Source organism: Populus alba, chromosome 6 (assembly GCF_005239225.2).
Source record: "Populus alba chromosome 6, ASM523922v2, whole genome shotgun sequence".
NCBI classification, from domain to species: Eukaryota; Viridiplantae; Streptophyta; class Magnoliopsida; order Malpighiales; family Salicaceae; genus Populus; species Populus alba.
The window spans coordinates 18,456,706-18,598,772 of record NC_133289.1 but is presented as its reverse complement, the minus strand read 5'-3'; the positions used below and the strand labels follow the sequence as shown (position 1 = coordinate 18,598,772).

The following is a 142,067-nucleotide window of genomic DNA, read 5'->3' as shown; positions in this document are numbered from 1 at the left end:
TTGTCACACACACACATATATATTTCCTTTTAGCTAAATAAAATTGGATGATTGAATTATATATATATCTAAAATGAAAACTGAATTGATTATCGATAAATTTTATTTGATAAAATTAGAAATCCCTGAGGAATTAAAGATTGATGTGTATACCAAATTCAAATGAACTAATATTCTTAATTAATATTCTATTATTTATTATTACTAATTAATAAAACTATTTTAAAAAGGCTGGAGGGGAATGACTTTATTTTATAGTAAAAAATTTCATTCATTTTTATTATTTCACAAGAAAACAAAAAAAGAAAACATGAGATCAATTGAATTTAAAAATAGTAAGTTTCACTAATTTACTTCATACTTAGAATCGCATATAAAGTAATTTTTATCAAAAAGAGATTTATAGAAAATTCTAGAAAGATACCCATCTTATTTGAAGGACCAAATTAAAAATAAATGATTCAAATTAAAAAAAAAAGAGATAGTTAACTGTTATTAAGCGTTTCAACTCCTAAGATTTTAATGTATAGTATAATAATTAAATGAATGTTCTTTATCACAATCAAACATTTTAATGTATATTATGATAATTAAAAGAATATTAAGAGTCATTTTATTTTTGCAATGAGAAAATGTTTTCTTTTTTTATTTTAAATTATTTTAATACATTAATCTTAAAAATAAATTTTTAAAAAATAAAATATATTATTTTAATATATATAAAAAAAACATTTTAAAAACACCAACCAAATCCTTAACAAACAAGCCTCAGATCCGATCACTTTACTTTTCATTAATTTATTTATCCAATCAAAACTTGGATAAGTAAACCAAAAGCCGCAACTCCTCACCTACAAGGCTCCATACAATTAGAACACAACTCTCCTCCCCCACTCTCACTCACATCGCGTCCACACGAACTCACCAACTTCGTCAACATTCCTCCACTGCTGCTCCTCCTACTCCTCCAGTCCTCCTCCCTAGCACAGCCCACAATGGCAAACGTATTCCACAGCTACCATTTCCATTCCATTCTCTTTTAAATCATTTTCTTCAATCTTTCATGCTTCCATTTTTTTTTAATATAAGATCTTTCCTATTAATCTTTATATATCAAAATTATTTTTTTCCCAGTCATTTTTACCTATGGTCTGGTGATATTTTTGGAAACGCTATATTTAGTGTTATTGTATTAGGTAAGTAATAAAGAGTTGCAAGCACGGCTGCAACAGTGTTCTAATCCAAGAAGTAAATGGCTTTCTGAATAATAAAAGAGTAAAAGGGCTTTATTTTTTTCTTAATTTATTTATTGAATAGAAGTGAAAACCACAAAAAAAAAAAAAAAAAAAAACTTCTTTTTATAAACCTCACGCACTCTACACATACGTTCAGAGGAAGGAAGGGGAAAAAGAAAAGGTCACCGTGATGTCTCTCTTCTCTCTATGACCCGCTTATCAGAGAAACTTCATCTCTTACACATCATAATCAAAATCTCTCAATTTTCTCTCTCTACTCTCAATCTCTTGAAAGCCCTAACTTTCAAAACCCTAACTTTTATTCCATCTTCAATTATGGGGGAGGATTTCTTCTCTTTCCGTAACTCCAACACTGATGATTCTTCAATCTTCGACTTGGATTACGATAACACCCGCTCCTCCGCTGCCGCCGCCTCTTCCTCCGCTTCTGGTTTCTTCAGTTCTACTCTTTACCGTGGTTGGTTTAGTAACGATGATGATGATAATGATTTTGACAAGCTTTATTTGGTTCCTTTTAGGTAACGTTTTCTTCTCTCTCTCTTGTTTGGTTACTGAGAAAAACAAGGAAAGGAATAAACTTTCGGTGATTTTTTTTTTCTTTTTTGTGTTGAAAGCAAAGAAGCTGAATTCCTTGAATTCAAACAAAAAAAAAGTAATTATGGTGTTAAATGCAGTGTTTTAGTTAAATCTTGTTGTGTTTTGTGCTGGTTTTTTAGGTGGTGGAGTGAGGTGGAAACTGGTGGTGAACAATTAGGAGTTTTGTACAATGTGATATCGAACTTTGGTGGTGATGATGCAGAGGTTGTACTTGATTTTAGGAAGGAAGAAGGTTCTGAGAGGAGTGAGGATACTGAAGAAGGGTTTTCTGGCCGTGAGTATGCTATAATCTCTGGAAGAATGTGGTTACAGGCGCTTAAACGGTGAGAGCTATTGGTTGCCTTTCCTGTTGTCGATATGCATGTGATGTATTATGTGTATTCATGTTTATGGAATATGTATTCATTACCTGTATGTGGTCAAGGCATGAGTTGTTTAGGAGTATGGAGCATTTGGCTTACAAATATATTAGATTTATTTTGGAACCTTCCTTTTGTTCTCCCAATTGTTGTTGATAAACATGTTGGGCTGATCAAGCATTACACTGTGACCCCCCTATCCGTTTAGTCAATGCATGTGCTGATGTGTTATGTGAATTATGCAAATTTGTTGTATCCTCAAAAACTCAATAGAAGCGAGGGATTTCTACTAATTTGTGCATTGATTTGTTCTACCTCCACAGGCATAATGATTCTAAAGGAGTAATGAAGGATGTTAATGGCTCTTTTATTGCTGAAGATTATTCACAGGATGTGTTTCCCATACAAATAAGGCTTTCAGTTTCTAGGGAAACAAATTCTTTGGTTGTGAAGATCAGCTCAAAGGTCAAGTTCCTTCCTAAACCTTTTTCTTTTTCTTTCCTTCATTCTTTATTTTTGTGCAGGACAAGGTTTATGAACCAAGTGTATCTGCTTCAATAGTGAATGTTTAAGTCAGATCCCTTCTTGAATGCTTTGCTTTCAAAAGCTTAGTGCCATGGTGTTCGAAACTGGCTTGGGCCAGGTTATTGGACCAGGCACCTCTTTAGTCAGATGAAGTCAAGACCAGTCTTGAGATTAACCAGTTTGGTTAGAGTTACAAGTCTGCACGTCATCCACTATTTTTTTGTAACATAACTGGACACATATTATAGGTTTTTTTATGTAGAACTTAAGCAATAAGTACTATTCATTCTCCATTCCTGTGGAACCATGTTTAATTTCGGTTGAAGGATCATTGTGATTTGTCTACTTTTTGAAACTCTACTTAGTACTGCTGTTATCTCGTTGGTATGAGTATAATTTTTTGATATTCTTAATTTGTACATGGGGTATATCGCTAGTCCTAGCCAGCATGGTAATTCAGTTAATCTTATTAGTGTGCATATATCACAGCACATAACTGAACAAAAATACAAGAGCCTCTGTTTTTTTTTTAAATAAATCTTCTCTATGATTCTATATTTGACAATTGACTGCAATTTCCAGGACAATCTAGTTTCTTCTTACAGAAGAGCTTGCAATATTTTTGTTCCCAAATCTAAGCTGGTTAGTTTTTTATGAACTTTTGTTACCTCACTAAGATATAAGGATTTATTTTGGGAAGAAGCCTTTCTTGATTCGGTTTACCTCGTGTGCAGTTGCATATATGGGACTTCTCAGGGCAGACAACCCAATTTCTCATCGATGATAAGATCAATCTGCCTAATGATACCCTGGGAGAACACGGCAAAGAGGTGTCACATTTTATTTAAGTTGTTGAGGCCCTTGGGTGATGTTAACCATGAAAACTTCTTAAGTATTGATGTACAAATTTTGCATATTGTAGTTGTTGTTTAGTGTCAATATTTTATCTTATTTTGCATGCAGATTACTCTTGAATTGCAAGCCTATGGATTTTCAGATTCTATGACTGTTAGAGATGAAAACTTTGATGAGATGGTGGAGATGGAGACTTCTTTTGAATCTGGTTCTGTTAAAATGAATGGGTGCACTGACCATGTGCGCTCTTATTCGTCACTAAGGAACTCACAATCTGGGAGTGGCTTTAGGGTATTTGGTTACTTGGGTTTGAGGGGCTTGCAGAATCTTGGGAATACATGTTTCATGAATAGTGCAATTCAGTGCTTGGCACACACCCCAAAGCTAGTTGACTATTTTCTTGGGGACTATGGAAAAGAGATAAATCAGGAAAATCTTCTAGGGACAAAGGTTTGTGAACTTTATTTTATATTAATTCATCTTCTTCTAGTAACTTTTGCTTCCTTTGCGCAGCCATGCCATTGTAAATAAATGTTTATTTGTCCAGGGGGAGCTTGCTTTAGCTTTTGGGGATTTGCTAAGTAAACTATGGACACCACGAGATACCCCAGTGGCTCCTGCAATATTCAAGCGAAAACTAGCAGATTTTGCTCCTCAATTCAGTGGCTACAACCAGCATGACTCGCAAGTTAGTATACCTCTTGATTCTAATGTTTGTTTAGTTCCTCCAATTCTATCTTCTGCATGTGATAAGTTTCTGTCTTGTTGCATGGTACAAAATAGAAGTAGCTTCTTAGATCCTCTTTGGCACATGGAATGATGCCATTTAATACACATGTTTTTAATGTAGGAGTTTCTTTCTTTTTTGTTGGATGGACTCCATGAAGATTTGAATCGTGTAAAGTCCAAGCCATATATAGCCATTAAAGATGCTGAGGGTCGCCCGGATGAAGAGGCAGCAGAGGAATATTGGAGGAATCACCTGGCTCGCAATGACTCAATCATAGTTGATTTGTGCCAAGTGAGTTTCTGTTTTTTGGGGGTAACATGTGTCATATAGATTGTGCCAATTTTCTTTTATGCTAAGCTGTCTCCTGTCATTTTAATCATGCAATCATCAATACTTGATGATGGTCCATGGTTCTAGCATTCTTCCTTTCTAACAGGGATTTTTATAGGTAGTTCTACTACCACAAGCATCTTCCAATAACTAATATCAGAGATCATCAATCTTTCATGGTTTATAATTTGACTATTTTAATCTATTTTCAATTTGTGTTGTGTTGAAATTTTTTCCTTGAAGTTAAGCCGATTGATGATCCTCGGTTTTGTTAGCTTAATTAATTTATTTTTTTGTTATCATTATAGGGTCAGTATCAGTCAACACTGGTTTGCCCTGCTTGCAACAAGAAGTCTGTCACATTTGATCCATTTATGTACTTATCACTGCCATTACCTTCAACAACAATGCGGACAATGACTTTGACTGTCCTGAGCACCGATGGGATGAATTTACCAACCCCTATTACTGTAACCGTGCCCAAATGTGGGAGGCAAAAAGATCTCATTGAGGCCTTGAGCATTGCTTGTTCTTTGAGAAATGATGAAATGCTGATGGTGGTTGAGGTATGCTGCATTTATGTTTTTGAGTAGCGTGACTGGTTATCAATACTTGAGGAGCTAGTTGCTTCAGTCAAAGGCATTGGTGCTTAATTTGAGAGATTGCTACTGCATAATTTCATTAGATCTAGTTTATTTAGAACACTTAATTTGCGATATTTGCTCTTGTTTTACTCAAGAATTAAAATATGTTGGTGATTCAGGATTAGACAAGGGCTGTGCATTTTGAGTCAAGTTTTGCATATACATTAATGTTTTTGTAACCTTCTTTTACTCTGAATTTCTGATGCTGTAGATATACAAGAATAGAATTTTTCGTCGCCTAAGTGAGCCATCTGACTCGGTAGCCTTGATCAGAGACGAAGACAAACTTGTTGCTTACCGGTTACTAAAAGATAACAAAAATTCACCCATGGTTGTCTTTATGCATGAAAGGGTGGAAAGGTGAGCTTATTTGTACTCTTGTTCTGGGCCATCCAGCTGGCATTCTTTTGCTCTTTTTACTTATTTTAATATTCGATTTTCCTTCTAGCTTGGTGTAATAATCTCAAATTTTGCTATATACTGATTTATTCTACAATTGGTGTTCAGGCCTGCTGGCATTCTTTTGCTCTTTTTACTTATTTTAATATTCGATTTTCCTTCTAGCTTGGTGTAATAATCTCAAATTTTGCTATATACTGATTTATTCTACAATTGGTGTTCAGGCCTTGTGAATTTGAGCGAGCAATACCAAATCTGAAGTTGTTTGGCATTCCTTTTGTTGCAAGATTAGAGAATCTTTATACTGGATTTGATCTCCATAAACAATATCTGAAATTACTAAGCCCACTTCTTATGCCCGCTGATGATGCATTCAATGATTATGATGATGTGGGAATCACAACTAATGAAGATTCTACAATGGAGGATGTAGTTAGCCCTACAATATCGGACAGTAATACAGCCTCAGACACTGGAACAGAGGATGACCAGTGTTCCAGCTCTGATTTTCAATTCTATTTGAAAGATGGAATGCGATCAACAGAGATAAAGATGAATGAGCCGTTACCAGTCCCAAAGTTTAGCGATAACTTGGAGGTCTATGTAACTTGGTCGGAAAGTATGATTGAGAAGTATGATACATGCCTTCTCAGCTCGTTGCCAGAGGTTTTAAAGCCCCAGTTATATGCTAGGAGGCCTCAAGAGTCTGTTTCTTTATATAAATGCCTTGAAGCTTTCTTGAAAGAAGAGCCTTTAGGACCAGAAGACATGTGGTTAGTGTGTCTCCCTCCCTCATTCAATACTTGCAGATTTTTGCTTGAAGATTATTCATTTATTTGCCATAAATATGCTCTACTTGCATATTTTTTCTTGAGGATGTATTTCGGTTTTTACATCTGTTTTTTGTGCCTGCACGTGTTTACTTACATGTAATACGAGTCTGTTTGAATTTATTGTGTGTGCACACACAAAAATCAATACAGTTGATACCTTTTTTTTACCTGCTGTTTCTGATGGTGTGATTGTATCCAATTTTAGGGATTGCCCCAGCTGCAAGAAGCCTCGGCAGGCTAGGAAAAAGTTAGACCTTTGGAGATTGCCTGAAATCTTGGTTGTTCATTTGAAGAGGTTCTCATACAGTCGATATATTAGGAACAAGTTGGAAACATATGTGGACTTCCCAATTGATGATTTTGATCTTTCGACCTACACTTCCAAGAAGGACAGCCAGTTTTCCAATCGTTATGTATTGTATGCAATAAGTAATCATCATGGAGGCATGGGATGTGGTCACTATGATGCCTTTATTGACGTAAGTGGTGTTCATTCTATTTATTCATTTTCTTTTTTTGCCTTTGGTCAAGAGACTGCAGATAGAACCATTTGACAGAGGGGCACAGTCATGCGCACACATTGGACAGAGTCATGTAACATAGATCTAGAAAATATTAATTTTTGTTGATGCTTGTTTTCTGTCTGGGCTGGCTTCACTAACCTAGGATCTTTTGATATTAGTGTTTCTCACCTACTTTAACAAGAATTTGAAGTTTTCCTAGGTGTTGTAGAATTTGCTGGATGGATATGCTGAGTAATTATCATCAGGGGGCATACCTTGTTTAGAAATTGGCACATGCATTTGTGGGGTAATTGTTGACTATAAAAATTGACCAATGCATGTCTCCTTCAGGGTGGCAGGCAGTGTGTGCCATGCATTCTTTAATTTATAATAACAAGTTGAGTTAAAGGCTGTGAAATGAAATTGGCAACATGCATTCTTATTGGAGCTTCCTAGACACCAACTGCTAGTTTTTTGTCTTCTTTACCCCCTCCAAGAGAGAAAAGTTATATTAGAAAGTTTGTGATCGTGATAGTCCCAGCTCAGTTCGTTGGTCTTTAATAAGGTGAACAGCAATGCTATAATTAATGGTACATCAGGATTTCAATGCAATGCATTAACGTGATGGCTTGTGTCCTTTATCCTAGTTGTTTCTGAATCTAGTATGGTAGGGAAGGTAAAGGGATTGGATGGGAAGGGGAGATTTACCTAACCATTGTTATGATTTTTTCAGTAAGGGAATGCAAATCAAACAGTCTCTATGTTTGGTTAGAGATGGAGGGAAGCTAATCTGTATAGAAATGAATTATAAGGAGAGGAAGGGGAGATTTACCTGCCCATTGTTATGAAGTCAAACAATTTCTTTTTGTTTGGTTAGAGATTGAGGAAGGCTAATAATCATAAAATTTAATTATGTGTTATTTTTAAAGGTCTTGGTGCTAAGGGTAAGATTGTTTTTTTAAGAAGTTAATAGTGGAGCTATAATAGGGAGTTTGGGACCAAAAATCATAAATTAGTTCCCTCCCAGTCCATTAACCCCTGGTTTGGTGGAAATATTTAAAGGTAATAGAGGGGGGATGGAGCGTCAATATTTAATCTCCATTCCTGTTCCCTAAGATTTTCTAAGAAGATTGATTGTTAAATCCCTTCTCAATGACTTCTTTTCCGGGCTCTGTTAGGTATCTTATTTAATATGCAGTTATTTTCTTCGCTCTGAGTATTGACAGTGCCCCAGCGGATTATTATATTTCTTGGCCATTGAAATCTCTATGTATGTTGCTCATGCTGAAGTTTGAAAAAAAAAAAAAGGAAGAAGAAAGAAACACCAAGCAATGTGTTTGTGTGTTCCACTTTGTAGACTAGAGGACAAATTCATATATTTTCTTGTTTTCAAGTACGTGGTCTAAAATTATCTTTGTTCCTATGCAGCTTGGGTATCGCAAATGGTACGAGTTTGACGACAGCCGTGTTAGTCCTGTTAGTGAGGATGATATTAAAACATCAGCTGCCTACGTACTTTTCTACAGGAGAGTTGCATAAGCATTTTCATATAATTATTTATCATGATTTCATGACCATTTCAAGGCCTGCATCGCTGCTGAAGCAGTTTACTCATTAGAATCAGGAAACAATTGTGAATGGAAAGTACAGGGGAGGATTTGCTGTACAGTTTTTAGGGGTGTCAGTGATGTTACAAATTGATCAAGCATTTTACTCTTCAGCAGCAGGAAACAATTGCGAATGAGAGGAAGTAGGGGGAGGATTTGCTGTACAGTTTTTAGGGGTGTCGGTGATGTTACAAATTGATCAAACACCTTTTATTTACTATGTATATATGCTCCATACAATCTGACAGGAGTTTTGAGATTTTATAACATTTTTTGTCAAAGAGAGTAAGTTGCCATTTCCTTGAATGTGTATATAGGGTACAGTGATTTACTCGGTGTATTATATGAGAAAACATGGCCCACTGTATGTTCATGGCTGCCTGGCCATCCTCTCCCACCGCTTGTATGAGCAGAATTTGATGACTTCAAGTTAGTGCAGGGCAAGCGACCGAGTTACCAGTTAATTATCTGCTGCATTATATTTAAGGTGATGGATGATTCTCACGGGCACGGACCGTAATGAAGACTTTTTCATTTTATTCCGGTTAAATTTAAAGAAAATTCAATTATAGATTTATTTTTCTTATTTGTATTTACAATTTCACTAGTCATTGTAAAATCCTAGACACAACTTTCTTCTTTTATTTGAACGTTTTGCACAAATATACTCATTCGATCTGATTGAAGACAATAATCTATACGAGGATCAGAAGACTTACAAGGGTTCATTTTTATTGCTTGATCTTGGAGTTGAAGTCGAACCTTGTTAAGCCATGGAGGACAAACTCATCAACTTATGATATTGGAGTTGGAGCCTTTTGAACCTTGTTCATGGGACATTGCTCACTAAACTGATCCCAAAGGTTTAGTCCATTTGTCATGAACTGTACTGATATACTAGTTTATCCAAAAGTTAACTTGGTAAAACATAAATTTTAAAGCAGACACTACACACCAATAAATTAAAGCGAATTTTGTCATTAAAACCCTAACAAAATCACCCCAAATCAAGTAAAAATCATAACCCTAAGTTTATTTAGGGGGGAGTAAAACCTGATATGGGTAGAATGAGAGGTACTCTCGGTGCCGGATTTATGAGTGGGCTGTTGGATTTGTGAGAGGGGAGGGTTCTTGTTGTGTTTGGTTGTGTTGTTTTGTAAACGTAAGAAGAAGAATAAATGGGGAGAGGAGAGGGATTGTCAGGTTTTAATTCAATTTAAAATTGCTAATAAAACTTTCATCAGTAACTTAACACATCATCAAGCCAAAGGAATTGTTTACGATATATTTTTTTTATTCCATCATTATTTCCATTATAATTGATAAATGAAAATTTTCCATCGCAATTTTAGTTAGGAAACTACGATGGAGTATTTTTCATTAGCATTTTTGTAGCTGTTTTTTAATTTTCTGGTAGTGAATCTTTCACTTCAGAGTGGCCATCCTGAAAGTATTAGGAGTGTGTATATGTATAAATAATCCATGCTTGGAGTGAATAAGATAGTCCATTGCATGTTCCATTCATTCCAAATGCATTTTATTGGAATAATAATATTTTCATTCCCCATCACGAAAGATTTGTTTAGAATGTACAACACAAGGATAAAATAAATGTGATTTGATGGCTGTAAATGCATGACTAAAGATTTGGGAATGCTTACCTTCTTGCATTTACTTTTTTTAATGTATAGTTTTTCAATGGTTATTTAATTTTTGTTCACTCGCTTTCTGTTACGAGAAAAATATTGTATTGCCGCATTAATTTCAATATAAATGTGTACAAAATATTTAAAAGTCATAAGAAAAAAATGCAAAAAAACCACTACTTCCTAGACGGCCACTTAAACTGTTAAATAAGAAAAATATTTGACTTTGTCAACAATACTCTGTTAAAAACTCTTGTCTATCTACCAAGTGGTAAGCATGTGGATCCCACTCGTTCATTGACTTGGTTTTTTCCTGATAAAAGTTGAATTGCATCATTTTAAAAATTAAATAAAGTGTTTTGCTTTTTCTTATCCTACTTTGCGAGCGAAAACGGAGCTGTCGTTTCTGTTTCCACCCAAAAATGGAATTGCATGGTAAATGGCATGTACGCTTTAGTTTTTGGGTTTTTTTTTTTTTAAATAGTAAAATAACATGGTTTAAAAAATGAATTACACAAATTATAATGAGAAGAGAAAAAGATAAAAAAAAAAGATATTAGAAGCATACCAAAACTTTAATTACAACACTACTATTATCATTGAAAAGATTTTGATAAACAAATCTAACAACACAATGAAAAGTCATAACAATGACTAGAGTTAACCATATTTGTCGCTAAATGCAAGTTAGTCATCCATCATATTTTAGCAACAAATGTGATATACTCTAGTTATTATTGATGATTTTTTTTATTGTTGTTAGATTTATTTTGTTAAGATTTTTTTTGATGATACCAAAGGTATCATGATCAGAGTTATTGTGTATCTTTAAGGTATTTTTTATTTTTTTTCTAGTTAATATCTTTTTAATTATACTAGTGATACCATTATTGAAGTTTTAACGTGCCTCAAGAGTTATTTTTTTGTTCTCTCTCACTTTTTTTTTTAAATTGTAATTTAAATCAACCCATTTAACAATATAGCTATTGACAAATGTGATTTATAAGTGGGAGATTTCATATGTAACTCTAAATTGTACTTTTTTTTTTTCTAAATATTTTATGTGTTCTCGTCCTAATTTTTTTACGGTGCTAAACTCCAGAAAAAAAAAATCTCTCAAAGCTTCTGATCTTCCGGTTTTTCTTACCTGTCATGTCCTCACCAACTTTGTAATTAAGGTTGTTGGCTGTTGGCTGTTGGCTGATGGCGACTGTTTTTGCGGTGATCAGCCATTAGAATTAAGATGATTTGCTCAGTGGGGGTGGGTGGGTGCTTTTCAAGATTCTCATGAACTCCATGTTTTTATAAAGTTATCTCGTGAATTACAAGACCACCTAAGGCATCGCGACAATTTATATTCAACCTAACCAAACCTTTCATAGAATACTTTTAAAATACTAAAATAAAATAAATAGAATGTATCTTTCATAAGAATGTATTTTAAGCTAGTCTGTCAAGTGTATGGAAGTTAAGTGATTTTGCCAACTAAATTGAAATTAAACTATCAATTAACAAATTATATTAAATGGCTTTTTACCAGAAATTACAGTATATATTTTGTGATCTAGGAATCTTTGCCTTTTATACATTGTATTTTTCATATCCCATTATTTTTTATCCGTTTACCTATATCAAAATTAAATTAAAAAAAAATCCAGTCAAGTCATCTCTTGCTAAAACTTGAATATTAGATTTGATTTTACCTTTGCAAAAGTAAATATTTTCTTCGAATCAAGCTCGAATTAAATTAGGCAAAAATAAAATAAAAAATTACTTAGTTATTTTCAAACAAAGCACTCGCTTTTTAGCCTTTTCTTTTTCAAATCCATGAAGCGATCACTTTGAAATCACAAAAGTTATCAAATTCATCCAATTGATTCAATGTATGAACATATTTTATTAAATCGAAAAACTGAATATATATATATATATATTAATTATCTCCATATCATTGACTATATTTATTTATTTCACGTAAAATATGGTTTTGTAAATTTTTTTTTTATGGAGAATTATTCATTACAACGGGAATTGTACTCTTTTCTCTCACATAATAGTGGGGTGCATGAATAATTTTTTATAATGGGTCTCATATTTTTGTGAAAAAGAGGAATACAATTCTTTATATAGCTAATAATTTCTCTTTTCTTGATTTTCACACCTAACTAAACTCATTTGAGAAGCCTTGATCAACGACAAATACTTTATGATAAAAGAAAAAAACACAACTTATGATTCTAATGAGATAAGGATACTTTTATCATTAAATTCTCATCTTCAACACTTGTTTTTTATATATACCAAACATTAAACTATTATTTTAAAAAATTCTTCACTTTTATACTATGTTTATTGAGTTTCGAATATTCATTATTTAAATACAACTTACTATTCAACATACAATAATACACACACGCATGCATTCATAGCATTTATATGTATGTGTAATGTATGTATTTATTTTGAATAGAGTTTTTTAGTTGAATTTAACAATATTTATATTATATTCATCAATATAACTATCTAAAAGTATCCGTCTCATTTAAATTAGTTTGAAATAATTATACAACATACTAAAAAAAATTGGTTTTTCCCTAGCTATTTAACTATTTACATGAATAGTGAAGTAGTCATTTTTTTTTTCATTTTATCATAAAAGTATTTGTCGTTGATAAAATTATATTTAGAAGTTATTTAAAAAATAAAAAAATAAAAAATGATTTGAATTGAGTTTTCATGAACAATTTATTATTAATATTATTATTTTCATATCAGATATATAATAATTAAAAAATAAATTATTAAAATTTAAATAAGAATTTATAATACTATTTAAGAACTATATCAAAATTAAAGAGTAAGTGACTCATAATTTTTCTTTGAGTGGCACCAAAAAAAAACCAAAGAAAAAAAAAGTGTGTTTGGCCCCTACTAGAAGGCCCGTGTGCTTAACCTTGCTTTTTTTTCTTTGCACCCTTTAATTTTTCTTAAGAAAAAAAAAAAACATAGATTAATAAGTTGTTTGAAAGAAAATATTATTGCCAACATCACTTAAATATGTGACCTCTAGGTTTTGACTCGCATACTAACCACCTGAGCAACAACACAAAGCTGTTATTAAAATGATGAAACAAATATATTAATTCAGTTTACTGTTTATATGAATAATAAAACATAATAAGAACCCCAATAATTTTAGCAGTATACTATAATCCATTTGAATTAAATTGTGATCCCCGAGCCTAATTGTATTTTTTGAAGTGTATATTTGATCATGCGGTGTAGAATATTTGTGTAAATTTATTTTTTAATTAAAAATATATTAAAATAATTTTTTTTTTAAAAAAAAATTTAACATCAATACGTTAAAAATATAAAGAAAACAGAATATTTTTTCAGTTAAAAAAACAGTTTTAAAAAACCGCAAAAACATACCCACAACTTTAGACTAATCGCGAGGTAAATTCATTTAACTTACCACATTCATAAAAAAATGTGAGTTTTGTCAAATGGACTAATTTTCAATTCACGTCGGCAGCCTCAGCCTGGAAGATACCTACATGTGGCTCCCACAATATACTGACTCCTCAAATTGGTCCAGACTTGGGCAAAGAGCGCAAGGCACCAAAGTTTTTTAAAAGAGCGACTTTTCTCTTTTCATTCTTTCTCGTTTCTGTGATTCTGCAGCGTGTCTTGGTTTCGTCAAGTCCTAACGCATATGGTTTCATATTCTTTTCTTTCTCCGTCTTGGTGCACCCGTATCAGGTGCATCTGTCTCACACCACGTTCTATATATATATATATATATTATATATATATATATATTGAGATGTGCACTTTGCTTTTGTGAGTTCTGTGCTTTTGTTTATCCAACAAAAAGAAAAGAATTTTCAGTTCTTGTTTTTATTCAGGGTAGTGCTCTGAGTTCTTGAAGGAAAATTGGGTTGTTCTCAGAGAGCTTTCACGTGATTACTTGAAGTTTGGTTAGTTTTCACGATTTCTTCGTCTGGGTTCCTTTTATTTTATTCTTTCTTTCTGTTTTGGACAAGTTTTTATGAATTTGTTTGTACTTCTTTGATGGTCGTTGGCTTTGTTTGCTAAGACGTGTTAATATTTTGGTTCGCAGAGCTGTCAAGTTGTTATGGATAATTTTGGAATTGGTTGGCAAGTTTTGGAGTCTTTTTAAGTTTTAGTAAAGTTGTGTTATTGAGGCATCTGTTTTGATGCTCTTGTATTAAATGTATCTGCATATTGTATTCAGGAGTTATTACTACCAGACAAAGGCTCTCTTTTCTAACCTGATTAATTGTCTGTGAGAAACCATTTCCATACATAAAATAGTACTCATCACTATTTGTGTGGAATGTTTTGAGATGCTAATATTATGATTTCTTTTGGTTAAGTACTTTTGGAACCAAAATATGTAAATTTTCATTATAATATGCTTATCCATGCAAATGATTTTTAGAGACTTTGGCATTCCTGCATATTTTGTTGCTACAAGTCTATACCAAAGTTTAAACATTTTTTGTAATGTTGAATTCAGGAGATGATAGCATAATCACATACCAGTACGTGAGTAATTGGAAATTTTAAAGAGGGTTCCTTTTTCTTTCTTGGAGATGCAAAGATGGGGAAGAGTGGAAAGATCTCTCAATACAGAGAGAGGCTGGACCGGACACTGGCATCCCCTGAACTGACAAATCTTGACGCACTTAAAACCCTTATCAGGAATCAACTTGTTCACTCTTCGCTTGATGAAACCGAAGGCTAGTATTTCTCAGAATTTGTTGTTCTCCTTTTCAAACTGCTGGGATGTTGATTTTGTTAGATTCTTATCTTTTGTAACCTGCTAATTGTGATGATCAGCTGCATTTGTCAAAGACTCTAATTTTGGATTCTGAATTTGCAGGATGCAGCGACAATTTAATAGAAAATAGAACTAAACATGTATCCTCTTTTCTTGACATGTTGAGGAGTGCTTCTGTTAGTGAAAATGAGGTGTCAAGAACCAGTGAGACATCACATGGTGGATGGAAAGTATGCCCTTTTAGCTAACTATTCATTCTGGCTTCTTTTCTTTCTGTTTACTCCTAGGAACGTTTTCTTTCAGAAAAAAAAAGCAAGAAAATCAGCTGATTTCATTTTTTTTATCTGTTCAAGTTTGATGTTTCTGCTCCTCTCAGGTTTCTTTCATATGTTCTTTAGTTCTCACACAGTCAGAATTATATATATAATTGGTGTCTATGTAGAAAAATGGTCTCAATACTGATATGCTGAAGCTTACTTCTCTTGACAGATAAAAGAGGATCATGAAGAGTTCCGTGTTATGTATCGCCCAGGACCTGAGGGTACTCCCTTTCATTCATTACTTGTCGAAGGTTATGTTGATGGAACTGTCGATACTTGTAAGTTTAGGTGAAATATTAATAAATTTTGAGCTTTATCCTCGTAGACTAGCACAAAGCAGACAATTATTTGAGACATCTTGAAGCTGCACAAATTGAAAACTCTTTTGACAAGTGCAAATAATATCTTGTAGGTTTATGCGTCTCTTGGGAGGCGACACTCTACAGGAAATGGTAAGGATTGCTTCTATCTTGGCATCTCTCTTCACTTTGTGACATATAATGTCTACGGAGATACTCTGTTTTGTGAAACAACATTTATACACCTCTCTTCAGTTCATTCCTCTGTCCAGCTTTAATGACAATATTGTTGCGGCATCTTAACTTGATAAAAATACTGCATTTTACTTTTATTTTAGGGAAAAAAACACAATTGCTGAAAAATTTGCATTTTAACACTGCTAATTATAGTTATTCCTTATGAGGGCTGATTTTACATCCAGTAATGCCAAGGAAATCAGATCACTTGAGAGTTGAAGCTGTTAATTTTGATTGTGAACTTTTATAAATGCATCATTGAAAGTTCCTTAAGTTGCATTTTATACTTTTGAGACAGTTCTGAGAATTTCCTCAAGAATGTGTAGGTTGGTGGATCTGTGTAAGTGACATTGTGCTTAAATTCTTTCACATTTTGGCCCTGCTTCCAACTTCTTTAAAGACAATATGTACATAAGCACATAGACTAGGATTTCTTCCTTGGAAGTTTGACATTTTTGTTCATGAGCACAAAATAAGAGGCTGTCTCTTGTCATATTTGTCTCATCCTTCTACATATCGACCCATGGTCATGCATGACGGATAGCAATTAGTGCATTGATGAGGAGTTTTAGGCTTATGGGAACAACAATCTTTGCTGGCAGCCTTGCCCTAGAAATGTCAAGGATTTATGTGGCTGCACGTCCTTCTAGATTTATGTGATTATTCTTATTTCTCCAGTTTTAGTTGAGGGACGGTGCACAGTTGACAAAAGAGATTAAAAATTAAATGGTTGAAATCAAGATTTATATTGCAAGGTTTGCTTTAATCTGGTGATTTCGTGTTCTCAGGTGGCCCCAGTATAGTTTCCCACCTTTTAAAATCACCATTTGCGAATGCTTGCAAAAGATCAGGATCAGTGAACAGATATCTTTAGTGAGGTTTGCCCGCCACAATCTGTAGCGGTTATGTGGAGTAAATTATAAATTAGCCCTTCTGGTCTTGATAAATGAATTAATTAGCCCCCCTTGTTTCAAAAACTAATTATTTAGTCATTTGATTCGTGTTGATCACGCTTAATTCAATACTACTTTATTCCAAAATTCTTTTTTTTTTCCACGGAAAGGACTAAATAATTAGTTTTTGAAACAAGAGGGACTATTTAATTCATTTATCAAGACTAGGGACTAGTTTATATAATTTACTCTAGTTATTTAAATTACTTGTTTGATTCCTTTTGCTTGTATTCTGCAACATAAAATTCTGATTCTTCCTCAAATTTTGGAAGGAAGGGTGAAGGTTACATGGCCGATGACGGCTAGGGAGGCTGTTGTGCACTATGTTTTGTTTGAACACCTCCAAGATGGTCTTGTTGTTGTTATCATAAGCACGGTACTCGCTTGAAGTGGTTGAATTCATCATTTTATCAGTTGCTATTTCTTTTTTACCCAAGTTTTGGATACCTAATTCTAAATTGGAAGATAAATTCTTGGATTATGTTGCTTTCAGATCTCGGATTTGGAGGGCATTGATAAAAATACCCATGGATTTTCAAAAGATGGAATCCCTGAAGCAAAGGATGTGGTAAGGATTGATATGATGGGTGGCTTCGCCATCCAAAAAGTGACCCCAGAAAGAAGTTATTTTCGGTGAGTCACAGTTAGTTCGATTTATATTGTGAGTCTTCTTTGATATAAGACACATGCACAAGTCCTACGGTTCAAAGGAGGAAAACTTCTAATTGAATTTCATGTAAACGTAATCATTCCTGTGTACAGCTCTACCATCTATCATCTGCTACATAAGTAGACAAGTTGAGGCTTGATCTTTCCCATTGCATGAGCTCCTTTGTTGTGGAGCTTTTGAAAACCATTAGATTTTGCAGGACAATTGCAAATATGGATTTGAAGCTGGATTTTGTCCCTCCATCTCTCATGAACTTCATCACAAGGCAGCTCGTTGGCAATGGTTTCAGACTCTACCAGAAGGTTATATATTTCTCTCTATTTATTTTCCGTATACCCTGCTGCATGCAACAGTGAATTCGATTCATTTGGCTCTTTATACCCTCTCTTTATACGCTCTCTGCAGTATTAATCACAACAATTTTTAAAGGTAGAGGATCTGGGTTCAATAGGTGATAGACTAGTTGGGCTTGGGATTTTCTCTCTTTTGGCCTGAGTAATAAAGATAGGGGGCAGGAAAATTAAGGGTTATAGTAGGATCTACAGAAGTTTCAGACCCAGTTTCTATGTCAGGAGGGTCATGCATGAAGAATGAAGAACCATCATTGCATTCTAACTTTTGTGGTTTCTGTGCAATATATTTCTCTGACATCCATTTTGCAAATTATTACAGGCAGTGGCTTCTGTGTCTAACCATGATGAAGACTACAGTAAGGCTTTGGAAGCTCCAATGTATGCTCGAATACGCGAGGCTCTTTATTCTACTGAAAACGCAAATGAGGCCATGGAATGGAAAGAGCCTGAAGCAGATGCTTGCCTTCTACAGCAAGAGCATTCTGCTGAAGATATAAAAGAAAACTTGGGAGATGTTGAACTGAATATTCTTGGAGACAATGATGCAAGTGAAGCTTCTCCAGAAAATGCACAAGTTGTGGTAAACAAATCCTTTGGTGAGATCAAGGAAGAAAATAGTCAAGAAAGCAGACACTTGAAGGATGAAAGCTTGGGAGTTATGGAACTGAATATTCATGGAGATGATGGTGCAAGCGAAGCTTTTCCAGACAATGCACTAGTTATGGACAATAAATCCTTTGGTGGTATCAAGGAAGAAAAGAATCCAGAAAGCAGACACTTGAACGATGGAATGCGAGGGATGGAGCAGAGAGTTCATTGCAATGACAATGGAAATGAAAGTGGGCGAAACATTGCACTGGCTACAGGTAGGAAAACTTTTATTGAGATTGAGGAAGAAGAAAGTGAAGATAGCAGACGATTAATGAGGGATTGCAGAGTTATAGGTCAAACTTCAAGCAATAATATTTCCCTAAAGAGTCCTGGAAACTCTACAAGGAATATACGTATCAGTTCTGATGTAGGGAGAGCTTTAGAAACTCTAGAGAAGGCCATTTCTATGGTCCGGGAATACGGTAATTCTCTTACCAGGTCTTTCTCTAGAAAAACAAATGAAGAAAATAAAAACCTTGAAAAGGATGCAGAAAATGATCCAACTCATTTACAACACAGTGGAGGCCGTTCAAATGCTGCTGAGGTCTCTGTTGAAGCATCCAATAAAGGAAAACGTGTTGGGAGGAGTTCATCCAGGAATAGCTTCAGCAACCGTGAAATCAGGTACTCATGCCTGCGTACTGCTGTCCAAAACATATTAATTAATGAATCTAATGGAAATGATAAATTATTACTTCAACTGCTCTAGGATAATGACATTGCTGGTTCGATCTTCGCTTTACAGGCGTGCAGGTTCAAGGGAAACAAGCCATAACAAGATAACGCCTGCATCACCAGATCAATACCTTTCAATTCCTAGTGAAACTAACCATGTTGCTTTATATTCTTCTGAAAATGGGAAAGATGAAACAACAGAGGTACCAGCTATGGACCTAACCACGCAAGGCGACAAGCAAACGAGCCTTGAGGTAAATGGCACCCATGAAAATGTTGTCATTGAAGGGAAGAAACTTACTCGGCAAACAAATTATAGATACTGTTGCTTTGGTTCCAGATATGAGTAGATGTTACAGTGAGATAAGAATTGAGATAACCAAAGAGGTCGAAGATTTAGTGATCAGCTCGATACATTTGTTGTATTCACAGCTAAACTATGAGAGTGGATTTGTATCACCTTGTACTGATGATATATGTACCAATGTATCATTGTTTCTTATTTTTCAAAGACGTATCAATAGTGAGTTTTTCTTTCCTTTATTGTTTTTAGCAAATATTTATGAATAAGTTGTGCCAATAATTTGTAGAAATTGATGGGAATTTGGTGTTTGGGAAAGAAAAAATGGTCAAGTTAGCAGTAAAGTGAGTCAAATCTTGTCATTGGGTGTCACAGAATCATCTTTTGTTGCATGATTCAAGTTACAAATTAGAGTGCTGGGCTTGACCTTGGATTATACCGGATTTAATAAATTGATTTTATTTTAATTAAATGATAAAAAAATAACTATAATAAATTGATATTTTTTAAAAAATTATGATAATTTGAAAAACAAACCCTTAGAAGTATTGAATTGGATGAGAAGTAGACAAAAAAAAAAAAAAAAAAATTCTCGAGTGAACCTGAAATATAGTGATAGACATATAACCTGGGTAATAAAGGACGTACCAACTCGCAAAACTCATGGTTTAAGTTATGAGATTAGGATAATCCTAAAGAAAAAAATTAAAGAACAATACAAAGTCTTTTTTTTTTTTTTTGAAAAAAACTAATGTTAAACTATGGAATTGAAAAGGAAAATAAGCATAAAAAAAAGATATCAACTTGCATTAACTATACAAACCTGTGAGTCAAGTTATTAGAACAGAAGTAACATACATGAAAAAAATATGAACTTCAATCCTCTTATCAAATTCAACGTTGAATGATAAAATCAATTACATAAAAATTCTAAAATAAAAAATAGCAATTAAAAAAATTAGGGTAAAAAACAAAACAAAAGGCAAATTAGAGGATAACTTTAAATTTTTTATTGGAGGGTTAAATTAAAAATAAAAATAACTTTAATAAAAAGAAAAAAAAATAAAAAAATGAGGATCAAATTGAAAAAAATAATGCATCATAAACTTGGATTGAAGGATAAAATTGAAAACCAATAAAGTTTTTACAAAGTGCTAAGAAAAAAATAGAAATTAAAAGAATAAGAACCAAATTAGAAAATAAAACATATGACAAATTAGAATTGAAGACTTAAATTGAAAACAAGTAATTTTTTTACAAAAAGACTAAAAAAAAAATTAAAAATAAAAAAAAAAAAACCAAAATTAAAACATTAACAATAAAGATGATAAACTTGTAATTTTAGAAGGAGGAGAGAGAAAAGTAAAAAAAAGCCGACTAATGACAAACTATGATGCCGCCATTGACATGCACCTAACCAACTGTTCCAGTAACATGGTAAAATGATATTTTATGCTATCAAGAGGTGTTATATGTATCGTTTAAAGTGTGTTGAAAAATTAAAATATTTTTAAAGAATCTCATATTTATGAAAAAGTGTTTATTAAAAGACGTGCACGCCTACATATATATATAATACTCTTAACATAAATTTGTTAATTTTATTGTATTTTAAAAATAAAAAGATAAAAATACTTTTTTAAGTCAATTTTAACTTGAAAAGTAAGCAAGTCATTTTAAGTGTTAAAAATTAAAATGATACCTATACTTCTAATTATTTTTTTAATAACTAATGGGATGTATAAAAAAATTAAAATATCTCCGACACCAGGTATATTAGTTTTTTTTTTTAAAAAGCAAAACGAATTGTGTGTATAGTGAAATATTTTTTTTTATTATTATTATTATTTATTATGAATGCTGTTAATTTATTAGCTTGTGTTTGATGCTCAGTTGAAATTGTATTTTTTTTATTAAAAATATTTATTAAAAATTATTTTTTTTATATAATTTTGAATATTTTAATGTGCTATATAAAAAATAATTTTTTTTTAAAAAATATAAAAATAATATTTTAATATATTTTTAAATAAAAAATAAAACCTTAAAAAAATAAAGAATACTAGACTCTCTCTTAACCTTTGCTTCACCCATTCAACAAAATCACAACAAAACAAAACAAATGTTGAAAGCAAAGAAGAAGCTATGGAGTCCTCTCTCCGATCGTCTCCTCCAGACCAGAACCATCTCTTCAACGACATTTGGCTTCTTACAGAACCAACAACAGCATCTCTCCAATTCACAACCTCACTCTCCCTTTCCTTTCATTTCCTACAACAACAACAACAAAAAAATCCAGACTTCATCATCAAGTGGGTTTTCCTCCCACTTTCTCCCTTTTTCAGGGAAAAGTTTCTGCTCCGCCCAATCTTCCGAGAAAACCAACCTCAGATGCTGGAACTGTAATGCCGAGCCTCAAAACGCACCGTTTTTGGTCTGCGAGTCTTGTACAACTATCCAGCCTGTTGATCACTCTGTTGATTACTTCCAAATATTTGGCCTGTAAAGTACACCCTGTTAATTTTTTTTTCCTGCTTTTAAAGTTAATTTTGGATTTGGGTTTTGTATTTTATTGGCAAGGTTTTATTCTTTTGAGTGGGGGTTTTAATATTACAGGGAAAACAAGTATGAAATAGAGGAGGATCATAATTTGGAGGTGAAGTATAAAAATTGGCAGAAAAAATTGCATCCTGATTTAGTTCATTCAAAACCTGAGGTTAGTCTGTTTAATTTTTTTTTTTAATAGAAGGTACTCTTTTTTCCTTTTGTATTTTTTAGCTTTGGGTTTCAATTGTTCATTTGTTTTTGCTTTTTCAGAAAGAGAGAGAGTTTGCTGCAGAACAATCAGCTAGGGTGATTGATGCTTACCGGACGCTGAACAATGCCTTGTCAAGGGCAATATACATTGTATGCATTTAGATATCATCCCGGCATAAATTGAAGCATTTTTATTTGTGCTATTTTACCGGCATTTATGGCCTTTTTGGTAATAACAGTATAAGGGGTTTCCAGGTTTGAACTAAGAATGCCGATTTTCTCATTGATTCATGTCAGTTGAATATTTAAGAACCTTTTTGATAAGTCCTTATTTGTACAACTTGGAGTGCTTAAATTGCTTGGAGTTTTAACTTTTTTGTAGAGTTTATGATACGGTAGTTCATGGTTCATTTGATCAATTGACTATCATAAGAAAAATCAAGGGCGTTGTTAATTAGATGTGTTTAGATCTTTTTGGTTGTTTTGGTATAAAATAGTTGATGGATAACAGAAGGCATGGGGCCAGAGGATGCATATGCTAAACAATCATGCTATTACACAAGAAAAATAATATGGACATGTTTAAAATTTGTTAATAGTTTGGTGTCATCAAGTTTTTGGACAATGTGATTCTAAGTATTTCAGGGTAATATTTCTTCATTACGCAATCGATGAATGCCTGTTTTCCTCCTTCATGTATTTCATTGTATAAATTATCCTGTTCCTAAACATTCATAAAATTATATACTTTCTTTCTTACAGCTGAAACTTGAAGGTGTAAATGTTAATGAAGAAGAAACAGTGTCAGAACCGGAGCTGCTAGCTGAGGTAATTTATAAGAGCTTCTTGTTTTTGTTCTGTATTTCATTCCTGGCATAGATTTCTTGGGTAGATTACTGCATGCAAGCTCCTAAGCAGATGATCTATGTCTTTGAACTTGGATCTTTTGTTACTCTAATTTCTGACACTGCAGATTATGGAAATCAGGGAAGCAGTTGAAGAGGCACCTGACTATCAGGCTTTAAAGGAGATCCAGTCTTCGGTATGACTTTTTTGGAAAATTTTATGAGAATTTGGAAGGTGGTGACGAGTTTCATTGTAAATTCAAAATAGTTCTTTTAGATTGCTATATTGGGCCTCATATGCTGAGACACAGGCTGACTGGCTTCATTTTTCTGTAATTTTCCAAAGTATGTCTATATCTTGTTTATGTTATATTTACAATTTCAAATTGTTTATGCAGATGCAAGAGAAATTACAAAACTGGTCTAATTCCTTTGCAAGTGCATTCCGTGGCCATAAATTTGAAGAAGCTAAAAATTGCATCCGGAGAATGACTTATTATGACCGTGTAAATGAAGAAATTGTGAAGAGGCTTTAGAAAAAGGTACTTTCCTCAAAGTATTTCTTTTTGGGTGACATTTAATTACAAGCAAAAGAGAGTTTTAGGTCTGTGGATGATAAAAAAGGAGTTCCTCAGAGTACATCAAGCAAAAGAATGTTTTTAGTGTCCATACAGCGAAATTTTCTTTACCATAACTTGCCTAATGACTTTTGGGGTGAATATCTTAACTTTTGTTAATTGGGTGCACTGGGCTATTTCTGGGATGTCCAATATATTTTCAAATTCTAGTATGGAATCTGAAAAACGGGCTTTACCTTTATGTGACACAGGAAAAAAAAAAAAAACAAAGAAAATAAATGTTTTCTTCTTGCGACTTACTGTTAGGACATCCTCAATGGTTTTGTAGGAATCACAAATGATCAAAAGACTGCAACTTCCTCTTTGTTTCTTTATAATTATCCACAACATTGCAAATCTTAACAAACCTTTAATTTCTAATTCAGTCTGTTAAATAGTTATGTTAACTCTAGCAGTGTAAGGTATAGAATGGGAATGGATATTCTTCGAAAGTTGGCTTGTGATCCTTACCCATGAGTTTTGGAATTTACGTTGTGGAAAAGGAAAGAAGGGGGAAAAGGTGAAATTTTTTATTTCTTATTAATCTTAAATTGAACGTCAGCCATGCTTTTTTATGTTGAATATATAGAACATCTTTGACCAGTCCTTATGTCATCATGCTCTTGATTTTGTGTCATTTTTGGCAGTTCAGCATGTCATTTTAGGGTCAACAACGCTTGATTCCAATTCTTTGGATTATCATCTTCAACGAAATTTGTAGGTATGTATCCTTCATTTGTTAGGAAAACAACTGTAACTGTAGTGTATTTCTTCTGGATCAATTCATCTGAGATTCCATTTTAATAAGTGACTTGCGATTGAATTTTTCTGTTCCTATTTCCACCAATTATGTTGCCAACTTTGGAAGTTTTCTATCATGATTCACGCCCAATTCTCTCAGTTGGTTTTTCTCTAACACTTTCGTTTAAAAAATAATAAAATATTTTTATTTTTTTCTTTACTTCAAATTAAATTATTTATAGTATTTTTATATTAGTTTGGTTCGATGTGATGGAGTCAAAAATAATTTTTTTTGAAAAATATTATTTTAATATATTTCTAAATAAGAAAAACTTAGCGAAGCCACCAAGTTTGGATGGTTAACTTGGTTGCCAGTATCTTTGTCGTTAAACTGCAAGCAATCACCACCCATTCTATTCCAGAGATTATTCTGGTGATGTTTGCTTTCTCGTGGGAATGATTAATGCGGTGTTTCTTTTCTCCTTCATATTAACATCAAAAGCTGTGATTAGATAATTTTCTGTTTGTTTCTCATTGTTTTTCTTTTTTGACCAGGCAGAATTTTGGTGGCAGACCTAGTGGAGACAGCTAGGTATCGTGTTAAGTCAGACAAATGGAGAAATCTGAAGCCAAGACTTATCTTGGCTTAGTTATAACCCATCGGTTCATGCTTTGTTGGGGCATGAACCTGCACCTGTTTTTTTTTTTTTTCTTTCTTTTTGTCTAATTTGGTTTCTTTTGGGTGAAAGTCGCTAATAAAGAAAAGAAAAAAAAGCCAGCTAAACAATGAGATAGTTATTAAGCTTTGCTAATTCAAAATTTCTATCGTATTTGAAGGTTCATAACTTGAAATATTATTATCTTAACTCATTTTTCATACTATATCCAAACGTTGAAAGATCTTATTGTTTTTGTAAGAAATCACTAGCTCCACCACCCTTGCTATGTTGTAGGGTTGGATTAGTTTATTGACTCACATTATATGTTGAAGCAAAAAAAAATTAAAGAGCAAAAGAAGATATTCAATTATTGGTGATGTGTTTTTTTAAAAAATAGATTTTAACTATGAAATCAAAGATATTTGAACTCTTTAGGTTAATATGGGTTGACAAGTTACATGTTAAATTTGTGGGGATAATCTTTGAAAGAAATAAATTGAAAAGTTCAATCGTGAATTAACTTAATGATGAAGGAATAAAATTAGTAAAAAAAGTAATATTTACTTAATAAAATACAATCAGATGAATTTGAGTTAACAAAGCCAACTTGTGACGCAAATTAAACATGTTATATATATATATATATATATATATATATATATATTTAATTATAAGAAAATAAATCAATTGTTAATTTTTTGTATCAAATATTTTTTTTAAAAGGTAAAAAAAACCATGATAAAAACATGTTGCTGAATAGTAAAGTACCTAATTGATAGCAAATGATGAAATTGTATTTTTTTTAAAATGAGGAGTGGTAAAAACATTAAAATAAAAAATAAAAATAATAGTTTGGATACTGCGAATTAAGCCAATTAAACCTATAACTTGGTTCATGGATTTAATTAGATTCAATATTTTTTTTTTATCAATCCCTTTAACCCAAATATAAAATAACAAAAAAATAAAAAAACTCAAAAGGAGTCAAGGCTCAAGAGCCCATTCATTTTAAAAAATAGCTTAGGCATGAGGGACCTTCCAATCCCAGCCCACTTGCCCGGGTATGTCGTTATTATTTTTAATTTTTAAAATCATTCATTCCTTTTTTTTTTTTTTTTTAAAGAAGACAGACAACGCATTATTTGTTTTTTTGGTCATTGGAAAAACAAGGCTTCAATTTTTTGGTTTAAAAACCTATTTTTCAATCCTATCTTTTTGGAAATTTCAAATTTGTATTCATATTTGTATGTTATGTATTTGTGTTTTATATAAATGATATTATTCAAATTTTATTTTTACATGATATTTTATTGATTTTTTTTCCAAAAATGTTTCACATTTTAGATATTTTGGTTGAAAAGAGAGAATTGTTTATAGGACTGTTACTAAAATAGGACTTTTATATTTTCAACAAATTTTTAAATTGGCTTTGACTATAAGAGTATAAATTGTAATGTTTTAAGAGATAGAGAAAAAGTATTACATTGCTTAAACCTTAAAAGGATGAGAACAATTTTCTCAATAATATTTTTAAATCACCTTTCAACCTCCATCTATATAGTACCTTATTGAAACTTTATTTTAACTATTAAAACTCTAAAAATGATAAAAACAAATAGTTCCACAAGATAATAATTAAAATCTAAAAAAATAATAAAAGTACATCAAAATTTATTAAATTAGATCCTTGATTATATATTTTGTTATCTTTTATATTATTTTTACATCTTTAAATAATAAAAAAAATCATAACAGTTTTGTTATTCTGTTTTACAATCACTACTAAAAATTATATAAAAAAAAGCTTTTTAAAATAAAACATTTATAAAAAAAAATTTTGTGCCTTTATTTTTAAATCTATATCTACCACACATATGACTAAAATATAAAAAAAAATAAATAAAATTACATCAAAATTCAATAAATTATTAAATCGGACCTTTGTTATTATTTTCTTATAAGGGATTCTTGGATGTTTTCTTATTTTATCTTTGATTCTTTTAAACAAAATGATTTATACCTTTTGAAAATTCTTATTAATATAAAAAGGAGTTTTTTTTAATTAAAATATGAATAGAATGTTTATTTGTGTCTATGTTTTTTAATATTACCTAACATATATTAAAAAGAAAGTCTTAAGAACAAGAATTTGTAAAAGCTATGTAATTATGATAAATTTTAGTGGAGGCTTAAATTTGTATTAATATGTTATGCATAATGATTTTATTCAAATTTTATTCTTACATGGTATTTGTTTTTTTTTTTTTTTTAACTACTAATAATAACTCCTCATACAATCTTCAAATTCCTGGTGTGATTGCTAACATTTGTATAAAGAAGCACCATTCTCTGCTGAACTGAAGCTCAGTTTTTACTTATCAAAGTAGCTAATAAATGTCTTAAAGCAATGAGGCAGACATTCAAACTCCAGTCCTTAAGCTATAAACCTCTTAATTCCCAGCTCTCCGCATACCAAATTTTTCATTTTTCCAGCCTCTCTAAATCATCTAAACCCTCCCATTCGAAGAAAACTCAAGAACCCCAATTGAAAGGCCATGCAGAAACTAAAACCATTAATTCACTCTTTAAAGAGATAACTGAGATCTTGGGTGCTGATGTTGTGATCCCAGATAGAACTCCTTATGGGTTTTTTATACCAAGAGAAACCCATGTGGGAGATAACGAGATAAGTGGAGAATTCAAGTATCGCGAAGAAGGTGTTTGTGGAAATGCTGAACTGAATAATGGGTTGCAAAAGGAGGGGTCTTTGTTGGCTTTCGGAGATATAAAGGTGGGAGCTTTGAATGAAACTGACCTTAGTGCTGTAGTTCATGAGATTACTGGCATTGTTCGTGCAGAAAATTGCACAGCTTCAATGGAGGAAAGGCTAGATAAAGTGGGGTTTCAGTTAGAACCAGAGATTGTTGAGAAAGTATTGAAGAGGTGCTATAAAGTGCCACATTTAGCTTATAGATTCTTTAATTGGGTGAAGACGAAAGATGGGTTTTGTCATACAACGAAGACTTATAACACCATGCTGTATACAGCTGGGGAAGCCAGAGAGTTCTCGGTGGTGGATGTTTTACTGGAGGACATGGAGAAGTACTCTTGCGAAAGGGATATTAAGACTTGGACTATTCTTATTCGACAGTATGGGAAGGCAAAGTTGATAGGCAAAGCCTTGTTGGTCCTTGAGAAGATGAGAAAGTCTGGGTGTGAACCTGATGTAGAAGTTTATGAAGTGACGTTGCATTCACTTTGTGATGCAGGAAAAGGTGAAATCGCTTTGGAAATTTACAAGGAAATGGTGCAAAGGGGAATGGAACCTAACTTAAGTTTGTACAAGATGTTATTGAATTGCTTGGCAAAGTCAGGAGATGTTAGTGCTGTTCAATCGGTGGCTGATGACATGATTAGGGTCTCTCAGATTCCGGAGCATGATGTTCATGTTTGTGTCCTGAAGAGCTATTGCGTGGCTGGGAGAATTAGAGAAGCTTTAGAATTGATTCGTGATCTCAAGAATAAAGAAATACAGCTTGATTATGAATTTTCCGAGACCTTGGTGAAAGGACTAAGCAGGGCTAATAGGATTGCAGATGCTCTAGAAATTGTTGAAATTATGAAGAGAAAAGATTTTGTTGATGGGAAGGTTTATGGGATCATCATCAATGGGTACTTGAGGAGAAATGAACTTTCTAAGGCACTCGATCTGTTCCAGAGCATGAAAGAGTTTGGACATTTGCCTACTGCTTCTACCTATACAGAGCTAATGCAACACCTCTTCAGATCAAATGAGTATCAGAAAGGCTGCGAGCTGTATGATGAGATGCTGGAAAGAGGAGTTGAGATAGACAGTGTGGCAGTTATGGCCATTGTTGCAGGTCATGTTCGCCAAGACCATATATCTGAAGCATGGGAAGTGTTTGAGACTATGGAGGATAAGGGAATCAAGCCGACTTGGAAATCTTATTCAATATTTATCAAGGAGCTTTGCAAAGTTTTGAGAACAGATGAAATTATCAAGGTTTTGGGGAAAATGCAGGCTTCCAAGATGTTTATTTGTGATGAAATATTTGACTGGGTTATATCTTGTATGGAGAGAAAGGGAGAGATGGACAACATTAGAAAAGTAAAGCAGATGCATAGAATCTGCAGACTTCCTTCGCTAAATGATGAGGTATCTAGAAATGATTTGTCCAGGGAAGAGGAGCTCCATGTTGACTCGAACTGTAATGAATCAGTGCAAGGAAGGGTGGATTGGAACTTGGTGAAGCCGCTTTCAAAGGCTTACGATGAGCAGGACTTGCAAGAAGTTCTGAGGATATTATCATCCTTGGAGGATTGGCCCATCATTCAAGATGCCCTGGAGAAATGCACCATTCAGTTCACACCAGAACTTGTTGCCGAGACCTTACGCAATTGTGGTATGCATGGAAATGCTGCATTGCATTTCTTTGCGTGGGTAGGAAAGCAAAATGGTTTTCGCCAAACTACAGAAACGTACAACATGGCAATGAAAGTTTCAGGTCGTGGGAAAGATTTCAAGCACATGAGAAGCCTCTTTTATGAAATGAGGAGAAAGGGCTTCTTAATACCACCAGATACATGGGCAATCATGATAATGCAATATGGTCGAACAGGTCTAACAGAGATTGCTCTTAAGATATTTGGTGAGATGAAAGCTAGCGGTTGTAATCCAAATGACAGCACTTACAAGTACTTGATAATTTGTCTTTGTGGAAGAAAAGGAAGAAAGGTTGATGAAGCCATTAAATTATTCCGGGAGATGATTCGTGCTGGACATGTCCCTGACAAAGAGCTGGTTGAAACGTACCTCTGCTGTTTATGTGAAGTTGGCAAATTGTTGGAAGCCAGAAAATCCGTAGACTCTCTTTGTAAAGCTGGTTTTACAGTTCCTGCTAGTTACTCCTTGTTCATTAGAGCGCTTTGTCGAGCAGGAATGTTAGAAGAAGCTTTATCATTACTAGACCAGGTTAGCACCGAGAAAACTACGTTGGATCGGTATACTCATGCAAGCCTTGTTCATGGCCTATTACAGAAGGGACGACTAGAAGAGGCTTTAGCTAAGGTGGACTCTATGAAGCAGGTAGGCATTAATCCAACCGTCCATGTTTACACATCCTTGATAGTTCATTTCTTCAGGGAAAAGCAGGCATCAAAAGCGTTGGAAATTTTCGAAAGCATGAAACAGGAGGGTTGTGAGCCAACAATAGTTACATATTCGGCATTGATTCGCGGTTACATGGACACGGAAAATGTCATTGAAGCTTGGAACGTCTTCCATTCTCTCAAAACGAAAGGGCCTGCGCCTGATTTTAAGACTTATTCAATGTTTCTTAGCTGTCTATGTAGGGCAGGAAAATCTGAAGAAGCCCTTCAGCTTCTGTCAGATATGGTGGATAACGGGATTGTTCCCAGTAATGTTAATTTTAGAACTGTTTTCTTTGGGCTAAACAGAGAAGGCAAGCAAAGTTTAGCTCAAACTGTATTGCAAAAGAAGTGGGCTTTAACCAGTAGACGTAAATTTTCTTAACATAATAAATCTGATTCTCTCTTCTCTTGTGTTCATAGCAATGTTTTACATTTTCTTCTTCTGGTGAGGTTTGTTCCACGAGGACGGTGGTGATCAGGTCACAGTGAAGGAAGACCGAAGAGGTCCATCGTGACTGCCTCTGAAAGTAAGTTATTGCAGATTTTTATTATTTATATTTTGGTTTCTGTTTGGTTCCTGAGAAAAAGAAATGGTGATGATCGATTTAACTTTTTAAGGATTGATTGTGAAGATGGAGTGGCCATTTCCTCATTTATGCTGTTACAGTTGATGGAGAGGAATTCCCCCCCCCCCCCCCCCTCTTATTTTAAAAGAGTTTATTATAGATACCCGAAGTCTAGGATGTCATTAGCTTCAAATAAAAGGCTTCAATTTCCAACCAATAGCTTCTTTTCCCATAGAATAAACAACGGTGGTGTTTAAGGAATAAATTCTGGGAAATTGGTGGTGAAGAAGGATTAGCTTCATGGTAGAGCATTAATGGTCACTTTTGGTCATGCAATGGGAGGAAAGGCCTTGCCTTGAACTCACTCATTTCCGAGTATATCTGAACAATTATAAGACGTGAAAAATGGTTTTAGTTTTGTGGAGGACGATAGAATTATAGTTCCTATATGAAAATGTGGATTTGCTCCTGTCCCTGTTTTTCTGGCATTAGGAACTGTTCAGTGTGTCTCCTCCAAGACACATGAATTATACGAAATGCTCATACATCTGGGCAGCTATCCATCTAAGGTTTCAGGTTAAGCGGTGGCTTTAGGTTCAGGGATGCTTTATGGTATAAGACATGGGTGGTGATGCAGATGGAGCAGTCACTGGGGCAGTGAATAACTAATATACAAGAGTAGCAAGGGAGGAGATAAATTTTGGAATAAATGCTTTCACCCGAGTCTTGTTTCGAGTTGACTTTCAAGTCGAGTTATAAAAATATGATAATAATTATTTTTATCTATATATCGATCATTTTTATCTGTGACTCAGGTCTTGTTCCGTGGGTTAACTTTCAAATCGGGGTTTAAAACTATGATAATTACTATTTTTATCCTTACTTTGACCTTGTTCAATGGTCAGTCGGACCTGTAACTCAAGACTTGTTTTGGATCCATTTCCTAAGTTAAATTTTAAAATTATGATAATAATTATTTTTATTATTACTTGTTTTAGCTAGATAATTTTAGAATTAAGGATTTTTTACAATGATATTTTAAAAATAAAAAATATTATTTTAAAAATATATCCACTATGTACGTCATGAAAATATAAAAATGCACTTAAAAAATTATAAAGATAAATTTATTTTTATATTTTTATCTTTATTTCTTCAACTAAATATATTTATATCTTTATTGTTTTTATATTTTCCATCTTACGGCAGCATTCCACTGAAAAGGTTATGTTCGCTTGGTCTTCATGCTTCGCTTTGGGAATATGGTTTTGTTCACACATGAGATTTATGAAAGTACACAACCTCCTTTTCCCTTGATTTTATGTACATTGATTTTGAAACTTGTTTTTGTTTGAAAAATATATTAAAATAATATTTTTTAAAAATTTATTTTTAATATTAATATATTTAAAATAATTTAAAAATACCAACAAAACTTAATTTAAAATATAAAAAATATTAAAAAATACTTTTAAAATATAAAAACAAATAGAATATATATCTGCCGTCAGATTTTTATCCATTTTTCCATGAGACAGCATAATCCTGCTTCCTTGAGCCAGTAATAATCAATTAATTTGCAGTTTTTCTTTGTTTGCATGTGTTTCTTCATAGAATATTTGCTGATCATTTGATTGCAATGACTGTTTAGGAGATGCTAATTCGGTAATTCCTAAGCATCGATTTATTGCTGAGCAATGGAGGAATATCACATCAAGTTAGGAGTAAAATTTGATCATAGATTTTGACCGGCGTCTTTCAATTTAGTGATGGTTGAACTGAAGAAATAACGTTTAGTCAAAGCTTTTTATTTATTTATTTATTTTTATTAATATAAATATTCAGGTCAGTTTGTGCGTATCTCGACTAATTCTACGGGTCCTAAAGTTTTAGTCAAAGCTTTTTTATTAACGTGGATGTCCAGGCTAATTTGCGCGTACCTTGACTAATTCTACAGGTCCTGAAGTTTTAGTCAAAGCTTTTTATTTGTCCCTGTGGCTATATTTTTAAAAAAATTAAATTTTTATTTTTATTTTTTAAATTATTTTGATATACTGATATAAAAAAAATTAAAATATATTATTTTAACAAAAAAATATACTTCAAAATTAACCATTATTATCACAATGCTTAAATTCTAGGCTCAAAGGAAACAAAGCAAAAATCTATTAGCTTCATTGATGATGATGATGTGGATAATAAATATTTGGAGCACATATTGAGTCCAAGACCATTTCTACGTGAGTAATGTTATATGTAATGAATTTTTATTTTATTTTATTGAACAGATTCAATGACAGTATTGGTAATTTAATTTAATTTTTTAATCATTTACTTTATGTTTCTATTCATTATTAATTAATAAAAAATATTTTTCGTTATTTATGTGCATCCTCCTAAGATTACATCCAAAAACAGGTCGAGAGGTCAAAGCCTCCACATGAGAAAAACTAATGCGGATGCTGTAAAGTCCTGGATTGATCATCCTCCTCCTTCTCCTTTTTGTGTGTGTATATATAAAAATATACTTGGAATTGTGATAGCATTTATATAAAAAATACATTAAAATTTTATTTTATTATTTTATAAAAATTATTTTTGATACTACCATATTAAAACAATATAAAAATATATTTTTTAACAAAAAAATTCAAAATTTGAGAGAAGTGATACATGGTTTTATAAAAGTGTTTCAGCGACTAATTTTTAAAAATATAAATTAAAATAATATTTTTTTTATTTTTAATAAAAACATAAAAAACAATAAGGCACATGAAAAAAAAATTATTTTTAAACAAAATTTAAATAAAAATAATAATTCACGAAGCATCTTTTAAATCACCTCTTCTTCTGCTTATTAATGATGGGAAGACTGACCCGATAAGTCAAGCTACAAACCAAACTTACGCATTAAGTAACATGATGGGATGCATTGTTTGTCCTTTCATCTTATTTTCTCAACCATAATCAAGCCGTCTATCATGACAGGTTTTGGACTAAGTAAATATAATTTTTGTCAATATTAGATTTACTTGGTTAAACTGGTCAATAGTCAACACAGATAAATAAAATATGTGGCATCAGCAGAATACTACCGGCACATGCCGGCTGCCGGCCTGCGACAATCCCAGCCTCACTCAGATCCAGACTGCCCAGCTGCACAGGCCCTTCTACAAAAACAAGAAGCACTTTCACCAGATTTTCCAAGAAGTTGAACACCCTTAGACAAATTTCCAAAAATAAATAAAATAAAAGGAGAATTTAGAAACATTTCAATCTCAACCATCAATTTCCGAATGGACCCACCATCTCAAAATTCAAAGTTCAAACTATACTGTATATTATGAGTACGATTGGTAATGAGATTTCATCTGTATTTTTGTTTAAAATATAGATGTAACCTGTTTGATAAAGAAAATACATAGTTTATTGTATATAGATCCTACAAAATGCTTTTTCTTGTACACTGTTCATGCTAAATTTAATTAGCGTGAACAGTGTAGCTAGTTGGACAGGTTCCGACAAGATCAGTTTCGGTTCAAAATCTAAAATACATTGAACCAAGTTTGACCCAGTAAAATAAAAATTATTTTTTATTTTTTAATTGTGTTTTATTTGAAAAACTAGTGTTTAACATTATTTAATGACATTACATAAATTAGACAGAGATCGCTTGATAACGTAACATTTACATAATTTAATCGCAATCCCAATTTTATTCCTGATTATATTTTACCTGATATTGTTCCACGCTTAAGAAACCAAAAAAACTGAAGTCCTTATATGATGTATTTCATACGTGATGGAATTGTAAATAGTTTAATGGAACAATAAAAATTATTTTATATAAAGTATGATTTATTTCATGATGTCATAACAATAATTAAATATATAATATTTAAATTAAAAAAAAATCAATATTAATATATATTTTTTAAAATTATTACCATCAATATTAATATATATTTTTTAAAATTATTTTATAACCTCAATTTCAAAAATATTATTAACTAAATACATTAAATTACTTTTTATTTCAACTATAGTTTTAATTAAATATATATAAATATTAAATCAATTTCAAATAAAAATATTTTTTATAAAATAATAAATACATTAATTATCACGATACCAAATACACTAGAGACTAATGCATTAAACGCGATATTTTATACTCAGGACGCAAATTTTGAAAGTTTCCAGCAGAATAAACGGTCTTTCTTTTCCACCTTCCTGCCCTTTTCTGTGACACAATGGAAGGAAAAGACTCTAAACAACGTACGTACTGCATACCATTTAATCTCTGTCAGCTCAAACATCCTTCTCAAAGCTCGATGAGACCTGGTAAAAACAATCTGTCAACACCCGCGCATAGATTCTGTCTTGTTCTTCAATTTCTCCTCCCCTGGTCTCTCTCGTTTTTTTTTTTTAATGGTTTGCTTTCATGACCCTAATTATTTTATTCTTTTTTTACGCAATATTATTCAATCACTGGACGTGGAATCCTAGAATCTGTCCTCTATATGGATAATATTATCCAGATTGCAGGGTTGAGTGCATTTGTGAGGGGGGCTCTGATAGTTTTTTTGGGTTGACTCTTGTGTGTGAATGCGAATGTCAGTTTTGGAGCACACAATTAATAATTTCCAGTTACAGAATTCTGTGTTTGCATACATTAGAGTAAGAGGGAGTTGAGGAATCAAAGCGTAGTGTCAAACTCTTCTGATCGGTGAAGGTTTTAATTTGATTGTGTTCCCTTCAAAATCACTCGGCCTTTTAGAGAACAAAGAAGTGGGGTCTTATTATATGATAGAGAACTGAATATGGGGAATAATAATTGTATTGGATCAAGGGTTTCCAGGGATGGTATCTTTCAAACAATCTCTTCTTCTGTTTGGTGGGCTCGATCGAAGGATTGCTTGATCACTATGAAAGAAAATGTTGATGGGTTGTCCTTGTATAGAGTGCAAGAACTTCCTTTCCATGCTCAAAACAAGCCTCCGGAGCAAATGAAGATAGCTAGGGAAGAGATAATTAATCAAGTACCATCGCCTCCAAAAACAAAGGAAAATGCAACTGTACCATCGGAGATTATCATGGAGGTTGAAGAGAGTAGACCGGCAAAGCCAGCAAGTGAAAAGGAAGTGAAAAAACCAGCAGAGCCCACGAGACCAAATAAGCCTCTCGTTAAGAGGACACCAAGTGCAGGACTGCAGGTAGATTCAGTGTTGAAGACAAGAACCGGTCATTTGAGGGAGTACTACAACTTGGGGAGGAAGCTTGGCCGTGGTCAATTTGGGACAACTTTTCTTTGTGTGGAAAAAGCAACTGGAAAAGAGTATGCTTGCAAGTCGATTGCGAAAAGGAATCTATTGACAGCAGATGATGTGGAGGATGTAAGGAGGGAAATTCAGATAATGCATCACCTGGCAGGGCACCCTAATGTTATCTCTATCAACGGGGCGTACGAAGATGCTGTGGCAGTTCATGTTGTGATGGAATTGTGTGCTGGTGGTGAGCTCTTTGATAGGATTATTAAGCGAGGACATTACACAGAAAGAAAGGCAGCTCAACTCACTAGGACTATAGTTGGTGTTATAGAAGCCTGCCATTCCTTAGGGGTCATGCATCGGGATCTCAAGCCTGAGAACTTTCTCTTTGTCAATGAGCGTGAGGATTCACCTCTCAAGGCAATAGATTTTGGATTATCAGTATTCTTCAAGCCTGGTATGTTTCCGACTTTCAGTAGCTTTCCTTCTTTTGAAATCATCTCACTTGCTCACTTCCCAGTAATGCTTGTAGTTGGTGCATTAATCTCCATTAGATCCCACAAGAGTGTCGTTCTAACTCCAGAGAAAAAACTGAGCATTAATATTTTTCCCATGGTCTATGAACAATAAATGAAGTCCATAATACAAGGAAATGCACAACTGAATATCCTCTGCTTCCAATTAGAATAAATATAAAGGACTCCAGATCTTTGCGTGTTAGGGAAGTAGCGTCTAACTAACACATGATCCCTATGTTTCTCATGTACATAGATTTTTTGTCGGTGATGATATACAGCATTATTTAAGAGGATCTCATCTCTTCTTTTCCACTCATGAATGATATGCTATATATAGTTGAATATTGACAGTCCTAAATTGCAGGGGAGATTTTAAATGATGTGGTTGGAAGCCCATATTATGTTGCACCTGAAGTTCTGTGCAAGCGCTATGGTCCAGAAGCAGATGTTTGGAGTGCTGGAGTGATGGTTTATATCCTCTTATGTGGGGTACCTCCATTTTGGGCTGGTGAGAATTTTCTGATGTCCGTTACTTCTAAGGTATATTCATAGTGTTCTCAGCAATTTGATTTCCTGTTCTTGTTCTTTCTTTGATTATGACATAGAAAAGGAACATGACATATTTGAGGAGGTCTTGCATGGTCATCTGGATTTCACATCAAATCCCTGGCCTAAGGTCTCTGCAAGTGCAAAAGATTTGATTAGGAGAATGCTTGTCAGAGACCCTAAGAAGCGACTTACTGCCCATGAAGTTCTTTGTAAGTTGTGATACATTTTCTCAATTAGTCTTATTTTCCTCAATCCAGCTTTTTATCACTGAAATATATATGAGATTGCTGAAATCATAGGACTCATAGTGGGTCAAGACCCTTGTCGTTAGATGGTATGAGGAACACAATGAATGTTATTTCATATTATCATAGAAACGATGAGTCTCTATTGCTGAAAGTTGTGGGTTAGGATGCCAAATTGCTTGTAATTAGTTTTCTGATCAGAATATATCGATGATCTTGAACAAGTATGATTTATTTAGATAGAATGACCTGCTTGAGTTAAACTCTCACCTGGTTCATCGCCAGTTTTCAGTTTCTGGCCTCATGTGGCACCTCTAGATAGGTGGCTTTTGATTCATGTGATCAGATGTGTAAACTTGATATAAATAATCAATTTATTGTCTATTATCATCTCAGCAGAAAGATTTTCTTCTGCATTCATTTGTTGCAGCATTGAAGCTCTGCTGTACGTGCCAGTACCACTGCTGAACGTAAATTTTGGTTCCCTGCAGGTCACCCTTGGGTTCGTGATGATGGGGTGGCTCCAGACAAGCCTCTAGATCCTGCAGTATTAAGTCGCTTGAAGCAGTTTTCTGCAATGAACAAGATTAAGAAAATGGCTCTTAGAGTAAGTCTAACAATTGCATCCTCGCATATTTAATTCTACATTTTTTGGTCCTCAAACCATTGAAGTTGTTACCACTCGCGAATTGTCTACTATTATTGTAAATGAAGAGTGCAAGTTCTTAAATCTATTGCCCACAGATCATTGCCGATAACCTATCTGAAGAAGAAATTGCTGGCTTAAAAGAGATATTTAAGATGATAGACACAGACAATAGTGGTCAAATTACTTTCGAAGAACTCAAAGTAGGACTGAGAAGATTTGGTGCAAATCTCACTGAGGCTGAAATTTATTCTCTACTGCGAGCAGTAAGATCATCCAACTACTCAAGTACTGTCATTATGCTAGCTGCTGCTCTTGATCTTGACCACAATTTTTGTTTCAAAATCGCAGGCAGATGTTGATAACAGTGGCACAATAGATTACATGGAGTTCATAACTGCCACATTACATTTACACAAAGTTGAAAAGGAAGATCATCTATTTGCAGCCTTCTCATATTTTGACAAGGATGGTAGTGGCTATATCACCATAGATGAACTCCAACAAGCCTGTAATGAATTCGGCATGGATGACGTTCACTTAGAAGAAATGATTCGAGAAGTTGATCAAGATAATGTGAGCACTTGTTTATTATTAAGATGTTTCCATCAATTAAAGAAACTATTTTCAATCTGCAAAAAACATTTTGACTGCATGTGTGCGCGAGGGCGTATCTGTGCAGGATTAATGCTTGTGATATATGGCAACCTTCATTGATTATACTTTTGCTTTGTGTTTACAGGATGGTAGCATAGATTACAATGAATTTGTGGCCATGATGCAGAGAGGCAACACCGAATTGGTTAAGAACGGTTTACAGGGTAAGAATTTAAGCATTGGATTTAGGGAGGCCCTATCAGTCTATTAACCTGATGATGAGCTTTTCTTCTGGAAATTAATAATTTTTTCAACTCAACACATTTGTATTGCAAAAAAGACCGCATATGTATATCCTTCTTGCAAGCTAATGAGATCATAGAAAACCTTACAAAAATTAATTCATTTTCAAAGCTGGGGACATGCTGAAAAGTAGAGGATGTTGATGTGAGAACACTAGCCCTTTGTCGGGTTTAGGAGCTCCTGCGGTGTTTAAGTTATCATTGATAGCGGAGAAAGTGAGCTTTAGAAGGTTGTGTTGTCCGTGTTACATAGCTTAAATAAGATGGTGTTTTCTTATGAAAAAAAATTGTGAAGGAGATGGTTGCTTAGAAAAAGACTTCCCTCGAGATTTAAGGATGTTTTAGCTCACGTCAGTATGTATATGCAAGGGGTTGCCCTCATTCTAGGTTTTGTGGGCTATGTAATGATAATGGAAATAATGTTTAGCGGACAACGTGATTAAGAGGGTGTTTGAGAGTGTGGTAACGGTTGCTTTTCAAATAGCTTTTCGTGCCGAAAAGCATGCTAATAATTTTTTTTTATTTTAAAAAATTTTTTTTTTGATATCAGTACATCAAAACGATCCAAAAAGTACAAACCACACTCAATTTTAGCAAAAAAAAAAAAGAAATTGAAATTTTTTGAAAAGCAGGTTTGACCGCAATGCCAAACGGGCACTAAGATACGTGTCTTCATTGTATATTTTATTCTTGTGATCGAATAAATATAATAAATTTAATTAAAAAGTAATGTATTTTTAATAGTTACAAGTTAGAGTTGTTTTAAGGTCATTAAAAATTTACATGGTTATTAACTTTAGAATAAATTAGTTAAGATATTACAAATTGCTTTAGATATTCACATGAATTTAAAAAAAAAAATGCACTTGAGGGTAGTAGATAGCTTCAAGATATATCCGTTTGATCTAAAATTAGACTTACATGAGATCTCGGCATGTTATCTATTTGGTGCGTTGTCTTGAAGAGTTTCTTGGACACCCCAAGTTCAAATTAATGGTGGGTGTTATAAATTTGTTGGGTAATTAAGGCTACTAGAAGCCCAAATCAATAATTTCAACTCTAAAAGAGCATTAGACATAAATGGATATGAGTTCATATAGATACTAGGATGTCGAGTGAACTTCATACTCTTGGGCCTGTGTCTTTTAGGCTCTATCTTGAGCTACATGACATTTGTCATGGGATTGAATTTTGAGATTCTAGCTCAATTACACATATATGTTTGGTATTGTGATAAAGGGTATTTTTTATTTAAAAATATATTAAAATAATTTATTTATTTTATTTCTTGCATTAACAATCAAAATTATATAAAAAAAAAAACACTAAAAAAAACATCAGATAAATTCACTTTTCAAAAACACCTAAAAACAAAAGCTGCTGCAAAGATTTTCCATTTCGATCTTGAATAATACTCCATTACTTCTACCAAAACTTAATATCAATACTGATCCCCCACTTCAAGGTGTGAATCTGGGCTGATAAAGTGGGATAATTCAGATAAATAATGGATTGATTAGAAGCAAACTATTTGCACGATAATGTTTTTTTTTTTTTTTTAATTTTCGTCCACGAAGTTGAGGGGTAGGTTTCAATATCAAGCTATGGTTATGAATGTATGGCATAAACGTGTGGAGAGAATAATCGAAGACAATCATGGATACCTGAAAGGCATCTCTAATCTTGAAAGAGGCAGCTCAACTTATATGCTGGCGAGGAATGTCAGAGACCCGGTCGACACTGTTACTCAGCCATCAATGGCCCAGCCCCAGCTTTAAATGCAGGGACAATCTTTGCGGTATTATTCAAGATCGTAATGGACAATCATAGAAACATTTAAAAAAAAAAAAAACAATTTTAAAAACTAAATTTATTTCGGTTAAGATGATATCACGTTTACTTTTATCCCCTCAAGGTTTTTTTAAGTTTTTTTTAAAAAAGAAGAGCAAGCATGTATGGGTGGGCCATTTGATATTCTATACATGACAGCCTCTTTATTATTGCTGCATGGTTATTTTTTTTTTTAAAATTATTTTTATTTTATTTTTAAATTATTTTAATATGATATACCAAAAATAAATTTTAAAAAAATTATTTTAATAAATTTTTAAATAAAAAATATTTTAAAAAATAATCACCCGTGAAACTATGAAATACTACTTTGGGTGAAACTATGGAGCATTACTTCGGATTAAGACTAGAAAGGCTACTCGGAAATTTTTAGGAATACATTATATATATATTTTGTACCGTGTATATAATCTCATAAATGATAACACAAAGGGCAGTCGCAATTCATATGATATTTAGCATTATTGGTACATGCAGGGGTGAAACTAGAAAATTTTAATTGGAGGTATCATTATAAAAACTATAAGTTTGGAGAGCAAATATTTTATTTTTAGAGGGGTTAAATGCATAATTTTTATGAAGAAATTAAAAATTTAAGGACTAGAATTAAATTTTAAAAATACTTTGAAGACAGGATTTATATATATAGTGCTATAAATTTGGTAGACAGTGGATGATGGCCATGCGTCCGTTAGGAAAACCGACGCATCTTCATGAATGCGGACATTCTAGTAGCTAGTTAGAGAATGTCTTAAGAAAGTGTATTATTTGTTTTTTAATTTTAAAAATATTTTTTAAAAAATTAAATTTTATTTATTTATTTTAAATTAATATTTTTTTGTTTTGTCAAATCATTTTAATATATTAATATTAAAAATATTTTTTTACAAATAAAAAAAATATTTTAATATATTTTAAAATAAAAAATATTTTAAAAATAATTATTACCATGTTATCCCACACTATAAAAAAATCCACTTGTTGAGGAAAAAATAAGTATCTATTCTCAAACACGGTGGTAGAGAGAGCCGAGGGCAGGCCAGCCTTGCTCAGGAATGCAACGTGCCACCCAGAAAATCCTGTAAACTACAAATCCCCAAGAAAATCAATGGGGCCCAAAACGTGGTAAATGATTGAACTCTTAAATCCAACGCCTCCGATCGTCTATCTCATCCTCAACAGGGAAACTCTAATCTTCAACGCGCTGGCGGTTGGTGTTCGCGGTGTAAGTGGGGTCCACTTGTATGTTCGTTGGGCTCCAACGTGACACCAATCATGTTGCTTGGTCAAGCCACGTCATATAGGGTGACACTCCCACTTGTGACCCTGTAAGAAGTGGGACCACCATCCAATGAGAGCTCTCTCACATCCCATGTTGTGCAACAGCTTCCTCTGTTGTGTTCAATCATTGTCTTCCCTGTACTTATACTCTAATGCCCTTCCTCGCTAATTATTCTATATTACCATAATGCCCCCCGGCTTTTCCTCTCTTCTCTGCTTATTGATTGCTGAGAGATGAGTCTTTAATTCTCCTCGGTTATTGAGTGTTTGCTCTGATTCTTGCGATTTTTTATTCTCAAAAATAAATAAATAAAATGGTAACGTCACAGTAAAATCTCCCTTGATTGGTTTCAGACACGTGCTGATAATGTCTTGATGAGCATTGGGGGGTGATCCGTTGTTTGATGCCATAAATAAATAAATATTTTTGGAGTGGCACCCAGCTAATTCAATTTGAAAAGAAGCTTTATTTATTTTATTTAATTGGGAAAAAGACAAGAAGTGACGATTAATATAATTAAGGAAAGTATTTGGCATTATATGTGGGCTGGCAGTGATTTCAGGCAAGGTAGATTAATTTTGTGGTTGATTGATTATGAACGAGACATATGAGAGAGAGTGTGTGTGACCCATTCAGATCTTGCAGGAGAAAGGGTTGATTGATTACAATAGAACCAACGACCCCCCACCCATGATTGATAAATGTCTTCTGCCACACTAGAATCAATTTTGTATAATGTACAAAAAGATGTTCAAGTAATGATTGTTTTTAAAAATATAAATAAAAAATTAAAGATTAATCTAGCATTGACTTGGCTGGATGAAATAAACTTAATTAATTGAATGATATAATAAAAATAAAGAAACAATGGTAGATAAAAAAAAACAATAATTAACTATAAAAAAAATAGTTGTTATATCATATTCAAGAGAAGAAAAAAGAAAAGCATATATTCTATCATATACACCGCCACACAACAAAAAATAAATCATCAAGACGATTCTAATATCATTGTGAAAGGCTGCACAAGATACTAAAATAGGTCGCACATGTTGTCAAAGCAACGACCCAGCAAAGCAAAGCAAACCAAACCAAACAAAATATCATAAATTAAGTATCTCATGCTTATATTTAATCAATTAATTTAATTTAACTCAAAATATTTTATTTTTATAAAAAGCTGAATTTAACAAAGAATGACAAATAAAAAGACTTAAGATAGCTCGAGTCATTTTCAAAATTAATTAAATATATATAGGTAGCAAATAAAAAAAACAGAGTTGAATCTCCAATTAAAAAAATATTGAAGGATAAAATTAAAAAAAAAATATTAGCTTAAACAAAGGGAAAAAAAACAAAACAAAACAAGCAAACCTGAACGAATCTCTTAAATCTAGGTTAATCTCTCAAACTCTTAATCCGTGAATTCTTAGAACCGAGTTCAATTAAGAAGCTGAATTCCTAACCAATTTAATATCGAGCGATGAAATCAGAAAAAATATCCATTTAAATTTTTTTGTCAAGTATAAAAAATAACAATCAAAAGAATGAGGATCATATCTAATGGGAAAAAAAAAAGAGTAAAGAAAGTTGAAATAGTAAAAGTTTTAAAATTATCTAAAATAAAATAAATAGCTATCAAAAGAATAAAGATCCAATCACAGAAAAAAAATTGGAGGGTAAAATAAAAAAGTAATTAATTTTATAAATTATTTCGAATAAAACATATAGTAATTAAAAAAACATAGACCAAATACAAAGGAAAAATAAATTGAAGGGTTGCTTTGAAAATTTAAAAATTAGGCATGGAAATCGAGGAAAAAAAGAAGAAAAAAAATGGGGAAAGAAGAAAAGGTCATTAATGCCAGATCAAAAGTTAGTAAGAAAAACACGCTGTCTAGAAAAAAAGGGGTTACCAAAACGATTCCAACCACATCAATGACGAACATCTTTGTTCGCTGTACCCGCTACTTGAAAATAGCAGAGTGATGTATGCCTTAACATATATAATGTATGCCAGTTAAATTGTTATATATTTTTATATTTATTAAAATACAAAATCGCCTCTAAATCATCTTGATTATAACTAAAAAAGAAATAAAAAGTTAGAAAAGATCTTAGACGTTGGTCAAAGAATTTTTGCTTTTTAATAATGATTTAGTCACTTTATTGTGTTTTAAAAAATTGAAAACTCAAAAAGACTATGGACATCAATTAAATAAGTTTTGTTTTAAAAAATAATTTAATCATTTTATTATTATTTAAAAAAAAATAAAAAAGACCAAGATATACCTGATTAATAAAAAAAAAATAAAATTACCCCTACTAACTAATCCAATTATTTGTTTTGAAAAGGAATAAATTATAATTGTATTGTTATAATCCAAATTGCAAACTACAATGAGAACTATTTCTAGCGATTGTAAATTTTTTTACGGGGAGACAAAATAGTGTAGAAGATGAGAAACTATTAAGGTTTTTAGACTTTAGTAAGGACCACCAAAGCAAAATGACCACGGAAATACACTAAACAGAACAAAGAGAAAAGGGTCGGGAGGCAGAAGGTACAGTAATTGTATCTTCTTTTAACTACCTGGAAAGCTCTAGGTTTCTCTTGAAATGATGCCATTAATAGACTTCGAACAGCTCCAAGTATCCAACGTCAGGAACCCAGAAGTGGACTGTAGCCTGATTGTCTCCCATTGCGAAATCGAAGCAAGACTGGATATTAGGTTTCGCAGCAGGCAGAATAATTTTTTTTTTTAAATGAATGTATAGGTTTTTTAACATGTTTTTTTAATATAATTTTTAAAAAAAAAAAAATTAAGAAAGTTGTTCATTGAAGTAATCTGAATTTTGCGACCTAACTCGTTCACTTGTAACCTAGATCATGAACTCTACCAACTTAAAATATTTTTTTCATACTTTTTTATTTAATCATGTAGTAAAAAAATAATTGATTGTAAAATAGAGCACCAACTCAAAGTTGAGATGTTTTTTTTTTTTTTTTAAGATTTTGATAATTCTATAGAAAACAAATAGAAACAAATTATGAAACTCAATTTATAATCAACTAAAGTTAACAGACAAACTAGTGATCCATCAACTCAATGTCAAAATGTTTGTTTGAAACTTCAATAATTTTGTTAAAAAAAATCAAAATAAATTATAAATTTTAATTCCTAACCAATCAAAATTAACCAATTAAACTCGTGACATGTTACCTGCTCTACCTAGATTTTGGCGATTAGAGGTTGCCGAAAATCCAGGTCATAGGTGTTTTTTTATGCAAGAGTATTTTTAGAAAAATAAATATTTTCCTTACTTAATTTTTTTTTTTTTTTCATATTTTTATTTTTAAAATATGTAGTCTAATGCTTTTCTATTTTTTTTCTACTTAAAGGGAATATTTTTTCTAGTTTATTTTTTCTATTCAATTGTATGAAGGTTTTCTAGTTGTTTTCTATATATAAAGTGTTGTAATAACATTTTAACTGGTGGAGACTTGTATGAATAAAAATTATATATTTTAAGTGTCTCTCTATAATTATGGTGTTCTTGGTATTTGAGGGTTTTGGTAGGTAACAAACTTTGTTATCCTTCACTCCTATCTATGTCAATTGGTATCATAGCTCAATGATCTCATGTTATTATTTATTGTGTGTTGCAAACCCATGTTATTTTGTTTGCCATGTGCTAGTACATAATCATGGTTGGAAGAGAGCTCAACAATTTCTAGTTGTTATATTGCTTTGTTGGGTGCTGCAAAACAACCATGGTTAGAAGAGAATCAAACGATCTTTGGAGGTTATTTTGTTTTGCTATGTGTTGCAAAATAACAATGGCTAGAAAAACATTACAGAACAAGACGTGCTTGTGTAGGAAGGGATGAAGAGGTTTCCCTCGAGAAAAATACTTTCATGAACTAGTATTGTTTTTGTTTATGTCAGTTATTGTCATTCAAAATCCTAGTGGTGAAACTCATATTAAGATGAATCACACACAAAAGGATACTCTTGGTTGAGGATTATTCTTTAGCTGAAAACTGAACTCAAGGATGAGTTTCATCCAAACCAAGAAGACTAATGCATGAGATTTTTTAGGAAAATAGATATTTTTCTATTCTTTATAATGATGCTTTTCTAGTTTTTTGTTCTATTTTAAGGGATTTTTTTCTAGTTTATTTTTTTTTCTATTCAGTATTATTAGGGCTTTCTTGTTTTATATATATATATATATATATATATATATAAAATATTGTAGTATTTTTTGGCATATGGAGATAGATGAATAAAAATTGAATATTTTAGTTGGATCCTCATACTTTTGGTGTTTTTTTGGTTTTTAGGAGTTTTAACATGTAACAAACCTGTTTTTTCATTCTCTCTTGTCTGCGTCAATAACTAGCACAAAAGCTTTTTTAGAAAATATATATTTTTCTATTCTTTATATTGATGTTTTTCTAGTTTTTATTTTTATTTTAAGGGAATATTTTTCCTAGTTTATTTTTCTCTATTCAATATTTTTAGGGTTTTCATGTTTTTTTTTCTATATAAATGAATGTAATGTTCTTTTGGCAAGTGGAGACATAGATGAATAAAAATTGAATATTTTGGTTGGCTCCCCATACTTATATTGTTTTTTGGTCTTTGAGGGTTTTGACATGTAACAAACCCCCTTATCATTTGCTCTCATTTGTGTCAATAACTAATGCAAGAGCTTTTCTAGGAAAATATATGTTTTTCTATTCTTTATATCGATGTTTTTCTTTTTCTTTTTTCTATTTTAAGGGAATATTTTTCCTAGTTTATTTTTTTATATTCAATATTATTATGGTTTCCTTGTTTTTTCTATATAAAAAGTTGCAATAGTCTTTTAGTGAGTGGAGACATAGATGCATAAAAACTGAATATTTTAGTTAGTCTCTCATCTACGTCAATTGATATCAGAACCTAACGATTCCTGGTGGTTTTGGTAGGGGGTCATTAAGAACGTGTATTAGAGCTCAGTGATTCCTAGTAGTTAATTGTTATGTGTTGCTGAATAACTATGACTGGAAGAGATTGCAAAACAATACACGCTTATATAGGAAAGGATGAAGAGGTCCCTCTCATAAAAACAAATGTCATGTTGTTATTGGAAATCTTGGTGGTGAGACCTATAAATAGGGTGATCTGTATAAAGATGTTGTGTTTGGGATCAATGATAGGATGACTTGTACAAAGATATTGTATTAGAAACCTATGATGAGGTGGTTCACATAAAAGTTTTAGAGACTAATGATGAGGTGATCCGGACACAAAAAGATATTCATAGAGGACGATTGCTAACTAATGTCTGAACTCGAGGAACAAGTTCCTTTCAACCCATGAAGAGTGATGCAAAAGCTATTATAGAAAAATAAATTTCTTTGTTAATTTTATTTTGTTTATTATTATGTATTATAATACTTGTCTAGTTTTGTGTTTCTATTTAAAGGGAGTAGTCTTCCTAATTTATTTTTTCTATTTAATATTATTAGAGTTTTATAGTTTTTCTATATATAAAGGGTTGTAATAGCTTTTTTGCAAATGAAGACTTGGGTGAATAAAAATTAAATATTTGAGTATTTTCTTATAGTTATGATGTTTTTGGTCTTTGAGGGTTTTGATATGTAACAAACATTATTATCTTTTGCTTTTATTTATGCCAATTTTACACCTAAAAATCCACTTAACCAATTTGACCTAAAAAACACTCTATAGATCTAAATAAACCCGTTTATACCTTTTAATAACAAAAAAATAGCTTTAAAACAAAAAATCAACCTGAAACCTAAAATATTCTTGAGGTTAGATTTACTTTTCAGGTAATTTGAAGGCGAAATAACATCTTGATGGAATTCTTTTCATCAAACGAAACATGTTGAAACTAAGATTGACCATTTTGGTAGTCAAAATCGTTGTTACCCAACAATTTTCTCTCTCCACCACTAAAATCTGGTAATTCTTTCTCTTATCTTAAACTAGGAGCCGAAAAGTTAGAGAAATAAAATTTTGGGCCAAAAGTAAATTATGAAAAATCAAAAGGATGAAAAATAGGTATGTTTCAAACTAAGATGACCAAAGTTAGTTTTTTAGTCTAATTTCAAAACTAACTATTTAGTTTCTTTATATTTTTTATTTTGATTTCCTGTCTTTTAGATTTTTCCCATCCCTAACAATATAAAGCAATTGTGGCCACGTAAGCATGTAATCGATGAGAATAAAATTTTAATGAATAAAATAAATAAATGAATAAATCATTATGATAGTGGCTACAAGTGTGGGGCTATAGTATTTTTCCAAGCCTTTTATGTTTTCTATAAATAATAACAGAAATAATAGGGTGGTTCCAAAACAGAATTCTTTGTTCGACTGGTAGTGTGTTTTATACTACATTAAAAATATTTTTTATTATTATTCGAAAACAAAAGATATTTTTGAACCACCCTACACTTTTTTTTTATTCGAATATAAACTGGAAATTTTTTTTAAAAAAAAAAAAAAACAAGAAAAAAGAGCAAAGAATCCCCTCCGACCTTGAGGATTCAGAATCATGGGAGTTACAAGGTAACAGATAATTTTTTAAAAAATAAAATGAAGTGGCAAGGAAGGAAGTGGCATGTTAGTAATTAGACATTCCATGACAGTGTCTCATAAATCTATCTATTTCTATCCACTTCATTGGAATTCACATCCTACTTTAACTCTTCGCAGCCACCCCACCCTCTCTCTCTCTCGTATTTCTCGAACAGAGCCAGAACCAGAACCAGAACCAGAACCAGATAGAGTGGCAGTGTGTGTACGTGTCACGACAACCGGCTCTTACACATCTATCTTTATAGCTTTACACTCAGAGTTTGTCACTTCTTTTACCATTCTCACATACATTTCAGTCTTTTATCTCATTTGCTCCCTGGTCTCCCTCAAAAGTTCAAACTTCACTCCTCTGCTAGCGTCTAAAGGTCTGCTTTTGTTTTCTAATTTTGCTTTTGCGTGGTATTTATGTTCTTGTAATGTTGCCTTTGGAATCTGGACAACTTTTCTTGAATTTTTTTTGGTAAGGTTTTGTTTTTTGGAATAAATCTTGATTGGTGTTTTAGCGTCTAGTCACATTGGATTTATTTTTTCTTGGATTGATCTCTCGTTTTCAATCTTTTCTGTTTGAAAGTTTGTGAGAGTTTGCAGTGTTGTGTAGTTGCTGTGACATGGAGGAAAAACGAAGGTCTTGAACCTTGCATTCTTTAGAAACTACTGTAGTTAAACCTCCATCGTGTTCCTAGTTTCCAAAAATGATGCGGGATTTTCCTTTAAATGATATGTAGTTGTTGCGTGAAGTTTTGCAGTTTCAGATTTGATCTGTCCTTTGTTTATTTGCAGAGGAAGTGTAGGGAAGATAGAATTTGGTTTGTCTGAATTTTACATTTAAAAGGAGGTAACGTTTTCTTTAAATGTGAACTTCGAGCTTTGGTAATTTTGAGTTTCAACATCGAAGGGCATATTTCAATTTCCTGAAACCAGCCTGGCTAAACCTTTTATTTGTTGTATTTTGATTTGGTAGGCTTTCATTTCATTTATTTATGTTAATCTGTACTAAATCTTGAAGTTTAAGTCCTTTTTCTTTGTTTTAGTGATCAATTATATGGGATCTGAATTTTTTAATTTAATTTAATTTTATTTCTGGCCTTTCATTTTATTGGTGTAGCTTATTCAATTGTATTGTGATTTCAGTTTTTGTATTCGTTCAATTTCTGTTCATTTTTGTTACTAAGAATAAGGTTTTCATTTTCAGCAATCTATCTGGCTGTTAGCTCAGTAAGATCATTTTTCTTGGTCAAAATGCATATCATAGAGTAGCATGAAGTTCAGGTCTTCATATCTGTTGTAATTTTGCAGTTCCTTGCTATAAGAATCAGTGAAGGAATGGAGGGTGACAATGCAGTTAAAACGAATGAGGAAACTATTACTGAGGAAATTCATGTCGAAGCACCTGTTGTGGCACCAGAAAAGGAAGAAAAAAAAGCTACCAATGGTGAAAGACCTCTAAAAGCCAATGAAACATCTAAGCATGTTGCCAAAACTGAAGGTCTTAATTCCTCTGGCATAGCAAGTAGAGGTGCAGCAAGTGTTTCTGAAAGAAAACTCTCAAATGCCTTAAAGGTGCCGTGCAATTTGTGGCTATCAGATTCATAGTACTAAATGAAAGACACATTTACCTTCTTACCGTGTTGGTATGTCTTCACCTGTGTTTAGGAACCTGCTCTGAGGAAAGGCGCTGGTTCAAAGAACAGCAAACTGGCCAAGGATAAGCCTAATGTGAAAGGCTCAGGTCCATTTTCTCATAGCCAGAGGCCAATACTTTCGCAGAGTCTTTCATTTCCAGCAAAAGGCGTGCGAGCTAATAATATGAGGAAGAGCATCGAGGGACACCCACTCAAAACTGCTGTCAAGCTTGCCCGGGATGAAGGAACAAAGGTGCAGGTTCCCTTTTCCAATGGATCAGTCACTTCAAGTCCCCGTTTCAATCAAGCCAACAGGCTTGCACCCGCTGGAGCGAATTCAAAGGAATCAAATATTAATGGTAGTAAGACTTTAAGTAAGCAGACTTCCTCCACAAGCAAGTCTAGCAGTCAACAGGCTGCGGTAAGATTTTCGGCTGTTATGTTGTGGCCATTAACATTTATGTTGTGATTTTAGGTCTTTTGTTTTTGTAACTTCTTGTTGTTCATAACAGTCTGTGAAATCAAGTTCTTTGACTGAAGCTGCAAAGTGCCCTCCACCCCAGGTTTCTGAGTAAGTCAACATCCATGCACTACATAAAATTTTGTTTCCCCTTTTATCGGTTGAAGCCATCAAATGTATTCATGGAAGCTTCCCATGTCCCACCTCCACCTTCTGCCCTTGAAAAGGAGTAAACCTGTTTATATATTTGCTACGTGGATAAAAGTTCCTAATATAATATTCATCTAATTGCAGGTCTGCTGCTGATCAAAACTCAAAACCTGAGACAACCACATTGTCAAGCAAAGAAGAAGATGACACCCATTCCACAACTTCGTACTGCTCCTATAGAACACAATTTGTTTTGTAATTATTTAAGTATACTGGTATCTATTTTGCTAATGTGCCATTATACTCTATTAACATCAGTAGTGCCACTCTTAGTGGGCGGAGAAGTAGTGGCTCTGGATTCTCCTTCAGATTGGAAGAACGTGCTGAGAAACGGAAGGAGGTTGTTGCTGGACTTTAGTTTCTTTCCTAGATTCTTTATTTTTTTATTTTAATCCATGACATGATTGTATTGTGGCCTTTGTTCACCAGTTCTTTTCAAAGCTTGAAGAGAAGATCCATGCTAAAGAAATAGAACAAACTAACTTGCAGGCAAAATCAAAGGTATTGGGATTTTTCTTTCACCTGATTTTTCCTCTTGACCTTTATCATATATTTTTTTAACAATTTGACTTTTCTCTCCCGAGTCTAAAGGATAATGAATCTTCATATCATATTTTACTTTTTGGTGGATTACAGGAGAGCCAGGAAGCAGAGATCAAGAAACTGAGGAAGAGTTTGACATTTAAAGCTGCACCTATGCCATGTTTTTATAAAGAGCCTCCTCCAAAAGTGGAACTAAAGAAGGTAATGCTTGAACTGTCAGATATCCATTGATAACGTTGTGTTTTTTTTTTTCCTGCCTTTTGTATTGCAGCATTTCATCAACTATAAGATTGAAAGCACACCAATTGAACTCTTTAAATGCCTAAAAGTTATCACTATTTCTCAAATGCTCATTATGTTCTTACTAATATCATGTGCTTTATGTGGACTAACCAATGCGTACACTCTGGTTTCTAATCCACATGTTCTGTCAGTGTGTTTGTTTGTCTGGATCTGTTGAATTAAGTTTAGTTTTCTAAGTATGGCCTACAATTTCTATGAATCTTGGAAGTCCTTAAATATAATTGGGCATATTTAACGACAACGCATTTATAAAACAAATGTTTTTAGCATTTTTTTTAGGCTTTTGTTTGGCCTTTGCAAATTGCAAGTGCTGTTTATTAGGACAGTTGGTGATGTGTTAGCTTAGGATCCTGCTTTCACGAGTCTATTTTGCATGGTAAGGTGTTGACAATAGCTAGTGAGGCCATCTCTGCGTGCATGCTGGTTTTTTTTAAAAAAAAATGGGACACAACCTGTTTGCTTAACTCCTTAATCCTTTTTCTTTTTTTGAATAACTCAGGCAATATTATGATAACTCCTTAATCCAAATGTTATCAAGTAGGAGGAATATACTCGTTAAAAAATTATGATATAGGTCCACAGTTAGATCTTAATTGACGGTTACATGCCCAAGTCTTACCGAGGCTTGTAAAGACCCATTTGTCTCTGTCATTACTTCAAAAAAGACCTAGGAGTTTCTGAAGGACTGAAGGGTGAAGATGGCATATGGTCATGTTCATCTGTTATGACTCAGGAGCCTTGTTTTCTGCTTTTCCAAAGAGGAAAGTTCACATTGTTTTGTTCTACATCTCATGAACCCTAACGGGAACTATCATAACGGCTTGGTTATTTCTGCTTCTGCTATATTGAATGTGAACATCAGGTCCAGTGCTAGCCTCAAGTCCTCAAGTTCACATTTTAATGCTCATTTTTTCCACCCCCTTCATTTTATGTTCCTTGCTTGTTCTTTTTCCCCCCCTGTCTATGCAACATTGAGATAAAGTTTTGTGTGCTGATTCTTATAGATACCGACTACTCGTGCAAAATCGCCGAAGCTTGGAAGGCGCAAGAGCTCTACCACTTCAATGAACAATTCTTTGGAAGATGTTGGATCTTCTTTTAGCCCACGAGCTTCTCACAGCCCACTTCTGAACCAAGAATCAAGCAACCCAACCAAAGGAGTTCAGAGAAATGGTAACGTGGATAATGGTGCTTCAAAGACACCAGTTAGGAAGTCCCAGCCTAAGCTTCAGTCTCACCAAATGACAGCCAATGGAATGGAAGGAAAGACTGTCAAGTCCAAAGCGAAGCTACCAGGAGCAGAGAGTCAAACCCAGAAAGCTAATGTCGAAAAAGTGGAAGTAAACGTGAATAACTCCATGAAAGTTCCTGTATGTGAGAATGCAATTGAGACCATGCCCGAAAACAACACTCCTCAGAACAATGGACCAGTTTTGTCCTCGCCCAATCCTGAGATTATGCTCCCTCAAGTCACAGTTGGAGGGTGAGAACTTGATTGTTTCATCTTGTCTGTAGGTTTTGTTCAAGTTGCATCATGTTGTGAATAGCCTGGCTGTATGTTAAGGGTATATGGCATTTTTTGGGGTACTTGTGAAATTAACATTAATCTACCAAATTGTGCATGATATAAGCTTGGATTCTTTTGTTAAATTTTATTGAAGTGTTTGGCAAAATAAAAGGAACTTCATAATTAGTCCTCTAACGCGAGGCTTAAATTGCCGGCCTTTTAATGCAACCAGTAACGATAAACATTTTCCAAAGAAGTAAGAAAGGTGAAGCAATTATGAAGCTGCAAGTTGTAGAAGGTGAAGTTCGATGTTGAAAACTGAAAGCACATAACAATAACAAAACGAGGCTCGTGAAAAGGTAAAGCTTCACTTGTTTGCTAAGCAAAATGTGATTGTTGTTGAGTAAAGATTCTACCTTTGTTGAAATCTCACCGAACTTTAGTTCTATGATTTGGACATGGTGGCAAGGTGACTGTGCTGCCATGCCAAACTGGAGAGCTCATTTCAACCTTCTTTAATTTCCTACCCTCACAGAGCGCGACAGGTTTTAGTTGATGCTGTAAGAAGGAAAATCCCTACTGAAGGCCAAATTCTCCGGCAATTGAAGGCATGGGGTAGCCAGGACCAGCTCGGAGTGGACGACGGTGATTGCTTGCTTCAAAGCTCAGATCATTATTAAAAAAGAGTTGTTTTTATGTCCAAAATGCTACCATTTACGAGTGGATTTTCTCTTCACGTTTACATCTCGTATTCAACCAATGTTTAATCTGGAAAATTAAAAAAAACATTATATATATATATATATATATATATATATATATATATATATATAGATTATTTTAAATAGTAGTATCAAAAATAAATCTTAAAAAATTATAAAAAATATTATTTTAATATATTATATATATAAAAAACATTTTAAAATACAACAATTACTTACATTACCGAATATACTAAACCTATGAGATTCCTCCATCTCAAAAAGAAAAAGAAGGCCTCGGGAAATGAAATTATTATGCTATCTACTTGCATGCTGGGTCCAGCGATATGCTTTGGTGTCATGTACTCCGAGCCTGCATCCCATATCCCACGCCCTGTTTTGGTTTTTGGCTTTTTCTTATGACAATCGGTAGGTTCGTTAATTACTTTAAATTAATTAATCAAGTCAAAAGCATAGCTTTCATGCCCAGAAAAAAATAAATGATTTCGAAGTCAATGATTTCTTGGATTAACTCACTGAGTTATACCAGATTTGACAAGCAAGGCCAAAAGGAATCCCTCGAGTTAAGTGTAGCTTTAAAACGATATTTTTCTTCCGATAAATTAGTCTATTGGCCTGACTAAAATAATTCACGGAGAAAAATTGAAGTAAGTTTCAAGTTCAATTCACAAGCGGTGGATCATAAAGAAGACAGCCCATTATATATATATATATATATAGTAGTAGTTTTCCAAGCCTGTTCATACATTAAAAAATAATTAAAAAAATGATGTGTAATTACAGTATTTATGACAAAAACAACAACCTCTCTCTTGATGGCTGGGATTCAGAGGAAAGTCCTAAAGGCAAACCCTTCCCTTCCAATTGTGTTCGTATTCCAGACATCTTCCTGCAATTAATTACCATTTCTCTATTGTTTTCTTGGTTCCAGCCATCTTCCCTCTCTTCTTTTTTTGCGATTTTTACTGTGTATATTCACTGACATGTAGTGAAACGCGAGTGCTGTCCAAGAGTTCCAAGCATTATGCAGGCTACTTCCATTAATTTCCCTGCAAGACAGAATCCACAATAAAAACTGTCAAGTCAACTCGTGTTAATGTATCAACATCACAGGCATGCAAAGACCAATCATAAATTGAGCTGTTAAGATCTCAATTAAACGCCGTCTCAACTACGCCCTCCAATTCATGTCAGCTAATAAAAGAAATGCAGGAATATTATGGCGTGGAACTTATTATTGACAAGCTGTTGTTGGCATCTTAGCTGTGGTGGGGTGGGGTATAATAATGTGGCTCACAGCTAGGAAAAAAACTGCATTCTTTTTTGCTTTTCAATTTTCACATTTTCACATGGATTCGTCGGTGGCACCCTGCTTTTCATCCATCTCAACTTCTTTTAATCACAGACTCAAGAACATCAAAGCTGTAAAACCCATCTTCATACGAAACCTGCACTGTTTCATTAAGCTTTCTGCTATCCAGGCTGAAAACCAATGGAAAGGCAATCCTCTAACAGGTCGACAGCAGTCATTCATCATCACAACTTAATGCGATTTGAGAGCATGATTCCCTCTCCTCACCAACCAGAAATGTTGGGAAAGAGAGTGAACTTGACATCGACAATTTTAGGCACTCTAGCTTTACCAGAATGCACTAATTCATCCAATTCCTTTCAAAGCAATCTGGACTCATCTCTGCTTGCAAGCCAAGCTATCCCCTATGGAAAAGAGTAATCAAAGGCTATAAAGACCACAATCAACAACTGCCTTTTCCATGATTCCATCTGCCCCATCACCGACACCAATCATAACCACACATACCAGAACTTTTGGCAAGAGTTTAATCCCATCCCTAGCACAATTTCACCTAACTCGTCACTCATCAAACAAACCCCCCCTCCGTAACCAATACAACCTAACCCCAGAACTGGGTTCCTAATCCAAAAAAGGAAACTGTACTTGTATGGACCTATGATCTGAATTAGCATTAAACAGTAACTAGAGTTGACTTAACAAGAAAAAAATAATCTTACCAATCCATAACAAACAATCAAAAGAACAAATTAACCGAAAATAACAAAAGCATACCTCTTCTTGGCTTGGTAGTGGCAACCTTAACAGAGCTGACGGATTTCTTAACAGAGGTACTCTCTTTCTCAACTTCAGGAAACAAAACCCCATCAATCCCTTGAACTGAAATCCTCCCATCTGTATAGATATCCGGGTCAAACAAATAGGCCGACCCATCACCTGAACCGAACTTAACCGACCCATCAGCTTCTTGCGCCACGACTTTATGTGGCAACCTCAATGTATCATACCCTATTTTCCCAAACCTCCTAACAGCATTATACATACTCTCTTCAGTTTGGTACTCAGGTATTATATGGTAGTAAATAATCTGCTCTGGTGCCCCTGGTTCACTCAGCTGGTCTGTTGTTAGCTTAGCCATGGCTTCATCATTTGGTGCCAAAACTGTAAGCACGTAACCTTCAGATACCAACCTGCCCATTTCAGTGGCTAGTGAAGTTAAGTTCACTAAAATATCAGCCATTTCATTGTAGCCACCGTAGAGTAGTAGTGTCTGTATAAAGTCTTTAACTTGGCTTTCTCCGTCGAAGTGGTGGTGAGGTCCACCGGGTCCTGGAGCTGGGGCTGGAGCCAATGATGGGCCAGGAGCCATGGCATCATAAATGGGCAAAACCGGCGGTGAACCGGCCCGAACTGGTGGTTCCGGTTTTTTCAATCTGTGGGTTCTTGGGTCAACTTCCGGGGCTCCTTCAGGCAATACAGCTGATATGGATCTCAAACTTCTTCTCCTGTTGAAGTCTTCCTGGACTGACTGCGGGACTAGGAGCCGCTCAATGCCATGAATAACACCGTCCGGTCGGGTCACGTCGTCGGGTCGGGTCAACTCGGCGGATCCGACAACCTTTTTGCCTGAATTCTTGGTGATCAAGTGCAGATGATCGTTGCAGAGAGTGGTGTGCCTGCTGGGGTTTGATTTGTGACCTGGCCAGTCATTGGATCCGACTCGTTGGGGAATAATGTGGAACAATAAAAGGGTTTGGAGAGATTTGAGATTACCGGGTTCAAGTAAAAACCGTTTGAATTCTGGGTCAAGTTGACGCTCTAAAGCTTCATTTCTTGGCGCAAAGATGGTGATGTTGTGTTTGCCAACAGCTTCTTCAAGGGTTTGTAGAAGGAGAGCCTTTTCAACGAGCTCAGCTAACTCGGTGTAATGCGAGTCAAGAAGCGCCACAAGCACCGAGTTGGAGTTTATCATTTGACCAGTACCCGTACTGTTGCCAGTTTTATTCTGATGGGGTAATGCAGAAATGGAGGAAACGGAAAGACAGAGAAGAGTAAAGAGAAAAAGGGTTTTCTTAGAGACACCATAGATGTGAGAATCCATGGTGCTCAAAGACAAAGATTGGAACTTGGAAGAGATCGACGAGAAATTTTTTGGGTCTCTTTGGTTTTTGGTTAAATGGGTGGTGTGTAGTGTACTTTTGGTTAAACGGTTCGGGTGACCTTTCAGGGAGATGGAGGTTGAGGTGGAGGCGAGAGGGGTGGGTTTTGCTTTAGAGAAGAGAAAGGTGAGGCCTTTGCGGAGGGAAACTCCACTTGGGAAGTAATGGACACTTATAAAAGTGGGGTAAAGACTTTTTTTCTTGAGGACATGCACAGGCTGGATGTGGGGTTCACACGGAAGGCGACTCTGCTTTACATGGCGGTGCTTGGCTGTGGGGGGATATAACTGTACTTTTAAAAATATTAAAATTATTTTAGATTTAATTTTTTTTATTCTTGTTTTTGAATGAAATTAAAAATAAAAAAAATATTATTTTAATATATTTTTAAATAATAATTATTTTACAAAGCAATATTTATCACAGTTAAGAATTTTTTTATATAGTATAATTATTAATTAGTGTCATTATATATAATATTTTTTAAAAGGATTTTTTATTTGAAAATTCATTAAAAAAAATTATTTCTAATAAAAAAAATCAAAATTAAAACACAATTTCAAAACATTGGAATCACAAGCTGAAAAGCAATCTCAACCAAAACTACAGTCTGTTTGTGAGAATAATTGTGATTATTTTTTAAAATGTTTTTTATATTAAAATGCATCAAAATAATATATTTTTTTAAAAAAAATTATTTTTAAGATCATCACATCAAAACGATCCAAAACATATAAAATAATTAATTTTTAATAAAAAAAATTAACTTTTTAAAAAATATAAATACAATCACGTTTTCGAAACACTATTTTGCAAAGGCAGGCCAGTTCTGTATTCTGATTTTGATAATTCACCATTTTTTTTCTACTTTTGAGTTGCTTGGAGATGAATGGAAGGCATTCTTTTTGTGGGAAAAGAAAAACAAACAAACAAAAAAAAGTACACGTTTTTGGAAACCTAATCTCAATATCAGTTGCAATCATTTACGGATGAACATTATTGTTCTGTAATGAGATTTTCTATTTGGTAAAATATGAATTATGAAATCTGTATTGTTGCAACCTTGAGAGAAATAATTCTTCTTGATTCCATTTTTTCGACCAGCTGTTGTTATGGGCATTTATAAAGTAAAAGAAAATACAAAAATAATATATAGTAACATGTGAGTGGGGGAGCCTCAGCATTTCACGTGTGCAGTTGTAGCAGTTACAGTAAGGTTAGAAGCCTGAGGTTAAGAGCAAAGTGGGTGTCGGTGTCGGTGTCTCAGTCTCTCTGTCTGAATGGATTAATGCCATTATTTCTACGCCAAGTTTTTTGCCATTAAAAATACTTGCGTCCACGTGCTCTTTAAGCGCGCGTTCATGCGTGAGCGTATTCTGTGGGCAAACCATTAACGCCATACGGCGACGTCTCGCCTGCCGGTAGATTGCTCGTCACTCTCAGCTGACTTCACCCCCATTTTCACAGTGTCTGCTTTACTTTACCTTCTCTCCAACCCAGATCATCCTTCATCTTTGATTCTTCCTAACCTCTTTTTGTCCCTTTCAATTATCATTTTTTTTTTTTTACTAATAGAATCGAATTTTTAACCCTCTTTGCAACTAGTGTGATTAATGTTGATCACACGATCTCCAAATTGCTCCATATAGATGCTTTTTATTCTTTTTTATCGTTTGATAATGTGTTTATATTGCATTTAAAAGGGCTGAAAAGATATTGAATTACGACACTTTAAAAAAAAAAAACACACCATATTATCAAATGTATATTTACTTAACTTATATAATTAATTGGCATAGTAGACAAAATTTGATCATATATATTGTAGATGGAAGAGAATTTAAAGTAATTAAATTGTATAGTCTTAATTGTGTTTCTCAGTAAATTTAAATCTTGAAACAAATTTCAGTACAATATACATGTTGCTTAAATATTATATTGTGTGCATCAATTGTGGAGGCATGAGGGATTGATTATGTCATAAAAAAAATCATAATATGCTTAAGAAAAAAAGGCTTATATGGGTGGCTAAATTGGTTAATCAGATACTTCTTGTAATCTGCTTATTATCCTTGGCTAGGTTGGCTAAAATAAGTATAGTTTAATGTTGGAGGTCATGCACCTGTAAAAGGTCTCCCATAGTAAGTCAAAGAACTTTTAGATATTTAAGTAAATATTTTTTAAAAAGAGAGAAAATGGAGTGCAATAATATTTTAAAAAGAGATTCTTTAAAAATATATATGCAGTAAAGAATAAAGATTGTAAACCTCTTACCTAAATAGTTTAAAGATGTTTATAGCTCCTAAACATTGTTTTTTTACTAGAGTAGAAGGGTTGGAAATTTATTTCACCATTATAAATTAATTTGTATTGTGAGTTGTATTCCACTAAGTCTACCTAGGACAACATAACCACACACCTATGTTCCACTAAATTTATCTAGCTAAGAGATAGAAATGTCCTAGGCCATGAGAGACTTTTGTACACCTAACAGTGTAGGGGGAGACAAGCACAGGGAGATGGGCATCAAGCACAGAGCCTAAGCTTAGTAAAAAATCTCAAGGGTTAGGTGTTGGGCTTAGGATATAAATCCAAGCCCAAACAATAAACCGAGATTGGGTGTGGCATAACATCAGGCTCAAGAAAGGTCAGGTTTTGTGAAGCGTTGGGATTATGAAGCTCTAGGTTTAGTGGGGTGTTAAGCCCACGGAGCTTCCTGCTTAGCAGGGTGTCAAACCCATAGAGGGTTGGGCTCGGTAAAGAGCCAAACTGAGAAGGGTCGAGCATGCCAGGAAGCCATGCCCATGAGGGTTGGGTGTGCATCACCTGGGGCCAAGTACTGAGGGTCGGGCGAGGGGATCCCAACATGGGCTCCTATTTATATGGCGTCAAGTCATAAACCCGATTCCATATAAATAAATGATATGGATCCAGATCAAAGTGTTTAGAGCTATATAAATAAATAAAGGCACCATATATATATATATATATGAAAGGCACTACACTAAATGGCCTAGCACAGGATGCTTTGTGTCTAGGCTAAAATTTTGATTTTAGAATGCTGATAAATCTTGATTTATCAGTAGCCCCCAAGTCTTTGTGATATAAAACACGTGAAAACTTAATTACCTTATATTTTAGATGGGATGATGATTCTTTTTCTTATATGAGTAAAGGAGTATATATTCCGAGGCATGTCGCGGGGAATTTATACAAAGAGGTGTGAATTATGATTTGAGAGAATTCTTGGTTTCACCAACAAGAGACATAAAGGAATCCATAGAGAAAACCATACTTAAAATGTTTTCTAGGTAACAAAGAGAACTATATTGGAGGAACTTATACTTAGAAAAATTCTAAAAGGTTGAGGGGAGTCCAAAGAGAAACTCATACTTCGAAAATTTCTTAAAAGGTTATGGGTAATTCATATTAAAAAAGCTTATACTTAGAAAAATTTCTAATAAAAAAAAGGGGGAAGAAACCAATGGAGACACCCGTAAAAAGAAAAATTTCTAAAAGGTGGAGAGAAACAAACCCATAATGATGCCCATACTTAAAAAAAAAAACTTCTAAGAGATGAAGGGTATCAACCTATGATGATGTCCATACTTAAGATAGATTTCTAAGATGTTGTGGGTTTCATGCCTATATAAGAAAATAAAATAAAATTAAGAGGCTAAAGGGAATCTATAAAGAGGAAATCATATATTTGGAAATATTTTCTAAGAGGCAAAAAGGAACCTATATCCTATAAAAGAGGAGCCCGTACTAAGAAAAATCCTAAGAGGTCGAGGGTTCCATGCCTATACTTAGCAAATCTTTTAAGAGGTTGAGGGGAACCCGTGGAGGATGAGTTTATACTTAGAAAATTCCTAAAAGGTTAGGGGTAACCCCTGAAGGAGTGACGCCTATATTTAGAAAAACTTCTAAGAGATTAAAGGAACTCCTGAAGAAGGAGCTTGTAATTAGAAAAAATTCAAAGCGAATGAGAGATTTCATGGAGGGTGGGTCTATACTTATAAAACTTTTAGGAGGTTAAGGGTAACCTTTAGAGGGTCATTCCCTGCAATGATATAAGGCTCGCAAGCCTCGTGCTGATCCGAGATTATACTAGATAAAGGAAGGCTCGTAGCCTTTTAATCGATGGTGTGGAGGCTTAGAAACCTATATCTAAGAGATATCACACTATAGTAGGAGGCTCGTGGCTTTCTTAGCAAGGGTGTGGCTTAAAAGCACCCCCACAGAAAAGTGATTGTATTTAAGTGTATGAGGTATGTGATCTTCTAATTGATGGTATGAAGTGTAAAAGTTCTTCATTGAAGAGTGGTAAGTAGAGTGTAAGATGCTTGAGCCCTCAACTAAATTTATGTTTTTTATTATTATTTAATGTGTTGATGTTAAAAATAAATTTTAAAAAATATTATTTTAATATATTTTAAAATAAAAAAAACATTTAAAAAAGGGCATGTTAGGGTTGTATATGATGTGTCAAATTGGGTTAAAACTCGAACTCGGTCAAAATTAGTCAAACTCGGTTAAAATCGGTAAAATCAAACGATTTTACAAGTTTGATCGATTTTGAATTTTAACCTGCAAAAGTTAAAAAATTTATTACATTCTTGTCCAAGTCCCCTAACACTCCACTACATAGTCCCCACTCCCAAGTCTCCCATTTTCTTGTTGCCCAAATCTCAAATTTTCAATCTTAGCAGACTAGCACCAGCATTAGAGGATCTTCAGTATGGAGCCTTATACTGTATTTTAGGCTGGAAAGGTATGATCGGAGGATCGAAACCATGGGAAGACAAAGGTAGATGGTGATGAATCAAATGAGTAAAATAAGATATATGAATACTTATATAGAGAGAAATACTGTGTTTTAGACTAACCATTTGTTAACTACAAAGAGAGACGTCTAAGACTTAGAGAGAACTTGTAATACATGTCTTGCTTGGTGGGATATTTGGACATTATTTCTAGGACTTGTTACTAACATAAAAAAGGTGGAAGGTGAGGTGGCATGAGATTAAAGTGATGTCATTTTGTACGTTTTCGTTCTCGTTGTCACGGGTTCACTGTATTGATCCCTGTTAATTTTTTTTTGAAGTTAGTGATATATCTTACAATGTTGTATCATCTCATTAGTTGCCTACAGTATGTTTAAAGATCTGTCCTCTAGAAAATATTCTGAAACTCTATCAATAAAACATAGTTATTCAATCTTATTTTTTTTTTCTTTTCTTATTTTTAAGTTATTTAAACCATATATGAATTTTTATTTGAATTATATATTTCAAGGTATTTGGATATTTGTATTGTTTATTTCACTTTTATTTTAATTGTGTTATATTATTATTTACTACTTGACTGAAATTGTCAATATATAATTAGTTAAAATATTTTTCTTGTGAATTTACAATTTGAATTTACGATCCAAGTTTATATTATATATTTCGTGTCGTGTCAAAAAAATATTTTTAACAAGCTTGCATGTTACTATCTTAAACACCCCATAAAAGACTTCCATGGAACTGTTCTAATCAAGCAAATGGTTACTTGAAGATTAGGGTAAAGCGACACTGTCACTCACCAATTAGAACAAAACAATAAAATAGTTGTGATTTTATAATTTTATAATTTTATAATTTGAGTTTACTATCCGAATTTATATTATATATTTTGTGTCGTGTAAAAAAAGTATTTTTGACAAGTTTTCATGTTACTATCTTAAACATCCCTTAAAAGACTTCCGTGAAACCGTTCTAATCAAGCAAATGGTTACTTGAAGATCAGGCCACACGACACTATCACTCACCAATCAGGGCAAAACAACAAAATGGAATTAACCAATGGCATGATTCGTGCGTTTTAACTTTGAGGATGTGCTGCATAATGAAAGTCCAATTTAATCAGATGAGAATATTATTGGAAAGCTGGAAAATAATGCTACTATATCATACATACATACATACATACATACATACATATATATTATACATACATACATACATACATACATACATACATACATACATACATACATATATCAATCAAGCCCTTATGACAATGATATATATATATATATATATCAATCATTGTCATAAGGGCTTGATTGATTACAACCATAATTAAATGTTGTAGGGCCCATGATGTCATGGGATCTGTTTTCGAGACTGGTACGGCCGTCCACATTTTAATAGGGAGGATGCTTTTTGGAAGAGTTGTAGGTATAAGGCTACAAATTAATTAATTAACACCCATTTTTGGCACATTTTATTTTATGAGAAATTAGATTAAAATTGACCAAAACTTAGGTCTCACCGACGCTTTTCCTTGCACATTTTATATGCTGAAGTTTACAATGTGGCGCAAACAACTTTTTTTTTTTTTTAATATATTTTATATATATCAAAGTACCTTATTACCCCTAACTCCAATTTATAGTTACAGAAAAGCCACACTCCTAATCACCCCTCTTTCAACTACATATACTTAGCATCTTTATATATATATATATATATATATATATATATATATATATATATATATATATATATATATAAGAAGATGATTGAGAATGTTAGAGTAATAAGTTTCTAAAATATTTTTTGTTTAGAAATATATTAAAATAATATATATTTTTTATTTTTATATTAGTATATTAAAACAAACTAAAAACATAAAAAAATAATTTTAAATAAAAAATATTTTAAAATTTTAAAAAACATGATTTTGAAGCATTTCCAATTAGCTTAAAAAAAAGTTATTTTTGTTGTAAAAGTTACATTAAAAACATTTTTTTTTATAACTGAAAATTCAATATGAATCTCAACCTCAACTATCTTCGATGAACACACCATTAGAGTCTGGTTTTTAATCACTATTTTTGTTAAGATCGCAGTTATGGAGGCAATTGTGACATATATACACTCCTTGGTTTTTATATATATATATATATATATATTATCTTTGACTCCTTCAAAGAAAAGAATTTATACCTTTTGATAAACTCTACTGAAATTTAAAAAAAAAACTCGTTTTCTAAAAGATAAAATAGTTTTTTAATAGTTTTTCTAAAATATACCTTTTGTATATTTAAAATTTTCCTCTGATAAATTTTTAAAAAAAATCTTATGAAAAAAGATTTGTAAAACCTATAATTATAATGTAATCATGATAAAATTTAGTGGAGCCTCGAATAAATTCTTATTCACGTATATACCTTATATTTGGTTTTATTCAAAATTTATTTACACATAGTATTTTATTGATTTTTTTATTTTCTTAAAAATAATTTTAACATTTTCATAAAACTGCAACACATGATATCAGGAATACTAGTACCTATAAAGTACACAAGTCAATTACCACTACAGTTAGTATATTGAGATTGATATCTACATTAATTAATTAATTAATTAATTAATACCTATAGTCTAAACTACGTGGAAAAGTACAACTCTACCTTGTTTTTCCAATTTTTCACGCATAGTATTTCACTTCTTACTTATTACTTATAATCTGAATCGTGAGGTAAATATTGTACAGTTATACTATTTACTCCCTCATTTTTATTATAGAAATATATATTTTTTGGTTTATAAATTAAAGGAAAAATATATGAGATGAATATTGTGCAGTAATTCTGTTCATCCTTTCATATTTTATCAAAAATGACATTGTTTCAATTTTTTTAGATTTGCTATAAATTTTAGGGAAGAAAAAATATTAAACCTAATTGAGTTCATAGTTTTGGTTCACCTTAAATAAACTAAAGTACATAAGAGTGAATAATAAGTGAACACACTACTCACACTCTCATGTTTTATTATAGGATAACACTGGTCATTGTTGTTTTTTTTTATTTAAGATTTTTATATAAATTTAAGAAAAAAATATGTGAAGTAAATATTATGCAGCCGTACTGTTTACCTTCTAATGTTTTATTGTGAACAACATTGTTTATATTTTTTTTTTAGGTTTGCTATAAATTTAAGAAGAAAAAATATTAAACCTGGTCGAGCTTATGATCCAGGTTCACCGCAAAAGTTTTACTATGGACGACACTATTCACTTTTTTTTTGCTTAAGAAAAAATATTTTTTTTCTATTTTTAAAAAATTAATCTTAATCTTAATTTTATTATATTTAAATTAATATCTTTTTTATGTTATTTAGAAAATCTATTTGAAATGATGATTATTTTTTAATTATACATTTAATTTTTAATGAGGTTTATCTAATTAATCTATATATTTTTTAATATTTTGTATAAATAAATTTTATTTTAAAAATAAAAATAAATTATTTTCAAATAATATTTTTAACATATGCACCTTACATATTATTTTTATCTTTTATTTTTTTTTAAAAATCCAATTGCTAGTAGGCCTGTAAAAGTGACTGTAAACCCAGTAGCAACTCAAGGCAGGCCCTTTTAACTGTGGCTACGAGCCACGCCTAGGAATGAGGCCTAAGTAGGGCTCCATAAAAGGGTCACAGCCTGACCTCCACAGGGCAGAATCTGAGTGTGGGCTTTCGGCCATGAACAAGAATTACATTTAATTTCTTGATTTTCATTTCTTTTTTGCCAACTGAACGAATTGGAGGGCTGCTTTTTGTGCAACTCAAGGAACGTTACTGGTTCCTCCGGTGACCAGAGCATCTTAAGAAATATATATAAATAAGTTTCAAAGGTAGCCAGCTTCAGAAGGCTCTTAAAACCCGTTCAGTATTACTGCGATGATGATAATTTTTTAAAATATTAGCATCTACACAACAAAATAATCTAAAAATATATATAAAAAATTAATTTGAAATAAAGAGAAAAACAAAAAAATATTCAAATAAAAAAAAAAACTGCTTTTAATCCATGAAGAATTTAAGCTCAAATTCCCTTACAGCTAAATTTGCACCAGAACCCATCACCAGCGTCCTTCTCAGTTAATCTCAAAACGTTGCCAATACAAACTCCCATGGAACAAGTCTCAACAGCAACTAAAACTGACGTCGAAACAAAATCGTGACCTTGTCTTTGCCACCTTGAGGCGAAAGAGCACATGTTTGTGCACAGTGCCATGTAACACGTCGTCACAAAATATATGGTAACCAGTAATTTTCCTTTAAAAGGCTTCAACTCCCTTTTGAGTGCTAAAATCTTAATACGGGACTCGATAATATTACATTAATTAATTTTCAACTTGTACCAAAATCCAACCATCCAGACATACACGTGGATGTTCTGGCTTTAGCTTTGAAACAAATCTGGGTCATAAAAATAATTTTACTTACATATACCCAATGTATATCTGTCAACATGAATTCCTTAAGACTTCATCTTTCTTACCTTTTTATTCATTTTCAGGTGAATGTTCATCCTCTGGCCTGTAATACACAACATCTTCTCCTCGGCATGTCATATTTGGAGTAAAAGAGTTTACAACCTGAAAACCCGAACCGAACTCGTGTTAAATATTGAATATCCTCGGGCAGTTTATAAGGTTAAGAAACTTAGAAAAGTTGGATGGCATTGCCCTTAGGAATATTCCAATCAACAAGACAAGAGTAGAATGACATTTTCTCCATACACATGTACCAAAGAATGGGAAACATAGCGGTGCATAACACTCACAGCAAAGTAGATGAATAATGTAAAGATGAATGAAAAATCATGCAATTGGATATATCAACATATCTAAATGAATAGTGTAGGGATGAATGAGATCAACTAAGCAAACTTATATTGAACATTCAAAGCATCAAAGGGCCATTAATTTTAGTTGTTGACATGCACTACAACTTAACAAAACTCTTGGAAGCTCCTCCTAAACTAAAGTATTGAAAAAAGGGAAAAAAAAATACAGATATGGTGAAATCTAATGGTTCGTTGGTAAACTAGTTATTTTAAAAAGAAATTTACACCAACACGACTCACCTTCAAAGATGAGATGCTGAGGACAGATGCAATTGCTGAAGAAATCTTAACTTAAGTAGATGCTGAACTTGCAGCAAAAGAAACTGGCGTACTTCCTTCATTTACAGGGCTCTCTATGTGAGTCTCAGCATTATTCTGGTTGCTCCTCTCAGCAGCTGGACGATCGGTCCAATGAGTTGATACAGAAACTTGGTTGGCTTCACTGTTATCTCTGGTTTCAAGGCGCTCCATCATACCAGATACAGTTGCAATTCCTGCATTTACATCTCTTCGAACTTCAGAGCCAAGATCAGACACTGAACTGTTACGAGAAAACAGCCTCTCCTTCCACCCTCTTGTACTTCTTGAAATTGACTCTTTATACCTTTCAGGACAACAAATGTCGACAGTAAATTAGTAAGTAATAAATAATAATGTTCTAAATCTGAAACAAAGGATTACTAAAAAATAATGTTCACTTTATATATTTTACCTCATTGAAACTGCATTAAGCCTAGATTTCAGGGAGAGTGAAAATGACTGGAATTCTGATGGCCCTGCTCTATCTTGATTTGGCAGTGCAGACTGACTAGAAGTGCTCCTGCCAAAACCAAAAAAGAAAATCAGAGGACAAAATAATAATTCATGCATGTTTAAATTGCAAATAAAAAAACTTGTGCATACAAAAAACATTAATCACAAATAGATGATGAAAGAAAATCATCGATACCGGTTATTAAAGGAAAGTCCTTGGCGCATCACTGTGGTTCCAGATGCAGAGGAACTTTGATCAGTTAAAATAGGAGGCAATTGTAAGGCTTGTTGCGATGGTTCATCCTCAACAGAAGTGAGTGGTGTGGATGGACTAGCTACAACACCTGCTGCTGGTTCATTTTCCCTGCCTAGCTGAGACAGAGAGGATGAAACATGGCCAGAAGGCTGTGCACCAGGATGAGTAGAAAATACCAAGAAGTGTGGACGACCATGGGGAGATGACCTGTTTCTCTGCCCTCCCCCCCTGCCAAAGTGGCCGGTCCTTCCCATAGCAGCAGCAGCAGCCAGGTGCTGGATTATACGCTCCTCAAGTTCAGAATCGCTTACACCAACTGGTAGCTGTATCACAATGCAAAAATAATGTCAAATTGATCTCCAGAAAATTAACTTGTTATATCTTAACCAAACATTAACAAACACAGGACTTCAGCAATGATAGAAAACAGACATGCTGCAATTCGAAATTCCCAAGCGCAGGGTGATGAAAAATAGTAGCATTTCTTGATGGAGCAGCTCTGATTTTCCTCTCCCGTTCTACAGCCTCAAACAATTCTTGACTGCCGCAGTATGAACATGACTCAGAAATGTAATTGAACAAAGAATCACAGAGAAAATATCACAAGCATTAACAAGCAAAACCAACCTGGTGGGATCTTTAAGACTGATGGATTGCAAACACATTGGACACTCAGAGCTTCTCTGACACCTACAATTCACAATTAGTTAAAGTTTTACGATTTGTTCTTTTTTTAACTCAGCTATCACCCCACAATGATTTGCATCAGTTAAACATTGATAACTAGTCCCATTGTGCAGATGAAACTAGGTACCATTCTCACAGTTTTTATTTCTTAATGAACTAATTAGCTATCAATTGCAAACTATATATGAAAATTGATTTGTTGGGGGAGGGGGAGGGGAGGGGGGATGTCTAGCTGAGGTGAAACAGTCACCACGAACTTGGACAGTCAGGCAGTGATGAAACACCATCTATTTTGGAATCAAGATTTACTTGAGTTGAGTTGTAGGAAAGCAGGTACCACTGACTTGTCAACAGAGTTAGCAATGCTAGAAATACAGATCAAATGCTGACCAAAAACAAATCAATTCTTTATATTCTCTGTATGGATGTGAACAAGATTGCATAAGAAAATACAACTCCAACAAAGTCTTCACCAAAAAAAAAAAAAAATTAGAAAAAATAAAAGAGAACTGCACATGTAAAACCAGTAGATGACAGTGGCAAACAACAGCAGCAATACAGCGCAACCAGAGAATAGTATAAATTCTTTCACCATTTCTTATATAGCACAAGGAGCCAAGACAATACCATGTGGTCAAATCAAAGTTAAATGTATTTAGAGATTCATGTCAGGCAATAATAATTAGTAGATCTTTGTAGTTTCCAAATCACTAATAACCCCTCTCCAAATCTCTAAGTACATTTCACAGATTCCAATATATGTCCTTAGAACTATCTCCAAGAAACCTACCACTGAGCCAGCTATAAGCATCAATTCAAATGTCAAATACAAGTTGAAACTTAAAAGAAAGGAAAACCACACAAAGCGAGCAAATATGTTTTGAAAAAGTCAGAAGAATCAGAGAGGAAAAAGGGAAGAAAGAATTGATTGAAACACATAGCACTATACCATTCAAGAATGCACTGAAGATGGAACTCATGCTTGCAATTAGTGACCTGCAAAGCAAGAGATAAAACAGAATTAGGCCACAAAATATGCATTCAATATATAAATAGAAAAAGCTTTATAGAAATTCCATGTGTAAATGTAGGTCAAAGAGGAGGCAAATGGAACAAATGTGAGAAATTATTACCGTTGAGGGATCACTTTCACAAAAATCTTCGAGGCAAATGCTACATGCATCATCACATGATTCCTGGATCCCCCCTTCCACAAATGCCGCAGCTGATGTCATATGAACTTCAGGTTTCTTTGCTTCATCCACCTCCAGAACCTTTAAAACACCGAAACCCAGAAAATTCAAAACCGTTACAGCCTACTAAATCATTCAAAACACAATTGAGACAAGTCAAATATACTGTTTATAGGATTTTTAAAATGCCGCTTCTATGCCAAGAGCACAGGCAATGACATTGCCAAACAATTGAGAATCGTTAACTCCTTACATCAATAAGAAAACTACAACACATATTACATGTTGAAGAGATTAGAAAACCAACAAAGCCTGTTGAATTCATAAATTCTCACCACAATCCAGATAGCCAAATTCCCCACTAGCTGGGCTTATCTACCAGAATCAGCACCACATAGAATAGAGCTAAATCAATAGTTAAACGTATTCCAAACCCAAACAAGGCTCAACAAGAATTCAGCGAAAAAAGAATTAAGCATCCATGCTGTATTTTTTATAACCATTTGATATTCATGTTATTTTCATTTACATGATAACTACAAGCAGCTCATACGCATATTTCATTTCAAAACCAGAAAAAACAAAATCATATCATTAGCTAGAATCACGGACATACAAATGAAACCCAGAAGAGAACTTGATCAATACAATCAAAAGATTCAAACTTTATACACCAATCAAATCAATTCAAGAATTCCAACAGAAAATGAAAAAAAAATCCAATTAAGCTTCAAAAGGAGAAAAAAGAAAGAAAATAAAGCTTGAATTTTTTCTTTCTTTACCTCCATAGAGAAATTTGAAATGGTCCAAATAAAGGGTCAAGAAGGAAATCAACAACGTTGATGAAAAGATAAAGATTATTACAGTATTATGGATCCATGAAAGAAACCCTAGAATTCAGGGAAGGACTATGACGATGAGAAAGAGGAATGAGAAAGAGAAGACATGGCAGGTCACCTTTAATGTTTCCATTTAGTAATTGCTTTAATGTTTTCCAATTATATAATTTATTTTATTAAGAATAATTATGCGTTGGAAAACTAAGCCGCAACCAGATGACAGTCTTTGTTTTTGTGGAGCCATCGTCTTTATATTTTTTCTAAAAAATACTCTCAAAAAATCAAGAGAGTTCTCTTCTTTCACACTCTCTTGTATAATCTCATCTCCTCTCATCTTATAAAAGTATTCTTTGCCAAGAAAGACCCCACTTTTTTTATTATTTTTTTTGGATACATCCTTGTATTTCTATGCAAGTGGGAGGCCAAGAAATGGAATATTTGTTGCAGTTCTTACCTCTTCTAATCATTGTCATAATCATAGTCTATTTTTTAATAAGGAGAACAAAAAGATAATTGATCGACATAGCTTTGTGATATTCTTTTCTGCCTGTAGAAGATGTTCTTTTCTGTATGTCAAATGTGCAGTGAGTTTCCATTTATCATGACATTGATGAGCAGAGCTTCCATTCGGTATCTGCCCTAGCATTCTTCATTTCACGATCACCAGATAAAATCTTTTCTTTTTTGTCAAATATAAGGAGTATCTATCTATATTAAATTTAATCTCATTTTAGATCCACAGAAGATCCTACCAGCAATAAGTTAATCACACATAAATGATTAAAAATGTTTGATCGGAACAAAAAATCAACAACACCTACTTGGTTTCTAAAGAGATATTAAGAGGGTGTTTGAGATTATAGTTATATCGTGTTTCTAATTTTTTTTTAATCTTAAATTAATTCTTTTATGTATTTTAAAATTATTTGAATATATTAATAAAATAAATAAATTTTACAAGATAAAAAATATCACCTACAATAATCTCAAATAAATACTAAATCGGTGGCTGGTTGGTGGGTCAACAACCCGTACCTCGGGGGCGGAGGCATTCTTTTCAACTGAATAATTTAAACCCATGACTGATCCGAAGTCACAAATGACATGAGGACAAGTCCTTGACACATACCAGCTAGACTTGATATGAGTGTTCATCCAACGCCGGGCGAGGACTGCAATATACCTTTTGGTGTTGTTTTTGCAATTTGCATGTGTTTTTATTAGTATTTTAATTTTTTATATTTTTAGATTATTTTGATATATTAATATTAAAAATAATTTTTAAAAGCTAAAAATAATATTATTATAATATATTTTCTAGTAAAAAAAATACCTTGAAAAGTAATTTCTATCACATTTCAAAATACTCTCCAAAAATAAATATTCCTGCAAAAAAACAATAAAAAAATCGAAAGAAACGAATGTAAGCTGTGTTTGTTTATGGTGATGGTGATCAAGACATACCTAAATCAGTAATGGTCATCACAGAACCAAATCTCCACCGGATTTCCCTTTAAATTTGGTTGGTTTCAGGCTACCTGTCTTCCCCGTCAGTGTTATTATAGGATCCAATAAACAAATGTTGCAGGGCAACTGATAACATTTGCTGGTTATCTTTCAATTCCTTTCATTTTCTCTTCTAATGGGAAGAAAAGAGAGCAGGATATATAGAAAAAAAATAATAATATTGAAATCTCTTCTTAATTGATCATCATAATCAATAACAATCACCGAAATTAAAATCCAAACTAAACCAGCAAAGATGAGTTATGTTTTCTTCCTTTCTATTTGGAGTTGTAGAGGAAAAGGATGGAAATTGAGAGGATTTTCATTGGTTTTTTTTCATCAATTTCTATTATTTAGGGGTAAATTCAAAAAACAATTATGCTCAGCATCCATGTGTTTTTTTTTCCCTTCATAGTTTCAGATCCACTACTGTCACTATAAGATTTAACAGTTTTACCGACGGAATTTTTTCGTCGGCGTAAGACACATATTCCATCGGTAATTAATTTACCAACGAAATCACTTACGGATAATTTTCGTCGGTGAATCTTTCGTCGGTAATTTTTTGTCCATCAGTAATTCCATTGGTAAATTAATTACCGACGGATTTACTGGCGGAACAGACGCGTCGGTAATTTTTTTTTATTACCGACGGATTTACCAACGGAAATTTTCGTCAGTAAATCCGTCAGTAATTATTTAAAAACATTTTTAAAAAAATTCATTTTATAAAATAATTAAATTAACATAAATTAACATTGTATAATATATACTCAAAATGCTTGGAAAAAAGAATAAGAAAATTAACTCAAACAAATTTGCAACAAATAAATAAAACAAAAAAATTAATTCAACTAAAAAAATTCATATGAAAAAAATGAAGTTGCAATTGCTAAAAATTTAAAAATCCTATAAATAAATCAACTAAAAATTGATCTCATATGAAAAAAAAATAAAAAAATCTCACAACAACATTTATACAATTATTCAGAACAAAATCAATTAAAATTAAATAAAAAACAAATATAGTGAAAAATCATGAAAAAATAAGAAAAAAGAAAGATCTTACCTTAATATACTTGCAAGTGAAGCTAAGGAAAAAAAAATTCGTGAAGCATATTAATTAAAAAAAACTAAGAGGATAAAAGAAGAAAGAAGAAGAAGACATACCCGAGCATGGAGGAAAAAAGAAGGAGATGAGGAGAGAAAAGAAGATGAAGAAATAGATATTGATGTTTTTTACATATAATGAAGAAGAAGAAGAAGAAGAAGTAGAAGTAGTAGAAGAAGAAAAAGAAATAATGAGTCTGTCTCTTGTGAAATAAGCGGATTGAGGTATTTTATTGGGGCGCGTTACCGATGGATAATTGAATATTAATATTTTTTAATTATTCCGTCGGTAATATTTAATTTAAATTTTCAATTTCGTAAAAAGTTTTCAGAAACCGCCAAAAATTACCGATGATTTTTCAATCCGTCGGTGATTCCATCTGTAATATTTAAATGAAATTTTTAAATCAATTGAATTTTTTCAGAAAACCGCCAAAACACGCCGACGAAGTTTCAATCCGTCGGTGATTTTGTCCGTAAAGTAAAACAATTAACAGTGCAATTGGAAGATGAACAGTTCTGGAGCTCTCTGTAAAATACCGACGGAATTTTTCCGTCGGTAATTCCCTTTGTAATTGACATGATGAACAGTGTTCATAGTTTACCAACGGATTTCTAGACAGATTTACCGACGGAATTACTGACGGAAACATTCTGTCGGTAATTCTGTTGGTAAAAAACTGACACGTCGTCTTTTTTTTTTTTTTGCTTTGTTTTAATTTTTTTTCCCACAGTAATTCCCTCGGTATATACCGAGGGAATCTTTCCGTCGGTAAAATCCCTTGGAAATATTTTCGTTGGTAAAATCCCTCGGAAATTTACCGACGGAAATATTCCCTCGATATTTCCGTTTGTATTTATTGATTTTCTGGTAGTGTGTATTATTTGAGTCTATACTTTCTTTTGCTTGTTTCATTTCATGTAATATGATATGGATGTGTTATTCAGATACATTCCCTGATCTTAAACAATAATAACATTATCTATTGTTTTTATATAAGAAAAAACGCACTATAAAGAAAACTAAAGGCCATCAATGCTTCACTGTGCCTCATTTCATTGTAGATTTGCACACAAAAAATTTTTGGTCCCAAAACATTTTTTAACTTTGGTACCTCTATATGTTTTTTCTTTTAATTTGACCCTTTAATGTTGTGTTTCTTTAGGATTGGTTATGGTGATTTGTTTTTATGCATGCATATGGAAGCCTTTTAGTATCATGTCGGAGCTAGTGCGTGCTATGCATAAGCCAGTGTATGTGAGCGATTCACCACAAACAAACAACGCACGAGATTGATTACAATGGCAAAACACGGCCTTCCATTGTTGCGTTGGATTCACCACGACGAGAACTTCCTGATGAGGAAATGTGCGTGCCATTTTGAAGACCATGGTTGCCTAATTTGTTTTTCCTCCTCCCCTCCCTTTTTTCTCTCTCATTTTATCTTGTCCTTAATTTTTTATCAAATAAATAAGGATGATGAGATTCAAATTCATGACCACTTGATCATCAAGGCTCTAATACTATGTTAAAGAACCATCTCAATTCAATAACTTAAACTTTTAGATTAGGTTCATAATGTTATTTATATTATTCTCTAATAAAATTAATTTATAATCTTAAAAAAAAAAAAAAAAAAAAGAAGCTACATGAAGCTAGCAAAGACCAAGCATGCTCGTTGACCAGAAATGCACAATCCAAACAAATTGTGGAGGTAATGAACGACCTGGAAAAACCAATATACCAAAAAAAAAAAAAACATGAATTCAGGAAAATGATAAGAGAACTAAAAGCATAGAGAGACAACAACATCAAAAAGAAATAAAAGAGAAGAAAAACTCGAGGAACAACACTTCAAAACTGAAAAAACACAACAATGATTCCAAGTTCATTACAATCAAATAAACAATTAAAAGAAAAGCTAAAACCCATAGTGTTTTCACCATGGATTTGCCTTTATTTACTATGAATTTTAATAGTGAAATGATACCTTTTAAAAAACTTTCATATTCCTACCTTACAGGGGTAGAAAGATATTTTTGTTTTATTTAATTGTCATGTGAGAATTATTTAGGGATTTTATTTTCTTTTTCTCATATTGATGCACAACAAAATAGCATTAATACCCTTAAAAATAAAAAATCATTCATCTAAGAACAAGGGGCTTTACAGGTAGTTAACCTTTTGATTTACAGTTAAATGATAAATTTACCCTTCACATGAAAAACATTAAGTCATTGACATAAGGTCGATTATGTCTTTTCATTGATGTTTGTTTTGTTATTTGATTGGTTGGAGGTGATAACACAATTTATCATTTGAATATTAATTTTTAAATTGAAAAAGCTACTATCGTGCACGCATCAGTGTGTGGGAGGTACCACGTTTTTTGAGTGGTGCATCCAGCACTTTCTGATGGTTACAAAATATGATTCCGCTATATAGTTTTGTTTGTCTCCAAGTTGTTTTCCTATAAAGGTGGCACATGTCACTAAAAAATAGCTTGTTTATTATTGTTTGCCCTTTCTGTTTTTTCCCCTTGAATTCTCTCTCCTACTAGCAAAAAAGTAAATTCATCCCTCATTGTTATTAGTGTTTTAGAGCCCAACCTCTTAGTTTTGATTGTTTATTTTAGTCATTTTCTCTTTTGTTAAACCTTTACTTGTTTTCAATTTGATCTCTCAATTTGAATTTGTATATATAATGTTTTTTGATTCAGTATTTCTACTTTTAATTCTTTTTTTAAAAGTTTTTATAGTTTTCAATTTTATCCTTCAAATCAAGTTCTTGAATTTTTTCAATAATAATAATAATAATAATAATAATTTCAGTTTGGTCCCCTTTTTTATTTCTTATTGTTTTCTTTTTTCTTTTGTCAAATTCTTATGGTTTTTAATTTTTATCATTCAAATCAAGTTTATGATTTTCGTTATAATAATAATAATAACACTACTAATACTAGTAATGGTAATAATTATACTAACAATATTACTACTAATAGTACTAGTAATAGTGATAATAATGTTAATAATATTGATAATAATATTAGTTTATTATAATAGCAATAATGGTGATGATGATAATAATAATATTAATAATAGTAATGATTATGATAGTAGTGGTAGTGGTAATAATAATAATAATAATAATAATAATAATAGTGATAGTGATAATGATAATAATAATACTAATAATTAAAATATTAATAGTAATAATAATAATAGTAATGATAAAACCAATAATAATACTATTAGTATTTCTAATAGTGATAATAATTGTAGTAATAATAATATTTTTTCATGGCAATAATAGTTGCAGTGATAGTAATAATTGTGATAAAAATATTAATAATGATAATAATTATGATAGTAGTTGAACTACTACTAATAATAATAATTGTAATTGTAATAGTAATGATGATGATGATAATAATAATAATAATGGTGATAATAATAATTTATTAAGATAATAATGATGGGAATTATAGTAATAACAATAACAATAGTAGTATTAGTAATAATAATGATGATGATTTATTAAGGTGGTTGTCATATAAGTAATTATGATGATAATATAAATAAAAATATAAAAAATAATCAAAATAATAATAATGATATTATCAATAATGGCAAAGATGATAATAACAACAACAGTATTAGTATTAATACTATTGATAATAATAGTAATATTTATAACAATGATAATAATAATTATGGTGGTAGTGATAATAATAACAATAATAGTAGTAATTATAATCATAGTTTTAAAACCCGGCTTGACAGGTTGACCTAGAAATTGGCTGACCCGGCAAGACTTAATAAAAAACTCGATTGCAACCCATTAACTATTTTTTTATTTTTTACCAAAACAACGTCATTTTATTTCTACAAAAAATTAGGGTTGATCAGGGGGACCCGTCGACCCGGTCAAAACCCGTGACCCGGATCTTTGTCTTGGGTCAACTATCGGGACGGGTTTAAAAACATTGATTATAATTATAATAATATTAAGGCTGTGTTTGAAGGAAAGTGAATTCCTGAGAATTCACCCTAAAATAATAAGAAAAAAGTCAAAGGAAATCAAATGAAGAATCACCTTTTGTTTAGCCATAGTTGTGATCAGCTTCATATCATGCTAAAATGCTTGTAAACTTAGCACCTCCTTTCATCTTTCGATCTTGCTTTTACCGACATCCGTTCCCCCTTTCATAAAAAAGAAAAATATCCATCCCTAAAAGTCTTTGCTAAGTGACAGCTGAGAAAAATAATGCAGAAAAAGGATGAACAGCCCAGGAAATCGATATTCCAAGAAGGAAATCTTTGCTAAGTCCCTTTTTTCATGACTTCATCACTAGATATACTTAATACTATGTTAATTTGGATATTTTCTGACAGAAAAAAGCTATTAAATAATTCAGTCAATTGTTTTCTTGACCCATTTAAAGTGTGACATAATCTTTAGTCATTTCTATCGTGATGATATAGATCAGTGAAAATGCAACAACATACCTAGGCCTGCCATTTTAGCTTTGATTTTACGCCGGTAATTATATTGGATGTGTATGTTCCATCCTCTGCAACACATGGAGAAACCACAGAGTTGATGGATCAGTAAACCACGCCAGAAGAATCTATAGAGTAGGAATTGTAAGCAGGAGTTTACCTTCAGTACAAATACCAGAAAGATAAGGATTTCCTTCGAAGCCTGGACTGCAAGAACATCGAACGGTGGAGCTCTGGCTGGTTGGATTAATGGAAGGATTCACAATCTTACACATAGAAGTATAACTTGAATTATAGAATGATCCGTTCTTGACAAGTGATTCAAATACCCTTTTGTCTATCCCCCAATCCAGATCTACGGGAACAGAGTCCCCAGACCTGCATTGCTTTTCCCCACTGCTTCCTTTTCCATCATCCAACCCTTCATGGTTACATTAGAAACCTTGAGAAATGAAGGAATCCCATTAAATAATTAACATGAAAATATCCAAATTAACATAGTATTAAGCATATCTAGGATTGCTATGATGAACTAACAGTTCAGTTTCTTTCTTGTTCGGCTAATGATAAGAGAAGCATTTCAATTTTGCACATAAATATCCAGACAAGACGAGGGTGAAGTAAATGATAAGAGAAGCTTATAAAAGATGGGGATTCTCTCATAAAATAGAAAGGTACGCAAACGGGGCAAAGTGAATGTATTTTTTCTTTTTCCATGATTTGTAGGGACATCGACATCATGGCGCCATGACAGACCTCACTTTACATGATACGGTATAGGGTCCCTTAGCTCACAATCTTGCTTAGATCGCCTTTTAAGCATCGAATGTTTGTTTTTCCATTAAGTACCAACTTTCTGACTTTGGAAATGCTCTTTTTAGTTTCCCAAATCTGCTTTGCTTTGACAAATTTGTTAAACAGATGAGGTAATTGAGTGCCAATATGGTTGAATTGGGATGTATTTTCACCCTTTCAGTTGTGCCAGCAAGTTAATTTGACGGAGATCAGTGATAATACAATAAGCTAGCCTCTCTGATTTCTTCAAAATCTACTCTTTTCACCTCAGTACTGTAAATTCAATCACCATCTCATCTTGAGCAATGCTTCGCATTATCTAAACTTGTTCTCTTTGTTCGTGAGAGATTGCTGCCATGCCTGTACATAATTCATGGAGTCTCTCACTATTGTATTTTATCAAGTGATGGCTTCTCCTTACATATGAAAACTAGTATTTGCGAGGTAGGACAGTAAACTCGAGTGAAAAAAGAACACGAGCACATTAGTCCTCTAGTCCCCTGCATGATTGCAGGAGGCAAGAAGGCTTCGGACAGGAACAAAAAAGACAGTTTGCACACTCTACCCAGCAGAGGTTTGCAGATCAGACCTGAACCACGCGGAGCTGGAAAAATTTGGATTGGGATAGTGACATATTAATAAAAATGGGACAACTCTAAAGTTAAAAAAGGAGGACACGTTACTCAGCAATAGTTACGTAGTTGATCTTTGCTGAGGGGCAATCGGAGTAAAGACGTCATTGTAAAATGTAGAGAGTAAAATCAAGTGGAGCTTGTGGTATCCCTGCCCTTTCATAACAAAGATGAGGTAGTGGGAACAAGTCACAATATCAATTAAACCCTATCTTGAAAATTAAATTTCAATTTGCATGATCGCATAATCTTACTTTACATTTGTGGATGTCAACTCATCTAGCTATTATAAAACCACTCATCTAAGCGGTTTTGATATTGCGTTTTGAAAGTATTTTTGAAAATATTTAAATTTTATTTTATTTTTTTACTTCAAATTAATATGTTTTTTATGTTTTCAGATCATTTTAATATACTAATATAAAAAATGATTTTTAAAAAATAAAAAAAATATTATTTTAATGTATTTTAGAATAAAAAAATACTTTAAAAAGTAATTGCTATCACATTTCCAAACACTCAAATTAGTCTTGTTTAAGTATGCACTGCATAGGTTGCCCATGTTATTCTAGGAGTAACTTTTTAATACGCAAGAGAAGTTTTATCAGGCCATTCACTAAAAAACACACATAAAAAAATAAAGAGTTATTAATGTTTTTTCTAGTTGCAAAAAAATTGTTTTTCAAAAGAATTTAAATATTGAGACAATAATGAAATGATTAATCAAATATGATTTGATTATAAATAAGTTTTAAAAATTAAAAACTAGAATATTATTTATACAGAAAATTACAATTCTAGATTTAGAAGAATCAAGTAAGGACTTGATTGAATAAATTTCTCAAATCTTCCTGAAATAATATATACATTATTATTCAGGGGCAAATTGATATTTTTTTCATTTATTAAGTTTTCAGGTTTTCTTATAAATAAAATTTTATGTTATTTTATGCATATACAATACACAATACAATATAAAACACATGGAAAGCACAAAAGAAAAGAGCTAGCATTCAAAGGCATAGAAATCTCTCTCTCTTAAAAGAGTTTAAGAGATTTTTATTGGTGGTTTATATGAATTACCGTTAGAGGTTGGACACTTTAACGACTTGTGGCTTGCAACAATTCAGTTTTAAAGCAATTATTTAAAGCTAAAAAAAATATATATAATCTTTAAGTAATCTTTATAAAGACCCTAAACAACTCTAAATCTGTCTAACAAAATCCACATGACTCCTAAAAATTTTAAATTTATTGTTTCTGCTTCATACATATGTTATGTGAAATCCAACAAATACAACCATAAGAATATACGCTCTCCTACTTTGTTGTTCTCATTGTTATAATTTCCTTCCCTATTATAATTCACTTATTTAAGTAACAACGGGTCTTTTATCTTGATAAAAAACTTGTTTTTGCAAGAGAACATAGATCGACCAAGCCCAAATGTCACTCTAAAACACAACTATGGAAAATTCAAATCTAAATCAAAGTTTTTACATAATTCATCAAACTCTGATTAGAGGCTAATTTTAAACTTAATAGAATGACATTGATTATTTAGCTCAAAAGTCAAATATCATATAAGATTATATATTGTGGTAGTGATTGTTTTTTCAAAATATTTTTTGTTTGAAAATGCATCAAAATAATATTTTTTAATTTTAAAATTTATTTTTGATATTAGTATATCAAAATAATTAAAAAGATTAATTTTAAAAAAAATCAAATTCTTAAAAAAATATAACAAATACATTGGAAATTATTGTAACTTCTCTAATCATCTCCAATAACATCAAGTAGCACTTGCCAAAAAAGAAAGAAAGAAAAATGCCAACACCAGCAAGCAAAAAACAAAAACTTCTCCTTAATTAAACACAATCTAACATAAGAAATTAATTGGGAGGGTATCAGACACACCATGCAAGCACGTTTCTAAACATGTACAAGCAAGAGCCTTCAACACTCTCTAGTCTGTAATTTATAATCGTAAAGCACAACAAAGATCACCCACCATCATAAAAACACAGAAAACACAGTTTCGCAAGAAAAAAAAATCAGTAAAATGCAGAAAACAAAGAGAGACAAGAAGTAAAAGTAAGGGAAAAAAAAAAAAAAAACAAAGTAATTGCCAGATAGATGAAAAGAAACAGCAACAATAATAAAAAGAGAGGCAAACACCAAGTTTTGATGCTCTGAATATTTATTGAATTCAATTAGCCTCTAGATTCTAGCCTTAGGTGCCTCTTTTGGAGAACTAACGCTTCTCTTAAATGGTAATTCTCTGAGAAGAACTTCTCCAAAACCCAGTGCCACAAAAAGTCTCCCACATCTCCTTCTCCAACTTCACCATAGCTTCCTCCTCCTTCAAGGCCGCCTCCTCGTCGAACTCTCTCAATGAATCCTCAACACAAGCCATTGGATGAATCTGTAATTCCGTACCATCATAATCAGAGCTACAACTACTCGTTCGCGGCGGCAAAAGGCCCTTCTTGATCAGCTTTTTCCTTCGTTTTCTTCTCAAAGCACGGCGGCATATTCCAACAGGAACCTTGTACATAGTGAGAACCAAAAGGTTAACTAATCCACATGGACAGCAACAACATATTGCTGCACACTCTGCCGTTGTCCCTCCAGCTAACTCACCTAAACGGCCGCTGCAGGAGGAGGAACTTGAGGAGTTGGCGTGTCCTAAAGGCGGCCGGCTCTTTATCAATGATTGTGATGATGGGAATGGCTTAGAAGGTTGATTGTTGGCGTTGGTTTTGTTGGTAATGCTAATAATCATTTTAACAAGAAACGAAACTGGAAAGAAATGCAGGTCTTGTTTTGATCTTGAATAGAGAGTCCAATTCAATCGAGAAGATGAAAAGGAGGCAAGGGAAGAGAATACACACGATACCTTGCTCAAAGGATCTCTAAAGAGATGACCCTTCTGTAGAGATTAGGAGCTAGAAACCTGGGTATAACTCCATGGATTTGGATGACAACGCAGAAACTAGAAGCTAAGAGGTAGTAATATTCCTCACAGAGAGCAATAAAACGGACAAAGGGTCTCAGCTTCTGCCGAGTTTTGCGCTGACTGTACTTTACTTTTCTGTCTTTTAATTAGCTTCAGGGTGTTTTTGACAGAGGATTTTGCTTTATTTTATACTAGTGTAGATATAGGATACAGAGATTAAATTCCCAGTCCAGGGTGAGCGAAGGAGGATTTTTTTTTCCTTTTGTTTTTTTGGTGGGATATGAGAGTTGTGGCATTAATTCAAAGGGAGGATGACTCGGTGATCAGCGTTGGAAGTACTTGTTGGTGTGTTTTTGTGTATATAATTATTGTGAATAGGACTTTTGTTAGGACACTGCTTACGAGACTCGTTAATATGGACCACCCAAGGATTAATAAAAAAAATTTACAATTACTATATTATAGATAATAATAACATATAGAAAATCAGGTGCTTCTCTGTAATTTTGGAAAACATGCAAGAAAATATTAGCTATCAAAAATAAAAGTAGAGTGATACCAATTCTTACCTTTTTTTCTCGAAAAATCTTATGCATTGAACGTGAATATCATATATTGAATAAATGAATCTTATCTATAAATCCAATAGTTAGAATTTTTAAACAAATAAATTTTTGGCACAATTAGCAATATTACTCATAGTTATCAAACTTGTTTGAAAGCCTAAATTATGGGTATGCTGGTTCAACATGCAGATCATAAAGTTTGAGTCTATTTTAAAACAATGTCATTTTAATTTTTTATTAAAAAAACTTAAATTATGTTTTTTTTGAATAAAATTTAAAAAAACTAAAGTGATTTCATTTTAAATATTTTTTTTAAAAAAAAACTCTTGGTAGTTGATCCAATTGGGTTTTACCAGAGATTGGCTAGTTAACTAAATAGTGGGTTGATCCAATAGGTCACATGAGTATAATTATCATGTCAACTTTCAAAATAATTCCAAAAACAAAAACATTATCTAAGTCAAACTCTATATCATCGAATCACCAAATCAACTCATCGGCCGAGGGGTTTTATAACTATGGTATTAATAAAAATTAATTGAGAAGAGGAAGTCATTGTTACTCTCTAGAAATTACTATTAATTGGAATAGTATTGTTTTTAGTTTTAAATTTAGTTTTTTTTTTTTCATTTCATCTTATAATACTGAATTCACTAGGGATTGAACTTTCTAATTTATTTCAGTTTACTTTCTATGCGGTTATATCAATCTTATGATTTGAGTCACAGGTTTTGTGATTTAACCCGGTTGACTCGAGTTTTTTTATCCTTTTTTGTGATTGATATTTTTTTTTTCAATTTCATTGTTCAACGTTTGAGTTGATTGATTATTAAACTTTATAATTTATTTTGGTTTACATTTTGTGAGGTTATCTTAGTCTCATGACTTGAGTTAAAGGTTTAATGAGTTAATCTGGATTGACTCAATTTTTTTTCTTCTTTTTTAATTGATTTTTTTCTTTCATTTTTATTTTTCAACATTGGATTGATTGAAAATTGGGCTTCATAATTTGTTTTGATATTTTTTTTCTATTAGGTTATCCCGATCTCATGATTCAAGTTTGATAAGTAACTCAAGTTGACTAATTTTTTTTTTAATTGATTATTTCAATTTCATTCTTAAACATCGAGATGATCGATAATTGGGCTTCAATATATCTTTTTATTTGTTTTTGAAAAGGTTATCATAATCTCATGATCCGAATCGTGGATTTTACATATTAACATGGTGTAACTCGTGTTGATCCAATATGTTGTCGTCTCAATATTTTTAAAAAAAGATATTGTTTTAAAGTTTTTTTAATTAAATTATTTTTTTTTTATTGTTCAGGTTTTCTATAAACTTATCAAATTAACCAGGTCACACCAAATAAATTTTTAAAATGTTTACAATGCCTAAAGATTTTTTAACAATTTTTTTTTTTTGAAAAATCCGTCCAACAACGTAACTCAGGGAAATCATCTAGTTGCTCCTAAAACGTATCCTCTTCTATCCATATTGTTGACACCCTTTCTAAAGGCTATTTTAGCTATATGTGCTGTCCCTGTATCCCATCCCATATCACCTAGTCAAAATAATTTTCCCCAGGTGCTTTTATGCTATATAATTGAGATGTTAATTCAGATAGCAATTGCAACTACGTGTTATCATCCACTAAATATTTCGTTTATAAAATGCAAAAACTACATGAGTCACTTCTAAAACGTGAGATGAATTAAAATTTAAATAGATCAAATACTACCAAAATACACAGACCTCAACTTATGATTATTTGTTATGATAGTATTAATTATTATGATGATTTTAATTTATTTGTAGGTATACCAGAGCATATATACTTTATATGTTTGATAGTTTATTATTTACTGACCTCATAGATAAATATGTTTATTTACTTTATCTAACACTCTTGGAAAATTTTAATGTCATCCCTCCATATAGCTAGAGATTTGTTGTATTGGCCTTATTATACAAATATCTATATCTTGCATGTATGAATGGGGATCCAAATAGATCACAAGATGTTTGCTACTTCTATATGTATGAATAAAAAATATATAAATAACTATTTAAATTTAAATGTTTCATGCACAATAAAATTAACAAAATATTTTTATTTAATAACAATTATAGTTGCGGGAATATCTTTATTTGGACAGACCCTAGATATCAAGATTGTTGGATATAACAATCCAAACTATAGTTGAAATATAATGTTTCTGAGCTGTGGCATTCTCAAATTATACTATTTTACCAAAAAAGAATTTATCTTGTGTTATTTCAATATTAATTTATATTTTAGATGCTAATTAGTAATTACCCAATTTATCGTATATGTATATATATATGAAGGAAGTCTTTTTTTCATAAGACATGGTAACAATCTAACGACATTAAGATCCATCTTTCCAGACAGAATGTCATTGTCGTCGACACTTGCACGTTTACTGGTTAAGTTTTACAAAACGTGCGCGCAAGAATTTGACCCCTCTTTTGTTTTCATATACTCGTTATTTATCCGTGTGCCTACGAAAACCATCTCTTCAAATATTTGCTAGCCAGGCCGTCTCTTTCCCTTGCAGGATTTATTGGATATTGCGTGCTACTATTCATAAATAAATAAAACCAAATTTTCTTTTTCGTTTTAAAATCAATGATGTCTCGATTTAATTTTTAAGATTAAATTCATTATTAATTTATCTAATTAAACACAAGTTATCGACCCCAGAACTAGAAGAATTGTAAAAACTTTATTTTTTCAGATATTTGAACCCAGTAATCTGATAATAAATAATTTATCCAAATGGATCTTTTCATGGATGTTATAGGAGGAAGAAGAGTGTTTGGTTTTTATTGAGAAATTTCCGAGTTCAACAACACAGATCGCTCATGAGGCATCAATTTTTCATCCTATCTAACATTTCTCGTTCTCTCAGTGCCATAAAATCATGTAATTTTAATCCTCCAATCTCACAAAGTTGATGTAATACTAATACATTGTAAGACCGCTGCAGATAGTCGTGTACACGTACTCAAGAACATGGACCAATATATCTGGAATGGTGTAGTGTGCAAGGTTGTAGGTTAGATTTTTCTAATGTCAAAAAAAAAAATAACTTAGATAATGATAGTATTTTTAAAAAATCAAAAAAGATTCGAGAGTCAGATCATTAATTTGATTGTATCAAATATGTTTGGTTAATTTAATAATATGATAATAAAATAGACAATAATAATAGATAAGTCCAACATTTGTTTTACAATAATTAACTATAAAAAATAAGTTATCAATATCATGAAAAGATATCCTCCTAATATTTTTAAAAGAGCACTATGATCTTATTTAATAACAAAAAAAAATTAAATAGAAATGAGATAACATCATAAAAAGCAAAATGAAAAAGAAAATTGAAGCTTGTTTCTTAGCAAATCAAATGTTGAAAATATTGGATTTTTTTTTAAAAAAAAAAATAAAAAAGACCCAACTCGAGTCGATCCAAGTTAATTCGTCAAGTCCATAACCTATCTGTGACACTGGAATAATTAACTCCATGAAAAATAAATTGAATATGTCATTGTATCAATTTAATATATCATTTTCTTAATATTTTTTTTTTAAAAAATATTATCTTAAAAAAAAGTCAAACCATGAATTTATCGGACATCCAAGTTATATTTAGATAGTTTAAGTTGAGTTATTTTGAGATAATTTTAATGTAGGTTAATTTTAAACATGGGTTTAGATAAGGAGTCAAATTTCAAAAATTCAAAATTTGTTCATGAAATCAGGGTTTAATAATTCTGCGAAATAATTCTTTGCAATTTAAACATTTTTTTATGTTCAATTTTTTTTTATCTGATTTCAAGTGTAGGGTGAGCCAAGAAACTACTACTCGCTGTTGATCTGACATCTCAAAAATTCCCTCGGTTAGCAAATGACGGCAAACAACACTTTCAAAGCAAGGACCATGATACAAGAGACTAGCCTTTTCTTGGTTTAAAAAAAAAAAACCTGCATTCCACTTTTCAGTGTAAAAACAGAATACAGAATCGGTAAAACATGCTATTAAATAAAAAAAATAAGAAAATAATAGTAGTAGTAAAAAAGAAGAAGAAGAAGAAGGAGAAGAAGGCTTGGATCCATATTTCATACTTAGGTGGCATGACATGACTAATCTTTGAACCATTGGTGAGCTCTCCTGTAGCCTAGTACTATCCTTTATTCCCTCTACATAAAATTACCAGACTAACGCGTGGAAGGCGTGTTGGGGTGGACAAGACAACTAAACAAGAAATCTAAATTGTTCTTCGATAGACACGTGGGACCATATCTGACGTGCAGATCTTATCGTTAGCTAGAACCAGATATACACGCGTCTATTAGTGATTTAAATTTAATAAGTTAACAAATATATAAAATAAAGGTACGATACTGACATGACGTGATTTGATTTAGATCCCAATTGTTTCACCTAGTGTCACCTTTACCCAAATAAGATTTTTTTTTTTTTTTTTCATATTAGCAAAATAACCCAAGGTATTTCTCACTTTACCACAATTGATAGAATAATTTTTACTCTAACACGGTAATAGGATTCGTGCATATGGTAAAAAAATAAAACATGTGCATGTGTGATAATTTTGTTTTGTATTTCAAGTTACATAATTTTTTTCCTTTTTTTTCCACATCGCTTGAATCTTAACCCACTTAATCTTTTTCCCTACTAAAAAATCATTTTTTTTTTTTTATCGTGATAGACCTTAGCTTTCCCTCTCTCTTGTTGGTTCTCTTTTTTTATGGGTAGCAAATACTAGAGACAACAACACTAATTTTAAAAAAAAATTAGAAAAAAAAAATTAAGGACGAGCATTGTTGGGCCTAGCAAATCAGGGCAGCCCGTCTAGCCCATTTTATTAGAACTCACATGACTGGGCCATTAATTTTTTTTTTCACAATTGGGACGGGAGATATGTCATTCGCCTTAAAGTTTTTTGAAAATAAAAGTTCAGGCAAAGAGTCATTTGATTCGGCTAAATTGTTGCCACTAGGGCTGAGCATTTCCGGTTTGGTCCGGTTTTGAATCAAAATAAAGAATCGAATCGAATTTTTTAAAATTTTTTGAACTGAATCGAACCAAAAACCAGTTCAAACCGATTAATTTCAACTCGGTTCGGTTCGTTTTTTCCCCTTCCAAACCGAAATTATTCCAACTTATTCATAGTCCCAAAAAAATCCCTAATCCCTACGTCGAAGAAGGCAACTAAAAATCTTCCTAGTTTGGGTATTTTGATGCTCTATGCCTCGACCACCCACAATTAAAACAAAAGCCTTTAAATCCAAAACTTTTGCTATGCACAATAAAGAAAAGATATCATGTTTGTTGGCTGAAACTTGTATGAACAAATTGTCCAAACCCTCAACCACACAAGCCAGCAAAAGATAAGAAACACAACGGGGGGGAAATGGGGGAATGAAAGGGGGGGAAATCCACCACTTGGCACTTGCCCACATCATGCATGCACCCCATAAAGCCTATAATATTAGATTTACAAAGAGTAAAGGGAAGGGAGAGGGATATGCAAAGAAGGGGGAAACATTATACTAATATACAACGGTTGTATACATCGAAACAAAGAATTACATAGCAGTTATTTATTGACTCTAATTAAATTTAGTTTACAAACAAAGTGTTATTAAACAAATTGTTAACACATGGATACATTTAAATAATTAAGATACTGGACTAAAAATTCATCTGGATGAGTTTCGTCATGTTTTTAGGACCCGAGATACCGGACCACTAAACATCTAGTAAATCCATCACTTACCATAAAATCCCAAAACACTCAGATGTGGGTAGTAAGGTTTAGGTCTAGGTATAGACAATGTATGAGCTCACAGGCTACCACATCAAATTCGGGTGAAAACAATTATTAAGTATGACTTTAAAAGACATGGGGTTTTCACCTTGTAAGGCTCCAATATTCATTATCTCATGCATTAATATTGATAGGTTGTACAAAATATATTTTTAAATTTGGTCCTCAAAAACCCCTCATAGATTTAGTCCTAATTAAAGACTAATTGATTTTGATTTCTTATGAAAGGGTGAGATTCAAAAGGGGGGTTCGAAATGAAAATGGCGCTAAACATGAATGGCGTGTCATAAGTTTCACAAAACATGCACTTTGGTCCTTAAACTTTAAAAACTAAATAAATTATACAATTTTAGTACCTAAATATTTTTTCAATTCAATTTTGGTACAAAAGTTTATTTTTGTTATTTTTAGTCCTTGATCAAAAGAAAAAAAAAAGAGGTTGCTGGATTTCAGTAGTAGAGAGAAATTTGTTACAATTCTTAAAATATAACTATACAAAAGATAACTATTGCTTAACCTTTGTATGTATCTTTAAAGACAAGCTTGCACTTAGTAAATACTATCCTTTCCTTGAATGGTTTTAGTAGCATTCGATTGCCTTTCCTTGATGGAGTTACTGTTGAATAGTTCCATAAAAAAGTTATTTCTTTATGTATAAAGTGAATTTAATTTAAGTAAAATTTATGGACCACAAAAAGTATGTGTATGCATATTATACTAATAAGAATAATAATAATAATAAAAAAAGGTGAAAACATCATGTTAGGGAATTGAATCAAATTTTCTTCAAACTAGTTGAAGTAAAAAATATGATCTAATTAGAAAGTGTGATGCTATTCTCTTAATAATGCTAGGTGAAATTATCATCACCGGCACCATATTATAATAATATCAAACAATATTAAAACTAATCATTAAACTTATTTACCTTTTAAATAAAGAACAATACTAAGACTCAAATGCTTTATTATATATTTTCATACATATGTCAATTTTTCCAGCCCGTCATGTAGCTAGTGATATTATATTTCTTGCGATTAAAAGCGAGTGCCCTTATTACTGGCGGAAGGGACTCTTCTACACAGCCCCCCTCATGATTGCGTGGGCTATAAAATCATTGGATCCGCGACGGTCGTAATCAATGTCTACATAATTGCAGAAACTAAATTAATTTACTTACATTCCGGCAGATACCTAACTTAATTTAAAATTATGGAAGTGGTTTTTCTTGTTCAAATGTTTAAAAATTAATGTTTTGTTTTACTTGTGATACTTAAATTGGAATGACATGCGTAGTGATGGGCATTTGATGTGACCTGCATGCGGCTGCTCTTGAGATTCAGACAATGACTGGTTTAAGTCGGTTTTGTACTTGTAAATTATTGGCAAATGATTTAATCACACCTGTTCTCTTCCAAGTTTACGTTTTGCTGTTGATTGGATCTCCTCCTCCTCTGATTGGGTGATCGATGAGAGCGCGTACAGACAAGAGCCGCCCATATCCTTACATCAAAATATGTACCATAGAAAAATGTCTTTCAAAACAGAGTGACGTTTTTTAGATAACAAAGTTTATTGCACGCCTTTGCTTCTTTGGGGGCTCCTTGTGTGAGGTGAGTCATGTTCCATGATAGATTAGCATAGTTTGACATATGTCACCATTTGTTTTTGTAGTTGGCTATGTTCATTTTAATGCTTTTTAAAGGTTGTTATTTGTGTGTGTGTCTATATATCAAAATGAAATAAAAATTATTTTGATATATTTTCAAACAAAAAATATTTTTAAAAAGTAAAACACTTTATATTATAATGTCAAACACACACTAACAAAATACTTAAGGGTGTAGCTAAATTGTTCTAGTCATTTGTGTTTTTTTTTTTTTAATTTCACCCTTCAACAACCAATATTTTTTGAAAAAATAATTCATCATTTAATATTAGATTGTTTTGAAAATTATGCTTCGTGATTTTTTTTTTATTTTCTTTCTTTTGAGTTATATGTTGGTCTCTTGGATTTATTTATTTTTTGTCTTGATTTCAACCTTTAATATTATATTTGTTGGAAGAGAGGCTTCATAATTTTTTTATTTACTTTATATGAATTTATCTTGATCTTATTACTAAGATCATAGATTTAATAAGTTAATCCGAGCTGACTCGGATCATTTTTTTTTATGCTTTTTCTAATTGATTTTTTTTATCTAATCTTTTCACATTGAGTTGGTTAAAAAATAAGCTTTATAAAAATTTTTTTTATGAGGTTATCTCGATCTCATGATTAAGTTTGTGGATTTGACAAGTTAATATGAGTTGATTTTATTTATTTTTTAAGTCCTTTTTATTTGACTATTTTTGAGCTAAAAAAAGAGAAATTTGAGCTAAAAATACTAATTTTCTTTTATTTTTAGAGATTTATTTTATAGTTGACAACTTAGAAACACCAAGTGTCATTCCAGACCAAGTACTAGTGCACATCCCATGACCTTTTTTAATTACAACTATAAGGGAGAAAATTTACAAAAACACTTTTAGCCATATAAAAGCAGTTAAGGGTCTCTCCCCTGCAACAACACTAGATGCTCCGCTTATATTTTTTATGGTTCGTTCATATTCAAAGTACCCTCTCTATGCACCTCCATTTAACATTCATATGCAATTATCTTTCAAGGAGGAATCAAACAGGGATGATGATGAGAGAAAAAAGTGTCACAAATAACTTAACCCTAAAAAATCACTCTTACCACCATAATAAACAAGTAGCTATCCAAGGCTTCAAATGGGGATAGGGGAGAGAAGAAGAATGGCTAAAAATCCATCAATATTAAAATAGTCACTAAGAGAAGCACAGCATAAGAGACTCATTTTCTCAAATAATGTTAATTAGTCATAAACATAAATGCCCTTAACGGGAGCAAGTTTATGGCCATTATGATCTCTAGACAAAGACCTCTCCTCATTGGCTCTACAAATATTAAATGGAATGGCCTTCCCTCGTAAAGACGCCCTTCTCATCACCATCATACTCTTCAATCATTGGCTATACCTAGTTCTCCTTCATGATGGTAGTATGGTAAATATTATCCTCTTCAAAAAGTCTTTAATATAATGAATATTAACAATATTTAAAGGGGCATTTTAAAGCGGTAGCTTTGTAGAAAGAACCCAACTTCTGTTGTGGGAAATTCTTTTTGAGGGCTTTGAAATGGGCCGTCCTTTTGGGACAAGGGCACTATTAACCAGAGTCCAGTGTTTTATAGCTAGGGCCTGGTATTGACGGCAAATTAAAAGGCTTGTCGCCTGAGCAACGGGTAGATGATGCTGCCGGAATCACGAATTCTCAAGTCAGAATGTCGGTCCCTGTGAACGGAACATTGAAAGTTCAACATCCATCAGCTAGGAAGCACGTATGCAGATATGTGATGGGACTAATATTTTATGTTGTGGATACTTTTTAAGATTTAGGATAGGATAACTTAAAAATATTTTTTTTCAAATATTTTACTCTATTGATTTGTTAATATTAGTATCAAAATAAGTATTAAAGTTAATTAAACTAGTTTAAAAAAATTAAAAAGTACAAATTGTAATGTAAATTCCTTTATTTAAATATTGCAAAATTGAAATATGGCCAAGTTTTTACGCAATATATATCAAATATTTTTCAATAATGAGATTTTATATATATATATATAGGAAGTCATTTTTTTTTTCATGTTTTAGTCTTTAAGTGTTGAAATATAAGAGACGGCCGCTAGAAAATATAAAAATAAAAAGAGAAACAGATCATATACATTTTGATCATGAAAAAAACTGATTTTGATATTAATGAATTTATATTTTAAAAAAAAATCCCATAAACGTTCATCTTGTCAAAAAAAAAAATCAAGACTTGGAAAGGTTTTGATGATTTGGTTTAATTTTTAGTTTCTACATTGATTTGATAGTTTTTTTTATATATTAAAAACAGGATTTATAAAGTCTCGATGACGTTTTTTTAAGATGTTTAACGGTGAAGACAAGTTGGGAAATGAGCTTACAAGATCTTAATAAAATAGAATGGACAATATGTCCTTTGCCTTTTTTGTTAAAAAAAAAAAAAAAAAAAATTCAAGCATGCGAGTAAGCCCTCCAAACACTGCTAGGCTTATTAGTTTAGGCCTACGACTTGGATCTCTCCTTGTAAGCTCAGGGTTGCCTACTTTCTTATTATGTTTATAATTAAAAAAAATTAATAGATTTATTAAAATAATATTTAAACAATGATCTAATTATGCCATGATCTTATGAGAACATTAGAATTTTTTATGGTAATATTTATGATTATTTTATAAATAATCATATACCAACTTGACAGTTAGAATTTTTTTAAAAAAAAAATTAAACTTGTTAATGTTCTATAATTGCAGGGAGATAAAGAGTCTTGCATTGAGGTTTGGGCTTTGAATGTCCTTTACTTTTCTTTCTTTCTATGCAATGTCTGTTACTTAGCAAAAAGGGGAAGTTATTAGCAATATTACAGGAGATTTGATTATATCTGCAAAATATCTGAAAATGTACACCTTGAAAACTTATCCCCCTTCCCCCAGTAACAAAACATTAAAGAATAGAGAACTGCAGGATTTACAAGTGAGAGAAAAAACACCTTCCAGGACAACCCAAGCAGTTTTTGAAGATCAAAAACAGGTTTACACTTGAATGATTTCTGACACTTTTGCACCAGCATAACGACTCTGGTCTAGAACACAATCCTCCATTTTCGAGACCTGGTTGTTACCTTTGGTTATCTTTATGCGTCTCCTACGATATTCTTTGTTATTAGATGATGGCTCCATTACATCATCTGCAAATCGCACCCTCTTCCTGTCTTGACATGATCTCCTTGATCCTGTCAATTGTAAACAACGTTAAATTCAATACAGGTTTGAACATTACTTTGGTTTTTTGTTTCTCTTTTTTATTAAGAAAAAGAAGAAAGGATCACATACGTACCCGTTAATTCAAATTCCATCTGCTTCATGAAATCAGAGAGGAGACGTTTGTGGAGCTGACGTGCAATGAGAACTACACTTCCGGAAACAGCAAAGGCAGCCATGAAACCAATCCCCATATATCCTGCCATGCTCTAAGTTAGGTCTCTCTCTCAATTGGGCGATGACTTTTCGGTCTCAAACGCTATAAGAAGGCACCTAGTTAATTTGATGAGTTCAGTAGGCGAAACCATGGAAAAAGCCAAAGGTTTGAGAAGAAGAGGGGGAGATACGATAAACATCGGCAGACAAGAACTGGAAATTGGAAATGGAAGAATGGCTTAGGTGTTATTAGTGAAAAGAGAAGGACGAGTTTGGAAGTAGACGATCCAAACGAGGAAATGACAACGAATAGCCTTAACGGGTGTTTTTAAAATACCTTTTAAAAACCATTTAATACTTCAAATTAATATTTATTTTTCTTTTTAATTATAGAATTTATCGACAGCACTTAAAAATATTCACAGATAAAATAACATTTTCTTAATATCAGTAATCAATATTATTTTTTTATCACAATCAAACAGTAAATAATAAATAAATTTAGATAATATTTTAAAGATACTCGTTAACATACGTATTTTGCAAAATATATAAAGGAGACAAATCTTGAATTATAAGAACTCGATGACGCGTTGCCTTCAAACACTCATGCGTAATTTGAATCTTCTCACTGTGAATTGGTTGCTGGGGTGAATATTCATTTTCTGAAGGGCAAAGAAGTCAAATGATAAACCTGGAGTTTGGTAGCCAGCCGCTCCATGTAACTAACTACTTGAGCTTCTAGAAGCGGCCGATTCAACTACCTGCATAAAGAAGGATATGTGGCAGGCATACAACGATCATTGAATTGGTTCATCGTGTGTTCAAATTATTCAACATAGCCGACTTGTATTTTACTCATTTATTATTAAAAATAATATATATCACCGTGTCATTATATGAATAGGAAAGTTTATATAAATAATTAGCTTGTGTGAAATAAAATAATTACTATATGTATATATCTATGAAAAATTTGTTTGTATAATATTGATTTATAAAAATTATTTATGAATACTTCTGTATATACTGAATAATTTTTTATAATAGTTAGTCTTTTTTTATAAAAATAAAATTGTCACAAGTTTTTAAACAGCTTTTATTTTTATATTCCATTTGGAATTCTGGTAATTTTTTTAAAAAATTATTTTTTATTTAAATTGATGTTTTTAGATATTTTTATATTATGATATAAAAAAATATAAAAACAAATTATAAAAAAAATATCCGTTTAATATATTTTTAATTAAAAATATTTTTTTAAAAACATCATACATCATAATACCACACACAATTACTATTAAGGTTGGGTTATGGACCTTATGGTTAACCACCATCGTCCAATTAAGAATTTCCACATTGTACAATAATTTTAAGTGGATTTTTACAATGTTTTTCAAAGATTAAGTTGATTTTATTAATATAAAATATTTTTTTATGACTTTAAGCTTTGTTGCCAATATAAATGTGATGAGAGGCTTTTTAGATAAAAAAAAAAAAAAAAAAAATCCTGTGATGCTGGTATAATATTTCATCTCGAAAAGTGTGGTATTGCGTATCTATCTTCTTCTTCTTTTTCATATTTATTAACTAAAAAATAACATTATAAAATTTATAAAACTGAAAAAAAGGAAATTACTCAAAACACGGGTTAGGTGAATGATCCTTCTTTTACCCAAATCATTGATGCATATGTTAGACTTAATTTTGATTAATGAACTTTTAGATAGTTTATAAATAATTTTATGGTGCTTATTGAGTAATTAATTAGTTACTTCTTGGAGTCTATTTAAAAAAAAAAATAAAGAGATACAACTAGAAAAAAAATTAATTAATGATATTCTTATCATTTTTAGTGGATCATGAATTTTATATTTTCTTTTTATATCTATCTCTTTCTTCAAACTAAGTCTCACGAAGTAATTAATATTAATATCATTAGTTATTGCTGGGTACTACGGGTCGAGCCCACAGACGCAAGTTATTCAATTTTTTTTTTTGGTACATCAGATAATTTTTTTTTTTTGGGGATTTCAAATCCATCGGTAATTCAACCGATGAATTTACTTGCCGACAAAAACACTAACAAAATATCCACTCCAAAACAAATATTTGACAACCATTTTTGTTATGACCAATCCATTAGCAAATATTACCAACTGATCAACAATCTTCATCTCTTTTAAGAACATGGAAACATATCCCTCCAGTCTGCACAATCTTCATCTCTTTTATTTCAAGAATAACCAGCTAGTAACTTGATGAGAGGCCAATAGCTTTTGCAAATCACAGATGAAAACAAAAAAGAAGTAGAAGAAGATGGTTTTGCTCATTTGGACAGCAAAATGCCATGATTGGGCTGTTCCAAGGCCCGACAGCATTTCCCTATGATTTGTCAAATTAATCTCTGATTTGGTGGTTGGAACAACCAGCAATGGACTGCTCAAGCTGTCAACTTACTATCAACTTTGACGCCGTATTCAAGCGTGGAATTTTCCGGATCACAAACATGCCCAGCAACTTTTTTTCCTCGATTTTACAGCTTTAATCATCATTTCGAGTTGAAACCTTTGTTTTCTTACCCAATCCAAATTAGATACCAAACACACTTTCCATTACAATAATGGGTTTAGATTGCAAAACTGCTACTGACAATTGCAATGTAAGCCAGAACGCTGATTTTGCAGAAACATCCTTTACTGGACTGAAATTGAAAGCTTCAAATGCACTTAGCAACAGAACACTGAGCATGAGATCATAAGTAGTGCTTATTATCCAAAAAAATAAAAATAAACTGAATAACATAAACATATCAGCAAATTCTCATTAAACTGGTATTATATCAACAACATCATAGCAAAACCAAACAAACAAAAGACATGTAGATGTGCTTGAAATGTCATGACAGGTAACACAAGACACAAGCACTCAAACTCTGAGATGCGAAAGGACTGGGAAGACTACCAGACCTATAGCTAGTTCAACTTGCATCACAGTAGTCATAGAAGTACACATTAGTACTTGAGAAATTCAACCCATTATGTCATTATATGAAGAAAAGTATACAAATTAAGCAACGGAAAAGAAGAAAAAGTGTAAAATCTGGCTAACCCATTTGAGCTTCTTTCTCAAAAATCCCAAGAACCCATCAGGCAGTGAAGTAGAATACAGGGTGTAGAAAGAGATGGAGAAGCTTGAAGCAGGCACATGAGAAAGAAAGGAACACCAACCCGTACACAATCCTCAAAGCCATTATCACCAAAGATGTAGAAAATCCACAGAGAGAGGAAGAGGTGGGTTTTGCCGTTCTGGATCTGTATCTGGAGTTCGATTCTTATTCCTTTGAAGTGAAATTAAAAGAGAGATGGGCTTTCCCACGCGTAGGGAATAGAGATAGAAATGTTACGTGGGAATGTTTATTTTGAAGCACCTGTCTTGTTTGATCATTTATTGTTATTATTATTATTAATTTCTTGTGGTACGTACCTGTGCTTTCCCCAGGCTGAAACGTATGAACAGAGAAAGGGCTTTTGAATGGCGTTGCCATGAGACTGGTGGTTGTGAATGTTAGAACTCAAAAGCAACTTCGGAAAACTAATTACCTTTACATTTGTCAATCCACGAGTGATGAGGAAGTGCATTAGAGTGTCAGAATGAGCTAGCTGGTGTTTCGGATTGTGTCCAAAAAAGAGGTCGGTTAAAATTTTAATTTTTTAATAAAATTATAATTAACATGTCATAAAGTAAAGTAAATAAAAAAAAAAAAGGGAATTATACTATAATTTTACAGCTCTTGTTACAATAATCAAATTGACTACGAATATTTGAAAAAAAAAATATCACACAAATATCTTTTGCCTAAGAAATCAACCTTCAAACGTAATTTTACTTCAAACTTAATTTTGTTTCAATTAAATTTTTAATTAAATAAATTAAACTTATTAAAAGCTTAATTAAACCCTTAAATTTAATAAATTCTTCTAATTTTGGTCAAATTATCTTTCAAACATAATTTATTTTTTCAATTAAGTTCTTAAATAAGTTAAATAAACTCATTAAAAGTTTAATTAACTTGAACTTAATTAATTCTTTTAATTTCAGTTTAATTAACTTTTAAATTATTCTTGAATTAAGTTGTTCTTCATCCTATCTTGTCAATAATATTCAAATCTGATTATGCTCCTAGAAATTTGACTTGTTGCAGCTGAAAAGCTCCCTATTTATGTTCCAAAAATACTTTTGTATTTTGAATTTATAATTTTTTTATTTTTATGCAAAATATAAAAGAATTTTAAGAACTCCAAAATTGAGTTATGACAAGTTGTTTAACATCTACTTCTTAAAAAGTAGAGAACACCATTCTTTTAACAAAATTATATCTTATAAAACCAGTGTTAATCCTTCAATATTCAATATTACTCACAAGATCGACCTTTAATACAATAGCCTATAGTCTCATATTCAACACTTTATTTATAAGATTATTAACCCTGGTGACATTGTCTTCAACAATTCTTTTTTTCTCAAGGTTATTTTCTTGAGCTTTATTTTTGTAATTATTGGCTTAATGTTCAATCTTATTATAAATAAAGCATTTGCCATTGAATTTCATGGCAAGTATTTTCCCTTTACTTCAAGCTTATTATTTTGGTCTTCTTTACTTGTTCAATAGTATTTATTCTAGAAACCATTATGAAAGAGTTGGCTCTTCTTTCAGACAACTTATTTTTTTTATTATTATTAATCTTAGAATGATGTCTTCAACTTTCATTTCCTTTCACTTATGCTTTTAAGGTATTTATTGAAATATTTCAAATATGATGATAATTTCTTAATAATAGCAGTTATTTGAAAAAATTCACTCAAAACCATCACTTCAGCATAAAAATTGTGTAAAATGAGTTAAATCTCTTAAAATTTGTTTTGTCATAGTCCTTGAACCAATCATCTTGAAGTCAGTAAATTTGATGACTATAAATTTTTTCATATCAACATTTTTAACCTTATACTTTCAATATATAATGGCTTTTTTATAGTGCCTTTGAACTTTTGATTAAAGTATACAAATTATATGGCATGTTGTCCAAACCATTTAAGATGTAATTCTTGCACATAAAATAGTTGTGCATCCATGCATTTACAATAATAATATTAGAAAAGAACTTTGTCAAGTTCAAGATGGTTAGATAAAACATCTTTTATTGCCACTTCTTAAAGTTTAAATAATTGGAGTATTTAGGTTGTTTACCATGTATCACAAAAAGTGACGGTGAAATCTTTTTTTTTATCAAAATAGCAAAAAAGTGATGGTGGAATCTTTTTTCATCAAAATAGTATTTTCTAAAATATTGGTTGTATTAACCATTTTCTAAGTAGAAGACATAATAATATAATCTATATATAAATCCGACTTACAAAATGCAAATAAAATTACAAAAAACAAATATATTATATAAAAATTATGAAATAAGAAACTGCAAAATTCAAGGTAAGCAATTAATAAATAAGATGCAAAGTAATTTTTTAGTCTTAAAATTGTTGGTAGGTAGTTAATTTGCACGATATATAATTTAAATTCTTTAAATTGAACTAAACTTGCATGTAACACCCACTAAATTGATCTAAACAATTATAATTTAATACTGACAATTATTATATTTTTTATTTATTTTTTTAATAAATATCTAAAATAACATGTGATGCTTTTTTTCAATAGTTACTTGATTAATATGTGTAAAATATTTTATTTTTTAATTTATTAAATGAAAATTAATCATAAAAAAAATTATATGGACCTCCATCAAGATGCATCTCCGTTTAAGATGCTTAATTAAAAACTATTGATAGAAATAAAATAGAGCGTAGAGATTAAAAGACTTTCACAAAGATAAAATTAAAGAATGCATCTTTTTCCTTTAAGAAACTTCATTATTATCCTTAATAATAAAACAATCATAATTGAAACTAGAAAAAAAACATTGATAGTGTTTTGTTATTGTCTCAGAACAAAAAAAAAAAAGAAAAAAAAAAAGATAGTAAAATATAAAAGACATGTTTTTCATGTGTTTCTTGTTTTTGAAAGTAAAATACTTGTTCAATAATATTTATTTTAGAAACCATTATAAAAGAGTTAGTTCTTCTTTCAGACAACTTATTTTCCTCTTTTATTATTAATCTTAGAATGATGTCTTCAACTTTCATCTCCTTTCACTTATGCTTTTAAGGTATTTCTTGAAATCTTTCAAATATGATTATAATTTCTTAATAATAACAGTTACTTGAAAAGATTCACTCAAAACCATCACTTCAACATGAATATTGTGTAAGATGAGTTAGAATTCTTGAAATTTGCTTTGTCATAGTCCTTGAACCAATCATCTTGAAGTCAATAAATTTGATGACTATAAACTTTTTCATATCAACATCTTCAACCTTATACTTTCGATACATAATGATTTTTTATAGTGCCTTTGAACTTTTGATTGAGCTATACAAATTATATGGCATGTTGTCCAAACCATATAAGATATAATTCTTGCACATAAAATAGTTGTGCATCCATGCATTCATAACAATAATATCAAACAAGAACTTTGTCAAGTTCAAAATGGTTAGATAAAGCATCTTTTATTGCCACTTCTTAAAGTTTAAATAATTGGAGTGTTTAGGTTTTTTACCATATATCACAAAAAGTGATGGTGGAATCTTTTCTATTGAAGTAGTATTTTCTAAAATATTGGTTGTATTAACCATCTTCTAAGTAGAAGACATAATACTATAATCTATATATAAATCCAACTTACAACACGGAAATAAAATAACAAAAATCAAATTTATTATATAAAAATTATGAAATAAGAAACTGCAAAAATTAAGCTAAGCAATTAATAAATAAGATGCAAAGTAATTTTTAGTCTTAAAATTGCTAGTAGGTAGTTAATTTGCACGATATATAATTTAAATTCTTTAAATTGAACTAAACTTGCATGTAACACCCACTAAATTGATCTAAACAATTATAATTTAATACTGACAATTCTTATATTTTTTTATTTATTTTTTTAATAAATATCTAAAATAACATGTGATGTTTTTTTTTTCAATAGTAGCTTGATTAATATGTGTAAAATATTTTATTTTTTAATTTATTAAATGAAAAGTAATCATAAAAAAAATGATATGGACCTCCATCAAGATGCATCCCCGTTTAAGATGTTTAATTAAAAACTATTGATAGAAATAAAATAGAGCATAGAGATTAAAAGACTTTCACAAAGATAAAATTAAAATTAAAGAATGCATCTTTCTCCTTTAAGGAACTTCATTATTATCCTTAATAATAAAGCAATATTCATACCTGAAACTAGAAAGTGTTTTTTTAATATTGTTAAAAAAAAAGTTAAATATAAAAGACATGTCTTTCATATATTTCTTGTTTTAAAAAGTAAAAAACTTTACTTTAAAACTGTTTTTGAAAATAAATTAATTTTATATCTCTATCTTTTTAATCAAATATATTTTTATCCATTTTATTTCTATTTTTTTTTAATCCTAAAACGGTAAATAAATGTCACCATATCAAATTTGTATGTACAATATATAACATAGACTTGTAATAGCCTTTTCACTTTGTAAAAGTCAAAGCATCTTTGATAACAAAAGCTATTTAAAAGAGCTAAATTGTTGATACAGCTTTTTAAATAATATAAATATGACTTCTTTTTTTTTTTGGTATGTGCACTCCAATAAAAAAATTTATTTTAACAACCTATTTATATTTTAATATATTTAATATTAATATTTTTGGATTTGTTTTAGAAAAAAAAACATTGAGAAAAGTTGTAGGGATGAAAGAAATTTTTTTAAATAATTTATTTTAATATTTTCAGCTCTTTTTTTTATTCGATATATAGAAATGGATTTTCATTTAAAAAAAATCATTTAACTTTTCATTTTATTTGACTATCACTTTGAAGCTGTAAAATTAAAGAAAAAGATAAAAAAAGAAAAAAATAAGTTTTTTTTCCTTGACTCTTCTTTTAGCTCACCTATTAAATATGCCCTCATGCTTGTATCACGGCCACAACATTCTTTCTTTTAGATTTTTAAGACAAAAACCCCGAGATAACCTTAATTTTGATAAAGATTGGCTGCCAAACAAGACGAAACAAAATCTTATGAAGACGAATCTTTTCAATTTTTATACTATATTATTTAATGTGGGGTTCGCCTCTTTTGTTAATCAATATTATTTTTTATTTATGAGATTCAAAGCATCAAGGGTCCATAGCTCAGTGGTAGAGCATTTGACTGCAGATCAAGAGGTCACCGGTTCGAACCCGGTTGGGCCCTTTTTTTGTTGTTTATTTTTTTTTCTTAATTCATTCTTTGGAATTGCTTTCCATGGGCTTGTCTTTCAGATTTGGTCCGTACAAACTGGGCCCAAGTACCCCTAACAATGACATGTCGTTCGCGAGGCAATTTCTTCCGTACTTTTCTTGGCGATGCACAGTGGTCATGGTGACTGGTGGCAGCAGCCATTGCAGCACAGGAATTTTGTGTGCGCATGATCATCGAAGCATGGTTGGGCAACTGAGGGGCCCTTATCATGGGGGGCAGCTGGATCATACATGTTATTGATCTCCAACATACCCACCTAGATTAATAATACTGGGAATAAAAAGTTTGATGGAAGAAGAACACTCAGGATATTAATCATATTCATTTATCATGTAATAGCCGATCACCATGAAGTTGATGTTCATACAACAATGATCAAATTATAAAGCTGAAAATCATCATTAGATTATTTTTATTGTGTTTGAAGACGGTTATGAGCTGTCTGCATCTGAGCTTTGAGCCGCAAACACAATCTAGAACAGCCAGGTTGATTGATCTTTAGCTCCTGATCCTTCCAGCCAAGTTTCATGCACATGCATGTAAGTTGCCCCAGAAACACCGTCCTTCTAAAACACAGAGAGGAAGCAGATCATGTGAGGGGAGAATTCTTGTTTCAGCAGAAACTCATTGATTGATCTCAAGGTTTACCTTTATATTTATTATAGAAGTGGTCACACAACCTTGCTGTTCATCGCCTGCAAGAATAGACAGATAATTTAGGAGAAATGAAAAAAATGGCACATACAGCTCCATTAATTGATTAAGAGATCCCTGAGATTTTACTTAGCATGGAATAAATTAAAATGGGCATGCAGGTAATCTACGCCACTAAAGAATTACAAAAATTCTACAAATAAAAGCATAGCTACAAGAAATTAATTGTCCGCAAACCCGATTGCCAGTGCAAATTTTCCAACACCAACTCCAAAAACCCAGTCAAGTGCATTGAAGGCATGGCACCATATACTATAGCAATAAGTAAAGCGATTTTCCAATACTATGGGGTGCTAGCAACCACCCTTTATCCTGTCCAGGTGTCGGACAGGCTATTTCAAGGAAAAGTTGAAAAATCTGGGTGACAGCTCTCATAGAAACTCAGACAAAAAAGGAAACCGTAGAACCATTAATCATAGAGAGGAGAGAGTAAAACAGTTTTATTAGTGTCCATAGAAGATATGATTAATTGTTCTATGGACGGTTTCTTTTCTGGCAGATGGTATGCTCACTCTGACCATGGCTTTTGCCAAATAAAGCACCTATAGGATTCTAACCCCCAAGTAAGAAAGAGAATATCAGTAGTTGTAGATCTGTTTGTCCCTCTCCTAAGCAGGTCAAGCTCTAAAGGCTCTTCCACCCTGTTTACAGCTACCCGTGTGAAGGCATTTGTATGACTCTGAAGAAAAAACCAGAATCCAGTAGAAAAGTGATCCCTGATTAGTTCAAGAACATCCTGCAAACCAACTACAGCTGAAGAAGTATACGTTAAAAACTTAAAAACCTTGCATTGACAAATCAGAAGAAATTACATGGATGGCATCAAAGAAAAGAGACCAGCGTCCAGCAGTCTAAACTGGTGCAGAAATATATCATAAAATGCATGGGAGAGCAGGGACATTTTATCATCAGCATTATTGATAATGCAATCATTATCATTCGGAGGTCTTACCTGATAATTCCCACTTATTGAACTTTACTAGCCACGTGTCCAAACCAGTCTGTATGGATAGTACCCGATCCACCCAAACTCGAAATTTTTGGCCCTGTTTGTCACCGTAGTAGCTCCTCATTCCATTTATAGCATCACAAAGAGAAAGCTCAGCACCAGATGGGTGGATAAGAATACCAGATGAATCCTGTCAAAAAAAGGAAAATATTATATCAGGCTAACTGAAGAAAGGGAATCTGGAAAAGCAAAACATATGTATATAATAAAAAAAATCAATGAGTGCATTCATGGACACCAGCAAACAAGATGATGGTGGATATTAATTTATCTAAGTATGCTTGATAATGCTTTGCTCTATGTATTTTAAAATAAATCCGCCCCCAGATCTTGACTGCAGAGGCAAGTGGGTGGGTTAGTATTGTCCACGTGAACCTTGTCCAGTTCTTTAAATAAATTCATTCTTAAAACAAAACAGACAAATTCAACCCTTCAGATTTTATGGCAGAAGGGGATAAAAAACTGAACAGTCTCAAGCTTGCTTTTCTGTTCATCAGCCACAAGGCTATTCATATGGAGAACAAGTATCAAAAGCTTACATGGTTAAGCACAACAGGTCAGACTTTCATTTATAACAGTTTAATGGTATTAGCAATATATTTATCCTCCTGAAAGAAAAGCAAAAGAACTGAACCAAACAACCATACTGGATAATTTAATGCTTAGCTGGAATATTATGAGCCTCAAAAGAATATGAAATCCAGATGAATCTAGTGTATTGTTTATACCATGAAAGAAAAGCAGACACAATCCATGTTTATTTCTTGCATAGTAGTTGGTATAAACCTAATCCTTAAAGGTTAGAATGCATCACAAGGAAAAGGAAAGACATAAAAGTCCACAAACTTTTCTACAGCAACACATAGAGTCAAAAGAAAAGAGGATAGAAACATACACAATCAGCTTTCATGCTTGCCAAATATAGCTCAGAGTTTTCGACCTCTGCACGCCTCCATCTTTCATAGAACATGAAAAATCTCACTATTTCACTACTGGCACTGATGTTTTCCGACTGAAAGTCTGAAAGGTTGGTTATATCTCTTGGAGAAGTATTGGGACCAAGGTTAAAATGACCAATAGCTTGTATGATCCCAGCTGCACACCGCTCGGTTGCATGAATTATTTTAGGATTGCCTTTAGCATTTTCAGCATGCCACTGCAACAACTCTTCTTGTGCATTACTAACCTAGACAGATAAATCAATGAATGAATAGTTAACAGAAGAAATGACCAATGTGAGCAACCTCAATTTCCCAATGAAGTGATATGGCAGAACATAAATACCCACCATCACTCCATGTACATCTGGAATGCTGAACAGCTCGGCATCATTTCCAGAATCACCACAAACAAGAGTATTGGCAGGTAGTTTTCCTTCAGTCTTAAACTTCTTATGTAAATACGCAAGAGCTTGCCCTTTGCCAGCACCTTGGGGTAGTATATCCAGGTCCATTCCACCACTATAAATTATCTTGACATCCAACTAGAAACAAAAACGAAAAAAAAAAAAAAAACAAGAAGGAAAAAAGAAAGATGAGAGAGAGAGAGAGAAGAAGAAGAAGAAGAAGAGAAGAGATTTAAAAATTAAGTTAGACACTGTAGCACCGGTAGACTTGTACTAAAAAGAACACAAAATCAGGGGGCAAGGATCCCAAAACTAGAAACTAACCCCACGTTTTGCAAATATCTCTGATAGCGCCTTCGTCACATTCTGAGCATTGGCTTTATCAACATAAAAGCTGACCTTGTGAGGCCGTTGCTCTGTTTCTGACTGCATTACCCCATAGATGTCATTATTCAGAGATTTCAAGTTGCCGAACTGTTTTCTTCTATGTACAAAACTATATGCTCATTTTCAAAGCAATATGCACAATCAGAGAACCAAATCCCATAAGTGTTTAACATACCTGAAGAGTAAGTTCAGGAAACTTGCTTGTTTCCTCAGTGACTAGGTTCCTGTCCCATTTCTGATTCAAAACTTCAACCCAACCATCATCAGGCACCATGGAGGTGCCATACGTGATCTCAGTTCCCACAGACATTATGGTTATATCAGGTGTTAACATGGGTTTCTCTTTTCTCAACTGCTTGTAAAGCGTAGGTGATCTTCCAGTGGAGAAAACTAGCAGAGAATCATTACGATAACAGGCCTCCCATAAGGCATTGAACCTAAGAAGAGACATGTTCTCGGGATCATGATGATCAACCTGCAACAAGAGTATATTGTCCAATAAAATTACAGCAGCCACAAGAACATACAATGAAACAAGCAGAAAGCAAACAATTACGAGACAAACCATTGTGTGGTCAAGATCCGAAACTATCATGAGGCGAGCAGGAGCCTTGAGCCTATCCATCGCTTCTCTATCCCAAACTTTAACCCTGTACAAAAAAGGCTCGATTTAACTAGAGAAACAAGCATCAATGACATGCTTCACTATCAATTCAAGCCTAGGGTATTATATCCAAGAAAAAAATATTAATTTGGCAATTATGCAGAAGTCATCACTTATAAGATGAATCACTAATATTGGATATTGAAGGTACTGAAAGAATTGAAAAGTTTCATAATTTCGCCTATCCATAAGATTTGCACAGGTACTAACAAAGCAATTAGTAAAGTTTGTTTTGTAGCTGTAATTTTAATGTTAGACTGGATATATGATATTATAAATGACAAAATAAAGAGAAGAAGAAGATATTGTAAACAGAACTGGTAAAGCCCCTCAAAAAGACTAATAATTAAAATAAAGAAAAGCCAGAGAACCCATTAACTGGATTCAAAAGCATGAGACACTCATCAAATGAACAAAATAGCAGAAAATCAGAGACCATGAATTACTAATCAATCAAAAGAACAAGCAACTCAAAACATTTCCATTACCAAAGGTCCTAATATAACTGAAAGAAATTAAAATCAATGTCCTATAAAAATCCCACATCAGTAAAAAACTGAAAATAAAAATCCCATCTTCCGTTACTTCACCTCTTTATTTATTTTCCTTCAGCACACACTACCTAAGCAACCAAATCCAAGCAAGATACTAAAATAAATAAAATGAACCCAGAAAAAGTATCTGCATAATCTAAAAGCAGCATAAACGAATAAATGAAAAGTTAAGAGCTTTTGGAAATGACGATTGCCACTGATACAGAACTGCAGTGATTATTATCATGGAACTGGAAAACCAAAGAAACCTAAAACAAATGGAATGAAAAAGAATTATAGATTTGTACCCTTTTTCTTAGTATTCTGTGCTGGTGATGATGTGATAATTATAAAGATGGAGAGTAGAGTTTTGGATCCAAATTCGTTGGCGCTTCTTTTGTGGTAATCCTAGAAAATAATGGACTGATAGAGAAAGAGAGAGAGAGACTGAGAGAGTTTAAAAAAAAAAAAAAAAAAAAAAAGATTAGACAAAAAAGTTCATTAAGAACTGTTTTTTGGACACTTGTTAAAAAAAGAGATGGACGCTTGTGGAGCTTGCTGGTGATCTTTCTTCGTGTGTCGAAGAATGTGCAAAGGAAAAATTAGGAAAGAAGGGATAACACATGTCCTCCATTTGCCATTTGGTGAGAAGAGATACGCATATGCTTCGTTAGGTAGCTGTTTGCCAAATATTCTCTTCTTTGCTTTTTTCCTTTATTGGAACATATTAATTTACAAAATTAATCTCATTTCCACTTTCCTGTTATAGCTTAAAAAATTATGGTTTTAAGGATTATAGAACTCCATGTTCTAAACAAATACCACTATAAATCCACAGTCAAAAATCCACTCTCCGGTTGAAAAAAGCAAAAACATGGAACAACTACTGAAGATGTTGTGCTGGATGTTTTAATATTTTGGTTCTTTTCATCATGCTATTTTTCACTTGATGAAGATGAGACTGAGAAGACTTAATATTCGGACAATACAATAGAAAAGAATAAAGTTATTGATCATGCACAATAACATAATGTTCGTGGTTCTAATGATGTGTATCCATTGATAAATTAATTTGTTAAATTTAATTATGTAGTTTAATTTGTAATTGAATTGATATTGTTTATTATAATAAATTGTTTTGAATATTCTGATTAAGTTTACTTGCATATGAAATTACTTGCTATGAATTCTTTTAAATGATTGTGTTGAATTTGTTGTGATGAAAAACTTTGAAGGCTAAGCTTGAGCTGCTGTTTTTATAATTTTATTATCTTTGATTTTTTAACCAGATATTCAAAGTGTTAAGATAAATAAATAACTAGTAAATATAATATTCGTGAATATATTAGATACAACGGATACAATATTTTAAAATACTTTTCGTGTATATTTTATATGATATAATATGAATTATTATTTAGAAATGTAATTATAATTGCTTTTCAAAATTATTTTTTACTTGAAAATATATTAAAATTATTTTTTTAATTTTTTAAAATTATTTTTTGATATTAATAAATTAAAATTATTAGAAAACACTAAACAAATATTAATTTAAAACAAAATAAAATAAATTTTTTTTAAATTTTTTTTTAAAATATTTTTAAAACATAAAAGTGGAATATATCCACGACTACTTAGAGTGAGAAGTATTTTTCTAATCATAATAGTTTGGAAAATATTGTAGTGCTTACGTGGAAAAAAAAACTTTAATCTATTCTAACAGTCATGCAGGCGGCAAAACGAAACGGCCAACGGAATCAAAGCACTACACATCCTTCAACCGTTTAAATAACACGACCTCCTTGTCTGGTCTCCAAAGAGAGAAGAACCAAGGACAGGAATCCTTGACCAATCTTTGCCTACACTATACACTTCCACTTCCATATTCAGCAACATCACGTACTGCTAACCCCCTTGGTTTTTCTCCTAATAAATAGCCCACAGCAGGTTTCTTTCTCACTTACTATCTGTGTATACCTGTACTAAATCAAAACAACTGACTCACAGCTATTTTTTCTTCAAGACCCATAAATCTAAACAAGAAAATATGTGTCCAAAATGTTCTTTGGACGCCCACAGAACATTGAGTTTTAGTTTTAGTTAAGAGCTATTTAGTAACGTGAGTCTAGGGTTCAAGAATTCTCTATTTTCTGGTCAGTTCAATACTGTCCAGGTAGGGAGGTTCGGACCCCGAAGCCAAAAACATAGGATTTTGTCTGTAGAACCTGTCCAAACCTCAGTTTTCAGTGGTTATATTGTGCCCAGAAACATAAAAAGCAAAATTGACAGTCCTGGTGAAGTAAAAGTTTAAATAAGGACTTTTGTTTTTGAGGTCAAAGGCCGTGTTAACTGTGGATAAAGAAGTGCATATTGAAGGAAATGGAGGAGTGAGCAGAGAGAGGAGTGATTATGATGTAATTGTTATTGGGTCTGGTATTGGTGGGTTGGTTGCTGCTACACAGTTGGCAGTGAAGGGAGCTAAAGTTTTGGTCTTGGAGAAGTATGTGATTCCTGGTGGGAGTTCTGGGTATTATGAGAGGGATGGATATACTTTTGATGTTGGCTCTTCTGTTATGATTGGTTTCAGTGACAAGGTCAGTTGTTATTGTTCTTCCATATTTCTTTATTGTTGTTATTTGCGTTGTGATTTATTTGTTTATTAAGGACTTGATTTTGTTGATTGAGTTGAATAAGGTTGTATGCATTTTTTGGCATGATTTTGAAGATTCTATTAGTGTTTTAGGTGTTGGATGGTTATTTGCAGAAGGTAGGTAACCTAGTGAAATAGGGTCGTGCATAAAGAGAATTTCCACTAAACCAATAGAAGTGTGCTTATTAGATAAGATTTTTCGATTAGGTTTAAATGGATTTTTCCAAGTTCATCAGGTTTTTGGGTAAGTTTTACCAGACTTCAGTAAGGAAATTTTAACCTCAATGCCTTGCAGGACTCCTCACTGTAAGCATTTTTATTGCTTATTTGCTCTTGTTATGTAAACTAAGCTATCTCCGCTGAACTTTTAATCCCACTGCGTGCTTTTGCGTGTTAATCACTTTTAAAGTCTTCAAGCGCTTGATAGTGTGCCATAAAATTTTGGGGCAAGGGGCATACCATAAACTTTTGAATAACAACGAGGCAAATTGGCAGCAGTTGGTTGTGAAATGGAGGTGATTCCTGACCCCACTACTGTCCATTTTCATCTACCTAATAACCTTTCTGTTAAAGTTCCCAAAGAGTACAGCGACTTCATCTCAGAACTTACTGCTAAGTTTCCCCATGAAAAGGAAGGAATCCTTAAATTCTATGGTGAATGCTGGAAGGTACGTAAATTGTGGTGAATGCAACTTCCTATCAGCAGTTTGTGTCTACTTGTTGATCATCACTTACCGTAGCATTTATTTTGTCGGGTAGATATTCAATGCCTTGAACTCTTTGGAATTGAAGTCGCTCGAGGAGCCAATCTACCTGCTTGGACAATTCTTTCAGAAGCCTCTTGAATGCTTGACACTAGGTATTTTTTCTATCTTTTCCTCTCAAAATTTAACTAATTGATTTGATGTGAGCTTGTTACATCTTCCAACGGGTTTTTATAAAATCGAATCAAATAGAATGCGTACAGGGTGTAGATACTGTTTACTTGCACCAATCACAATCAGGACAATATGTTTTTTGGCATCATTTGAGCAAGGAAAAACTGGTTTGCAGGTAATGTAACCCTGGGCAAATTAATGTTAATTGGTAAAATTAGTTTGTTTGGTAAAGAAAACAAAGATGGGACCGTGCACCTTTTTAAAGTTTCCATTGAAAAATTTGCTAATTAACAAAACTTGTATTAGATGTTTGCAAAGCTATTGCTGCAATAGATGAAAAAAAATTACTGTCGAGCATGGAATCTTGAAAAACTCTCATATTAGACACATTGCACTGTTGGCTCTCATGTGCTTTTCCAGGTGACTTGCGTTTAAAGACAATGTGCTGGCCCCAAATGTTTTGGAGCATTCCTTGTATCATATTGATTTGGATGGTCAGAAAAAATGTTCTAGAATTCACGAAACAACACAACAAGAATAAACAAAAAAAAGTTTTACAAATTTTACAAATGTTTACAAATGTTTATCATGCTTTCTATTTTAGTTTCTGAAGTTGGATTTGGATAATGTCAATTATTGAAAGTCACATCATCTATTTGGCCGTCCTTAATCTTTATTTTTATTTATTTTTTTGCTTTTCATTTTCCCTTATCAATGAATTTTTTTTCCATTTGCTAGTCACTAAATTAAACCAAAAAAATTATGTTTCTTTCTTTAAACTTCTAATGTGATGCTTTCTTATTCTCTGCAGCTTATTAATCTGCCCCAAAAATGCTGGGACAAATCGCTCGAGAAGTACAGTAAAGGATCCTGGAGTTGTTGTCTTCATTGATTGCGAGGTGAAAATACTTCGAAATTCAATTCTTTTGATAATTCTGTGAATAGTAATGGTCTTTTGGTATGGAAAGAGGGTCCCTGCAATCTCATAAGAAGTTTAGATGCTGTTGTTTCTCTTGCAAGCAGTGTTTCATAGTGAGGCAGCAGTTCAATGCTTTTGCACGACCCCAATGATCAATGGCGGGGCATGGTGAGCTAGCTTTTTAAATTTTAAAGAACTTTTGGACCCTCTCCAATATGTATATATCTAATTCTTTTTTTTCTTTTTTTATCGGCACCAGTCTATGTGATAGGCATTTTGGAGGGATCTAACTATCAGTTGGTGGGGTTTTTGGTGGCAATTCGCAAATCCTTGTCCAAGAGGTCTGATGATGCAGGGCAGGTGAAATTCTTTTACAGGGCAAAACGGCGACCAACCATCATCTCTTGACATGGAAAAGGCTGTGAGTTTTAAATAGTGGATAAATGGGTGGCTAGATTGAATCCTTGGGTTTTACAAATGGCAGAAAAGAAAAAAAGAAAAAGAAGGAAAGAGTGAGAATAATTGTTATCTACTTTTTAGTTTTCACACTGAATTTGGCAGGTAGGAGTGAGGCTTTCAGATGGAGGGAGTTCTTTTCCAAACCCAATAAATATCATAATGCTACTAGAAGATTGGGATAACCTTTGGTTAGTTTTGTGCAGATTCGCATTCTAATTTATTTGATTTGACACAATAACCTTTTGCTGGGTTTTTTTTTTTCTCTATGCATGGTCTTCTTAGTTAGTCATGAAGAGTATTATTAAATAATGTTAGGCAGGGAAAAGTTGGTTTGAAACAGGAGAAACCCCTTCCGAAAGCAAGAAAAGAAAAACTTTTCAAAAAAAAGTTGGTAATGTAAGGCTCCATCTTTTCTTTCCATTCACATGGGTGTTAAAGCCCAGGTTCTACCACCAGATACAGATTGCCACCACTTTGTTCTTGAGGTATTCATTTGCTCACAAACTGAGACCATATATCTGGAATTGTGAGCTTGACACATCTAACTTTAATTCTTTTGTTTTGTCTTAGGATGACTGGACAAGATTAAGAGGAGACCTTATGGAAGCATATTCCTAGCATTTCCAACTGTTCTTGATTCATCATTGGCTCCTGAAGGCCGTCATATACTTCACATATTTACAACATCTTCCATTGAAGGCTGGGAGGTAAGTTCACTACTGTAACTTTTAAGTGAGTAGTTATACTTAATGTCTTATTTCTATCCCTTCCCTCCCTCTGTCAGCTAAATTCCTAATAGCTGGACTTAAACTGTTTAGGGACTTTCGACAGAGGACTATGAGGCAAAGAAGAAGGTTGTGGCTTATGAGATTATAAGCAGATTGGAGAAGAAACTTTTTTCCGGGGCTCAGATCATCAATTACTTTCATGGAGGTATATATCACATTATCATAAAAGCACATATTCATTGAAGAATGTAAAGAGATTGTGTCAGGTGATGGCATATGAGAAGGAAATGATCACAACTTATGGACGTAAGCCTGAATGATACACACAAATTCATTAACCAACCTCAAGTGGTTGGATCCTTAGAGAGGCTTTAAATTCACGAATTTCTCTAATTTGAAGAAGTCCTTCCCACTATCCATTTTGTACTTTATTAACTGCAGGTGGGAGCTCATTCAAATTTCTTACTTTCCAAGTTTCAGTGAATGGAATACTATGTTTATTATCGACTCTTGTCTTTCAAATTTGATTTGGCTTCAAAAGTACATGCAATCATGGCAGGTAGGTTCACCCAAGACACACAGGCGGTACTTGGCTCGTGACAAAGGTTCTTACGGACCAATGCCACGCAGTACTCCCAAAGGTTTATTGGGAATGCCATTCAATACAACAGTAAGTCCAATCATTACCTCTCATGAATGTCACAGTAATTGTAGTTTTTGAAATCATTTAAGCAAGAAATACTCAGGCTATTAGCCTCTGCCCTTTATCAATGGTGCTTCACTTTCTTTCTTTACCTCTCTGGTCCTCTCCCTACAAAAGTGAAGTGCCATCAACATGATGGAATGTCAATACCCCACTCCTCTCAAGCCTGCCAAACTCTATTAACAACCACTTATGAATCTTTTTTTGGATTACATGATTTATCGCCAGTTTTGGATCGAACTGGTCCATAATCAGTTGGGTCATGACATGATGAAAACTTGCAGGCTTGTAAGATGGTCTTTACTGTGTCGGCGATAGCTGCTTTCCAGGACAGGGTGTTATAGCTGTAGCTTTTTCAGGAGTAATGTGTGCTCATCGAGTAGCTGCTGATATTGGTAAGCTAGGAAACATTTCTCATTCTCAATGTGTTCGATATTGGCTTCGGTAGTTCTGCTGACCATTTGTGAAAGCATGATCAAGTCGTGGTAGAAATTATAGATATGTCTTTTCTCCATTGATGAAATAATGAATGTCAACCCTGTTAAACCTTCAAGGTGTTTTTCTTTTTCCTGATCGAGGTCTATTTAAAAAATATCCTACGTTTAGGTGCAAGGACAAGAAAAGTAATTGTATGTCAACTTTGATGAGCTTCCCACTCCCTTTAAATGACTAGTTTTTTTTCTTTTTACCCCCCCGCCCCACATAATCTTATCATAGGCATTGAGAAAAGGTCCCCTGTAATGGATGCTGCTCTCCTCCGGCTACTTGGGTGGTTAAGGACCTTGGCTTGAGAACAGGGGAAAGAAAAACAGAACCTGCAACATGACATTTTTGCCCGAAGAACACAGGTTAGTGGAAATGATCTGCAAGAGATAGAAGCGAAGTGCAATTGCCAAGCTAGTGAACCAGGTATCCAAAAATATTAACCTTTCACAAACTGTGAGTTGAATCACTGCAGGTGATTCTCACTCCTTAGGCTGGATCAAAAGTGTACAGAGCTGTAGAGGGAAGTTCTTCAAGATTTTCTCTTTTTCCGTTTTCCTTTTTTCCCTCTCAATTTGGTGTTTGGTTAGCAATCACTGGTGGTTTCTATGTATTTAAGCGGTAGCTCCTGGCAATTTTCTTTCCAAGGAAAACGTAAATAAAGTTCTATCAAATCATATGCGTTACCATGTTTTTCATTCCCCAACTTTTAGAAGTCGCTAATTCCAATAAATATGCATTAATCATAGGTAGGGATGTCTGACAACTATTATTACATCACTCCATTTTAATATAAAAGATACGAGCTTGTGAATGCGAGCTTCTTATAACGTGATTGCATTTCTAGGAATTCTCCTCGCGGAAAAATCAACTTACATGCCTAAGATACTGCATAAATATCGTCGTTGAGGCTATGGCCATCCAAAAATCTTCATGGAGCTGAAATATGATAACTTGCTTATATCCCTTTCTCTGATCCGTGGAACCCAAGTTTTCATGGAATAGATCTTTGAAGTCAAACGTGGAAGTTAATTGTCGATACTGCTCACTGAATAATATTGCTTACTGCGCACAAAGCTTCATTCTCCGCAAGGAAATATAAGCCAAGAGACGGTAGCCAAAAACCATTGCCACCAGGGCACTAACTTCCGTCAAGCCACTGTCTATTCTCATTCCATTTAAAACTGGTGTCATGTGTTTATATTGAACCTTGAGGAGAAGATTATAGGTGTGGTAGTTGAAAGACATATAGCGGATCCAAGATACAAATACTGGAACTCTCTGCAAAATCGAAGACCATTTGTGACCATTCTTTGCGTTTAGGTGAGAAAAAGTTGAATCAATACTAATTCTGGGAGAGAGTTATCAATTAGTGAAGTAATGAACTCCACTCTTGATGACATGCTCTGAAACTTCAATTTTTTTTTTTTTTTTTAGATACTAATTCTGAATACTTACATTTTAGAGTTAAAAAATTCTGAAACTTCAATATTGATTGTAGAGGTTATTGAGTAGTCCTTTTCTATCGGTCAATCAATGTCAGCAATATGTGTCATGTGGTGCGAATCTAAAATTCAAATGTTGTGAAAAAATTCACTCAAATATTGCATTGGAGAGGAGCAATACAGAGAGATGTATGAAATGATCTTTGATGAACTTACCTTTACAAAATACCCTCCAGCCAGCATGAAGGTCATCACAGTAACTGAAGCTAGAGTTGTGGCCCTCTTTAAGTCCATCAGGGTAGCCCCAATAGCTAGTCCGAGTCCCTGCCATGGAGACGTGTTTGATTAAATACTTACATTTTAATTTGTTTTTCTTTGACACCCTTCTTCGTTAGTATTGCAAACTAGTCTCACCTGAGCAGCAATAATGCAGAGAAAAACCGTGAGCATGGTTAGGAAAAATGGAGCAGCACTCATTCGCAATCCTGCCATGAAGTAGACGACGAGAAGGAAAAGTACGGGTAGTACTAGATCAAGTGGAAGGTCGCTTGTAGTCCTTGCCAAGAAATATGCACTTAGTCTGTACATGTCAGCTGCCCGTTCTTTACTCAACATGGCTCTTTCTTGGGGAAATGTGAAGATTGCTGTGAACACAGGAAAAAATCCCCAGAAAACAGCAATGAAGAACAGCAGCCCTGCCTGCAATCCAAGAAGGTTTAAGTTTACTAAGTGAAATTATGTTGTTAGTGCAAAGGAGCTTCAGGAAACAAAAAATGTGCTTTTTTGTAATTCAGTTGATTTTCAATGGTTTCGGATAGGTTTTCAGAGAAGTGCTTCAGTAAACTTTGAGCCTGAAATGGAAATGAGAAGGCCCAAGGGTTGATCTTGGCCGGACCATTATTTACCTGATCTTGCAGACCTTTGAGGCTATTAGGATCTGAATTCCACCATAGTAATCCCAAGATAATTGCAGTAGAGAGAACTTGGGTGATTCTCAACCAGCTAAAATAGTCGTGCCGCCTTTCTTTGATTCCCCTGCAGAACAAAATGTTATATTGTTGCCACCAGCTTGCCCCCCATTGTCGTTTCAGAGAAGACACTTTTGCCTTCACTTCTTCATCAAGGGGTATAGGAACCATTAGTTTCTTCTTCTCTTTGACCGCAACTCGTGTCTCATAGGCCTCCACGAGGTACTGTTTTCGACAGAAACATTATCTGGTTAAACAGCAGCTTTTGATGTTAAGAACGCAAAAGTCTGTCTGTGTATACTTCATTACCTCATGCACAACTGCAGGAGAAGGCTTCCCGTTTCTTTTTCCTGCATCTGAATTCCCTATTTGCACTTTATCCTCCAATTCAGATGGGACGGAAACATCATTTATATTGCCATTTGCAAGGTCTAGCAAGAACTCTGCAGGGTTCATGGCAATAAGCGGGTTGCAGCCTATAGATGAGAAGTACAGCATTGCTTCTGATGATTTTCCAAAATAAAGCAAACTCCCTTTCCCAAGAAGAATCAACTTGTCAAATTTGTGGAAGAGTCTACTAGATGGCTGGTGGATAGTTGTCACCACTGTTTTCCCACCCTGCCATTAAATGGAAACAACTTAGTAGCAGAAAAATGCAACTATCTCCTGATGAAAGGGCCAAAAACTTGAATAAGAAGCATCACAAATAGAATACCTCAGCCATATCTTGTAACAGCTGCACTGTCTTTAAAGCAGTTGTAGAATCCAAGCCCGAGGTTGGTTCATCAAGAAACAAGATTGAAGGGTTGATTATAATCTCATTGCCAATGCAAACTCTTTTCCTCTCCCCACCTGACACTCCACGCACAAACGAGCCACCAATCACGGTGTCTTGGCACCTAGGCACATCAACATTAGCTTTCAAGAATGAGCAAGATCAATCAGACGCTGCAGAATTTATTTCTATTATTAACATTCTTGACTTGAATTATGATTACAAATTTGCCTTGATTGATGATGGCAGGGAAATGAGAATTCATTACCTCTCTAAGCCTAGCTCATGGATGACGTCCATGGCTCGTTTTTGCTTCTGTTGTTTTGTCAATGTCTGTGGCAATCGAAGGAGGGCTGCATATGTCAATGTTTCTTTCACTGTAAGGTGAGGAAACAGAATGTCGTCTTGTGTCACGAATCCTATCCTGCCATATGTTTTTTTTATGTCATTTTGATGTGCATTTGCAATGACTCAAATTTCTAGTCGTGCATGTAACAAAAGTTCTGACTTAGCTAAATGCAGGTTCTTGCGTCTTTTCATTGATTTTTGGTCATCGCGATGAAAAATAAATTGGCAAGTAACCAGTCAATTCAGCGCTGTAAGTACCGAACCAGTCTTGCACTGATATCTAAGTTTCTTACCTACTTTTTAAGAACTTGGAGTATGGTCCGTCATTGTAAGTGATTGAACCACCGACAGTGGGCTGATTTAACCTGCCGCCAAGCAGATTCAGAAGTGTTGTTTTTCCACTTCCTGAAGGTCCCATAAGAGCCAAAACTTCCCCTGGATCCACCGAACCACTGATCCCATTCAAGATATCCTTTTCCTCGGTTGAGGTCAATCCTTTGATGATCACCTTGTATGTAAGGTCTCTGAACTGCAGATTCCCAAACAAGAACAAAGTTCAATTCGGTAAATGGTGGAAACTTCATTACATGATTATCTGATTAATTGCTAAGTTAGAAAGTCTAATTTCTAACAAAATATAAGAAAAACTGTCCATACCCTTCTTTCCTTGACAAATAAGCATTGCTTTTTATTCAATGCCTGAGATCGACTCGGGAACTAGTCTAAGTAGACTCAAGAAAACAAGTGAAGATAGCTTTCTATCCTCAAATGCATGTTCCTGTTCTTACAAATGGTTAATAGAACTCTTAAGACCCCATTAATAGTTTTCATGGCAAGTTAATAAATTGCGCTGCATTTTCTTTTTTTTGTTGGAAAGAAGGGAGAGTCTTGTACAAAAATATCATATACAATGAAACTCTGTACAAGACTGAACCTGACCATGCTAACCATATTCTATGGATCGCGTTGATTGCTAGATCATAATTCTCCACCCCTGCCTGTCCAAATAGAACGTATCGGTATCAATCCGTGGCACCATTAGGAAAGGCAAGTTTGAACACTACCGGTGCATGCTAGCTCTACTTGGAGAATAAAGAAGAACAAGACTGGAAACCTGCAGCATCGCAAATTAGATTTTGTTACCTTCAGGTAAATTGGCAAGGAGGGTTCAGTTTGAAATTTCTGCTTACGCATTCCGGCTTCAAGATCCTCCGCTGCAACAACCATAGATATAGGACTGTGTAAACTAATGACAGAATCAAGATGTTTTTTATGCTAAAGAAGAAGAAGTTGTTTTGCTTCTTGAATGATAAATAACATGGTATGTGATGAACATTTTAAGCAATTCTCATTTTAGCCAATACTTCTCCAAATTATTAGTATCGGCTAACATGCCAATTTAATCATATCTGAACTTGATTGGAGAGATTGAAGCTTCTGTCATATCATTTCACAACTTTCTAGCTGCAATAATTCCTGAAGATAGATATATATGGTTGCAATGGTCACAATTTAAAGATCCCAACAAATTCAATCAACAGTAAAGAGAACTCTGTAACCTTAATGTCACGTACGATCCTCCCATCACCTAACCATTTAAGAGTTTATCATTGAGAGAGGATTACGACAGAAGAGGAAAAGTGCTGATATCATTTTCTGAAGTCACGTATGATCTGGGTGCATGATTTTTGCCAAGACGAGGGGAATCAACATCCTTGATGAAAGTTACGTGAGGCAACAAGTCAGCAAAAGTCTAATAGAGTTTGGGGCCCAATTTGCTAATCATAATAATAAACAGGAACCTTGACCCAAGATCTGGGGCCCATATGGAAGACTTAATTTATATCTATTCTTGGAAGGGGGGGGGGGAAGGAGGAGGATAAACACCATATACTTGTAGTGCTGTAGATTTGCAAGAAAAAAACCCCTAAATCTCCTAATTTTGATATGAATAACTTATTTTTATACCCAAAAAAGAGATGAATTCAATACTTTCAGTATTGGAAATTAAGCTCATAAGGATCAAAATACTGTAGAAAAAAAAAAAAAAAAAACAGGGAGAGAATCTACTCAAGTGGTTATGAGCTATCAGAAAGAGATTGGACATCAACCTTCCATTAACACCAGTAACTTGGACATGAAAAATAATGCAGTGCGCACTGAAACAAGACTGAGTAACCACCACTACGAAAATAAGATCCAAAAAATACCCCATCAATATTTATGTAGGCTGAGTGGGGTATCATTAGGCTTACGTTGCAGATCTCTAACCCGAGTTTGAAAGGAGGCCTAGGTTTTTTTCCTTACAGGAGAAGAGACAAGGGACACGCTTCTCACGCACTGGCTTCCCATTTTTGCAAGTGGTTGTTAACATGATCATGCTCACCTTCCTCCCCCCTCGTCACAAGCTGGCCGCTTTTTCATATTGAATTTTTCCCACATTTAAGGCCATGCACTATTCTCATATATATAAATTAGTAGCTACTCACTCATGAATTGCTCCATTTTAAGATAAAAAGTGAAACTCGTCGTAATTTAATAACTATTTTATGAATTTTACTTTTACTTCAGAGGAAAACCCAAAAAAAAAACCCGAATTTAGGAGACCCCATTTGCAAATCATGAAAGTGATAACGTGATATGATATAGAAATATGTACTCGGTTCAAAGAAAAAGCAGCATGCGTTTGCGTGGACACAGAAAACCAAGCAAGTCATAAATTTCATGAGTTCACTCACATTCATGTTGTTCTGATCACCAGATCAATATCCAGTAAGCCCCGTAGCTTGTACTTCATGCCTAGAGGTTCTACTTTCTAGCTAGATCATGCAACCTTTTCAGATTATTAAGCCAGGACAAAGACTGGACATACCTCCACCACCCATACTCAAGAGGACCACAAAAACCATACAAAATTGTAACACCTCCAACCATATGCTAGTAAACAATGAAGAATCATTAAAAAAAAGGTGTATATAGACTTACGTATATCATCATCACTGAACGTCATGGAGTCGGCTATTTCATCAGGTGGCATGTTGAAGCCAGTGAAGGAGAAAGAGAAGCCCAGGCTGGCACTGGAGGCCCTGCTTAGAGCTGCTCCACTGTTGACGTCATCCAATTCAAACTTCATCTGTGCACTCCTTGACTTCCTAATGTGTATATTTTTGTTACCACCCGAAGTGGTACGTCCCGGTGAGGCCGCCGTCGTTAGCCTCTTGCTGGACTTACCTGAGAGTGTCCCGCCGCTGCCGCCTTCGGAAACCCCATCGCTGTTCATGGGAGATTTAAACGCTGCCTCCAGTGTCTCAGCCAATTGTTCTGATTTGGTTCTCGCTAAGGACGTGTTTGCTCTCTCCATGCTACAATAATCTTCTCAACAACAGTAAAAAAAGATAACGAAGATATTAATATGAGATTCTGTTAAGGGATATTGATGAACATTGCTCGATTCTAACTGGCTTGAAGAGAGTCAAGAAAGCTAGAAAAACGATTAATAGTTTTCTGTCTAAACAGTCTAGCTAGTATAAAACTGTAGACCTCTCCGTTTACAGTAGCCAGATGTGTTTTCTGTTTGAATATAGAAAATGGAGAGGAGGACAGAGAGAGAGAGAGAGAGAGAGAGAGACTCGTAGGTGAACTAAAGGAAGCAGTAATCGTACAAAGGGACTTTCTCTACTCGTACCTTGAGGAGAGTTTTGCATGACGAGATGACAAAGTATACAGTGCCGGTACAAAAGGACTTGCCCTACTAGTACCCTAGAGTAGTGCTAGGCTAAAGTCCGGTGAAGGACAGGGAGGAAGAACCTAGGGAGAGGATATGTCTTTTCAAGGGAAGTGTAATAATGTCTAAACTGCAACACTGCATCAAATGATGGAGCCACTACTTATAAGGTGCGCTTGGGAGGGTATCCACCAAGTTACCAAAACACCCCTGGACTTTTCAATTATTTTTATTATTATTAAAAGAAACTAAAAAGGTCAGTGTAGGAAGTTTACTGTACCTCTATAATCATTGACACTGTATTTTCACTTTTTTGTACACTAAAGTGACTAGCTTTTTCTTTAAACGGAGAACTAGGTGCTTTTTCCTTTTTCACAGCACTCAGCAAGGCTTTTGTCACTATGATTTCACTTTTTGACACTGTATTTTCACTTTTTATCTGGCACGTGTATCGCGAGCCATCGAAATATTGTTCACTCTTTTATATTTGTGGATTTTCTGTTCAATTTTTTTTAATTTTTTTTAAAATTACATCTTTTCTAGATCAAATTAAAGAATAATTAGATCAAATTCATTGACTAAAAAAATTAAAAAAATATAGATCAAAGTAAAAAATGAGTCACGATTATAGTTTTAAATTCACACAAAAAATTTAATTTATTTCTCACTCTTTATAAATTATAGATATTCAATCCCCTAATATTTTCTCAATTCAATTTTAGTATGAAAATTTATTCTTTATTTTATTTTTTAGTTTAGTTTGAGAGATAAAAAAAAAGATCATTGAATCTCAATTATGAAGAAAATAAAATGGTGTTATCGTCACTAAAATGGTCTATCTTTGTGTCAAAGAGTTTCATTTAGTGAGGAGAGTTCCACCTAAGATGTTTTTTGTGCCTTGAAATTGCCTAAAAAAAAATCTAAGCTCTGGAAAGATTTTTTTATTTCAACTGATTTTAGTTTTTTGTGTTTTTTTTAACTCCATTTATGAATTTGTCAAAGCTTTTAGTCTTTTTTCTAGGTGTTTAGGGTAAAAAAAAATAAGTTGAGATGATTTTTTGATAAAAAAAAAACACAGAACATGTTTTTTCAATCACCACATTGGTTGGAATCTAAGAAATACTAGACGACATGTTGTTTGATTATTCTTTCCTAAAAAAATTCTTCGATTACATTAAAAAAAAAAAAAATTAAAGCCCACATGCCACCCATTCCTAGATGGTCAAGCTCAATAATGTCTGGCCTTTTTTTTCTTTTAAAAAAAAAAAGAAGAAGAAGAAACATATGTTTTTTTAAGATAAATTTTTAATATATATTTAAATTAATACTCTTTCTCTCTAATTTTTTGTTTTTAATATATATTTAAATTAATACACATTCTTTCTATTTTTTTTGTTTTCCTTATTTTTTAAAATAGTTGCTGTTTTTTAATTATATTTTTTGTATTTATTTTTTGAAGAGATTATTCTCATTTATCTATGACTTTTTTTAATTAAAAATATTTTTTTTGCATGGTATTTCTAATAAGTTCAACCTCACGAGATATCTTTTTTTATTTGATTTTATTCAATCAATTTTATTTGTATGTCTATTTTTACTATCATTTGATTAAATAAAAAAATTATTTTAATTAAAAAAATTATTAAACAAAACCAAGTAATGAATCGTGTTGCGAAAAAAAAATATCTTGATTTACATTTGATTTTTAATTTTTTTAAATACATATTTACCCTTTATATTTTTATGTAAACAAATATTGAAAAAACCTATATTTTCAATATTTAGCCCACATAGCATCGCAGGTGAGATGGTTAGTGTGAGCTAAATTCTGAAAATAACTAGACTTGATAAGAAAGTATCTGGGTCCACCGATGCATGATGAATCAAACATCAATCATGTTCATCCTTACCGTACACGTGTTTGGACAGTTGCATGTGCTATGTTTGTGTTGATCCTGGACCTAACATCCATTGTATGCGTGAAGTCGGAGTATTTAATCTCGGCCTGATGATTGACTTGACCCAAGACTAAGACCTGCATGATAGGTTTTAACTAAGTTATCAGAGTAATTTCAGGATGATCTTAATTTTTTTATAAATTAATAAAATGTTGTTTATGATAAAAAGTAAATAGCTAGTTTTTTTGCGTCAATTTGATTTTTTTATTTTGTTTTTAAAACTTGATCTAATTTTAATTTCAGATTAAAAGTGTATTTGACAGTGTGGTAGCGGTTGCTTTTTAAATAACTTTTCGTGCCGAAATACCTGCAAATGATTTTTTTTTATTTTTAAAAAATTATTTTTGAGATCAGCACATCAAAACGATCTAAAAAATACAAACTGTATTTAATTTTAATAAAAAAAAATTTCAAATTTGGTGGGAACGACGGTTTGTACCGTGTTTCCAAACGCTGCCTAAATAGATTAACTTGTAAAAAAAACCGGGTTTTAAAACAACGTGTGAACTGGGTTTGTAAGCTACTAGCTGCTAGTCTTGACGTTTTTAGGTTGCTTGACGTAGCGCGTAATGGACTGGCCAAAGGCGACGGTGGCCATGACTTTTGTTCGTTAGGGATCAGATGGTCCGTGTCGATAACATATGAGGTCTAGGTTGTGTCTCACATTACCTCTTCAAGAGGGAATTGTTTTCTTCCTTCTTTTCTCCAAAATCTTTGCGACAAATCTCCATGTTATTTATGACCGCTACTGTTTGTGACATCATTGTTGAGAGCGGTGACCTTGAACTATAATAAAAAATTCACAATCGCTCACAATTTATCTTTTCTACTAATATATTTGGTAGTATGATAATAATTATTTTATAAATAACTTTTCGTATTAAAATAAATGTTAATGATTTTTTTTATTTTTTAAAAATTATTTTTGATATCAGTACATCAAAACGATCCAAAAGGTACAAATCACACTCAATTTTAGCAAAAACAAAAAAATCAAATTTGATGGGAACGCGATTTGCACTGCATTCCCAAACGCTGCCTACGTGTAATCAAAACATATATAAAAAAACACACACAAAAAAATAATAATACATGAATTAATATAATTCGACCAACTTTGACCCTCCAATGACATAATTGAAAAAAAAAAGTTCTTTATGCAACCAAACCATAAAAGCTAATTATACTCAAATCTCACCAAGTTAATTCATCAGCAACGAGCAATACAAAAAGACGAAGATTGGACTACAAAACGATCAAATACAAAGGTGCCCGCCGAGCTCTAAAAGCCGGTGTCGACATTCTTTTACAAAGGTTGTTTATCCTATTTTTTAGCTAGGGTCTTTAAAAATGTTGAATAAATTATTTTTTTATATTTTTAAATTATTTTATATATTGATATTAAAAATTTTTTTTTAAAAAATATATATTTTTAATACATTTCTAAATAAAAAAACAAGTCTCCTTAATATAAAAGTCTATTAATATACTTCCTACCAATTAATTCACATTAATTAAGCTACACCATTCAATTTAAACAATATATATTCAATAACGTCCACATTGATTTAAGTTGAACCAAGCCACAAAAATCTCTAACGTTTTTTCTTATCACGAAAAATTAAGGTTGGAGAGATATTACAAAGAAGGCAATGAAACGAATTAATTAGCAAAGGAGTTTCAACTTTAACAAAAATTAAGTTTCGAAATCTTTTTATTATTGATATTTCAGATTTAATTTTTTTAATTTAATTTTTTGGTTTTTTTGTTAAATTTTTATTTGTTTTCAATTTAATCCTTTAATTCTAATTTATAAATGTAAGTTTTTCATTTATGTCCTTCTACTTTTGGTTTTTTAATTTTTTTCCTTACTCTTTTATCAAAGTTTTTATAATTTTTAATTTTATTATTAATCATATCATGTTTTTATTTTTTTCAATAAAAATAGTACTAATTTCAATTTGGTTCCTTTGATTTATTTTTTTTCATCAAAGTTTTTATGGTATTTAATTTTATCAAGTTTATGTTTTTTATTATCTTAATAATAATAATAATAATAATGTATTTTTTATTCTAGCTAGCTGACTGAGCATAAGAGCATCTCCAATGAAAAATGCTATTTTAAATAAATAAATTGATAAAATAACATTTTGAATAGTATAAATATAGCTTTTTTACCATGTATATTCTAATGGAAAAAAGCCATTTGAAAAGTCAATTCTATTAGAGTTAAAGAAGTGTTTTATTTTTTTTTAATGATTTTGATGTTATTTTTTTCCACATGACTAGATTTAATTGGTTTATTTTTTTGTTGGCTCCACTTGATTAATTTTGACTCTTTTGAGAGATATGTAGGAATAGCATTTGTGAGAGAGAAAATATATTTTAGCATTTTGTTTGGCTTTTCTCTTGAAGTATGCAAAACAAACAAAGAAAAACTAAAATATTAGTTTTTTATTTTTAGCTATTTATTTAGCTTTTCTAATATATCAAATCATAAAAGATTTTGGATGTGAGCGGTATTATACTCCATGATCTCCGAAATAATTAAATCCATCATGCACTTCTGATTCGAGAAAAGCAGATTGGACACGAGACTTTCTTTTTCTAGGAAACATTCAACCCCGCCCGTACATTTCTTTTTTTTATCCAATACAACTCAATTAGTCGTCTTAATTAAACATTTATAAAAGCAATATATTAACCAGTCACCGAGCACTTTTTTTATCTCATCATTAAAAAAAAAAAAAAAACACCGAATAACGCAACACAATAATACAATAAAAAGCCCAAATCTGTTAATTTCAACTCTTCACTCAACCGCTCGATGACATGACACAACAAAGGAATGGGATCCTGCTGGATTCAATATCCTCTGCAGATGTCATTTTACCTCGCCACATTATGCGGTTGGATGCGAACTCAGGAACTCAGTGCCTTATCTTTTTTCATCTTCTCCGATAATAATAATAATAATAAAAAGTCTTTGGCATAACTTTCTTATTACACCAAGATAAAATTGTTCTTTAATGGATAACATGATAAACAAATCACTAATATTGCGCCGTATGTTCATAGAAATTATTATCTCTCTATTTTTTTTTTATATATATAATTATATATATCCAAGTTAACTTATGCGGGTATTTTAATTAATTTTTTAAGATTTTAAAATAAATAATTATATATATTTTTAATAATTTTAAAATTTATAAGACTTGTGGTGATTTCTGAAAAAAAAAAATCTAATTAAAGATATGATGGCATGGAAAGTAAATAATATACCAATTAGATTAAACTCCTAATATTATCTTTGCGCCTGTACGGTGAAACATTGGATTAAAGATATGATGTCTGCCAAAAGGCCTAAGGATGATTATTATAAAATATATATTTTTTTAATAAAAAAATGATTTTATGGATCATCTTCCCTTCTTTTCATTTTTAGACGTCAGTGAGATACAATTTCAATTATTTTTTAAACGTCACGTGCATGCAAGTGTTATTATTTAGTTCAACACTAGTTTATCGCCTGCCCTTTTGTTGCAGGCTGGAATCAAATATATTGTACTATAAAAAATAAAAATAGTACTTTTTTTAGAATTGTTATTAAAGTTAATATAATGGTTTAAACTTGAAAAATTATAACGTAATTTTTTTATATTAATATTTAGTTAATCCATCAAATTAACAACTTAGTTTATAATCTCTATTAAATCAAGTTAATTTTTTTCATATTATTATATGAAAAAAATACATAATCTAATACTATAAGATAAAATTCAATAAAAACTTATTATTAAATTTCAAAAAAAATGAAATTCAATATAATGTCTAAAAATTTTATCTGAATTTTTTTTAATATTTAATTAAAAAATGATTAATATTTAATTGCATTAAATTGTTTTTTTCTTATTACACAAAAAAAAATACAAAAATAATTTGTCAAGTCACTAGAAATCAGAAAGGGGGGCGGTGCCGGCCAACTGTGGGCAAGCCACGTGACAGGGACGTGACTGGGTGAGGGACACAGAAAGACAATCTTTGTTAGTTAGGTCATGTCCAGGCCTCAGGGATTATGGAGCATTTTCTTGCTGTTAACAACACAACAGAGCTAAAGTCGCCGTAATTCCATTGCCACGTGTAGACTTTACAGTCAGGATTGGCGACACCTCAGCATTAATAAGTGGCTGTTACCCATTCCCTTGACACGTGGTATGACTTATTGCGCTTGCCGCTTGGATACCTCCACGTGTCGGACATTAATTAATTACGATGATCTTTTTCTTGTTGCTGAGGGTGGCAACTGGCACAGGCAACAAAAGTGAAAACGAGTTTCTGGTGGCATCAACATTAGCCAGTTATGAAAAGATCAAAAGGTTAATACGATCACATTTTCCTAGTGGGTTATTATTATTTATTTTTTTATCTCTAACTTTTTACTTTTAATTAATGTCATTGTGGGGGTGGTCCAGGTTTCATCCGAAGCAGCAGGATATTTTATATACTTTATATCAAAATTATTAAAACCATGATTTAACTCGTACAATTTTATAAATTAATATATACTTAACATACAAAATCACTTTAAAAACCCAGTTCGCATGCAAGTTCCTTTGGTTTACTAAAAGAAAAAAATTTCCAAGTTTGCATAAAGAAACTGTATATATGTCAATTTCTTGCTGTGATTAAGATTAAATCCATGAGACTTGGCGTATGCTTCTTGACAAATTCGTGTAAACAACATTAACGAAAATTTATCAGACGAAAAAAGAGTAATGACTTGTCATAATACGAAAACGTCAAGATATATATACGTACATGCAATATCTGCATGGGTCATGACAAATGTCGAGGAGCTGTGAAGTGCCATGTATGAGATGGATCAATCAAGAAAAAGGAGGAAGAGAGCTAGGTCATCGTCATCCTCATCCACCAGACTGTTTTTTCTTCTGCCATTTATTTCCATGAAGAAAACTTGAAACACGAAATGGCCCGTATGAACTGGAAGGTGAAAACGACGTGGGATCGATGGTGAGTGCCAATGGTGGGGACTAGTCAATTACCACACAGCAACTTGATCTTTTCTTGCTGCTCACACGCTGATCAGGTCTGTTAAAAAAGATTGGTGGGAGGTTTTGGAAAGTAGAAGAAAAAGGTTTGTAGATGTATGGTAGGTCAAGTATCATGTGGTTTTGGGCCTTTACTGGAAAATAAAGCTTTACTACGTACGAGCATGGCGAAAAGGCAAAAAATCGGTTCACCCACCTGGAAAGCTCCTTTTTAATTGCTCATTCGCTGTCGGAGTTTATTATAATATATGGTGCTTGTAAGCATCCTCAATTTAATTATTTTTTTAAAAAAGAAAATACCCTATTTCCTACTCGATTTGCCCATCTTCCTCCTCCTCTTTCCTTTGGTTTACTAAAAGAAAAAAAAATGGAAAATAAAAAAACATGAAATCAATAAAGCGATCAGGTTATAGAATATGGACAGAAGGAGGTTACAATCTGGGTTATATATATAGTTTATGAAACTACAAGGATTAATCAATACTCTCTTTAAACTACTACAAGTACTAAATTATAATTAACTCATGGGATGCAAAAAGACTATATTTCTTTTCTTTTCTTTCTTTAATCAAAAGAATGCACAAGAAAGAATTTGCATTACTCTTCTATATATTTGGGATTTGACATAGATAATAACAAATGATAACATGGTTTGTTAGAAACTTTCAAAGACCTAAAATGCTATAATTATAAGGAGACTCTCGCTATATTTAATTTTATTTATTCATATCTTCAATTTTCTCTTGTTGTGATCGTGGCTAAACACCAAAAAAGCTTAAATTAAACATTGAATAATAGACCATATGAGATTGTAATACAATATCGAATACAGTCCCATCAGGGGGTTATTATTAAATGATCACGATCAAAAGAACTTTTGGTTAAACCATAATAAGCTAACTAGTTCGTTGTCAAGTTGGCCTCTATATAGATGAGCTGAACCTTAACTTCCCGATCTCTAACAAGATAATTTCCTAGCTCTACTTATTAAAGTATAGTTCACATTCATTTTCACAAAATATTTTGTTATGAAATCTATTGCAAGAATAAAGTCTGATTCAAGAATGAGTTTTTTTAATCCTAAAAACCACTTGAGCTCTAGACTAGTAATGACCCCTTATAGTTCAGCTTAGACCGAAGTGCAATATCCCATGTTAATAGTAAAACACTTAATTCAAGTATTGAAAGTGTCTCGAATAATGTCTATAGCTCCAGTGTTGTCTGGATAACCTTTTCTACAATCATCCAAATTCAACTTCACCTATTGTATTCATGGATAATTTCATCCTAGCAAAGTATTCTATTTAATTTTTCATGTAGGGGCTATGCTAATCTTTTTACTAATTTAATACTAGTCACTAGATCACATTTAAAGGATTATAATATGGATTAGTGATCTCTCCAAACACTGTAATTCCTCTGCTCCCACAGATGCCAAATTGTAACTCCAAATATTAATAGCCAAGGATTTCCTTCATTGTTGTAACAATGGGATGATAGATTGCCAATCATCCACGAGGTTAATATTGCATAATAAAACCCCTTTCTATCCTTAAGTTTCACAAGATTATTCCAAATATTATGTGTTAATAAACAGTCCCACAAGGTATGAAACATCATTTCCATATCCATGGCACAATGATGTTAATAAGGTTCTTCTAATTCTGTTATGAGCAATAATCCATATAAAAACCTTTATCCTCTCCAGTCTATTTCATTTCCATACCAATTTACATAATATAGCCATTTCATGAGGATGATCTCTAGAACTCGCTTGAGTGTCATAAGCTGGCCTCATTAAAAAAATTCCAGTAGCAAAATTATAACAATAAATAAAGTCTCATTCTGAACCAGTAGATGAAGGCGAATAACTTACTATCACCATTGTCATTAGTATGGGAATTAAGTTAGCAACTCTTGTTTCCTCTTATTGATTGGAGTTAATTATGATTATACTTTATAGTTTGCTTTCCTAAGTTAACTTTGATCTTTTTGTTTGAATAAGCTAGCAAATCTGATTCCTATGATAAAATTCTTGTAGGTTTTTCAAAGAGACATATATTGTTTACCTAGTCAATAATGATTCTATTTGGACTACTTTATGAATTATTTATATCTCCACTTGCTAAAATGCTATTACAATCTTATATATATATAAACTAGAAAACCCCAGCAATACTGAATAGAAAAAATAACATATAAAAATATTTCATTAAAATATAAAAAACTAGAACAACATAATATATTGAATAGAAAAATAAATTAAATTAAATTAACTAAGAAAACTATTTTATCTTCCCAAAAAAGCTTCTAAATTAATCTCTATGAGTTGAAAAGGAACTTGTCATCGAGTTCAAACCTTATTAAAAAACCATCATCCATCACAAACATCTTTTTATATGTGGTTTACCCTATTGTGGATCCCTAATATCTTTATGTGGGCTACCATATCATATGTCCTTAATATAACATCTTTGTACGAGTCGTCCCATTATGGATTCCTAACATAAGACTTTTATGTGGTCTACCCCATTGTGGATTCTTAACATCTTTATGTGGGCTACCACAACATATGTCCTTAATATAATAGTTTTATACAAGTCACCCCATCGTGTATTCCTGACACAACATTTTTATATGGTCTTTTCCATAATGGATCCCACCACCCATTATGAATCCCACCACCATGATTTTTAATATATACAAATAGAAAATGTTCTAGTATAGACCAATATGTTAACAATAACAATTATAAAATTGAAAACAATAGAAAAGAAAATTGACATGGCTAAGAAGTTAGGAAATTGAGCTAGTTGTTAGATAGTAGAATTATGTTGGTAGTTAGAATTGACATAAAGTCCTTTCATATAACACTAGTTGTATGAAACGTAAAGGATGAATAATAAGAAATTGATTTTCTACAGAATTATAGTTCCTTCTATCTCTCTTCTTTTTTCTTCTACTTTTCATTTAATTCTTTAGTTTTCTTGTTTTGTTAAGGAAAGTCCTTGACAATTTGGTATTAGAGTCAACATTTCACAACCAAAAGAATATTATTACTATTAAACAATTAGCAATAATAAAGAATAATAGAATGAAGGCTTTAAAAGAGCATGGAAGGAAGGTGAATGAACATATTCAACACCTATATGAGAAACTTCAAGAAATGATATAAGAGTAAAAGAAGAAGATCAACCAAGTCAATTTATAGTTAGAGGATATAATGGCTACTTTTAAGATAATCATAAGAAGCCAAGAAGTAGATATAGGAGGAAGGAATAACACAGTTTCTGATGGATTAATTTCCAATCACAAAATAAATTAACATGAAGAAGGTATGGGAAATCAATAAGTTCAAAAGGTAGGGTACAATGTAGCTTTACCTAAGGTGGAATTGCCAACTTTTTTTAGAAAACATCCAAAGAGTTGGATAAAGAAATACAAGAAGTTCTTCAAGATGAGATGTGGTATGGAGGATTTTTGTATAAAAGGAGAGGATTTGGCTAGTTAAGAAGAATTTACCAAAGGTATTTGCATGAGGTTGGGTAATAGAAAAGATATTATGGAGGAATTCAACAAACTTGTCCAAGATAAATATATGAAAGAATATGTAAAGAGATTTGAAGAACTTAAGTGGTTGGTGAATGCATTAAAACTTTCATTGCCATAATCTTATTATATTTTTAGCTTTATAAGTGGAAGAAGGATGGCATCAAGCTAATGCTCAAGATTCTTCAACCATTAATCATGATGCAAGTTTTTATCAAACTAAATGACAAAAGAAATCTAATAATGACATGGTCAAGAAGAATCCAAGAACTGCTCTCTTATATAACAAGGATCAACAACCAGGTAAACCACCACTAAAAACTCATAATCATTGTAAAATCTAAGTGCCTCATAATTCAAAACAAACCCTTAAAACTTTTCATGAGTAAAAAAAGAGGTTAATGCAATGTTTTAGATATAGATAAAAAATATACAAATGGACATCAATATTGTATGAAAGGGGTACAAATGATTGAAGGAATGAAAGGGGGTAGGGAAGAATTTTTGGATGTGAATGAAGGTAATAGTAATGGAATTACAACTAGAAAAAGCAAGATTGACAAGCATGGAAGAGTTGATTTTTGCTTTGATTCTTGAGAAAAGAATCTCATAGGAAAGGAGTATTGTTATGAGCCTTGGATTTGACAGCAAGAAAGAGTCTACATGGCTAAAAAGTTAAGAAGTTGAGTTAGTTTATAGTTAGTAGTTTGAAATTAGTTAGAATTTTGTTAGTAGTTACAGTTGGTGGAAAGTACCTATGCATAAACACCAATTCTATGAAATATAAGAGATGGGTAATAAGAAATTAATTTTATTCAGAAATGAAGTTCCTTTTGTCTCTCTTCTTCTCATCTCTTCTTCTTCTCTCTTTAATTCTCTAGTTTTCTTATTTTGTTAAGGAAAGTCCTTAACATGGTGCATCGAGCTGATCGCCCCTTTCTCATTGACGTTTTGCTTGGTTTGGCACTAGTTGCAAATTAGGAAGGCTACTTGCCATGGTCCATTTAGGGCGCAAGTTAAATGGTACCGCAAATGTCAGTTTGATTGAACGCCTTGCATAGGACAACAATTGGAGAAAGACCCTTCAACCACGCATGGCATCAACTTAAATCTCTGAATTGGTTGCTTTCTTTCAGTACTATGAACCTGCTAAAACAAAGCAGTACATCGGCAATTGCACATGCAGCCATTTCTACACGGATGCTTCCAAGTCGTCGTGGCGCACCCTTTATTGACATGGACACAACACAAAGAAAAGTAATGTCATTTCTCCTAACAGACAAGACATGGCTGGCTTTTTCATCACTGAGGAACGGTATTTACAACCGTGACACGGTGCTGGTCCTGCTGGACAAGGTACAAGAGAAAATGTCAATTGCGTATGTACAAATGTAGATTGAACTTGTGTCAAACACGATTGCTGCTGGAGTACTGTCTTTGTCCAAAAAAGGCGACAAAAACATGTATACATCTCTGTGTTTTCAGCAAACAGACAACGAACATAATGGTGAACAAATAACATCATTGGAAAGAGATGTTCTCTAGCTCCAAGAAGAAGATTTTGCATAATTGAATTATATATGAATACCTAAGATACGTAATTTGCACATTAATCATCAAAAGGTGAGCACTAAAACCATGCCAAGTACCCATTTAGTACCGATAGAGATATCCAGCACCGTTCATACTACAGACAAAAATAACTAGGAAGAAAAAGTTTGATCATGAACAAAGTTTTCAAACATGGAAAATTGCAATCTAATCCATCTGAATAAATTTAACAGGAACCTAAAAGGTGGTAAATACAACTTGGAAAAGAATAAAATGAATAGGATACCCTCTCTTAACCTCCCTGAAGCCTGCCTCCTCTTTACAGCAGTATGCGCTGCACATTCTGTTAACTTATGACACCTAGAAAATACAAATTAACTCCTGATTAAAGGCTTATCTGAATCTTGCATGCCTAAGTTATTTGTGATCTGGTTTGGCCAAAACCAGTGTCTTGCATCATAGCCACAAATTCACTGTAATCGATGCGTCCATCCTGAAATGAATATGAAAGTGAAAAATTAAATCATGCCGATGAATTAAACTATTTTCTACCTGGAGGTAAATGAAAATTGTTATTGGCAAGAAGATATTTACATCATCTTGGTCAACTTCACGTATAATTTCATCTAACTGAACATCTCCTAAACCAAACTTCTCACAGGCCTGTTGGAGCTCATCTTTAGTGATGTACCCACTCCCATCTTGGTCAAAGTATGAGAAGGCTGCATATAGATGATCCTCCTTCTCAATCTTGTTTAGATGGAGCATGGCTGCTACGAACTCGCCATAGTCTATGGTACCACTGTTATCAACGTCAGCCTGAAATTTTTAACAGGTAGGAAGCTTAATCAGAATCAAACTGTATGGATGAGGGCAAACGCTGATGTGATAACTCATCCAAGACAATCATCTGGGAGATCCAGGAGCTTAAGTGGCGATTTCACTAGTTAATTTAATGGCCATGATAAAATCTCATAGAAAATAATGGTAACCAAAATATATCAATTTCCACATTTCTCCATTTACATTTTATATGCTGAACAGGTTTCTTATGATCTGTGCACGTGTGTTGGTGCGTGTTTGTGTCTTGTTCCAAGCTGGGACCTAGGCTCTTTAAACATAACCTACAGAATCGTGCACCATGTTCCTATATCTCGGGTTGTTCATGCTTTTCTCCATATTTGAGCTAAATCGGACAATGGCTTGGCTATGAGTTGTTTAATAGGTAATCCTCAAGAAAATAGAAACACGGGACTTGAATCTTGGTCACAGCACACAAACTACTTATCTAGCTCATTTCAGAGAGACTCACACTAAATTCAGTCATGTTTAACCAAAGATGACCAGGTTGTCTGAAATCCCTTAATGGTTCACAGCAGAAAGTCTCAAGGTAATTTGTTAAAAAAACAAAAGAGTAAGAACGAAAACTACCATCATGATCCTATGCTATATAACTATAAAAACCTTGGATCTGAATTTCAAACAGACTTACGGCTTGCATTAGCCCAGCAATTTCAGAATCCTTGGTATTAGCACCCACTTTCTCCAAACCAATCTTCAGTTCCTCTAGAGTGATATGTCCACTATTGTCTGCATCTATCATCTTGAACATTTCTTTCAGACCTGCAATTTCCTCTTCAGAGAGGCTTTCAGCAATGACCTGAAATGACAAAGAAGTTTTCTGGTAAGTAAAAGAACAGGTTTTAGCAAGGACCTCGCATTGTTGTCTTTAAAATACCAAGTGAAAACTTCAAGCAATTCAACCAAGATATCTGTTTCAAGAGAAAGTGATCATGTACAATATGTAATCACACACTTAGCATTCAGATGGCAAAATCATCTAATGGCATCTATGAAGTATGGTGCTCACTATGTGAAACAATGTACTCAAATGAAAAAAGCACTGTTGCAAATACTTCAGCTAACAAGAAATGCTTGATACCTGTAAGCAGAGATTTAGAGTTGTAATGTAAGCTTAATTGTATGATGACTTCAATGATGATATTTGGTTAGCTTAGAAACTTTTAATGCAGTATTTATATATGCAAAGCACATTAGACTAAAAATTATAATGAAAAAATACACTGGTGAATAACATAAAGATGTTTGCGTTACAAAGAGATATGTGCTTAAAGCATGGAATAGTCAGAAGGTTTAAAATCACAATTATCATGCTACGATATATGCACTCTTCTTGTTTCAAAGACAGGTAACATCTTTTCATTAATAGATGCAAGAAACAAAACTGCAGGTAAAACTGAACAGCCATATCACCTTTTAATTATCAAAAGATTATAAATGATGTTTCTATATTGATGTTTTAGCATTGCAACTCCACTCAAAACAAGTCTGGCAACCAAACAAAGGAAGTGATCAGCTCCATTGCATTCCTTGTCTCAATATGTTCTTTATCATGATACAGCATCCAAAGCATGACCTAAGTTTTCCACAGTTACCATGTCTGCTGTGTAGCATGCACAAATTTTTAAGAGTTCAGGGATTATAAGTACTCACTCGGATGACAATTTTCTTGAGCTTATTCATGGCTGAGAATTGCATCAACCGACTTAGAACAGCTGAGTCAAGAGGTCTATCAGGTGCAACACCTTCCATCTGCACCCAAGGATGGCCTGCACGAGAACAAAAACATGGGGCAACTATTGCTACTCCTTGGTGACAAAAGAAACTAGCAAGATCAAGACACGTTCTTTGTATCATATAACTCCTCCTAAACCATCATCCATCTAGCTAGTTTTGTACTATAGTATATTTTCACATTTCCAACAGAACTTAATTTACGATTTTGTTTCATGACTTCATCCACTTAAGCAACAACTCAGCTCAAGTCAACTAGACCTCAATCTCTGATTAGCTACGGCTAGCTGTGTGAGCATTTTCCTCCATTCAGTTCTGTTATAAGCTAAAATTTCAAGAAGCTATGGTGAATCATGATAAAAGAAAATTAGGGTTATCATTAAAAAACACAACTACAAAAGAGACACAACAAACTAATAATAAACAATGCCCTGGTTTATTTGGCAAAGAGATATTTAAAGATTAGATTATAGTGGTATGCATACTCACAGAGAACTTCATGGGCTGTCAGCCGTCTTTTAGGGTCCCTTACTAGCATTTTCCGAACAAGATCTTTTGCACTTTCAGAGATATTAGGCCAAGGTTCTGATTCAAAGTCTAGTTCCCCTTTTAAAACCTGCTCAAATATTCCTTGTTCCGTTTCTGATCCCAAACATGACAGAGCATAAATTACACGCAGCCAAATAATCATTAGATAAAGGTATAAAATAACATAATTCTAGATCAAGAGTCTCACCATCCCAAAATGGGGGAACCCCGCTTAACAAAATATAAATGATCACCCCAGCACTCCAAACATCACATTTTGGACCATATAGCTTCCGCAACACTTCTGGAGCTACATAGTAGGGGCTGCCAACTATGTCAGTGAAAGTTTCACCTGAGATGATGAAAACATTAGTTAGTTTTTTAAAAATGGAAAGGACTATTAAGGAAGAAACAACACAATGCTGACAAAGTTTTAAATAAGCATGGGCAATGGAGAGACTATGTGCTGACTGCAGGCAAACATATCCCTTCTAAAGCAAAACATATAGGAGGCATACTAAGGAAACCATATTGGCATGGATGTTGAAATGTTCATGTACTAAATAATGAAATTGTCTGGAATGGTCAATGAAGAAAATTATATTGTGATGTGTATTTAAGAAATTATAAAGAAGCAGTAAATTTTGCTATATTTTGTAACCACTGTGTGCATTTCGACCATACAAAAACTTAAAATAGCTTACAATGAGAAGCCAGATAAGTATTGGGAACTTAAGAGGTTCAACATTCAGCCTCTGGCACTTGTTTAGGCCACAATTGGCAGCTCCAAACAACTTTAGAATGGAAAATCATTTCCAAATTTTCAGATGTTGGCATTGAAACTCACGCTGCAGGCTATCAAAATAAAAGTAAATATTCATATATTTTTTGTTCGTTCAAGCCAAAATCAAAATCTGGATACTGAAACTTCAATGACCCTGCTTGTGTGTGTATGGGCACAGCTTGCTTGCTTTTACTGTTGAAATCAGAGGTGAATGGTGGAAATGTTTTCATAAAGTCCAGTCAGGCTTGATCAAGGCATTGTTTGTTATTTGTTGAAAGCTCTAAGCAGATCTATAAATCTCTTTCACTCAATTTCCTCATGCACTAATTTCGTATGGATTCTGATTTTTTTCTGTTGAACTAAAGCACCCTCTCCAAGAGGGTTATGGCCCACAGAATTTTCTAGGGAAGAATCAATCACCTGATCTAAACTAAAGCAAAAATGAACATGCAGTGTTCTCTGCATATGACAGGTAGTCAGAGATCATCACAAAAGATGTGATTAAGGGTCTAAGGGGCGGAACATCAGGCCTGAGAAAAGCATTAGTCCATATATACTCAATACCAGATTTTTTATCATGATAGTAAACATGAAGAGAATAGGTTTTGATCAAGACTGCCTCAAATTTTAGACCAAAATTTCTATCCTTATCTCAACAGCAAGAACTATAAGTTCAATGCAATTATTTAGGGGGATAAGTTCAGATCCAACTACAAACTAAAACTTTTTTAAATTTGGGAATAAATTTCAAATGTAAGCTTTTATCCATATAATCAACCATCTTACTATTTGAGAAACCAAGCATACCTTTCGCCTATCCATTAACAATATCCGTGACAGAAACAGTAACCATTCTTCCTCTTTGATAATTATTTCCACGGTTGATAGGCAAGAAAAGGGGGCAAGCCATTCTATTCTCATGTAGGAAAAGCACATGGCAAGTGGAAATCTTCATAAGTGAGAAAGAGAAGCTATTTATAATTGAGCTGATATTCCTATTCATTTAGTCAGTAAATTATTGGTGTTGTACTTGGATGGCATGGAAAATATTTTCAAGAACTCTAGAGCTATAATAGAGTTCAAAGAAAAGGCTAGTGTAGCACTAGTTCAATAATGCTTCAAGTAAAGGGGTGCTAAATCCAACCATTGAAACATAAAAGTGATGCTCAGATGTGTACCTGGCCTGAAGAACACTGAGAGACCAAAGTCTATCGTTTTAAGCGGCGACTCCTCTTCCTGACTGACAAACAGAAAATTCTCAGGCTTCAAATCCCGGTGCATAACACCCAGAGAATGGCATGCTTCCACAACACCAACAATTAACCTCGCAAGCTCAGCTGCCTGTTTTTCCGTATAATGCCCCCTCCGAACAATTCTGTCAAAAAGCTCCCCGCCAGAACAAAGTTCCATAACGACATGAACTGCAACAGCATCCTCATAAGCATCCACAATTTTTATCACATTAGGATGACCCTCCAAATGATGCATTATCTGAATCTCCCTCCTAACATCATCCACATCCTCCTGCGTCGTCAACTTCCTCTTCGCAATGGATTTGCAAGCAAACTCCTTCCCAGTCACCTTCTCAATGCAGAGAAACGTTGTTCCAAATTGCCCTTGTCCAAGCTTCCTCCCTAAACTATAAATATCCTTCAAATTCCCAGTTTTCCTCCCTAACACAGATTCCAATTGAAGCGCTACACTCGAAACCCTCTTAGCATGAGTAGGTTTCTTCCCCTTCTGCTCCTCCCCTGGCTGACCAATTCCCACTTCTCTCATTTCCTGCTTAATGGACTTTTCATGCTCAATGACTTTAGGTGGTGGTGCTTCATTGGGCATTTTAACTGGTTCAGGCGGGGTGTTCTGGACCAGTATTGGTGGATGATCATTTGATCCTTTTTTAGAACCCTCAGATTTTTTTGATCCACCAACCGGACCCGATTCTGAATCAGCATTATTCTTGCTACTATCTTCTCCTTTAGGAAGGTGCAACCGGTCCTCTGGTGGCCGGGAAGGCCAAATAGCAGCAGTAACAGTATTGAAGAATCCATTATTGCCTAGATTTGGTCCTACACATGTATTCCCCATAAAAAATAAAAAATAAACAACTAGCCCTGTTGATCTTCAGGTCCTTGTTACCGCCTCTCTTCTCTGAAAGGTAGTATAAAGATTGAATCTTTTTTATCCCATTAACAGTAACAAGATACAACTTTGATGCTTCTTTGTGATCAGATCCCAGACCCTCAATCAAACCCTAATTTTGCAATTTGGCTCCGAATGACATTAATTTGGAAACAAAACTAATCAAAATATGGTCAAGAATTCACAAAAAAAAATACAAAAATCCTCACCAAATTGCAACAACAAACCAAATCCATGCAAGAAACTAGAATAATAATCAGAGAGAAAGTGAAAGATGAAGCAAAGAGGCACTTATCTTGAGAAAGGGTAAGCAAATAAAGCATCGTATTTGATTGTTCAAAATGGAGACAGGTGGTCGTTTTAAGAGAAATTAGAGCGAGGTTAAGGAAAACATTTTACGTGATTAAACCATATGTTTTTCCATGCATGGACCGTCGCCATCTTCATGATGCAATTATGGATTAATATTGAAAATGGCGCGCGGCACGCGGGAGGGAGTTTGCCTGCACACGTGCGTGGTGAACCATGTTATCACCCTAATTATATAAATTACTAGTATACTGGGAATAATATATATATATATATATATATAGAGAGAGAGAGAGAGAGAGAGAGAGAGTATTTTAATAGTGTTATTAAATTTAATCAAGTGGATTAATTTTTAAATATTTACTCAACTATTTACCATACCCAAGAACCTTGAGTTTGACAACCACACTAACTTCACAAAACTTGAGTTGACACCTAAGTAATTAGAGTCTGACATGATTGCCAAAACCATGTAAACATGATTCTAGCATAGCTTTTTGAATTTTAAAAGAATTAAACAATATCAAAATACTGCTTACTATTATAGAAAAATACAAAAAACAGTAGAAGAACAAAAATATCTGTATATGCAAAACTTTTTTTTTTTTTTCTATTCCATGGCTAAAAATGTATTTGAACTATTTAAGTTTGTTAAAGGTCAAAAAAATCCTTGAGGAATAGGTTTTACTTTTGTTAACCGTCTTACTTTTGTTAACCTTAGGGGTAGAATATTATTTTTATTATGCAAATAAACGTGAAAAGACTATCATACCCCCGCTCAAATCTTTAATGACCAATAAGCCTATGAAAAATACTGAAATACCCTCATAACTAGGGCTTCAATTTTTTCAACCAAATGGCAAAATGTTAATTTAACGTTTTGTGAAAAAACAACATTAGCTCCATCTCAAGTCATTAGAGTTTAAAAAATCTACTATGCAAATCTATAGTGAACTGTGTCTTGGTCCACAATATACTTTCATAGGGTTACCAGACCCAAGCTGCTCAGACCTAGCGTTGTTGTTAGATCCAAGTAGCTTGGGTCTGGCGCCTAGGATTTGTATAATTTTTGTGAGCCAAATAAAGGTAATGGTTTTGTTGAGGATCAAAATACTCATCCAAATTTGTTAAATGGTCTTAGGACATCTAACTAATAATTATTGATGGACTTCTGATGTATTGTTAAGAAAAGATACCAAATACCTTGCTAGAGACAAGCGATTGGGTCTAGCAACCATGACAGCCCCGCGTTTGGGTGTTGCATGACCCACATGTTTGGACCCAGTAATCATGCCAAACTTGTGCTTTTTTTTTTTTTGAAAATATAGGAATACACTTATAGTTGTTCTAAAAACATATTTATTTTGTATTTTCATCATTTTTTTTTTAACCAATTATATTTTTATATTTTCTATATTTCTTTCTTTTATTTTGGGACATTAACCACACGCATCCTTAAAATTCACTCAAACTTTTTTTATTAATCTGTAATTTTTGTGAAGAAATCATCTAAAAAATTGCACAAATTAAGATAGTCAAAAGGACAATAAGTCTTTTATATATACAATATTTTCTTTTCCTGCAACATAATGTATCAATTCAAAAGTTTTCTCTTATAATCATATATTTCAAATTTTCGTATATACTAATAGTTATAAGATAGAATAAGCTCTTCTTGTAATAAACTTTGACAATTAGATCATGCAACATCTCAAGTTTAAAAAGCATGAACCCTTTAAAAATTTATTCAACACTTAGATGGAAATATAAAACTAATATTTTTATCCTCAATGCATGCAAAAAAAGAAAGTTTATTTTTAAAGACTTGAAATAAATCACTTAGAACTCAACATTTTTTTTCATTCTTTCCTCTTCAAATATAACAAATTTATAAAATAAGTTGGATAAAAAAAAAAGAGTTTGCAGTTAAGTTCTACTGCATATAAATAAATAAATAATTCTGTTTGAATGAGGCAATGTTTATTTTTATGGTTCAATCATGCTTTTGAAAAAATTTAAATTTTTTGACCCATGCGCTTGGGTCTGACATCATCTAGCAGACATGATACTTAGCAAGTGAATTAAATAAAAATAAATAAATAAATAAATAGCAAGCGTTAGTAAATGCAATGGAGAGTAACAAAAATGCATTAAGCAAGCCAGTCATTGATTCGTTTGTGAAATCTCAATCATCCAACACCTTCACTCAAAATGTACTAAACTTTGAGCATGCTGCACAATGTCTCCAATATACTTAACTTTGTATAAAAGGAAGCATGTATCAAGTTTGGAACTATGGCTTCTCTAAAATACATTTGAAGTCATTATCAATAAGCAGCTCTTGACGAACAAAAATCTAGTTATAATAGAAC

The 142,067-nt window shown here is 32.8% G+C and overlaps 13 protein-coding genes, 1 long non-coding RNA gene, 1 other non-coding gene and 1 pseudogene across 30 annotated transcripts; 9 read left to right on the top strand and 7 right to left on the bottom strand.

The window, feature by feature from the left end:
• The first annotated feature begins 1,309 nt into the window (after window positions 1-1,309).
• On the top strand, window positions 1,310-8,919 carry LOC118043816 (ubiquitin carboxyl-terminal hydrolase 8). The gene is made up of 13 exons (XM_035051893.2): window positions 1,310-1,774; window positions 1,973-2,176; window positions 2,536-2,677; window positions 3,320-3,379; window positions 3,472-3,567; window positions 3,701-4,042; window positions 4,140-4,280; window positions 4,443-4,613; window positions 4,961-5,218; window positions 5,508-5,656; window positions 5,920-6,468; window positions 6,734-7,007; window positions 8,460-8,919. The coding sequence occupies exons 1-13, from the start codon at window positions 1,443-1,445 to the stop codon at window positions 8,568-8,570; spliced, it is 2,829 nt and encodes a 942-aa protein (XP_034907784.1). The 5' UTR covers window positions 1,310-1,442; the 3' UTR covers window positions 8,571-8,919.
• Window positions 8,920-13,898: 4,979 nt separating this feature from the next.
• Window positions 13,899-19,795, top strand: LOC118043819 (uncharacterized). Of its 2 annotated transcripts, none has more exons than XM_035051902.2 (12): window positions 13,899-14,049; window positions 14,196-14,267; window positions 14,831-15,053; window positions 15,197-15,324; window positions 15,584-15,692; window positions 15,827-15,866; window positions 16,739-16,828; window positions 17,180-17,279; window positions 17,397-17,536; window positions 17,773-17,875; window positions 18,246-19,201; window positions 19,323-19,795. In XM_035051902.2, the coding sequence occupies exons 3-12, from the start codon at window positions 14,915-14,917 to the stop codon at window positions 19,600-19,602; spliced, it is 2,085 nt and encodes a 694-aa protein (XP_034907793.1). In that variant the 5' UTR covers window positions 13,899-14,049; window positions 14,196-14,267; window positions 14,831-14,914; the 3' UTR covers window positions 19,603-19,795. The 2 variants fall into 2 exon arrangements, with proteins under 2 accessions (XP_034907793.1, XP_073266309.1); XM_073410208.1 differs by having other exon boundaries at window positions 13,987-14,005.
• A 1,843-nt stretch (window positions 19,796-21,638) lies between these two features.
• Window positions 21,639-25,411, top strand: LOC118043826 (iron-sulfur cluster co-chaperone protein HscB homolog). Of its 6 annotated transcripts, none has more exons than XR_004686706.2 (8): window positions 21,639-22,055; window positions 22,170-22,269; window positions 22,371-22,460; window positions 23,073-23,138; window positions 23,284-23,352; window positions 23,554-23,697; window positions 24,425-24,493; window positions 25,073-25,411. XR_004686706.2 is itself a non-coding variant. In XM_073409789.1 (7 exons), the coding sequence occupies exons 1-6, from the start codon at window positions 21,676-21,678 to the stop codon at window positions 23,689-23,691; spliced, it is 843 nt and encodes a 280-aa protein (XP_073265890.1). In that variant the 5' UTR covers window positions 21,639-21,675; the 3' UTR covers window positions 23,692-23,697; window positions 25,069-25,411. The 6 variants fall into 6 exon arrangements, 2 of the variants coding, with proteins under 2 accessions (XP_073265890.1, XP_034907805.1); XR_004686704.2 differs by having other exon boundaries at window positions 25,069-25,411; XR_004686705.2 differs by having other exon boundaries at window positions 24,420-24,493.
• Window positions 25,412-27,459: 2,048 nt separating this feature from the next.
• Window positions 27,460-30,761, top strand: LOC118043815 (putative pentatricopeptide repeat-containing protein At5g06400, mitochondrial). Its single transcript, XM_035051892.2, has one exon. The coding sequence runs from the start codon at window positions 27,580-27,582 to the stop codon at window positions 30,724-30,726; it is 3,147 nt and encodes a 1,048-aa protein (XP_034907783.1). The 5' UTR covers window positions 27,460-27,579; the 3' UTR covers window positions 30,727-30,761.
• Window positions 30,762-35,140: 4,379 nt separating this feature from the next.
• LOC118043820 (calcium-dependent protein kinase 26) lies at window positions 35,141-39,140 on the top strand. The gene is made up of 7 exons (XM_035051906.2): window positions 35,141-36,637; window positions 37,063-37,206; window positions 37,304-37,456; window positions 37,984-38,099; window positions 38,237-38,404; window positions 38,490-38,714; window positions 38,881-39,140. The coding sequence occupies exons 1-7, from the start codon at window positions 35,734-35,736 to the stop codon at window positions 39,004-39,006; spliced, it is 1,836 nt and encodes a 611-aa protein (XP_034907797.1). The 5' UTR covers window positions 35,141-35,733; the 3' UTR covers window positions 39,007-39,140.
• A 9,745-nt stretch (window positions 39,141-48,885) lies between these two features.
• Window positions 48,886-53,578, top strand: LOC118043821 (protein WVD2-like 4). 3 transcript variants are annotated; one of them, XM_035051909.2, is made up of 10 exons: window positions 48,886-49,155; window positions 49,571-49,625; window positions 50,087-50,350; window positions 50,444-50,833; window positions 50,925-50,983; window positions 51,167-51,247; window positions 51,341-51,422; window positions 51,512-51,583; window positions 51,719-51,826; window positions 52,933-53,578. In XM_035051909.2, exons 3-10 carry the CDS (start codon window positions 50,114-50,116, stop codon window positions 53,413-53,415), a joined length of 1,512 nt encoding a protein of 503 aa, XP_034907800.1. In that variant the 5' UTR covers window positions 48,886-49,155; window positions 49,571-49,625; window positions 50,087-50,113; the 3' UTR covers window positions 53,416-53,578. The 3 variants fall into 3 exon arrangements, with proteins under 3 accessions (XP_034907800.1, XP_034907799.1, XP_034907798.2); XM_035051908.2 differs by lacking the exon at window positions 49,571-49,625; XM_035051907.2 differs by lacking the exon at window positions 49,571-49,625 and having other exon boundaries at window positions 48,973-48,992.
• Window positions 53,579-54,834: 1,256 nt separating this feature from the next.
• LOC118043822 (fasciclin-like arabinogalactan protein 15) lies at window positions 54,835-57,786 on the bottom strand. The gene is made up of 2 exons (XM_035051910.2): window positions 56,244-57,786; window positions 54,835-55,206 (listed from the first exon to the last, which is right to left on the bottom strand). Exons 1-2 carry the CDS (start codon window positions 57,568-57,570, stop codon window positions 55,133-55,135), a joined length of 1,401 nt encoding a protein of 466 aa, XP_034907801.1. The 5' UTR covers window positions 57,571-57,786; the 3' UTR covers window positions 54,835-55,132.
• Window positions 57,787-66,768: 8,982 nt separating this feature from the next.
• LOC118043825 (E3 ubiquitin-protein ligase RHF2A) lies at window positions 66,769-71,316 on the bottom strand. 3 transcript variants are annotated; one of them, XM_073410211.1, is made up of 9 exons: window positions 71,168-71,316; window positions 70,151-70,291; window positions 69,967-70,013; window positions 68,958-69,020; window positions 68,763-68,871; window positions 68,271-68,653; window positions 68,034-68,141; window positions 67,562-67,925; window positions 66,769-67,070 (listed from the first exon to the last, which is right to left on the bottom strand). In XM_073410211.1, the coding sequence occupies exons 1-8, from the start codon at window positions 71,180-71,182 to the stop codon at window positions 67,613-67,615; spliced, it is 1,179 nt and encodes a 392-aa protein (XP_073266312.1). In that variant the 5' UTR covers window positions 71,183-71,316; the 3' UTR covers window positions 66,769-67,070; window positions 67,562-67,612. The 3 variants fall into 3 exon arrangements, with proteins under 3 accessions (XP_073266312.1, XP_073266313.1, XP_073266314.1); XM_073410212.1 differs by lacking the exon at window positions 71,168-71,316 and adding an exon at window positions 70,993-71,161; XM_073410213.1 differs by lacking the exon at window positions 71,168-71,316 and adding an exon at window positions 71,075-71,095.
• A 10,383-nt stretch (window positions 71,317-81,699) lies between these two features.
• Window positions 81,700-82,907, bottom strand: LOC118043827 (uncharacterized). Its single transcript, XM_073409917.1, is given in 3 exon segments — window positions 81,700-81,882; window positions 81,884-82,400; window positions 82,498-82,907. Coding segments are annotated over 2 exon segments (564 nt in total). The 5' UTR covers window positions 82,384-82,400; window positions 82,498-82,907; the 3' UTR covers window positions 81,700-81,818.
• Window positions 82,908-93,487: 10,580 nt separating this feature from the next.
• LOC118043828 (uncharacterized) lies at window positions 93,488-94,415 on the bottom strand. The gene is made up of 2 exons (XM_035051916.2): window positions 93,993-94,415; window positions 93,488-93,888 (listed from the first exon to the last, which is right to left on the bottom strand). Exons 1-2 carry the CDS (start codon window positions 94,120-94,122, stop codon window positions 93,689-93,691), a joined length of 330 nt encoding a protein of 109 aa, XP_034907807.1. The 5' UTR covers window positions 94,123-94,415; the 3' UTR covers window positions 93,488-93,688.
• Window positions 94,416-102,352: 7,937 nt separating this feature from the next.
• TRNAC-GCA (transfer RNA cysteine (anticodon GCA)) lies at window positions 102,353-102,424 on the top strand. The gene has a single exon. It is a non-coding gene; the product is annotated as a tRNA-Cys (tRNA).
• A 357-nt stretch (window positions 102,425-102,781) lies between these two features.
• LOC118043823 (sucrose-phosphatase 1) lies at window positions 102,782-107,670 on the bottom strand. 2 transcript variants are annotated; one of them, XM_035051911.2, is made up of 8 exons: window positions 106,493-106,579; window positions 106,103-106,402; window positions 105,865-105,966; window positions 105,484-105,678; window positions 105,091-105,381; window positions 104,139-104,325; window positions 103,121-103,167; window positions 102,782-103,038 (listed from the first exon to the last, which is right to left on the bottom strand). In XM_035051911.2, exons 1-8 carry the CDS (start codon window positions 106,550-106,552, stop codon window positions 102,946-102,948), a joined length of 1,275 nt encoding a protein of 424 aa, XP_034907802.1. In that variant the 5' UTR covers window positions 106,553-106,579; the 3' UTR covers window positions 102,782-102,945. The 2 variants fall into 2 exon arrangements, with proteins under 2 accessions (XP_034907802.1, XP_073265795.1); XM_073409694.1 differs by lacking the exons at window positions 102,782-103,038; window positions 103,121-103,167 and adding exons at window positions 103,563-103,865; window positions 107,437-107,670.
• Window positions 107,671-107,710: 40 nt separating this feature from the next.
• LOC118043737 (prolycopene isomerase, chloroplastic-like) lies at window positions 107,711-113,744 on the top strand (annotated as a pseudogene).
• An 11-nt stretch (window positions 113,745-113,755) lies between these two features.
• On the top strand, window positions 113,756-114,633 carry LOC140954215 (uncharacterized). The gene is made up of 2 exons (XR_012170066.1): window positions 113,756-113,859; window positions 114,182-114,633. It is a non-coding gene; the product is annotated as an uncharacterized lncRNA (long non-coding RNA).
• On the bottom strand, window positions 113,854-121,338 carry LOC118043817 (ABC transporter G family member 22). 5 transcript variants are annotated; one of them, XR_004686701.2, is made up of 12 exons: window positions 121,169-121,338; window positions 120,469-120,855; window positions 118,627-118,697; window positions 117,777-118,012; window positions 117,404-117,559; window positions 117,076-117,259; window positions 116,670-116,978; window positions 116,298-116,585; window positions 115,807-116,091; window positions 115,609-115,716; window positions 114,824-115,228; window positions 113,854-114,279 (listed from the first exon to the last, which is right to left on the bottom strand). XR_004686701.2 is itself a non-coding variant. In XM_035051894.2 (11 exons), exons 1-11 carry the CDS (start codon window positions 121,185-121,187, stop codon window positions 115,010-115,012), a joined length of 2,262 nt encoding a protein of 753 aa, XP_034907785.1. In that variant the 5' UTR covers window positions 121,188-121,338; the 3' UTR covers window positions 114,668-115,009. The 5 variants fall into 5 exon arrangements, 3 of the variants coding, with proteins under 3 accessions (XP_034907785.1, XP_073265794.1, XP_034907790.1); XR_012170065.1 differs by lacking the exon at window positions 113,854-114,279 and adding an exon at window positions 115,406-115,514 and having other exon boundaries at window positions 115,090-115,228; XM_035051894.2 differs by lacking the exon at window positions 113,854-114,279 and having other exon boundaries at window positions 114,668-115,228.
• Window positions 121,339-132,795: 11,457 nt separating this feature from the next.
• LOC118043829 (calcium-dependent protein kinase 20) lies at window positions 132,796-139,881 on the bottom strand. The gene is made up of 7 exons (XM_035051917.2): window positions 138,423-139,881; window positions 136,669-136,812; window positions 136,422-136,574; window positions 135,852-135,967; window positions 134,830-134,997; window positions 133,932-134,156; window positions 132,796-133,830 (listed from the first exon to the last, which is right to left on the bottom strand). The coding sequence occupies exons 1-7, from the start codon at window positions 139,330-139,332 to the stop codon at window positions 133,750-133,752; spliced, it is 1,797 nt and encodes a 598-aa protein (XP_034907808.1). The 5' UTR covers window positions 139,333-139,881; the 3' UTR covers window positions 132,796-133,749.
• Between the last annotated feature and the right edge of the window lie 2,186 nt (window positions 139,882-142,067).

Coding starts and splice junctions, on each gene's coding strand:
- LOC118043821 (XM_035051908.2), top strand. CDS start 50,114: ATGGAGGGTGACAATGCAGTTAAAACGAATGAGGAAACTATTACTGAG. Junction 50,834..50,924: donor CTAGCAGTCAACAGGCTGCG/GTAAGATTTTCG, acceptor TGTTCATAACAG/TCTGTGAAATCAAGTTCTTT. Junction 51,423..51,511: donor GTGCTGAGAAACGGAAGGAG/GTTGTTGCTGGA, acceptor TTTGTTCACCAG/TTCTTTTCAAAGCTTGAAGA.
- LOC118043819 (XM_035051902.2), top strand. CDS start 14,915: ATGGGGAAGAGTGGAAAGATCTCTCAATACAGAGAGAGGCTGGACCGG. Junction 15,693..15,826: donor TGATGGAACTGTCGATACTT/GTAAGTTTAGGT, acceptor AATATCTTGTAG/GTTTATGCGTCTCTTGGGAG. Junction 17,537..17,772: donor CCAGAAAGAAGTTATTTTCG/GTGAGTCACAGT, acceptor TAGATTTTGCAG/GACAATTGCAAATATGGATT.
- LOC118043822 (XM_035051910.2), bottom strand. CDS start 57,570: ATGGATTCTCACATCTATGGTGTCTCTAAGAAAACCCTTTTTCTCTTT. Junction 55,207..56,243: donor CACTACCAAGCCAAGAAGAG/GTATGCTTTTGT, acceptor TCTGTCTTGCAG/GGAAATTAATGGAAGTAGCC.
- LOC118043816 (XM_035051893.2), top strand. CDS start 1,443: ATGACCCGCTTATCAGAGAAACTTCATCTCTTACACATCATAATCAAA. Junction 4,614..4,960: donor TCATAGTTGATTTGTGCCAA/GTGAGTTTCTGT, acceptor TTATCATTATAG/GGTCAGTATCAGTCAACACT. Junction 5,219..5,507: donor AAATGCTGATGGTGGTTGAG/GTATGCTGCATT, acceptor CTGATGCTGTAG/ATATACAAGAATAGAATTTT.
- LOC118043820 (XM_035051906.2), top strand. CDS start 35,734: ATGGGGAATAATAATTGTATTGGATCAAGGGTTTCCAGGGATGGTATC. Junction 37,207..37,303: donor GGTACCTCCATTTTGGGCTG/GTGAGAATTTTC, acceptor ATTATGACATAG/AAAAGGAACATGACATATTT. Junction 37,457..37,983: donor TACTGCCCATGAAGTTCTTT/GTAAGTTGTGAT, acceptor GGTTCCCTGCAG/GTCACCCTTGGGTTCGTGAT.
- LOC118043829 (XM_035051917.2), bottom strand. CDS start 139,332: ATGGGGAATACATGTGTAGGACCAAATCTAGGCAATAATGGATTCTTC. Junction 136,575..136,668: donor GGTTCCCCCATTTTGGGATG/GTGAGACTCTTG, acceptor GTTTGGGATCAG/AAACGGAACAAGGAATATTT. Junction 133,831..133,931: donor GTGAAGTTGACCAAGATGAT/GTAAATATCTTC, acceptor TATTCATTTCAG/GATGGACGCATCGATTACAG.
- LOC118043828 (XM_035051916.2), bottom strand. CDS start 94,122: ATGGCAGGATATATGGGGATTGGTTTCATGGCTGCCTTTGCTGTTTCC. Junction 93,889..93,992: donor GATGGAATTTGAATTAACGG/GTACGTATGTGA, acceptor TACAATTGACAG/GATCAAGGAGATCATGTCAA.
- LOC118043826 (XM_073409789.1), top strand. CDS start 21,676: ATGTTGAAAGCAAAGAAGAAGCTATGGAGTCCTCTCTCCGATCGTCTC. Junction 22,056..22,169: donor TACTTCCAAATATTTGGCCT/GTAAAGTACACC, acceptor TTAATATTACAG/GGAAAACAAGTATGAAATAG. Junction 23,353..23,553: donor TAAAGGAGATCCAGTCTTCG/GTATGACTTTTT, acceptor TTGTTTATGCAG/ATGCAAGAGAAATTACAAAA.
- LOC118043823 (XM_035051911.2), bottom strand. CDS start 106,552: ATGGATAGGCTCAAGGCTCCTGCTCGCCTCATGATAGTTTCGGATCTT. Junction 106,403..106,492: donor CGGATCTTGACCACACAATG/GTTTGTCTCGTA, acceptor CTCTTGTTGCAG/GTTGATCATCATGATCCCGA. Junction 105,382..105,483: donor CAGATGTACATGGAGTGATG/GTGGGTATTTAT, acceptor TTATCTGTCTAG/GTTAGTAATGCACAAGAAGA.
- LOC118043815 (XM_035051892.2), top strand. CDS start 27,580: ATGAGGCAGACATTCAAACTCCAGTCCTTAAGCTATAAACCTCTTAAT.
- LOC118043825 (XM_073410211.1), bottom strand. Junction 68,654..68,762: donor GGAATTTCGAATTGCAGCAT/GTCTGTTTTCTA, acceptor ATTGTGATACAG/CTACCAGTTGGTGTAAGCGA. Junction 68,142..68,270: donor GGACTTTCCTTTAATAACCG/GTATCGATGATT, acceptor TGGTTTTGGCAG/GAGCACTTCTAGTCAGTCTG.
- LOC118043817 (XM_035051894.2), bottom strand. Junction 118,013..118,626: donor CCTTGCCAATTTACCTGAAG/GTAACAAAATCT, acceptor GGGAATCTGCAG/TTCAGAGACCTTACATACAA. Junction 115,229..115,608: donor CTGGAGGGTATTTTGTAAAG/GTAAGTTCATCA, acceptor TCGATTTTGCAG/AGAGTTCCAGTATTTGTATC.